This window comes from Chenopodium album, chromosome 19 (genome assembly GCF_948465745.1).
Source record: "Chenopodium album chromosome 19, dcCheAlbu1.1, whole genome shotgun sequence".
NCBI classification, from domain to species: domain Eukaryota; kingdom Viridiplantae; phylum Streptophyta; class Magnoliopsida; order Caryophyllales; family Amaranthaceae; genus Chenopodium; species Chenopodium album.
The window spans coordinates 9021420-9152534 of record NC_137852.1 but is presented as its reverse complement, the minus strand read 5'-3'; the positions used below and the strand labels follow the sequence as shown (position 1 = coordinate 9152534).

Sequence of the window (131115 nt, the reverse complement as noted above, 5' to 3'; positions counted from 1 at the left end):
GATGAAGTGAAGGTTGAGCCTTGAGTATACAGATACAGTGCAGTATAATTGTTATTATTATTATTATTATTATTATTATTGTTGTTGAGGATTGTGCAATCGAGCTCTTCTTATATAATGTGTGGTCTGAATTTGGCCAACACTCTTTTTTTGGTGGTATAAACAAACAACAAATTGCATGTTTTTGCCAGTAATAACGCCAATTTTTATTTATTGGGTGTATTTTTGCATATATACATACCATACATATCTCTAATCTCAACTTGCATATAATATTTGAATTTATCTTATACTGTAGTATAATAATTTTCTATAATATAATTATTGGACTACTAGTTGATAAATCAATGATGATTATTGTAGTCATCGTTATTTCTACATCTTACACCACTTTGTTACTCATTAAATTCTCTTTGTCCCAATTTCTCAGTGTTTTCTAGACTTAATTCATAATATCTCAAAATACTCATTTATTTTTATTATTTATTTATTTATTTATTTATTTTGTTATTTGGAATTTAACTCTTACTTTGGTACCAAAACATAAGTGTAAGAGTCATTTTTGTATTATTTTGATAGCTATGACATATATAATTTTTTATTTTTATTTTTTATTTAGATACTTATATTTGTAAATTTTCTCGTCCCAGGTTTTAATTCTCCCTTTACTTCTGAAAACACACAAAGCAGTAATATACGTGTATTCTTTTTGTCGTGATTTTTTTTTTTTTTTTTTTTTGGGAGTATTCTAAAAAAAATTCACTATTCATTCTCATACTTATTCACTATTCATTCTCAAACTTAATTTATCTTTTTCATTCTCTCTTCGTTCAACAAAATATTTCATTCTTTATCTTTTTGCGCTATCTCTTACTTTTCTTCTCTCTACATGCCCTGTAGTCAGTGGTCTAAGTTTAGAGTTGTAGTGAACATAGATGTTAGGTGTAAGGGCCTGTTCACATTTACTGAATTGAGCTGAACTGAACTGAATTGATTGGAGCTTAACTGAACTTAACTAAACTGAAATGAATATTTATGAGAGAGGGAAATTAGGAGCTGAATAGAACTGAACTAAACTAAACTAAACTGATTGGAGCTGAATTGGACTGACCTGAAATGAAATTAAGTAAATGTGACCTATTCACATTTCTTGAACAAAGTTGAACTGAACTGAACTAATTGGAGTTGAGTTGAACTGAACAGAATAGAGCTGAAATAAATTTTTTATGAGAGAAGGAAATTAAGAGCTGAACTGAACTAAAGTAAACTGAACTGATTGGAGTTGAATTGAACTGAACTGAAATTAAGTTGAAGTGAACAGACCCAGTGTGAATAGTGTTTGTACCACATTGAAAAAGAAAGCAAATGACTTTCAATTTATAACCCAAGCGGCTATTCTTTTTATTGCCAATTGGTTTTAGGATGAACCTTGTGGGCTCTGGTTTGTGGGCATCTCCCTTTTTGGGTGTATCTTCTATTTGCTCTCCCCCATGGATGTTTTTAACTATTTAGATGTAACACATTCATATTGCATAACTCGAAACATTGTGAAACTTTTGAAGATACCCTAAAAGATCTAATGAATAATACTCGTATGAAAATTAACTTTAAAATTAGAATAATGAAAATGATTTGTAAGATATATATGATTGTTTTGATGAACATTTGTTAACTAAATTGTATTAGGTACTTAAATACCTATTGGAAGATATAGAGTTGTTTTTTAATTAATTGATATTGCTCGTTTATTGAATTTGAGTTACTTTCATGGACAAAATAAGGTTATTCTTCTTAGTAAATGAGGTTACTATACAAATGAATAAAAATTACTTTTAGATTCCAAGATTGAATGTGAATAAAGAATCAAATTTCGTAAGTGCCTATTCAAATCAAAATAGAACGTGCACCTACATCTAAGTTGTAAACAAATACTTAGCAATAATGATTTTCAACATGAAATTCTAAGGAAAGTTTGTGAGATCTTAACCTTTAAACCTAGCTGAAGCCCTCCCTAACCCTAAATTAGGCCAAGGTCAATCCAACTTGAGTCCTTTATTCAAAATGGTTCACTTTTTAATAAATCAATGATCTGCTTGACTGCTCATGATCAACTCTAAAATGATTCAAGAGTTTATGGTTGTCAAAAGTGACACTTACAAAGAGTGGTTTAAGATTATTTATTACTCCGTACTTGTGTTACTCTTAGTTAGGAGAAATTAATTGTCAATAATTAATCAATAATGGTACAAAAAAATAGGTGGAAGGCTTATCTCACTATATATAATCATCATGCTTTAATGATGAAATATATGATTAGAGAGTACAAATCTGGCATGACCAATGAATTATACAAATGTCAGATAAGGTTTCGTTGCTAGAATTGAGGACAACAAACAATCATCCTAAGTTTATTGTCCTTATTATTATACACAATTTCTCTATTTATTGTTTATTTGTTTTGTGTGTTCGTGTGTTTTCCATAATGATTGAATTTACACATTTCCACGTTGACATATTTTAACAAGTTATATGCATCACTAAATTTAATTCGTGGTTATCTAAGATAATAATATTAATTTATTATTTATGTGATCCAAAATTTTGCTACAATAATCAGAATGAAATTTGTCTTAGCACATGGAAGATCACATTTGGAGGTCACTTTAGGAGACCATTTGGGAGTGATGAATCAACTTGATTTGATTGTCTATAATTTCAAACCACTTGGTTTTATATTACGGCCAAAATTGGTCTTTTAAGTAAGTATTCATGAGTAATAACAACACTTATCTCCTTTGTATGGAAGAAATTTTTTGTGGTAGATTATAGGATGATTCCAAATGAACATTTTCGATCTAGATACCTTCTATATATATCTTGTTGTTAAATTGATGAAATAAATATCTTCTACGTAAAAATGATATAAATAAAGGAACGAGCCAATCCTTATTAAGACTCTTAGAAGTGCAAATGATTAGTTTATTTGCTCTTTATTTTAAACGGGCTATTCTTTTTCCATTATAATTACTAGCAACTAATACACACAACTTAAATTGTTTAAGTCCTGGATGTTTTGTGTACCGTATTTTACACACAAATTTAGTTTGTTCCCTCGTTAATATTATGCATATCTTTGAGCTAAGCTATTGATTACCTCCTCAATCATAGGCTCATAGCTAGCTATTCTATGATACACTAAGGACCTGTTCACATTTACTTAATTTCAGTTTAGTTCAATTCAGTTCAGCTCCAATCAGTTCACTTCAGTTCAGCTCCTAATTTTCTTCTCTCATAAAATATTCATTTCAGCTCAGCTCAGTTCAATTCAGTTCGGCTCCAATAAGTTCAGTTCAGTTCATTTCAGCTCAGTATAGTAAATGTGAACAAGCCCTAAGATGTACCTTTATTTACATAAGCGATACACAATAATTTAATAATTTATGCATATATGCCCCACGATGATTCAAAATGTGGGTAGGGAGTATGTCATACACACGCTTCTGTTGTGCTAGCTGAATTAAAATGTTATCCATAATGTACATAATTAAAGAGGTGTTTGGTCACCTATGTAATTATTTCATGGATAATCTTAGTATAATTTTGTTGATATAAATTAAGGAGTAATATCTTGTACTGTGAAATAGTCAAATAGGTGATCAAGTTTGTGTTGACGCATTGTTAGAATAGCTTTGTACATATTTCCCCATTTCTTTACAGTTACAACATTTTTTATTTTTATGTTTGTTAATATACAATTTTAAATTTTGATCATATCTACTTGGCTACTCTGTACCTTTTAATATCTTTATTTAAAATTATAAGAACATGGAATACTATATTTGTTTAAAAGAAACTAGCCTTTTGGCTCGTGCAATGCACGGATTGTTTATAAGTATATAATTTTTAATTTTATAATATGTTTTTTTATTGAAAAATGAATAGTTTATAAAGGAAAAAAAAGGGTGAAAATTGAATGTGTAGAAGATATTAAGTTGGAGGAAAGTGAACTAAACATTCATTCATGTATTGAATAAAGCTAGTGTATATTTTTTTTAAAAAATGAGAAAGGTTAAATGAGATGACATGTGACATTGGTGAAAAATATAATTTACATGTGGCATTATGAGGGTGATGGTTTATGTTTTTAAATATTAATAAAGTATAGACTAAGTATAGATATAGATTAGAATCCAAAATAAATTGTATTCTTGCTGTTGCTCTTTATATACGTAGTATTACGGTGTACAAGTATATAAAAACAATATAATGGCAAAAAAGTTGATTCCTTTTTTTTTATTTTTTTTATTTTTTTTTTTATTAAATATAAGCTATTTACAGTTTATAAATTGCAAAAGTTGAATACTACAACTAAAAAAAAACGAAAGAAATACATAGTACATACTTGAATTAGATTTATTTGAGTAAGATTTTATTAGACGGATAACTAAAGTACTGCATATAAATTTTCCAGTGAACTACGAGTATTAGATTTTAATTGTTTTATTATCAGTCAATTTTCTTCATTTTGAATATTAAATGCCGGTCAATTCTCCTTTTCTATGGTTTGAACAAACAAGGGTTTTAGGGTTGCATGCCACTACATTCACCAGATTCAAAGACCCAATTCCTCCGATCCCATGGCTAACAAATTTCATGTTGCATTGGTTCTCTGCTAGACTGCTATCCTCTCATTGCACGCCATGCACGATTGCACGGTCCATGGACGAGGCCGTGTTAGGTTGTTAGATCAGTGGTAAAGCGTGCCATGTCAACTTCATGCTTTGCCCATCCAAAAATAACGGCCTTGAATTGGCATGACTCAAAAGGTCTCACAACCGAACAAGGGAACAAGTACAATAGCAAGGTGTGCCATATTAATTAGCTTCATGCATGCATGATCTATGCTTCGTGCTAGGCTATGTCTTATCTCATACTGGCTCGACCTAGTGTCAATGTGTCATCCCTATTTGAAAAACACATCTCATTTAATTTAAGATCTAATCTATTCCTTTTTCTCAATTAAATAATTACATTAATTATTTTTCTTTCGAAATGAACCACAAGGATAGTACAAATTACAAATGGGGTAAGGTGGTCTTTTGATTATGCAACAACCTATTATACACAGTCTCCTGGTCTTAAACCCTAAGACCAGGCCTCATTGGTAGGATTTTTAGTGAAAAACTACCTTTTAAACTTTAAATTTTGCGAAAAACTACCCTAAAAACAATATGTTGTAATTAACTACCTTATAAAGTATAAAATGTTGTAATTGACTACCTCCCACCGGAATAACACATTTGAATTTTATTTTTCGCCATTGACCATGTCACGTGAAGGTCTTGTGACCCTATAATGACTTAATTTCCCCCTTTCCCCTATATTTTCCCACTTTACACCAACTATTTTCTTTAACAATACGATTAATCATATTTTATACTACTTATTTGCAACCCCTTTGAAAATTATAAGGGTTGAATTGGTGTAAAGTGGAAAATTTTGGAGGGAAAAGGGGGAATTAAGTCATTAAAGGGTCACGTGACCCTCACGTGACATGGTCAACGTCGGGAAATAAAGGTCGGATGTGTCATTCTGGTGGAAGGTAGTCAATTACAACATTTTATACTTTATAAGGTAGTTAATTACAACATTTTGTTTTTAGGGTAGTTTTTCACAAAATCTGGAATTTAAAAGGTAGTTTTTCACAAAATATCCAACATTATATATCAAGTAAAATACAAAGTAAAAATTGTACAACAAATAACTTATTATGAAGTAATCTTTGAAATACAAAATTTAACTAACATAATGATAATGTAGTATCACATGATGTATAGTTAACATTAGTGTTATTATTACTATTATTGATCTCAATATTTGTCATGAAGCACTTGTTTGTTTCCAAAAGTGAGGTGGAATTGAAAGAGAAGGGTAGTGATATAGGTAAAAGAGAGTAAAAGGGGACCAAAAAATGGGTTGTCAATGTCTTTCCTGCCTGTACCAGATGGCTCTTCGCCATTCTATGGACCAATTACAACATACCCTTCGTGTCACTTAATTCCATATTCATCTCCTTAATTTTTTCTGATCATTTTATCATTCTAACTTCTGATTTCTGTTAGTCTGATTTTCTGATCTTGCACCGTTACTGCAAATTTCATGAAATTGTGATTTTATAGCATGAAATAAGAATTTCCTTCTTTTGGAATTTGGACATCATTAAGTAGGCTTAGTAGTTATTAGTACTTATCTAGTATTATTCTTTGTCGAGGTTAACTAATTTACCAAACATTTCACAACACGAGCTAACGATTGTCAAATAGCACCTGGCATAGCCTATATAAAAGTAAGTACCATCCCGTTGCTTAAACTATTAAGAGGTTTTATCCTAAATCGGGAATTGAATTCTTGATCATAACATCAGTGTCATTTATGACTATCGAAATAAAAATTAAATATGAAAAAAAAAATCATATTTGTTATTATGTTTATTTTTTTTATCTTAATTTTTAATCTAGAGCAATTAACCTAATTAGGTTCTTTGAAGAGAAACAAAATTAGAGACTTCTTCCGATCCATCCCACTTCCCACATTATTAGTTCACACGATTTTTGTTGTCTTAGCTTTCACAATCGCGCTAAGTTAAGATGGACCGTTAATATCTTTTAATACAAAGTTTTTTTATAAAGGGCTGATATTTCAAAAACACACATTAAATGACACTAAATATAATTATGTAAACTAATATGAAATGAAGGGTATAGGAAAATGTCGAACTTTGAAGATGGGAGAGACGACGATGCGAATGCTTGGCCCAAATAGACAATAGCCTCATATGCTCCCAATAATGATGATCAAAGGAAGCTATGAAATCCATATCACTAAAATGGGACAAGTCAATATCATCGATCTTCATATATCAAGACTAAAAATTGCAATTTGTCGAGGAATCTATGAGTTCTTTTCAAGGAGTTAACGACACACAAATTAATTAAGTTACTTCCATTCCACAACTATTTTTTTCATCTACGTAATCTCCTTCTCAGAAGTATCAAATTCATGCGATTGTACCATGGATATCCTTCATAAGGACGGTGATACTTAATTCAAATAATGTTTAGTAATAATATTTATTTTAAGAAATTATAATTAAGTTAAGTTTAGTAAAAACTAATTTTATTTCAATTTAATCAATAAGAATCAGTATTTTTTTTTTTGAAGAATAAAAATCATTAATTTTAAAGAAATAAAGGAATTAGTAAATAAACTTTATTCAGTAAAAATAATTTAATTTCACTTACTAAGGGCCTGTTCATATTTACTGAACTGAGCTGAACTGAACTGAACTGATTGAAGCTGAACTGAACTGATTGGAACTGAACTGAACTAAACTAAACTGAATTGAGCTGAAATGAATATTTTATGTGAGAGGGAAATTAAGAGCTGAACTGAACTGAACTGAATTGAACTGATTGGAACTGAACTGAACTGAACTGATTGGAGCTGAACTGAACTGAACTGATTGGAGCTGAACTGAACTGAACTGAACTGAAATTAAGTAAATGTGAACAGGCCCTAAAACAATGTGTTAATTTAAACAATGTGTTAATTAGTTAAGCAAAAATAACTTATTTCATTTTTTAGTGATAATCATTTAGTTCAGTAAAAGTAAGCTAAAGAGTTGCTCAAAAAAAAAAAAAAAAAAAAGTAAGCTAAAGAGAACAGGGTTTGATACTTTGATTTCACCTCCAAAATCTGAAAGCTTTTTTTTCCAAGTAGATCAATTTGCAAGTTGAAAATCATTTTTTTATTTGGTCTATACACAAACTATATTGTTGGCGTTTGAATTGGATATTTTGCAATTTGAACTAATTTTGGACAGATTTGATCTCTTGAAAATAACATTTTTTTTCCCCTTGCCATAACTTATTAGTTTACACAAAATTGATGAATAACGAGAGTGATCTAATTTCGCTTTCATTTTATTTATTTATTTACACTAATTGATGATTTTTTTTTGACAGATCAGACTCTTTAATTTGAATATTTAAAAACACTATTTATAAATGTTTTTCGTCTAATTGTACTGTTTGTGGGGCTCACCCTTTATTTTAACTCTTTTTACATAACCTTGATCTCGATCTAATCCATATAGCATAATTTTATTACATTATTTACTAACCCTTGAAATGAGAAAGTAGGGGACCAGAGTACCAAATTGATAAAGATTAAATTAAAAACCCTACTGAATTAAGGCTTGAAAACCTACAATGAAAACCACTCAACACCTTAATTGAAGGACTTACCTTAAATTGATAAACGAAAACACACAAATCAAATCCCTAATTCCTCATCAATATTTCAAAATAACATGCAAATCCGATCCTCTAAATACTCAGACAAGAATCAAAATACAAGCTCCCTGCATGAAAATAATGTTTATTCTTATGTATTCAAAGTAATTAGTTAGAAGATTTCCTCAAATTATAAGTAATTGCATGATTTTAACTAGAAATTTTATAATCAAATGGAGGAAATAATTTGTTGCTTAAATCAGATGGTGTACCGGATGCACAACACTTATGGTGCACCCAGTAAAATATTCTTTGGTTATAGTCTGTATGTTTTTGGAATTTGAGCCATATGTTCTTTTATTACTCCCTCCGTCCCCTTTTGATAATCCCCTATGGACAAATTTTAGTCCCAAAATGTTCACTTCATTTGTTTTTTCCAACAACTATTAATATTATTTTTTTTACCAAAATTTCCTCCAATTTGCAACAATATATGTGCAAACTTAACTTTCCCATGTAAATTTTGTTTTCCCATGTACTTTTATTACTTTCTCTCTCTACTTTTTTGTATACCCAATGTTAATTTACTTTTTCAATATACTTTAACTATTCATTTTTGTGTTTATTAATTCCCGTGAAAAATGCCCATAAGGGACTATCAAAAGGGGACGGAGGTAGTATTACTTTTATTTTCTTTGAGTTTGAATAAGGAAAAATAATTAACATTTACTCCCGGCGAAAATACCTTGTGTTACATTTGCTACTCGTTTAATTTTTTTTTTTTTAATTTGCTACCACCTAGAATCAAATAATTAAAATTTCACAATCACTTAACGGAATCAAGGTTCTGTTAAGTTTATTCACAAAAAAAAAATCAAAAAATAAAAAAATTTTAAAAAAAAAATAAAAAATAACCCAGCCATCTACCCCCTGCCGGGACCGGCCGGGCGCGTATCCACCCCCTCCCTTTCCCCCACCCTACGCAGCCCCCCTTTTCCCTTTCCCCCATCCCTACGCAGCTACGACCCCCACCCCGAACCAAAACAACCCCCCTTTCCCCTTCTCCCCACCGGAATCCGCCCCCCAACCCCGTTCCCCCACCGTAATCGACCCCCCTCCCCTTCCCCCTACCCTTTTCGGCCTTCCCTAACACTAATAAACCACCACCCCGAAACCACCATAAGTGAAACCCTAAATTCATTTTGGGTGGTTTAGGGGTGGTGGTTTAGGGTTAGGGAAGGCCGAAAAAGGTGGAGGGAAGGGGAGGGGGTCGATTTCGGTGAGGGAACGGGGCTGAGGGGCGGATTCCGGTGGGGGAAGGGGAAAGGGGGGTGGTTTTGGTTCGGGGTGGGGGTCGGGGCTACGTAGGGGAATGGGTTCGTGCCGGCGCCGGCAGGGGGTGGTAGTGAGGGTGGGGAAGGGGGTGGTAGTTGAGGGGAGGGGTGACAGTGAGGTGGAGGAGTGGCTGCAAGGTGGTTGAAACGGTGGCTAAACCCAACTAACGGAAATAGTAACGGTGTAAGTCAGTTGGTAGTGAAATACATATTTTAGAGATTTAATTTGGGTGGTACCGAAATAAAAAATTAAACGGGTAGCAAATGTAACACAAGGTACTTTCGCCGGCAACAAATGTCAATTTTTCCTTTGAATAATGTTCTTTTACACTATGTTTTATAGGTAGGTTTGAATTGTACATGTGTTCTTTATTTTGCCCTTATGTTTTTCTAGGCTATTTTTTTAGAGAGTCACAATGGCGGGTGATGGGAATCGATCCCAAATCTCCTGAAATCGGGAGAGACTCTCTAACCACTTAAGCTATTCCTCACTCTCATATCCTTCTAGGCTGTGACTCCCGTGAGCATCACATGTTTTATGTTACTGTAATGTCTGTTTAAAACAAATGCACATTACTCATTGCGCACCTAAGTTCGTAAACCATGTGTTGCAGTGTTGTGACCATAGATAATTAAAGATAATTTTAGTATAAGTGTATATTAAAAGCGTAAAACTCAACTATTGAATCTAAAAAAAATAAAAAATCAGCAGGCGTATCAATATATCAGATTATGCATGTATATAAGATTTTTGATAAATTATAGCATGGACGATCATATATAAACAATATGAGGACATAATTTTAAATTTTCATGCCATGATCTATGGTCCCCAAAAGCCCCAGTGCATTAATGGTATTTTATAAGTATACATATATACCCTATAGTATAATTTTTTTTATCACTGCAAAAATTAAACAAGTGGGAAGACATGTGAACAATTTAAAGGAAATGGGGTAAAAAAAACAGCCCAAAATACAGCAAAGAAAACCATAAAATGGCCTTTCGATTTCTTGAGGATTGTGGTAACGTTGAATTATTGGAACAAAAGATTTGGCAAGCTCAGAAAGAGTGTGACTGCCCTCTCTAATTTTCATATATACTTTGTCATTAAGTTTGGTGATCATATTTTTATTGGGGTCCGTTATAATATATCTTGGATGGTGACATTATTATAATATTAAACTTTTGCTGCTGTTTGTATATGATCATGCACACGTAACGTATGTTGATTAGGATTAAGTTTGGTGATTCATATTGTAGATACTACTTGTACTTCTTAAGTTGGAACTTGGAAGCCAGACTTGATTCAGTTGGTACGATCGAACTTCTAAATACAAGGCGTGAGGACCAAATTTGATTTACATGTACTTGTACGAGTACATATCATCTTATTGTTTATCTTTAACGTGCTTATCAGTCGATTAAACTTTCATATGTACGTCCTCTTTATTTGAATAAATATAAATTAAGTTTTTTAAACTAAGTCTAAATAACTCTGATTTCACCTTATGATTACATCTAATTATGCCGAATTAACCTTAAAACTTATCTTTTTATGGCGAAGAGAGTGCACTCGTATTTATATAGTTTAATTAATTAATGTATATATAACAAACTGATCAAGATGATGAAGATCTTATATCAAATCTTCCATCTCTTTTATGTCCTAGGGTAAGATCTAAGAATGAGCAAAGTATAGTTCATGAATATTTGGCCGTTTTAAACTACTTGGTGACATTATTATACTTTTCATAAGATAAAAGGCAAACATATTTGTAGGTTTTATAGTGTGAAATAGCAAAATAAAGCATCTTGTTCAAAATTTTCGTTCTATATTTAGGTCCTGTTCTTTTCACCTTAAAAAAATAATATTAAGTAAAAATAATTTCAGTTCAGTGAAAATAAGTTCAATTCAGTAAAATTAATTTCAGTTCAGTAAAAATAATTTCAGTTCAGTAAAAATAAGTTCAGTTCAGTAAAATTCAGTTTTCTTAAAGAAGAATTATAATAGAAAAATCAGTAAAAATAATTTCAGTTCAGTAAAAATAATTTAATTTCAGTAAAAATAATTTTAGTTCAGTAAAATTAAGTTCAGTTCAGTAAAAATAAGTTCAGTTCAGTAAAAATAATTTCAGTTCAGCAAAATTAAGGTGAATCAAACAGGGCCTTATAAGGAGTCACAAAGACCATGGTTTAAACAGATTCTGTTTTAACACAAGTTTAGAAATTCTAAGGAAACAAGACTAAAGTTAAGTGTGTGTGATGCAAAAAGTCGTTCGGGTTCGTATAGTATGTACATCATCTATATCCTACTAATTGAGGAACCAAAAAAAACTCCCGTGAGAAGAAGGACAAAGGAATGTTAGACAGTAGTGTGTAAAGCTAAATAATAATCTAGTTGTACTCTTTATTTTCTGTGGTTGTCGGAGTGAACATGCAAGTCAATAGCAGAATATGTGATCATTTAGCTACAATTGCTTGGATGTTTGGAGCTTCTTCACCTTTGATTTTTCAAGTACTAGAATTTGAATTAATATAGCAGGAGAAATTTTGGGAATTTCTTCTTTGAGTACCTTTAGCATGTTAGGTGCTTAAATAGGTACATATAGTAGTACAAGTGTGCGTGAGTTCGTACTATACCTCTGATCTCATTTTGAATTTGACCTAGTATTTTTTGAGTTTTGAATTAGATTATTCAACATGAGATATGAATATATGATTGTGTTTAGAAAAAAACAACACATGAAATTAAATATGATTTTAACACTAGCTTGGAAATTTTGTCAAGCTAATTGCATGTTTAAATAGGTTGTTCGTTGGTTGATCCACTCTTATAATTAGTCTTACAAATGACTTATATAAATATTAAAAGTAGATAGCAGATGATTTATACAAAAGAAAAGGAAATATTGAAAAAAAAAAAACATATTAAAACTCTATGTTTATCTTAGAAATTCAACCCCTTTGTCAATCAAGTGGCTTGTTTAATTTCACTACTTGTTGAGTACATTTAAAGGTTTAATTGAGTCATTGAGTGAGGGATAGCTCAAATGGTTAGAGCTCCCCTCCCGGTTCCAAGAGATCTTGGGATCGATTCTCATCATCCGCCCTTGTGGCTCTCTAAACACCAAAAAAAAAGGTTTAATTAGGGTTTTTTGTGACTGACTCGTTTAGATTTAGGTCTGACTTAATTTGGGCCTTAACTTAATACCGTCACTTACTGTAGCTTAGGTTAATGCTTAAAGCAGCTCAATTTGTCGCATTTGAGACACACTTTTTTTTTTCATTCGAAACTAGAAAAAAAAACGGAGCATAAAATAGGTTTGAAAACTCGATTTTTCACAATCATTAAGATTGTGATAATTTGACCTAAATCCTACCTTACCTACGTGATTGTTAGTCATCAATAGCCAATAATATTTTAGCTCTCTAATTGCAAATTGATTTTAAGATGAAACTTCACGTGAATTTGGTTATGTGCTTTCATTCATTGTCTTTCTCCAAACCTAACAACCAGTATAAGATAATGATTCATTTAGGCTCTCCATACCATTTTATAATCGCCATTCATCTTAGACTTTATGTCCTTAGACCCCAACCAATCATTGATGATCTCCTCAACATCTTGGCTCATACAATCACCATTCTAACTTTCAGAATGGCAATAATGCTCGACATGATTTAGGTGCTTTCATTAAACAAACTCACATTAATTGGCAATGCGTAAGGTACTAGTATGAATATGTAGTTCCATATATAGTAAAAAAGCGGTCAATAGCCTCAAATTAGTTCATGACCTAAGCAAGTCATCGAATCAATTATAAAATGGAACCTCGTTTGAACTTAACTAGTAGCGCTTTCCCTCCTCGTCATCTCTCCTCCATTCCAAACACCTAAAATCTATAATCACTTCAACTTGACCTACATAAAACATATTATAAAATAATAACATGGTTTGAGCCTTATTGTAGAGTTGATGTTAGAGGTTAATAGAAAGATATGGACTGAGAAATTTTGTCATTATAGGATCGAGTTGTAGCACTCAACACCTTCTTTAGGTTTTGTCTTCTTTTAGCTTTTTGTGTCTCTTGGATGACATGAAGTCACGTGAATGGCTAATATATATTACCCTTGATCAAAGTATTTTCATATATGATCACTTACCTTTATTACCCTTATAATATAAACTTTACCAAATTTACCAATATAATTATTTCATTTGATCATTTTGATGAGTATATATATATAACAACATTAATATCATCAAACCTTAGCATATGCCGCCTTTCTCATTTTTTTTCCAACCCTTGATCTCTCTTCTTTCTCTAGGTTTGATCTTTCTCTCTCTAAAATATGAGTCCTGTTTACTTGAATCACCCTCAAACTTCATCTCCTATACCTTTCTTTGAGTTAAAAGGAGATCATACACAACATAGTTTCCAAGTCTTTGGTAATTTACATCATGATGAATCCCACAACCGCGATGAAATCTTATCTCTTGATTATTCAAGGCATGAACAAAAGAAGGCGAGTCAGAATTGTCTATAATATATTTCTTTTGGCCGCGTATGCTCCCTTTGTCTCTAAATATATAAGTGACTAGTTCAGATCAACTTCAAAGTTTGTAACATGATCGTAATATAATTATATTAAAAAAAAACTTATGCAAAATTTTTTTAGCACAAATCCTACATAAAACTATCTTGTTATGCAAGGTTTTTTTTTATTTTAATTTTTATTATATTAGCTTTTGTGATCCTCTCGGCATAGTTTTTAATTTATATATTTATTTATTTATGATTCAACCTAACTTTTGTGATTTTGTTAAAGAAAAATATAGAAACCGGGGAAATTGGAGCATTATATACTTCATAGTGTGAAAATTATGTTAAGCAATTTTTTTCCTAGTAAAGATCTTGTAACATAATGATCATCGGTATAGTTTTGTAATATGTCGTACTTTGATACTAATTTTATGCTATGATCATATGATCTCAGGTTGGAAAGCTAGTTTTGTCCCATGAAAATAAAGCAAATGATCTTGGACAACCATGCTCACCATGGCTTCAAAACACCATTGGAGATGATAGTGGATGTAGTTATGGCTATTCATTCAAGCTTCGAGAGGAGGCGAAAATTGAAACTCCGGTGAACTATGGTAATGATGATCAAAATAAGTACTCTAGATCAAAATGGAAGCCCTCAAAGGTGAGAATAATGCAAAAAATAGCAACCTCTAAAGACTCAAGAGATAGCAAGAAGCAGCTTGATCATGATCTTGCCAAACGCCAAAACAATGATGGGATAAGAGTGTGCTCAGATTGTCATACTACTACAACCCCACTTTGGAGAAGTGGACCTCAAGGCCCTAAGGTACTTTCAATTTTCGCCTCGAATTTGACAACACTATATGTTAAGATCATGTGATCTGATGTTCATACACTAAATCGTTTTGTTGCTAGCTCTACTTATCAGATTTAGTTGTCATATTACTGGTTCAAATTACATTTATTGCTTTACTACTAGCTATGGCGAGATTTAATTGTCATACTAGTAATTCAAATTACACCTATTGCTTTGCTACTAGCTTTGCTGAGATTCAATTGTTGTATTAATAGTTCAAATTATACTATTAGCAAAACAATCTTAGGGGTAAATATGTTTTAAGTGCTTATAACCAACCATTTGCTTGTGTTTGAGTTAGTTATTTTTTATGTATTATATGATTAAAATCAGATATTATGAGATTCAATTATTCATTAAGTATCGGGATCAAAGTTTCTAACAAGCAGAGTGTACATTTTTAAACTTTGATCCCGGTACTTAATTAATGAAAAGTAATGGTTTATATGGTTTCTCTTGAGTGATTGAATTAGGGTTTTTTTTTGTATGTATGTATGCTAATGCTAGTTTTGGATCAAATTGATGAGGAGGGGATAATCTAAATTTTGGATAAGAAGGTAGTTGTCAAGACAACAACAAGTTAGACTTTAGCATTAGTTTAAGGTTCAAAATTTGTGATCACTAATTAGTTCAATTAGCTTAATTGGGTTGGATCATAAGGACCATCAAAGTTAAATTTATCAAGAAAAAAAAAACGGAACAAGTATATATTTTCTAAAAAAAAACAACAAACAAATTTCAATTGAAAATTCTCAAGGACCACCCAATCACCCATCCATGAGTAGGGTTTTTCCCTTGAAAAAGAGGTTTTTGCCGCGAAACTTTCCTTAGATCATGTGTTCCTTTCAATGAGATCTATTAACATTTTTTAAAAATTAATGGGATTATTGAACTAGAGGGGTAATAAGGGCCTGTTCTGTTACATTGAAATTCAGTTCAGTTCAGCTCAGTTCAGTTCAGTTCAGCTCCTAATTTCCTTCTCTTTTAAAATATTCATTTCAGTTCAGTTCAGTTCAGTTGAGTTCAGTCAATGAGAACAAGCCCTAAGTAATTGTTAACTTAATGCATTTCTCCTGCATTTTTATCCTAATTTTTGTTGTGTCAATTTTTTTTTTTCTAAGTGGTGGGACACGTGTCACCTAAGCCCCTTATTGGATCTGTCTATGATTATTGATTTAATGACATACTAAATACTTGTCGAATGTTTTTGTTATAATTAATCTCGTATTAGATCCGTCTATGACTATGATTTAATGACAAAAATACATGTCGAATGTTTTTGTTACAGTCTCTTTGCAATGCATGTGGAATAAGACAAAGGAAAGCTAGAAGGGCAGCTATGGCAGCTGCAGCAGCAGCAGGATTTGGCAATGATAATGCAGTTGTACCATCGATTTCGCCACCGCCTGTCGAAGCTCCCAAGCCAAAGGTGCAAGTGATAAAAACAGAAAAAGGCTTAGATGATAATAATCATCTTGATAAAAGTCATACATTACCTCTCAAGAAAAGAAGTAAAGTTATTGAAGCTGCAAGAAATAACAATAATTATACTCATAATAACACCTCTAATAATGCAAAGAAGATTTGTTTTGAAGATATTGCATTGAGCTCAAACAAGGATTATCTCAAGGCTAATTCTAAAAGATCCTTTCCTCGCGACGAAGAAGAAGGAGCCATACTCTTAATGGCACTTTCTTGTGGATTAGCTTGCTCTTTATAGAGATTATTAAGTTCTAAGGATTATTAAGTAGTGCATTTTCCTAAGAAATTTTGAGTGGTGTTTATTTATTTTTATTTTCATTGTTTTTGGTTCAATTTGTTTGAGAGAAGAAGAGATTAAAGAGTGAAGGTAGACAACTACCTAAACTACGTACTTTAGGAATAGGGCAATATGTAGCCAGGCCAGCATGGGTTTTGTACTTGCTAGCTAGCTTAATTGTGAGAGAATAGAGATAAAAGTTTGTTGATTTATTAATTAGTATTTAGAAGTATAAGAATGTTATGGAAGATAATAAGATTAATTAATACTAATGAAACTCGTTATAATATAGTATTATTTATATTGATGAGAAGCAAATTTTCGTACGTCTGATTTGGATGGCTGATATATTCTACTTATTGACTTATATGTTTCATGTTTTAGCTGATGTGTTTTATTATTTGTTGGCTGATATGATTTTTGTGTTGGCCAATATATTCTTTTTGTTGGCTGATATATTTTTTTTTTAAAAATTTGATAAGTCCTTTTTTTTTTGTTGATATCAGACATCATTTGGCTTATATATTTCTTTAGTTGGCTAATATATTTATTTTGTTGGCTTATATGTATATTTTACTTGTCGGCTTATATTTTTTATTTTGTTGGCTGATATGTATATTTGTTGGCTTACTTACCTGTTGCTTTTCTTTGTTGATACGCTCCATGTGTTGGCTGATATGCTTCATTTGTTGGCTAATATGTACTTTCTGTTGGCCGATAAATAGCATTTGTTGGCTGATATATTACTCTTGTTGGCTTATATGCATCTTTTGTTGGCTTATATATTCCTTTTTGTAGGCTGATACGTATTTATAAATGTCTTTAATGTTGACTTATATGAAGTATCAATTGGCTGATATATTGCTTGTATTAGTTGATGTACAAAATATATACAAGTACAATTTTTTTTTATTCTTTCTCCTCTTTCCCACTCTTTTTCTTTTTCTTTCTCATCCCGTTAGAAATTCACCATATCAACCAAGACTCAAGAACCCAAGATTTGTTTCTCTCTCTTCTAATCCTATCACCACCAACACAACCACCATGACACCACTATTCTCCTTCCTACTGCAGCCCCCGCCCACCACCACCATAACCAACCACTCTCTCTCCTTCCTGCCGTAACCCCGACGGCCCACCACACTCTCTCTTCTTCCTACCACAGCCACGGCCATCCGCGCAGCCACCACCTCCAAACTCAAACCACGCCAAAGTCACACCTCCGCAGCCAACCACCCGCAAATCGCACAAATTCTGCCAACCACCCGGAAATCGCAGTTCAACAAATTTCAAACGCAAATTGGCGAATCGCAAACCAGAAATATTATCCTCCTTCGCTTTCAAACGGAACAAATCATCAATTTTGATTAATTTATGGTTGTTTTATGCAATATAATTGATGTGAATTTCTAGTTTTGATTTTAATTTTGATCTCAAAAATGGAGGAGCATAGGAGAGAGAAAGAGAAGGGAAGGGAAGAAGGAGAGAGAAAGAAAAAGGAGGAGAGTTGTGCAGCAGCTGCACGAAAATGTTGCTTTTACCACCTCCCAAAAAAAAAATAGATTTTAACACCAGATAAATTTTCAAAAATTTGGTATTACCACCACTTAACTAATTCCGTTTAGGAATCCGTTAAGTGGGCCCATAAAGCCATGTGTCGTGTTATTATTGGCCAAAAAAATTAAAAAAAAAAAGGAACCACCATAGCGCGCCCTCTCCCCAACTCAACACTGCCCTCCCCGAATCCACCATCGGCGTCGCACCACCAGCCCCAACCTACCTGAACCCTCCCCCTCCCTTTCGCGCAACCCTGTCGCCCCTGAAAACTACGAAACCCAAAACCCTCGTTCCCCAAAACGGCCACGAATCTGGCCACAAATGGCCAAAATCGGCCGGTTTTGGGGCTTAGTGGCCTTAACCGGCCGATTTCGGCCTTTTAAGGCCGGATTCGTGGCCGTTTATAGGGGACGAGGGTTTTGGGTTTGGTGGTTTTTGGGGGCGACACGGTTGCGGGAAAGGGAGGGGGAGGATCAGGTGGGTTGGGGCTGGTGGTACGACGTGGGTGGTGGTTTCGAGGAGGCCTGTGGTGAGTTGGGGGAAGGCGGCGGGGGTGGCGTTGTGGTGGTGGCTGGGGTAGTTTTAGGTTTTTTTGTTTTGTTTTTTTTTTATTTTTCTTTTTTTAACAAATAAAATGCTGACACGTGTTACTGTGGGCCACACTTAACGGAATTTTTGGATGAAAACCGTTAAGTGGAGTTAAAACTATCTTTATATTTTTTATGAGGTGGTAAAGTAAAACTTTTTTTTTGGAAGGTGGTTAAAAGCAATTTTTGTGTTTTTTGAGGTGGTAAAAGATAAAATTTCCTTATTGGTTGATTAATCTTTGTTTCATGTTGTCATGTATATATGTTTAAATTAGGTTTTAAAATCATTCACAATCAATATGGATGTTTGGATATTTGTAGCTGAGACGACAACCTTAATCCTTTTATGAGATGTTAAACTTACAAATAAACTCGAGAATTTTTATTTTCTTGATTTTTTGCATAAAGATAAAATTATATAGGAAAAATTATCATGATTAAACCCAACTTGCCTTATCCGTCAATATAATCCCAACTTTGGATTATTTTTTTATTAATCCGAACTTTATACCCCGTCCGCAAATAACACTTCCAACCGGTAATCCAACCTAACTTACTAGTTACAATACACGTGTCGGCGTATGATTGGCTTAAATATATAAAAAAAATAGTTAAAACAATTAAAATAATAATAATAATAAAAAATCAAAACCACCAAGGCATCCACCAACAGCCAGTTCCCTGCCACTCACAACCACCCAGCCCCCTTCCCTCCGAGCGCCGGCCGCCACCCAAACCCTCATCCCTTCCCCCAGAGTCGTCGTTGTCCCGACCACCCTTCTTTTCCCTTTAACACTTCCCGTAATCCATCTAAAAGTTCCGATAACAACAGCAACAATAAGAAGCACCATAATCTCTCTCCCTCCCCTCTAACAAATGTGATCATGGTCGAAATTGTAATTGTTGGTGGCTGAATTATCGATTACGGGTGATGAATTGCTGCATTTGTTGTTGTGCTCCATGGAGAATCGGTGGGAGTGAATTAAAGTTGGGCGGTGAATGGTTGTTGCGAGCTGAAGTAGTGTGGTTGCGATTTGTTGTTGTTGATGCGCTAAGAGGGAGAATTAGTTGGGTTGTTGTAATGTTGCGGCTAGAGGTGATGTAAGGGATGACGAAGTTACGGAGTAAGGGAGGAAGAAGGGTCAGCCATGGTGGGGGAGGAAGAAGGGGAGGCGACAATGGGGGAGGAAGAAGGAGAAGCGGCGGGGTTAGGGTTAGGGTTTAGGGAGGTGGCAGTGCGGTGGAGGTGAAGGTGGTTTCGAGTTTTTTGGTTTTTTTATATATTTTATTATTTTTATTTTTTTGGCCAATCATATGATGACATGTGTTTATAAAACTTAACAGAAAAAAAAAATCACATACTCAACAGGTCACCAGTCACTTGGGAGTGTTATTGGTGAACAGGGTATAAAGTTCATATTAATAAAAAATAATCCAAAGTTGGGATTAATATTGGCGGATGAGGCAAAGTTAGGATTAATCATGACAATTTTTCCAATTATATATGTATAAAATGTTTGGCACACGATGATGACAATCACTAGACAATAGCTAGTTAAGATATGCAAACATTTATATTGATATCGTTACAACATCCCCTAATTTTTTTAATACGTATTTTGTATTAGGTTATAATCTTCTTGTTGTTTACGTATTTTGTACTGTCGAGGTATATATAAGTTAAATTTGATTGGATTGTTTTGATGCTTAATTTAATTATACTTGGGGTTTTTTTAGCACAATGATTGATTATGTTCTTATGTGAGTAATTGAATAAAGATCACCTCATGGGAAAAGACAAATGATTTCCTACAAACCACTGAAACTAGAATTAATTTAAATAGTCACATCTAATTTACTATCATATGTACTTCTTAGGTTTTATATCAAACCCATTCATTAGGACAATTAGGTCTTAGGTGAAGAGAAGTGTAACTCAACTTCCTAAGAGTATAGGTAGGGCTGTCAAACGGGTCCTGTCGTGTCGGGTTCGTGTTCGTGTCGATATAATTAAATGGGTTGAAATACCCTTGGCCCAAACCTAACCCGTTTATTAAACGGGTTGAAAACCCTTGACCCAAACCTAACCCGCTTATTAAACGGGTTACCCATGTAACCTTTTACCCACTTAGTAAGTAATAAACTAATTAATATTCAATTCAAAAAAAAAAAAAAAAAGACATCATTAGTTCATTAAAGATATTGCAACAATTTTAAGTTAGTAATTTTAACAATAGATACCACAAGGGTTTAAAGTTAGTAGTTTTAACTATACAACCATACATAAGAATTGTTTCAAATTAACCGCCAAATTAGATTTAATTTACAAAATATGAAAATTATAATTTTTTTCGCCAAATCAACCGGCAAAAAATTTCCAAAATGTATAAATGTTGTCAAGGTAATTTACAAAATTACAAGTTTTGAATAGAAAAATTCAGTTATTTTTACTACTTAATTAATAGATTAAGCGTGTCAGGTTCGGGTTGACAGGTTGTCGTTCAACCCATTTATGTAATCGTGTTATGCGTGTCGGTTTCGGGTTGAAAATTTCAACCCAAACCTAACCCATTTACTTTTGTGTCATGTTCGTGTCGACCCAATTATGTAAACGGGTTGAGAATTCTTGACCCAAACCCACTTATTTCGTGTCAGGTTCGTGTCGTGTCAGTTTTTGACAGCCCCAAGTATAGGAGGGTTGGGAATTAGAGGTACCTCAAATTTTAACGATGCCCCTCCTCTTCAAGCAAGCAACTAGGGTGCACCTGCATTCTCAACTTTTACTCTTGAGAGTTTACAAGGGTTTCCAACCGTGTGGTATATGCAGTATCACCAGGCCAGTCTCTATATTAGGAATGGAAAGGGAATCCTTCAATGGGAAGGTCCAGTGTTCAAAAAGTCACTCAAGTCTTCAAGGATGGTTTTACTTGGAAGGTAGGTAATGGTAATAACATTAAGGCAATCAGCATGCCTTGGGTGAAAGGGGAAATTCCCTTAGTTAATTCAGGCTACACTTTGAGGGCAGCCTTGGATTGGAAGGTGAGTGATTTTTTTGACAGGGATACTAGGAATTGGAATGCAAGGAAGATCAGGGAGTGTTTCGATTGTAATAGTGCAAAGTTAATCTTGGCAATGGAACTTTCGCATTCTATGGAGGACGATTTCCTATACTGCAAATTAAATACCATCCTTCGGGGAGGTACACTATTAAAACCGGGTACTACTATATGTCTAAGGATTTAGGTTTAGAAAGAGCGATTTTCTTGGCTAGGGATCAGGAATTTGTAAAGCTGATTTGGAGAATGGATATCCCAGCAAAAATGGAAGCTTTTTCTGTGGCGGCTCTTTCATGATGGTATTGCAGTCAAAGGTAATTTGGCTAGAAGAGGGATAGATGTTGAGGTGCAGTCAAAGGTAATTTGGCTAGAAGAGGGATAGATGTTGAGGTAACTTGTGATCACTGTAGGGTGGAGGAGGAGGATAGTCAACATCTCTTTTGTTTATGTACTCTGGAAAAAGAGGTTTGGGAGGATGGCTCCCTGACTATTTGTCATGACTGGGTTCAATTCTTTGAGAAGATGGATCTAGCACTACATCCTGCTGTTTTATAGCGAGGATGGTACGCATAGTAACCGATGTGCTTTGTTTATTGCTACTTTATGGGGTTTATGGAAAGGTAGAAATGAGAGATGCTTTAAAGGAGCTAGGGGAACGACAAGCTTGGTAAGGGAGTTTATAAATCAAACAATGCAAGACCATGAGATTTTTAACCAGCAGTCAAGTCAAATGACTGACTTGGAGGTGACTTGGAGGCGACTAGTTCGGATAACCCTATCATTTCTACGGGTTTTAATCATGTGTATCTAGGTAAGGATAAGACTAGGTTTCATGATTTCATTATGGAAGGTGACAGGTCTTGGGATAAAATGTCATTGCGAGCAAGTATTGGTTGGGCTGTGAAGACCAATCCCCAGGGCTATGTATTGAACGAAGGGGGAAAACACGGAGCAGCAGCTTCAGTTATCCAATGCGAGACGTGGGCTTGCCTTGGAGCAATGAAGTGGGCTCGGGCTAATAGAAGACATGGAACCCTTCTGTTATCAGACTTTATTTCCCTTTTGAACAACTTACAGGATAACCGTGGTAAGGAATTTTCGATTAATTGGATGCTAAAAGAGTTAAGGGAAGTGGGGGCCTCGTTCCAAAGGTGTACGTTCATAGATAACTCTTTCTAACCTATTATAGTTTATTCTTGTTCCTTTGCTATTGTCAAAAAAAAAAAAAAAAAAAAAAGGGACAATTAAGTCTTGTTCTTTTGGATGAATGAATCTTGAACTTGATTGAATAAAGTTGAACTAATTTAAACTTATACTAGCTCAGTGATAATATTAATTACACTATTCATCTTAATTTTCTCACCTTATATTCTTCAAGGTATCCCATTTTCTTGCCTTATTTTCTCCTTTAAAGTTAATTTCTCTTAAGTATTCTACTCCGTAATATTTTGAGTCTCATAATTATATCATATAACTAATATATAAAGCTAAACTTTTAGTCAGGTCACGAGAAAGTGACACTTGGTTGTCTAACATTTCGCCAAGTGTCCAGCACGTAGACAATCAATCAATAACATAATACTAAAACAAACACCAGGATTGACACGTGTCACTTCCTGGGGTTGTATTTTCCCTCCAAAATTCTCCCTCCCTTTTTAGCTAATTTTTTTATTTTTTATTTTTGGAATATTAGTATAATACATATATAATAACATTATTCCTAATCTTATATACTATCTTTATAATAATTGTATTCCTTTTTATTTCATATTCTATTTACTTATAAAAATAGTTACACAAGATTTTGAGACCTTTTAATTAAGGGAAAATAAGTTGTTGTTTATAAGGCAGAAACATGGAAGCTATTGTTTAGAAGGCAGAAACATGGTGAAGACTTTAAAATAACAGAGCCAAAATTACAATATCAACATTTAAATAACCATTATATATATAGTTGTATAATAGTGGGGTTCGATGGGAAGAAAAAAAAAATCTATTCATGGAGGTGATTTTAAATCGTATGAAACAATAATAAAGTTAGTTTTCTGTTTAATATTTCTATAGATAATTTTATCAACTTTTAACTTTTTTTTTCCTTCAAAAAATCTAATAACTATTACTAAAACGGGGCATGTTTATCTCAATTATTTTTGACATATGTCAAACTATCATAAAAAAAAATCGCCAATACAATATATGATGTCAGGTTTAAGTAATAAATTTTTTTAAAAAAAAAAATTCTACTTAGCTTATTTTTTTGAAGTACATTGTATAATTTTTTTTTTTGAACTAAATTAATTAATAAAAAGTCATATGTCATCTATAATTATATTGAGAATTACATGCATCACTAATGTAACATAATTTATACTATTTTTTTAAAAAAAGTCAAAATATCTAAGCAATAATAATTTTTTTCTCAATTGTAGTTTTAATATTTTTTGCCTATTATTTTAACTTTCTAATATTACATTGCATTTGTTTATTCCACATGACTTGACTCATTTTTATATTACATCACAAATTAATAATGGGAAAAAAGATTATTACTTTCATGCATCACACAAGCACTAATCTAGTATTTAAATATTTGTAATAACATAATACTAAAACAAACACCAGGAATGACAAGTGTCACTTCCTGGGTTGTATTTTCCCTCCAAAATTCTCCCTTCCTTTATTTTTTTATTTTTGGAATATTAGTATAGTACACATATAATAACATTATTCCTAATCTTATATATTATCTTTATAATAATTGTATTCCTTTTTATTTCATAATTTATTTAATTAAGACATAGTTACACAAGATTTTGAGACCTTTTAATTAAGGGAAAATAAGCTATTGTTTAGAAGGCAGAAACATAGATCAAGAGTATAAAATAACAGAGCCAAATATACAATACTAACATTTAAATTACCATTATATATATAGTTATACAATAGTGGGTTCAATGGGAAGAAAAATAAAATCTATTCATGGAGGTGATTTTAAATCGTATGAAACAATAATAATTGAGTTAGTTTTCTGTTTAATATTACTATAAATAATTTTACCAACTTTTAATTTTTTTTTCCTTCAAAAAACTATTAACTATTACTAAATCGGGGCATGTATATCTCAATTATTTTTGACATGTGTCAAACTATCATAAAAAAAAAATCGCCAATACAATATATGATGTCAGGTTTAAGTAATAATTTTTTTTAAAAAAATTATTCTACTTAGCTTATTTTTTTTAAGTACATTGTATAATTTTTTTTTTTGAACTAAATTAATTAATAAATAATCATATGTCATCTATAATTATATTGAGAATTACATGTATCACTAATGTAATATAATTTATACTATTTTAAAAAAAAAAAGTCAAAATATCTAATCAATAATAATTTTTTTCTCAATTGTAGTTTTAATATTTTTTGCCTATTATTTTAACTTTCTAATATTACATTGCATTTGTTTATACCACAAAAATTGACTCATTTTTATATTACATCACAAATTAATAATGGGAAAAAAGATTATTATTTCCGTACATCGCACAGGCACTTATCTAGTATTTAAATATTTGTATGACACATAAGATTTATTTGGATACATTTTTTATAAATAAAAAATTTGTATTTTTTATTAGAATAAAAATATGGATTAATTTTGTAGAATAAAAATATAAGTTTAGAATTTCATTTTCAATAAAATTTGGATAGATTTATAGGATAAAATTTTTGGTTTAGAGTTTTATTTCCGATGAAAAAACCATTATTTCATAGATACAAAATAAATTATAAGTTTAGCCAAACCATACAGCAGCACTTGGCATTTTAACTTTTCATTAAATATTGCGCTACATAGACAATAATTAAATTATATATCATAATTATTATAATTTTTTTGGAGTGAAGGAAGTAGTTCAAAACGTACCACATTCTTTTATAATTTTTTCTAATCAATTGAAATAAAATACTTCAGAATCAAATTGGTGTAGAGTTGTCAATCAGATAAGGTTATTTAATATCACTGCATTGCACGGGGTTTTATATCACTATATTTCACGGGGTTAAACCTTGTATTTAATAAAGTAAAGTCAAAGTTGTTGAATATAGCATTTAACAATAATTACTTAATATTAAAATTTATTTAGTTTTACATAATTTGTTCATGTATATATAATTTTAATAAAATTTATTTCACGTAAGAGTTTATATCTTTATTGTTTTAGAATTGAAAATAGAATGCCACATAAGGAAATGAATAGTCCAAATCTTTTAAGCATTAGAACTTCAATTATATTATATAATAGCAAGTTAACAATTTTAACGTAAATGGATGAAACTGAACATAGCTACACACATTAACATGGGCAGCAGCTATGGAATAAAACATATCTAAGATGTATGAGATTTAAAAACTGGGTTTTAAGAGATGTGGTTAAGCGACGCTGCAATTATATAAAAGATTTATTAAAAAAAAAAATTGGTTATTATTGTATAATTTTTGTAAAAAAAAAAAAAAAAATTACAATGGCTAGAATTGCAAGGGTAGAACTTTAGATGGTTGTGATTAAATGTTGAAAAATGACTGTTAATTTATATAAAAGCTTATTAAATAAATGATTATTTGATAAATTAATTAATAAATTGTCTTCATGCATCAATGTACATTTGTTTTAACAGACATAAATTATTACTCTTTGTAAAAATATTATACATTGTAATTTATTTTAGAATTTACTAATATGGAATAAGTAGTAATACTTTAATTTGATTATTTTTTTTCTTATAAAATAATTTGATAAGTTAGAAAGTTGTGCATTTTTGCAATTTATTTTCCTAGTGTTATAAAAATCTTTTCATAATCCTCTATGATAACTTGTTTAATGGTCAACTATTTGATCACATAATTTTATAATTGTTTCGTGCATTAGTTATTTTGTAGATTGAACAAGAAATTTGGGTTTTACAAATTAGAATTTAGTTCTTTGTTAAATAATTTGCTAAAAATATAACCAAACTTTTGTACCTATTCTCTTCAGCTTATTTTCAGTTCAGTTCAGCTCCAATAAGTTCAATTGAGTTCTTAATTTCCTTCTCTCATAAAACATTCAGTTCAGCTCCAATAAATTCAGTTCAGTTTAACTCAACTCCAATAAGTTCAGCTCAGTTCAGTTCTGTTAACATGCCCTTATTCTCTTGGTACATATTGCAAAAAGTCTAACCAAACTAAGCTTGGTCGATCTAGTGGTAAGGATTGTCACCTTCCAACCTTGAGGTTAGGGGTTCAATCCCTCCAGAGATACTTTGAGGGTGGGAATCTCTTACACATCCCCCTCATTCTCAAAGTGTGTGACCCGCAAATATCGGACCAAAAAAACCGTGACGGTTGAGGTACAGACAGAGGTCTTGGTAAGGCAGGTGTACGTTAATTATATTGTAAGATAGTCAGTTTAAAAGTAACTTTAACTATTTTATGGTAACTTTAACCCATTAAAGAAAAACTTTTTGTCGTTGGTTTGAATTTTACATTAATGTGTAATTTTCTATAAATTCATGATTATATACTATAAAGGCTAATATGATTAATCTGATTCCTTATAAGATTTTTGTAAGATAAAGTTTATTTTTTAAAAAATAATAGCTGTTTTATATGTTCTTAAAAGTATAAGTAAGGAACTAAGTATACACAACTCACAAGTCACAACTTCACAAGTCACAACTAAGCACAAGTGCATACTCCGTATTAAGGGATGCACTAAAGTTAGGATGAAATTAAAAATGAACCACCTTGATAATTCTTGTTCGTTTAATTACGAACAAAGGCCCGTAGAAAATATCATCGATATGGGGCCCAAATATAAGATATCATTTGGGTTTTTTTGGTGACCTTTAAATAGTTTAGGGCCCAAATAAGCACTCAACCAAAATGGGATGGCTAACTTGGCTTGAGAGCTTGTACATAAGTGAAGCAATTTGAAAATGTATGGTCAAAAGTCAAAACCGTGATAGGCGTGTCGCGTTTTAACAAAATTAACCGAACTAACACTGCTATGTAGTTGAGCAATTAGGGGTCGAATCCCAGGAGACTAAGGACTAACTAGTTAAACAGACTCAAATATATACTAAGCAAGTAACCAATCAAAGTTGAGATACTAAAACAATTATTAACTAGTAAGCAATAAATTATAAAAATACGGAATTAATCAAGAACTAAACACATCTAAGATTAAGTATCCCCACTAATACGAATCAATGCAAAAGAACAATCCCTTTCCCTCAATTAAATCAATAAATATTCCACATGATAGATGCTCCCTAAAACAATACTAAGAGTTTCTTTCAATCAATTAATAGCTTTCCTAGCCTGCAATCATACCTATTTTCATGGAATCATACATATTAAAGACATTGAGAATATCATCCTATAAGTCCTAGCAAGGTATTAAACAATTTGAAAATGTAGTCTTTGTGTCCCAAAATATAGTTCTTTCATGGAATCATACATATTAAAGACATTGAGAATATCATCCTATAAGTCCTAGCAAGGTATTAAACAATTTGAAAATGTAGTCTTTGTGTCCCAAAATATAGTTCTCGTTTATAATATATCACGGGAATTAAAGAGAGGGTCTATGTAAATATGTAATGCATAAAAATCAAAACATGTACAAAAAGTGAGTGGGGGCACAGATGAGGTGAAGAAAGTTGATAGTATTTTTGGAAGTTTAGTGAAGATTTGTGATCAAATTTTTTAAGTTTTAACCCAAAGAAATACAACAGGGCAAACAAAAGGATGGAGGGAGTAAATACAATTGCCACACTAATCATTGTTCTAGTACATTTGCCCCAAATATAGTGTATAGTTCCTTAATTTTACCAAGTCTTATTTGGTGTAGTTGGTGAGCAATTCGTCTTATAGGTCCTCCTAGCTAATTAATACAGTATTTGGAGATTGGAATTGTCCCCTCACTACTAAAAATTTGATCGCAAATACTAAACCAAGATAACTGTGAGATTTGAGGTATATTAAGGATCCTTCGTATCAGGAAAAAAAAAAACGTATCTAGTTCATTTATACCATGTGGAGTTATTTGCAAGGGATTAATTATAGCCTTTAGGGCCTGTTCTCATTGACTGGACTCAGCTGAAGTGAACTAAGCTGAACTGAACTGAATTGAATATTTTATAAGAGAAAAAAATTAGGAGCTGAACTAAACTGAACTGAAAATAAACGTACGAGAACAAGCCCTTAAAGGAGAAATTACCCTTTAGATGGTCTAAATCTAAAGGGTATCTTAATTACGAGCTCCACTAATTAATTGGCAACTACCCTTATCAAACTTGGCTAAACCAAGTTAATAAATTCTCACTTTCCTAATATCCTACTCTATCCTCAGCTCCCCTAATTAATCTTGGGAATGGTATTAGAAGGACCATCCAAGAAGATGCCAGGATTTAAACCTTCAATTTCTTACAAAAATCGATAAATATTCATTGCTATCAATTTGTTTTGTTTTGTTTTTTGTTTTTTGTTTTTTTTTTTTTTTTTCATTTCTTTATCTATAATCCATTGTATTAATTTGAATTATTCGTTGCAATCCAAAATGTGAATTTATATACCTAGTATTAAATATTTAATTACCCCGTAATATATCTTCATTTTTTTTCCTTACAATTTGACACTTCAGAATTCTTGATACACCATAGAACTAATTAAACTCATAAATATTCTTTCCAAAAAAAAAAAAACTTAAACTCATAAATAACCTTATCATCATACACAAAATTGTTAATTATAGTTCCCCGTAAATTAGGAACATACAAAAAAGAATGGAGATAAAACTTTTTTTTTAATTATACTAGTAAACATTTATTATTCAACAAACCTTTCTTTTTCAATGGTGGAGTTATTTTCGATTCTCATGAAAATCTCATTTTAAACTGAAACATCAAAGCAACTAACGTTGGCTCTATCATATCTTTGTACGTAATGCATGCATGATGCATGGTCACATTTACTATTGTCCAATCACAACTAATATAAAAATCTACCATAAATATATGAAAGAATCACATTCATTCTTCTTACGCTTGGATATTAATTTTGAAGGTATGCATGACTAAACTACAAAATCCAGCAATACATACAATTTGTAGGACATACTTACACCCAAAATTCTGGGATTTCATGTCTTCCACAAATATAAGAAAAAAAAAGTGAATTTTCATCTTAAATAATGAGATTAATTAAATATCCCCTACATGAAATAATTGTAACCATTCTCCAAAAATCTATTCTTTAAATTAAAACAAAGTGAAGAATACTTGTACGTTGGAAATAACAAACTAGTTAACAGACACTCAATCGACTTTGTAAGCCATCCTCACTGATCTTAAATTTCTCGATGTGAAGAGCTGAGGATAGTTGTGTAAATAAAAGGGAAATTTGGCTAACATTATGGTACTCCACCTAATATTAATTGATTTTTGGTAAGGACTAATATACTTGGTTGACTTTTCGTCATGTATGTGCGAATGTTTTTTTTTTTATTATTTTATTTGTAAAAACGGTAGGAGATTGTAACTTATGGTGATGACTTGGTGAAAGGAAAAAAAAATAGTATAAAAATCTAATTACTCTAAGATTGTGGAGAGGCCGATCCCCTATGTTGGAGAGGCTTCTCCTCATCTCTTCTTTCAAATCTGCCAAGTGAGGCAGGAAGTTCAGTGACGAGGTGAGAGGCCTCTCCAAATAGGTGGAGAGGCCGCTCCAATTGGAGAGGCCGCGACCTATGTTGGAGAGGCCTCTCCTCACAAAATTTCTTGAAACTGCCAAGGAAGGCAGTAGCTACAGCAGCGGGGTGGAGAGGCTCTCCACTGACCTGGAGAGGCCGCTCCTAGGGAGAGGCCGCGCCACTCCATGGAGAGGCCTCTCCACTGCACATCTATCTTTCTTCTTGACTTGGCTCATTTTCCTTGGCTTCTATCCATCATCTTCTTGCTTCTAACCTTGGTTCATCATCCATAGGCTTCAATTGGTCGTCTTTGGACCTAAAATCTCAACAATAACACTAACAACCCGTGAAGCATAGGATACACAAAAATTGCATAAAAATAGAGTGAATGATGAACTAAGGTATCAATTCCTCACATATCAAACGTTAAAAACCACTCTATAATCATACAACACAGCATGCTATCACAGCTATAGAATAAAACATATCTAAAATGCATGAGAATTGAAAACTAGGTTTTAAGAGATGTGGTTTAGCGACGCTGCAATTATATAAAAGATTTATTTAAAAAAAAATTGGTTATTATTGTATAATTTTTGTAAAAAAAAAATTACAATGGCTAGAATTGCAAGGGTAGAACTTTAGATGATTGTGATTAAAGGTTGAAAAATGACTGTTAATTTATATAAAAGCTTATTAAATAAATGGTTATTTGATAAATTAATTAATAAATTGTCTTCATGCATCAATGTGCTTTTGTTTTAACAGACATAAATTATTACTCTTTGTAAAAATATTATACATTGTATTAATAAGTAGTAATACATAAATTTGATTATTTTTTTTCTTATAAAATAATTTGATTAGTTAGAAAGTTGTGCATTTTTGCAATTTATTTTTCCAGTGTTATACAAATCTTTTCATAATCCTCTATGATAACTTGTTTAATGGTCAACTATTTGATCGCATAATTTTAAAATTGTTTCGTATATTAGTTATTTTGTAGATTGAACAAGAAATTTGGGTTTTACAAATTAGAATTTAGTTCTTTGTTAAATAATTTGCTAAAAATATAACCAAACTTTTGTACCTATTCTCTTCAGCTTATTTTCAGTTCAGTTCAGCTCCAATAAGTTCAATTCAGTTCTTAATTTCCTTCTCTCATAAAACATTCAGTTCAGCTCCAATAAATTCAGTTCAGTTTAGCTCAACTCCAATAAGTTCAGCTCAGTTCAGTTCTATTAACATGCCCTTATTCTCTTGGTACATATTGCAAAAAGTCTAACCAAACTAAGCTTGGTCGATCTAGTGGTAAGGATTGTCACCTTCCAACCTTGAGGTTAGGGGTTCAATTCCTCCAGAGATACTTTGAGGGTGGGAATTTCTTACCCATCCGACCATCCCCTCATTCTCAAAGTGTCTGACCCGCAAATATCGGACAAAACCGTGACGGTTGAGGTACAGACAGAGGTCTTGGTAAGGCAGGTGTACGTTAATTATATTACTAAGATAGTCAGTTTAAAAGTAACTTTAACTATTTTTATGGTAACTTTAACCCATTAAAGAAAAACTTTTAATTTGTCGTTGGTTTGAATTTTACATTAATGTGTAATTTTCTATAAATTCATGATTATATACTATAAAGGCTAATATGATTAATCTGATACCTTATATTTTTTTGTAAGATAAAGTTTATTTTTTAAAAAATAATAACTGTTTTATATGTTCTTAAAAGTATAAGTAATGAACTAAGGATACACAAGTCACAACTAAGCACAAGTGCATACTCCGTATTAAGGGATGCACTAAAGTTAGGATGAAACTAAATATGAACCACCTTGATAATTCTTGTTGTTTAATTACGAACAAATGCCCGTAGAAAATATCATCGATATGGGGCCCAAATATAAGATATCATTTGGGGTTTTTTTGGTGACCTTTAAATAGTTTAGGGCCGAAATAAGCACTCAACCAAAATGGGATGGCTAACTTGGCTTGAGAGCTTGTACATAAGTGAAGCAATTTGAAAATGTATGGTCAAAAGTCAAAACTGTGATAGGTGTGTCACGTACCTAACAAAAATAATCGAACTAACACTACTATGTAGTTAAGCAAGTAGGGGTCGAATCCCAAGAGACAAAGGACTAACTAGTTAAACAGACTCAAATTTATACTAAGCAAGTAACCAATCAAAGTTGAGATACTAAAACAATTATTAACTAATAAGCAATAAATTATAAAAATACGGAATTAATCAAGAACTAAACACATCTAAGATTAAGTATCCCCACTAATACAAATCAATGCAAAAGAACAATCCCTTTCCCTCAATCAAATCAATAAATATTCCACATGATAGATGATCCCTAAAACAATACTAAGAGTTTCTTTCGATCAATTAGCTATTTTCATGCATAAAAGCTCTTACTTTTAATTAGGGTTCTAAAATCAATTAAGAATCAACTTTCGTTATAAACCTAATTACATTCAATAATACTATTTCTAGGTAATCGCTGATAATAAAACCATCCCTAACAAAGAGGAATTATAAATTAATTAAATTGGGAATTGGGAATCAAATAACACATTAATCCATATTAGGGTTCAACCTAACCCTACATTATGAAAACTACTCACACATGTGATAGAAATAACAAGACAAATAATTAAAGAAAATATAATAACAATAGAAAATTAAAGAGATTAAAGTTGAAAGAGAAATACTTGAAATTAAATTAAGATGAATGCTTCAATGGAGTTCTATGTGTTCTCTCACAAAACAACGTAGAATAGAAAAGGCTATAATAAAAATTAGATCTTTTAAAATAGGGTTAAAACCCCAATTTATAATTTTCCTACAAATGAACATAAAATAATAAAAATAAAAATATCTCATGCGCACACGTACACGGCCGTGTGCTGATGGGTACACGACCGTGTAGCTGGCCTATACTTGATCTCAGATTCCCTCATATATGTGCATGGTCGTGTAGCTAAGGGGTACATGATCGTGTAGGCCGACTTCGTATGGAGATGACATCACACGACCGTGTAGCTCATGGTACACGACCATGTAGCAGGAAAGCGCATATGGAAGAATTACACGACCATGTAGTTTATGGTACACGGCCATGTAGCATTATCATCATCCAGCACTCCAATACACAACTTCTCATGACTTGCAAATCTTTTTATGAAGCTCACCAATCTATCTCAAAATGTCGTAGCATGCACATCATCAATCCAAATGCTCTACTTCATCCTGAAATCACAACAAAACAAGCAAACAATCAGAATAGAAGAATTCAAGTCCAACTTATATAAAACATACTGAAACACGAACTATATGTTGAATAAATAGAGTAAAAACGTCCCAAATAACCCAAGAATAACGGTGTAATATCCACTTATCAAACTCACAATATGTAATTTTGCGAAGAAGGTTTGTTTGGCCCAGGCATTAAACAATTTGAAAATGTAGTCCTTGTGTCCCAAAATATAGTTCTCGTTTATAATATTTCACGGGAATTAAGGATAGGGTGTATGTAAATATGTAATGCATAAAAATCAAAACAAGTACAAAAAGTGAGTGGGGGCACAGATGAGGAGAAGAAAGTTGAGGGTATTATTGGAAGTTTAGTGAGGATTTGTGATCAAATATTTTAAGTTTTAACCCAAAGACATACAACAGGGCAAACAAAAGGATGGAGGGAGTATGAGTACAATTGCCACACTAATCATTGTTCTAGCTATTTGCCCCAAATCCAATGTATAGTTCCTTAATTTTACCAAGTCTTATTTGGTGTAGTTGGTGAGCAATTCATCTTATAGGTCCTCCTAGCTAATTAATACAGTATTTGGAGATTGGAATTGTCCTCTCACTACTAAAAATCTGATTGCAAATACTAAACCAAGAAAGCTGTGAGATTTGAGGTATATTAAGGATCCTTCTTATCATAAGGAAAAAAAAAACGTATCTAGTTCATTTATACCATGTGGAGTTATTTGCAAGGGATTAATTATAGTCTTTAGGGCCTGTTCTCATTGACTAAACTCAGCTGAACTGAACTGAATATTTTATAAGAGAAAAAAATTAGGAGCTGAACTGAACTGAACTGAATATAAACGTATGAGAACAGACCCTTAGAGGAGAAATTACCCTTTAGATTGTCTAAATCTAAAGGGTATCTTGATTAGGAGCTCCACTAATTAATTGGCAACTACCCTTATCAAACTTGGCTAAACCAAGTTAATAAATTCTCACTTTCCTAATATCCTACTCTATCCTCAGCTCCTCTAATTAATCTTGGGAATGGTATTAGAGGGACCATCCAAGAAGATGCCAGGATTTAAACCTTCAATTTCTTACAAAAATCGATAAATATTCATTGCTATCAATCTGTTTTGTTTTGTTTTTTGTTTTTTTTTGTTTTTTTCATTTCTTTGTCTATAATCCATTGTATTAATTTGAATTATTCGTTGCAATCCAAATGTGAATTTATATACCTAGTATTAAATATTTAATTACCCCGTAATATATCTTCATTTTTTTTTTCCTTACAATTTCACACTTCAGAATTCTTGATACACCATAGAACTAATTAAACTCATAAATATTCTTTCCAAAAAAAAAAAAAAAAAAAAATTAAACTCATAAATAACCTTATCATCATACACAAAATCTATACTTATATATTAAAAAGCGTTCACTAAACCTTGAGGATACAAGACTAACTCTTTACCATCTTAGCTAATAATAATTCATGTCATCTATACAAACAAATATAACTATAAATGACACGAACCAATTAAATAGAAAATCGGATAAGCAGTTTGAAAAAAATTAAGAGGAATAAAATCTTGATTTATTAAACAATAGAGTATTAAAAATTGCTTTCTATACTCTTTGTTAATTAGTATGGAGTAACATTATGTTTAACATTTATACATAACATATATAATGGATGATAATATATTACATAAATAAACAATTTAATCAAAGTGGTAACCCGGTGCAACGCCCGAACCGCACACTAGTCGTTAATTATAGTTCCCTGTTAATTAGGAACATACAAAAAAGAATGGAGATAAAACTTTTTTTTTTTTTAATTATACTAGTAAACATTTATATATTATTCAACAAACCTTTCTTTTTCAATGGTGGAGTTATTTTCGATTCTCATGAAAATCTAATTTTAAACTGAAACATCAAAGCAACTAACGTTGGCTCTATCATATCTTTGTACGTAATGCATGCATGGTCACATTTACTATTGTCCATTCACAACTAATATAAAAATCTATCATAAATATATGAAAGAATCACATTCATTCTTCTTACACTTAGATATGAATTTTGAAGGTATGCATGACTAAACTACAAAATCCAGCAATACATACAATTTGTAGGACATACTTACACCCAAAATTCTGGGATTTCATGTCTTCCACAAATATAAGAAAAAAAAAAAGTGAATTTTCATCTTAAATAATGAGATTAATTAAATATCCCCTACATGAAATAATTGTAACCATTCTCCAAAAATCTATTCTTTAAATTAAAACAAAGTGAAGAATACTTGTACGTTGGAAATAACAAACTAGTTAACAGACACTCAATCGACTTTGTAAGCCATCCTCACTGATCTTAAATTTCTCGATGTGAAGAGCTGAGGATAGTTGTGTAAATAAAAGGGAAATTTGGCTAACATTCTGGTACTCCACCTAATATTAATTGATTTTTGGTAAGGACTAATATACTTGGTTGGATTTTCGTCATGTATGTGCGAATGTTTTTTTTTATTATTATTATTTTATTTGTAAAAAGGAGGAGATTGTAACTTAATGGTGATGACTTGGTGAAAGGAAAAAAAATAGTAAAAATCTAATTACTATTCGTCTCTCATATCCTTTCTTTTTCATATCCTTGCTAACTCTAATTATAAGCACATGCTTATAATTATTACATTTATTACTATTAATTTTTATTATTATGTTTACAACACACCCCACACTCTTTGATGAATTTATTTTTATGAATTTACTCTCTTTTTTAAAAAATAAATAAATAAATGTGTGAAGGCAACCTCTTCAACATATTAAAAAATAAATAAAAATTGTGAAGGCAAGTATGCTACTTTTCTCAACATATCCAATGATCTAATTACACTAAAACCATATTGATTTATAATTACCTACAAAGCAAGTTAAAAGTTATCCAAAATTGGTTACATCCTTCAAATATTGATACCTTTCGATAATATAAACAAACACATAAATATTACAAGAAAAAAGTTGAAAATCACTGCCACTAAAACTAAACTGATAGCGTAACATAAATAGATTTATGCCACTAATAGTGCACAAGTACACAAGTGTAACAATGCCATCCTTGCTTAGTTGTCTCACACTCTCACCTTTGTAAACCGTTAAAAGAAATCTTGAATTTTATTTCTTTCACACTTTAGGATATCTAAAGTACTCGTGTATATTCAATGGTGGTCATTTTTGTGAGGCACAAAATTGTGATAAGCTAAATGTGTAACAAAATCTGCCAACACATAATTCCACAGCCAAAGAAACTTTTTAAATATATCATTTGCCTTTTAAATCATGCATGATGTATCCCTACTTCTATCCACAAAAAAATCTTCTTGTTAGTTTTTAACACGCATATTAAGAACTAGGTTAGATCCCTTGCCTTGTACGGGGTATTTCAATCTTTGTCACAGAGTATTAATTTAAAATCTAATTTTTTTTTTTTAATTTTATCTCAAATCAAGCTAAGTGTATTTTTTTTTAATCTTTTTTAAATATATACTATATTTCTTTCTTCTATTTTGAACCTTGATGGCATTTTTTATAATTTTTCATTCACCATCTATGCTAAGTTGAAAATTTTATATTCATTTTTTTTTAAACTATAAATAATCATTATACATTAGAAAGTAGTTACTAATATAAGAATTTATTTATACAAAGATATGGTTAGATATTTAAGTTTAGAAATATGTTATTCTATGGTTTTTGTCCTAAAATTTGGAAGTAAATATTTTGCATATACTTTCTATCAAAAAGTATTTTTTTTTCTTAAAAAAAAAAAAAATTATACTAAGGGCACACCAGAAGATAACACGTGTCATTGCTGGTGTGTCTTTTAGTATATTGTTATTGATGATTGATTGATTGATTGATGTTAGTATAATGTTGTAATATAATAAGGTAACAACGCAGTGCGTGATGACTAGACTTAATAAAAGGGTCTGCTTTACTTTAATTTGGTTAAGAAACAGTATTTATAATTTGAAACAATTAAGGGTCTGTTCACTTCAGTTTAATTTCAGTTCATTTCAGCTCGTTCAGTTCAGCTCCTAATTTCCCTCTCTCATAAAATATTCACATTAGCTATATTAAGTTCAGTTCAATTCAGTTATCTCAATTGAGCTCTAATCAGTTCAGTTTAGCTCTTTAGTTCAGTTCAATTGATGTGAACAGACCCTAATATCTTTCTTTTGACATCGTATGAATTAATACACGAAGATTATTTACGGAGGAAGGGATTATTTGTGATATTTTGTATATAAAAAAAAAAAAAAGAAAATACTTATTTTATAAGGTGATCCTCTCCTTAGCAAATAGAGTGAGATATGATCCATTGAAATTCAATCTATTGTTGCACAATCCTCTTCAATCACTCAATCCCATTGTGATAGTGGGTTTTGCCTGCTTTTTTTGTCTAGTCACAGTTACCCAAAGTTTCTGAGTATTCTGACAAAATCTCATTGATTAAATAAGAATTATCTTGTGATTAAATAATTGAAAATTTTGTGCTATGCACGTTGATGTTGGCAATCAGTGTCCTTTTCTGGCTTAGGTGAATCTAACTTACTTTCTCTCTCTTGTAGTCCCATCATCACCAACCATCTCCCACTTTAACTCTATGAGTTACTCCGTATTGTTTTCAACAATTTTTTTTTTTTATTCATGTACAACGATTTTTCCCGGGTCTTTAAAATTAATTGTACACTTTTTTTTGTTTTTTGTTTTTTTGTTTTTTGTTTTTTTAGGGAAAATTATAGATTTTTTTTAATTTTTTTTTGAAACCTATAGATTTTATTTGGTAAAGAGATTTTTGATTTTTTTTTTTTAAGCTTATTAAGCTTTATTAGAGGTTTAACCATTATGAAAAGTTAATTTGAATGTTCTTTCAAAAAAAAAATTGAATTGAATGTTTGACAAATTAATAAATAGTTTATTGAAAGAGCATTTTGGGATAAAAAAAAACTCATCTTAGAAAAAGTTCATTAATATAGCCTTTTGAAATTAGGTTATTGAACAATTAGCTTTTTAAGTTTTAAACATTTTCACACAATTAACTATTTACAACTAGAGGTGATCAATGGGCGGCCCGGGCCAAAGGCAAAAAAATTTGCCCATTTCTCGGGCCGGGTCGGGCCAAGCTTCGGGCCGAAAAATGTGTGCTCAAACCCGCCCAAACTAGTCGGGCCATGCAGGCTTTTCGGTCCGGGCAAAAAAAATCAACTAAAAATGCATACAATCCATTTCTCAAACCCGTCCAAACTTTTTTTAAATCGGTCCGGGCCCGACCCGATTTCGGGCCGAAAAAACTGCTCAAAACCCGTCCAAAGTCGGGCCAGGTCGGCCGGGCTCGTAATGATCAGCTCTATTTACTACTAGCTAGTTAAATCTGCTAATAAAATCAACTATATCAATCACCTACCGGATAATTACTATACATGGTCTTTATTTTATTTTATTTTTTTTGAAGGGAATACATGGTCTTTATTTATGTTTTCTTAACGCATAATTCATAATAATAATATTCTTAATTATCGATCTAAATTTACGAACTATAGCATTTGCAAATCTAACATATTTATTGAGTGATTTCGCTATTCAAGCAACAATCAAAAGTATTTAAATCTCATTAGATGTTAGTATATACATGGTACTTTATCCGTGACAAAAAGTAGGTAAAGTATGATAGAGTCTAACAAAATTATGTGAATTTGCCTCAAAACTTCGAGTAAATAAGAAATCTAGCTAAGAAATGTTAATAAGAACATCTAATATATAATTTAAGAGTCATTTTTACAACTTTTCACCACAACACTCCAAAACCCAATCTCTCAATTCTCATTCACTCCCTTTTTTTTTTTTTTTTTTTTTTTTTTTTGTGCCCCTCCAAATAACTTCCACCTATCGTTTTAAAAATAAAAATAAAAAACTCTCCAAAAAAACTTCCACTATTATTTCTCTTAATGACACACACTACCCCAAAAAACTACCAATGTAGTATTTTATTATATTATCCAATTTCTTTTTAAAAACACCAATATTACAATAATTGCACTTTTTTTTCCAAAATTATGTTTACTTTTTTTTTTTTTTTTTTAGTAATATCGCTACCATAAGTTCCACTGTTTTCCTCTTTAAAAATTATTCCAATTGTTTATTATATTTTTAAAATCAGTTAACTACCTTATTATTAATTCAATAATCATCGAAACAAAAGATACATACATAATGTTTTTTATGTGACAACACGTTTTATATATATATACCAGTATGGCAGAGTTTCGTAGCCAAGTTAAAGACGTGCCAACTTTTCAAACTCTTTCTTAAGCGCTGGTTCTGCTTTCACTATATGAGCAATATAAGAGCATATAAACGATAGGGCAAGATAGAAACAATAGCAACAGGAAGCTCTTAGCCGGTCTATCGAACGTCCCTTGTTATTAGGCTTTAGCAACAGGAAGAGGAGATGGTTCATTAATACTAGTTTAGTTAAATAACTATGTTGTTAGCTCCGGTCAAGCTCTTCCTCCAATAACAAAAGGAACAACTGGTTATGATATTCTTAAATCGGGGTATAAAGACCATAATTGGCGTAGATTAGTAATTAGAAATATATATATATATATATATATATATATATATATATATATATATATATATATATATATATATATATATATATATATATATATATATATATATGTAGTTTCTAATTACTTTTTGCGGCAAGCAAACTGGAGTAACCTTTATAACAAAAAACGCATACCCCTTATAACATTGGCGAGAAAACAACAATAACACTGAACGGGTAACCCCTATAACATTGACAGTGTAACACCTATAACACTGATAAAGTAACTTCTATAATAGCTAGCTACACGGAGTACCCAACCACATAAAAGAGTCAGTTACTATATCACCAACAACTTCACGTATTTAAAATATATTATTGTTATTAGATCTTTGTAATACTATCTTCCTATAAAATATATAGGGTTTTTCTAAGCTATACCCCTAAGGTATTCGAGTTTCTAAGGTGTATCCATGCTTTTTCAAGTTTCTAAGCCGTGCCCTTCAACTCCTTATTAATACTAAAATGTACCCTTATTAGTTGTTTAAAAGTTATTTGAGAGTGTGATTTTGTGGCTTCATTTTTCATTATTAGGGTTGTTGTGGCTAAGATTTCTTTATCCTATCATTTCCTTACTTTTTATCATCTTTCTATTAAATTTATAGTTAACTTTAGGTAACGTGGAAATCCCAAGGAGGGTACCATTCATTAATGGTAGTGAGTTGAGGGGCACGGCTTAGAAACTTGAAAAAGCATGGGTACACCTTAGAAACTCAAATACCTTAGGGGTATAGCTTAGAAAAACCCAAATATATATTTCGTGCATTTTGCACGGGTACACTCTAGTTTTTAAAATTTGAGAATTTATTTTAGGAAATTTTGTAAATAACCACCCTTCAATACACCGTATTTAGAAATAACCATCTATTTTTTTTTTTAAAAGCGCTAGGTTTCACCACCTCTTAACAAAAAATTTCCATTTTAAGAAAAAAGCATCGAATTTTGTGTCAAAGCTTGCTTTGTTAAGGTTTTGAGCGGTGATTTTCTTGAGTTGCAGTCGGAATATAAAATATAGTTACCGGAATATCTCGTTTTGCGTGTTAATAATTATATCGTTTTGCATGACACTTACAACATGAGGCATTTTTGATAATTTTTTAAAATTCTGACCTCAAATCGAATCTAGAGGATTAAAGTGCCCCCTAAAACCCTACTAGAGCAAATTTTGGCTCAATAATCGATATTTTTATTTTTAAAAATGAAATTTTTGGTTAAGAGGTGGTGAAAATTTGATGCTTTTGCAGAAAAGGGTGGTTTTTTGAGGGGTGGTTATTTACACAAAAAAAAAAAAAACCTTTATTTTATAGGAAATGATACAATATTTGCAAAATTTAATAGAAAAAAATTATTTCGTACAATATTTTAGGAGCGGGAATTATAATCGAACTAAATACATCGAATTGAGTTGTTGAGCTATCTTTTCTACTCTAATATAAACACATTTATTATTCAATTTTTGTAATGTCTCAATTTTATTTATCTTATTGGGACTTTTTGGTCCACATTAATTTCCAAATAAGTGGCATCACACAATAATAATAAATGAAATATTTTTTGAGAGTTTACAAATATAAATAAACAAACAAAGCATCCAATATAGTATCCACCAACCCACTAGTAGCCTTTTAGCCTACTCTCTCTTTTCCTACTCTTATGGAATCCTTATATTTCTGAACTTTCTGCAACAAAATATCACTGCCCATTTCTCATTTGGGCAAAAAAAAAATTCACCCATCTTTCTAATTCTCTCTATTTTTGCTAAAAGATCAAATCTTTATCAATGGAGCGCGCAAGAAAGGTTGCTGGCAGAGCACTTTTGCGGCAGTTGCACCACCACCACCGCCCCAACAACCACCACAACAAGGTGGTTGATTCAATCTCCTCTGCAAGGTATGTTTCAACAATGGCCCCACCTCCTCCTCCTTCATCTTCTTCTAGATTCTTCTCGAAGAATAATGAATTAGGAAATGTGGGGTTTGGAAGATTGCCTCAAACTCGATCTATTTCTGTAGAAGCATTGAAACCCAGTGATAGTTTTGCTAGGAGACATAATTCAATAACCCCAGATGAAGAAATTGAAATGGCTAAATTTTGTGGGTTTGATAATACTGATGCTTTAATTGATGCAACTGTGCCTAAATCTATAAGGATCCAATCAATGAAGTATTCAAAATTTGATGAGGGTTTAACTGAGTCTCAAATGATTGATCATATGAAGGATTTGGCATCAAAGAATAAGATATTTAAGTCATTTATTGGGATGGGGTATTATGATACATTTGTACCACCTGTGATTTTGAGGAATATAATGGAGAATCCTGCTTGGTATACTCAGTATACACCTTATCAAGCTGAGATTTCTCAGGGTCGGTTAGAGTCATTGTTGAACTATCAAACTATGGTTACTGATCTTACTGGCTTGCCTATGTCGAATGCCTCATTGCTTGATGAGGGTACGGCTGCAGCCGAGGCGATGGCTATGTGTAACAATATTTATAAAGGGAAGAAGAAAACATTTGTCATTGCTAATAACTGTCATCCACAGACTATTGATATCTGTAAGACTCGAGCTAATGGTTTCGAGCTTAAGGTTGTGACAGTGGATCTTAAGGATATTGATTATTCATCTGGGGATGTTTGTGGTGTGCTTGTTCAGTACCCTGGTACTGAGGGGGAGGTTTTGGACTATGGGGAGTTTATTAAGAAGGCGCATGCTAGTGGGGTTAAGGTGGTTATGGCTACTGATCTTTTGGCTTTGACAATGTTGAAGCCACCAGGTGAACTGGGGGCTGATATTGTTGTTGGGTCAGCTCAGAGATTTGGAGTGCCTATGGGTTATGGAGGTCCTCATGCTGCTTTCTTGGCCACCTCTCAAGAGTACAAGAGGTTGATGCCAGGAAGAATTATCGGTGTTAGTGTTGATTCGTCTGGCAAGTCTGCTCTTCGTATGGCAATGCAGACAAGGGAGCAACACATTAGGAGAGACAAGGCTACTAGCAACATCTGTACTGCTCAGGTATAGAGCTTCTCTTACATAGTTTGTGGAGTTGGATAGATTATGTTGTCTGTCTGAATTATGAAGCAGCTTGTTTATTTATATATTTTTATATATTTGTGTGTGTGAGTATGTGTGTTTTGACAAATTATTTATCTGTGCTCAATTCATCTTACATACCCCAGTTTGCCTGCTTGTGTTGTGCTATTATATTCTTATTGTGTTATATTCTCTCTTGCTTGCATGACTGTATTGTGTTGATAGTTTGAGGATGAAAATAAGGGTCTGTTCCCCTTTTGTTCCTGCTTTGAGGAGGATGTTCTAGGGGAAGCAAGAAGTTTTGTTTTGCAACTCTTGAGATGTGCTATGTTTCTTTCTTATTTTTTCTGGCTATTTTTGTTTTAATGACCTTCACAATCATAAGACATGCTTATGTAATAATATTTCTGTTGATTTTATTGGTTCTGCTGTGGTTAAATGAGCTTTATTTCCTATTATGAAGGCTTTGCTGGCCAACATGGCTGCGATGTATTGTGTCTATCATGGACCTGAAGGTCTTAAAACCATTGCCCAAAGGGTGCATGGCCTTGCTGGCACATTAGCAGCTGGGTTGAAAAAACTTGGGACAGTAGAAGTTCAGGGACTGCCTTTCTTTGACACAGTGAAGATCAAGTGTGCTGATGCCAAAGCACTTGCTGATGAAGCTTGTAAGCATGAGATGAATTTGCGTGTTGTGGACAACAACACGGTGAGCTTGATTTCTTATAAAAACTACGCCACAGTATTGTATATGAATCATGTTCCTTCTTATATTGATATTGTTGCCTTTTGACTCTCAGGTCACTGTTGCTTTTGATGAAACAACTACTTTGGAAGACGTTGATAAGCTTTTCAAAGTTTTTGCTGGTGGCAAGGCTGTGAGTTTCTCTAATTTACACTGATAAAATGATGATATTCACAATAACACACAATACTTGAAAGTGTGCTGAATTTATTTTTCATCATAATCTTGATTATATGTCAGGTGCCATTTACTGCTGCATCTATTGCTCCAGAAGTGGAGAATGCCATCCCTGCTAACCTTGTGAGGGAGAGCCCATATTTGACTCACCCAATCTTTAACTCGTAGGGAATCTCTTCACTAAGTTCACTATGAAATAGTTATGTGTTTGATGTTGCATTCTGATTTCTGAATGCAATTATTTTTATTAGATACCACACGGAGCATGAGCTACTGAGATACCTTTATAAATTACAGTCAAAGGATCTGTCACTATGCCACAGTATGATTCCACTGGGATCTTGTACAATGAAGTTGAATGCCACAACTGAAATGATGCCAGTTACATGGCCTGAATTCGCAAGTATGCATCCTTTTGCCCCAACAGAACAGGCTCAAGGATATCAGGTACAAGAAATAAAATGTGTTGCTAGTATTCATTATTTAGACTTTATTAACTTAATATTCTGGAAATGCTCCTTACACTTTCTATTGGGTCTATCTGCTCTTTATTATATATAGGAAATGTTCCAAAATTTGGGTGATTTACTGTGCACCATTACTGGATTCGACTCTTTCTCTCTGCAACCTAATGCTGGTGCGTCTGGAGAGTATGCAGGGTTGATGGTTATCCGAGCTTACCATATGGTATGATAATAATAGACTAGCTCATTTGGTATTTCACATGTAATATTGAGATGACTTACTTGAATGGAAAGAATAGGGGATATGACCATGCAAGGCTATTGGTTTTAGGACTGCCATATAAACATATGTCACCTTTACTCTTTGAGGGTTTTTGCAAGTGTGTAGAGCTTGCCATTTCCACTATTCCACTACAGTATATGTATATCTTAGGCATATTAAATTTTTTTAGTTAGCTGGAACATGTTGTTTTGCTGTCATGTAGTCTGGGAACTTAAATTTAACTTTCTTTTTCTGTTTTTCCAAATTATCATCCATAACTTGCTATTACAACTCCCACTTAAGTATTTTGATTGATATGCAAAATTTTGTTTTTCATTTTAGTCCAGGGGAGATCATCATCGTAATGTGTGCATCATACCTGTCTCTGCTCATGGAACAAATCCTGCAAGTGCAGCTATGTGTGGTATGAAAATTGTCTCTGTTGGAACTGATGATAAGGGAAATATTAACATTGAAGAAGTGAGAAAGGCTGCTGAAAAACACAAGGACAATTTGTCTGCCCTTATGGTATGATCCACTGTGACCTACATCACTAATGGTCACATTACAGTAATATTTTGAATATATATGATATGCCTTTCGGTGGTTAAATTTTCTTCTGTCATGCAGGTTACGTATCCTTCAACTCATGGTGTCTATGAAGAAGGAATTGATGAGATCTGCAAGATAATTCACGACAATGGAGGTCAAGTATACATGGATGGTGCCAACATGAATGCACAGGTAAATTGATTAATTGATTGCCTTTGACTTCTTAGGTCTAGTTGCTAATTTTATTGTTACTGATAATATAATTTGCTGACCTCAATCATGGATTTGATGCCACTTGGGATTACAATTAAAGCTTGTCTTCTGTATCTTACACTTTGATAATTCAATGTGTTTTTCTGCCAGCATTGTCAGAGACTTTAACAGATATAACATGGGTGTGTTTCGTAGAAAGAAAATAACAGGGTTTCAATGAAAATAAGTTTAAATGAGTAAAAACCAGTAATTTATCACAAAATTATATGCGAATCAGTAAGAATGAGATGTAAAAAAAACAAGGCCTGAGTGTAAAATGGATCACTTGTGCCAAAAAATTTAAGCTGTCATTAGTTTTTCCTTTTCTCTACTACCTCACTTTGTCATTTGCTTATACCAAATGTAACCGATAGGAAGAGAGAATGATATTAAATATGCAGGTATATGGCAATCAGTTAGTTATGGCTGTTCATTCACAGGCATTGGCTGTTTTTGTGATACGTTGTAGTTTTAATAAGTTTGCTTTCTTTGACGTGTTTTTTAGCATGTTCTGTTTTCTATCTGGAATTATGTTTGCAAGAATTGCAACTGTATCAGTATAAGACTCGATAATTGATGACATGTGTTATTTTTCCCAGGTTGGTCTCACAAGCCCAGGATTCATTGGAGCAGATGTTTGTCATCTCAACTTACACAAAACATTTTGCATTCCTCATGGTGGAGGTGGTCCTGGTATGGGCCCCATTGGTGTAAAGAAACACTTGGCACCATTTTTGCCATCACACCCTGTGGTATGAACTCTCATTTGAACTAAATGCATGATTATTGTGCTTATATTAACCTCCCCTTCTGCATAAGTATATACTACAGTTGTATAAACGGTAAATGTTACCACGAGAAATTATTTTTGCCTACTGATTCTATAGTGTGATGGCCATGTTTGACTCGAACTGATGTTATCATTATTCTTATAAGTAAATTTATTTCAGAAAAAGGCAAAACATCAGTGCATGCAGTAAGCCAATAGCTAATTCCCCCATAGAATCAAATAATCAAAGGATCAGCTATTTAACTCAGATAGCACCTCAAGAGTCAAGACCCATTGTCCAATGCCCACCATCCCAACTTACTTTGCATCATTTTTAGCCCATAAATCAGAAAATTCATTTGATTTGATTACATCGAGGGAATCTTGCATCTTAAAAATCGAAGCCAAGTTTCTTAGCTTAAGACGCGTAATTCCCATAGGAACTTATGCTATATTGCAGGCAATATATGCTGAACAGAAATTTTTAACGTAAATACACCACTTAAAATCTCCTCTTCATTTGAGTCCTTTATCTCCACCATATAGCTGATGTAATAGATGCTGTCCATTAAGTTGTAATTTTGAGATATGTTCATGTTTTAATGGTCCCAAATTTTGGTATTCAAACTATGCAGCAAAACTTCTGAAGTTCTGATATTTGTTTTGTTGAAGGTTGGCACTGGTGGAATTCCTGCCCCAGAGAAATTAGAGCCACTAGGTACCATCTCTGCTGCACCCTGGGGATCTGCTCTAATTTTACCAATTTCATACACATATATTGCTATGATGGGATCAAATGGCATAACTGAAGCATCTAAGCAAGCTATCCTGAATGCGAACTACATGGCAAAGCGTTTGGAGGTATGTGCTCTTGACGTCCTTTGTTTTTCATAAATTCTAAGCTAACAATGCAATGACCATTAAATCTGACATTCATGTAAATTTGTTTGAACCCTTTTGTTAAAAGATAGCATGAAAGCTGTATAACAATATTAGAATATGTAATTATGATATTGCTAACTTTATTGGTCTCTACAGAACCACTATCCAGTCCTTTTCCGTGGTGTCAATGGAACATGTGCTCACGAATTTATCATTGATTTGAGAGGCTTCAAGGTAATTCTTCTGATGTAATTACTCTAGCTATCACTTTGGTTAAACTCCATGCTTCGATTGTTAATATTACTTCCATTGCAGAACACTGCTGGTATAGAGGCTGAGGATGTTGCCAAGCGTCTAATTGATTATGGATTCCATGGTCCTACAATGTCATGGCCAGTTCCTGGCACACTCATGATTGAACCCACTGAAAGTGAAAGCAAGGTACTTGTCTTGGTTGCTTTGATCCTGTTTGTCATCCTTTCCTCTGAAATTCCCATGTATGGTGTTTAATGTTTTTATATTATTGCTTCAACAGGCAGAATTAGACAGGTTTTGTGATGCGCTAATTTCCATTAGAGAAGAAATTGCTGAGATTGAAAATGGAAAAGCTGATGTTCACAACAATGTCCTCAAGGTAAAACATTAATCTTTCTTCTGATCAATATATGCTTGTCCTTTTGATGTTCACTTGTTGTAGTTTCTTATAAAAGCAATTATAGCATTTTAGCCTATACTGCAGATCTACAGCTTTGACTAGCATAGTAGATTTATAAGTTTCAGGGAATATAAGTTCCAGTAAGGCTATCTAGGTTCAATTCACTATAGTAATTAATTTTAACAAGTTCAGATAAATACCAACCAGTTTAGAGAGTTCCAATAGGATCAGATCGATAAGAGTTTTTTAGGTGAAAGTGTGAAGCTTGTCTATGTGAGATAATGAATTGGCTACTGTTTATGCAGGGAGCACCACACCCACCTTCCATGCTCATGGCAGACTCATGGACCAAGCCATACACTCGGGATTATGCTGCATACCCTGCTGAATGGCTGCGCTCTGCCAAGTTTTGGCCAACTACTGGTATGCTTCCAATATCCCATCTCTGGTATCTAAAAATGCACCTATCCATTTCTCACACTCAATATTAAACTGGAACTTTTCTTGTGGTTGGTTTCAGCACGTGTGGACAATGTGTATGGTGATCGGAACTTGGTCTGCACTCTTCTCCCAGCAAATCACTATGAAGAAGAGAAGGCCGCTACTGCTTAAACCCTTCAGCCTTCTTGCTTAGTTGCCGAAGATTTCATTCTTACATAGTGTTGTTGTATATACAACACATTCTCCCATTCGATATGTGAGGTGGTAAGCCTTCCTATAGGCTCTCTCATATACTCATTTCATCTGTAGAGATACATTCTCTCCCTCAACCCCCCCCCCCCCTCTCTCTCTCGCCCCCTCTCTTCTTAAGAAAAATGAAGAAAAAAGGAACTTCGTTCTTATATTCTTCTTTTTAGTTCAGCAAAAACTTCTTCCAGTTTCTTTTTTTCGCTTTCTCCCAAGAGTCGAACACATGTATACATATAGAAATATAAAATTGGTGGGAATATGAGAAATTGAAATTGGAGGAAGTTTTACTACTCAATTGCGCAAAAATATTCATATTTTAGTGATTTAGAGCTTATATTATGATAGTTTTGTGCTTGGTTTTCGTTGTGTGGGATATGGCCTATGTCATCCTTTAATCTATCCTCTGCTCAGCTAGACAGTGATCTAGTTTACTCTGCAACTACGGAGTACTATTTGTATGTAAAATTAGAACCTGTTCTCTTTAACTTATACACTTGTTACATAGTACATATCCGTACCACAATAATCAAATCAATCATACTAAACCATAAATATTAAAATTAAAACTTTTAATAAGTGTTTATTTAATGGTATATATTTTTCATTGCATGTCAATAAAAATGATGAAAACTACAAATTTTGAAAGTATAAATTAAGACGATACAACAAATTGTTAATTGATAATGTTTCTATCTTTATACATTTGTGTAAAGCTACGGTCAAAACTAAGCCTTGTATGCATATATCAGACTAGGTTTAAAAAAATATAAACATTACACTAAACAAAATCAAACCGATACTGCAAAATATCTTATTTTAAGCGTAAAGAAATGTTTTAAATACTCCGTAGTTACTGAATGACATATAATACCTTCATCTATATATAATGTAATAAGATGTACTACGTATTTCTATATTTGTTTGTTGGACAAAGTATGTCATTTTCCATACTGGTTTATTAAACTTTAAGCTTTGAAGTACAAAAAAATAGAGTGCATTGAAGTAGTAAAGAGATGAATATTCCAATACTGAAGGATAGTTGTGTGTTCAATAAAAGTGCCTCCAAAAAATGTGGCCTTGTAATAAGGAGCTGACGTGAGGCCCAGCCGTGTAAGCATGCAAATGCAATAGCTCAAGTAGGGTACCAGTTTTGATTTTGATTTTGGCCTTGTAGTACCTTTTTTTTTTTTTTTTTTTTTTTTTTTTTTTTTTTTTTAGGGCTTCCATATATATCACTTTATAGTGGTTTGATGAATAATGTTTGGGTATAATAAGCATTCACTTAAATTATTGGGATTTCAGGAATAAAAAAATTAACATTTTCCTAAAATATTACTTTATAATGGTTTAGTGATTAATGTTTGAGTATAATAAGCATTCACTAAAATTAAGCGATGGAGAATAACACGTAACACAATGATTAAAATCGACGTCTATGCCATAATGAGTATTGGTTAGTTTGTTATAATTAGTGTATTGTTTGATTCGTCTCAATGAGTACCAATATAGAAATATCAAATTTTTATAATTATTGATACAAAATTAGCTATATTATAATGGTTAAAGAATTGTATTCACAAATAAGTAGAATGAAAACAGAAACACTAAGGAAGCAAATATGCATCTTTTTTTTTTCTTTTTTTTTTTTGTTGTTCTATCCGATTCACCCTTTGGGTTAATCCGGATTCGGGTTCAATTTTGGGTGGTTATTAGGTTGCAGTCTCCTCCCAATTGTTGTTGCGGGGAATCGAACACGAGTCCTTCCTACATGTGTACTCCCAATCACCACTACATAATTGGTAACACTAAGGAAGCAATGAGCATATGTGTTTAGTCATTTAGTACGAACCAAGTCTATTACAGTTACATTAAATAGTATCATTATAGTTATCTTAATATAACATGCACCTGTAAAAAAAAATTTATTATAATGCGCCTCATAATTCAACAAAAAAAAATAATGCGCCTCATAAGGTAACAATTAACCCTGTGATTTTTCAATAATCCTTTCTCAATCACGCACCATCTTTTGATTTTTCTCACACCACTATTATATTGTCGACATTCTCTCACCGTGCTAGTAGTTAAAATAACACAATGAAAACTGGTAGTAGGGACAACTCTTAGTGTAGGTGAGGTGGTTTGTGGTTGGAGTTATTTTTGATATTATGGTGTGGTGGGTAGGCAAGGTTAGGTTAAAATGATATTATTTACCCATTATTCCAAATCTCAGCTTTTCCTAAATTTAATTACCTTGTAAAAATCTCATCATATGAATCATTTTCGTGTAATAGCTGATCGCATAATATCCAATTATCCATCTACCCCTTTAATTATTATAACTAAATCTACCTATTATAATACTAATGATATTATTATTATTGAAATACTTTATACAATCTACAAATCTAAGGTGATGACAAGCATGCAAACCAACAAAAACCCTAAAATATCCCTCAAATAGAGGGAGGCCTATGGCAAAGAATTAACATGCAAAACCACCTTGCACCACATGAAGTAGACTAGCTACCCCCAAATCTTTGATCTTGTTTCTTGTTAAAAAAAACATTATTATTATTATTAAATCCTTGCTTCCCCCCCTGTGTTTAAGAAGAAAAAAAGTTTGTAATGTAAGATACTTCCATAAAAAAAAAAAAAACTTATAACATGCAGATTATACTGAAACACGAATTTCACGCACTATAAATTAAAGCTAAAGAACAAAGTCTTCCACAAAACCTTTCTCTAACAATTTTTTTTTTTTTTTTTGTTATTATATCAGCAATAATCACATGAATCTTGCCAACGATGGACTCCTAATCACAATGAGCTGGAAGCGTTTAATGCGCAAATAGAGTTATTATGGATCGTTAACGAATTTAGTTAATTTTAAAACAACTATTACCCTTTTGAAAATATGTGAATGTCACTCAAACATTGTATTTGGTTAATGTTTATCAAATTCCTAAAGCAATCCTAAAAAGAGCTGATAAATTCATGCTGCAAACATTTTACAAACACAAACATCATGCGCACAATGAGATTTAACCCCAAATTTCAGCAAATCATTCAAAAGACCTATAGAAGAAGAGAAGTATAGACAAGTATGTCACTAATATGAGGTGAAAGTTGAGAAAGATATCATCTAATGTCATCATCTTTGATCTTGTTACACTACTATTATTAAGTCTTACTTTACCCTGATTTTAAGGAAACAGTGATTGTAATTTACATTTTTTTAATAAAAAAAACCTTATATTATGCAGATTTTGCTGAAACATTTCACGCATTTTAAAGCTATACGGAACAAATGTGTTTCCCAAAACCTTTTTCTGTAGAACTTTTTTGTTATTGAATCAACTATCCATGAATCTTGCCATTAATAGAATCAATCACAATGAACTAGAGTTGTAAAATGCGCAAAATGAGTTATTATGGGTTGCTAATAACAATAGCTAATTTAAAACAATTAATTACCTTTTTATGATATTACTCCGCCATCAAATATGGTTAATGTTTTATCTCTATTTCAAGGAAATCCATGAAACGTTCCTATCAAGAGCCAACAAACTCACTTAACAAAAATTACACGGAACAGACACCATGTGCACCTTGAGATTCAGCCCCGTATGCTAGCAAATCCTCTCCTAATTAAGCTTAAACCTGCGCTCTAGACATTCACAGAACCCTAAATCGTAACCTCTGGATCCATACATTGTCAATTTAGAATATGAATCGATAGATCGTGAAGTGAATCGACCCTCCCATTTGGCCAGAAAAGTAGAAAATCCGTCTTTTTTTTTTTTTTTTTGGCTAGTTTATGAAACCTTAATAAAGAGGAATGAAAGGGTAAATTGGGTAATAAAGTGAGTGGTATTGGAGGGAAGCAAGATAAGAGGAAAGAAAGTGAAGGGTTAAAAACTAAGTAAATTCGGACACTTTAGCTAAAACTTGAACAACCAAAACCAAAAAAAAAGTGAGAATCTCAGAAATCAAAAAACCAGAAGAAGAAGAAGAAGAGGAGAGAGAAAATTGAACCCCCAAAAGTTGAACAGCAAAAACCTTTCCCTCTTTCTCTCTCTTCAATCGCCATTAATGTTAAGCTCGAGCAACAACAACAACCATGTCGAAGATGAAGCATCTACTTCGTAAGCTACACATCGGTAACGACCATCACAATCGCCATCACTCGGCGGCTCGTCGGATACCTAATAATCGGACTCAGGAATCGGAGACATCGACGGCGACTGCAACGGCGACGACTCCGCCGTCGTCTTCGTCAACGTCGTCATCGCCGCCGTCGGTATCTTCTAGTGATCGGACAGTAAGGGAATCGACGCCGGCGACGGAGAATGGTGGTGGAATTGTCAATAGAAGAAATCCTGCTGATTTTAATTTGATTGAGGAGGATTTTCAGCTTCAATTAGCAATGGCGATCAGCGCTTCGGGATCCGAAACTCGAAAAGACCGAAACGATGATGAATCCGACCAGCAGATCATGGCTGCTAAGCAATTGAGTCTTGCGTGTTCGCCATCGGTGCCGGATAATGAACGATTGAGTGAATTTGTGTCGCTTAAGTATTGGGTTAGTCTTGCTTTTCCTAATTTTAGGTTATCAACTTTGAATTTTTTTGATATACAGTGCTTTATGAATGAATTGAGCTGAATTGATGGTGTATTACTGCTAATTTAGGTATTAATGGCATGTATAATTGGTTTTAATTTGTTTTTTAAAGAAGTAGATGTATGATTTTACCATTACAAGTGTGAAATTTAAGCAAAGTAAAGGTTTGTTGCTGGATTTTGGGTTTTACATGGGGTTATGTTAATTGTAATGATGTTTGTGGCATTCGTGTATCGAAAATCTCGATTAGGTTCATTTCAACTATAGATAGCTAGTGATAATGGGACAAGCTAATGCTATTTATGAAATATAGTCTGTGCTGTTAGTGAATGTATTCGATTTTGTTGCTCTTTGCAGAACTACAATGTTGTTCAATACGATGAGAAGGTAGTAGATGGGTTTTATGATGTTTATGCTATCACTTCGCATTCAGTTGCACAAGGGGAAATGCCATTGCTTGTGGATCTCCAAGCTGTTTCAATTTCGAGTAATCTTGAATATGAAGTTGTCTTGGTGAACCGGTCTATTGATTCTCAGTTGCAGCAGCTTGAGAATAAAGTGTATGCTATATCAGTAGAATGTAAGGTTCTGGGACATGGGATGTCTTTGAATGATTTGATTCAGAGTTTGGCTAATCTTGTTGTTGATAGAATGGGTGGTCCTGTTGCTAATGCCGAAGAAATCACAAAGAGGTGGCGAGTGAGAAGTAATCAGTTGAAAGATTCTCTCAACACCATTGTTCTTCCTCTTGGTTGTCTTGATGTTGGGCTATCACGACATCGTGCTTTGCTATTTAAGGTTTGTGGGCTTGTACCTTTGTTCTAGAGTCTCAATGTTCTTATTATTTTATGACATTTTGTTGCAAAATCTCTCTTTTATCTTTATTATATAATCATAACAAAGAGTCGTGATGTTTGAAATATACACTACTTTGATGACGGGATTACTAATGTCACAAAGAGTCTTGTGGCAAGCTGTGGACTGATTTTTGCCTAGTTGTGAATAACTTATTGGTTATTTTGTAAAGATTTTAATTGTTTTACATGCCATCATTGCCATGTAATTTTAGTTAACTTAATTCGGTTGGCTGATGTTGATGCTGATAGTAACTACATAAGCTGTTAAAGTTTTATGTATCTTATGGATTCTACATTCAGACTAATTTCTTAGTGTAAAGCCTTAATTTGAAATGTTGACTTGCTACTTAGGTATCTAATCAGATGAGATACTAAGAAATCAATTATGTAGCTACCACTTCTTCGTTCCTCTATGGATAAATGTTCCGTGATGTTAAATAATTATATGTGAAATGCTATATTGAAATGAACCTTTTTACTAATTTTGTGACAGAAAGTTAGAGATAAATATTTGGATAAGTTTAAGTCTTGCAAAGTTGGAGAATATGTTATGGAGGGAAAAATCCTAGCCAGTGGATATTCTTGCCTGTCGACATTTTTGACTATCCTTGTTTGCAAGGCATGGTTAGCATGATATACTAAGAATTTTTTTTTTTTAACTTAATTTTTGATGCCTAGGATGACTTTTAGGTTAAAAAAAATAAATAAATTGTGTGCTTACTTCCTTTATTGTTTGCATAGTATATGTGAGATGTTTTTTTTTTTTTTTTTCCTTTTTTCTTTTTCGGTTGGTGGTTTAAGAGGGCGGACTACTGTTATTGAGCTCCCTTCCTGTTTTGGTTTGTTTTCTACTATCTTGCATTGTATAATTTGCAGTATCACTTAATCACCTGTTTTGTTAGGGTCCCATTTGCTAACATTGATCACACTTAATCATTTGTATGGTTCTGTAATATGCTTTGTTCCTGTATATTGGGCTCCCTTCCTGTTTTGGTTTGTTTTCTGCTATCTTGCATTGTATAATTTGCAGTATCACATAATCACCTGTTTTGCTAGGGACCCATATGCTAACATTGATCACACTTATTCATTTGTATGTTTATGTAATATGCTTTGTTCCTATATATACTTACACCAGAAAGAAATTCAACAATTTTTGTACCAGGTACTAGCTGATAAGTTAAATCTTCCATGTATGCTTGTGAAAGGGAGTTTGTATACTGGCACTGATGAGGGAGCAGTGAACTTAATTAAATATGATGATGGAAGGTAAGGTCTATTGCTTTTGTTTTTGGAAGTCTGTAAAATTGTGGGGGAATTTTCAATCAATTTGTCTTTTCAAATGCTTTTTGTGAGTCCTTCACTCCTTGAACCCTGAGTGCTATCCTCCTTTATATGCAATCTTGCTTGGTTGGGAACAAGTGCTTTCCTTTTTATCTTGATGTTCAATTCTTATTGTGTTATATTGCAGTGAGTACATAATTGATTTGATGGGTGCTCCCGGGGCACTAATTCCTTCTGAGGTACCTAGTAGCCTTCTTTTGGACACTGCTCTGGAAGCAAGGGGCTTGTCTGATAGCACTGCTGCTGTCAACAACTTAAGTTTGGTTTTTGACAAAGTGGTTCGGTTGGATGGAGATTTACGTAATATTGTCGAGGTTCCTGAAGTGTTTGGCTCCAATTTGAAAGAAGCAGCTTCCTTAAGCCCACAAGCAAAACAAGTAAATGAGATTGCTGTTAGATCAGATTTGAGTGAGAAATCTGATTACACTTTTGAGCAGTCTCTTAGGCCGGAATACAATTTGTACGATTGCTCACCAAGTTCTGTTGAAGAAGCATCGCTGGCGCAGGAAAAGAAAGTCAAGGATGTTTCAAAATATGTAATTAGTGCGGCAAAAGATCCTGAATTTGCACAGAAACTGCATGCAGTTTTGTTAGAGAGTGGTGCTTCGCCTCCAGCGGATTTGTTTATGGATATGAGTCCTAGTATTTTACGTGACAAAAGATTGCTTGAACTAATTCAACCGGTACCTCGAGAATTACTCTGTTACAACCCAGAGGGTCATAGACCTAGTTACGAGATGCCAATTGTATGCAACTCTGGGGTGCAGACCTCTAATGACTATAAGAAGCGTGAACAGAATGTTGATAATGCAACACTACAGCATTCTCAACAGGATGCAAATGCTCATTTTTCTCCTAATCGTAATGCTCAGAATACCATTCTTGCTGTAACCGAATCCAACAAAATGACCACTACAGGTGTTGCTTTGTTTTCTAAGTTATTTGAGTAGACCGAGGATCTTAGTATGAGGGTGTATTACTTATTAATGTTTTTATTTTATTTTTTTACTTCAGGTGACTCTTCCAGTGGGTTAGCTGGTCATGATGAACTGCCTTCTCGGAATTCCAGAGGAAAGATTTTGAACCAAACTGGATCAAATGAAGAGCCCAGTTCTCAGTTGGAGACTGCCAAGAGACTTCCTTCTGATAACCAGAATGAGGGCCTTAGCCCCATCTCTAGTGAGGGAGTCTGCCCTATGCTTGGTGAGTTTGCAGAATGGGAGATACGATGGGAGGATCTGCAGATTGGAGAACGAATTGGAATAGGTCAGATTCTATACATCCTCATTCAGCTAAAATCTGATGTTATTTAGGGTTAAATACTTAATTTTAAATAACAAATTTGTGTTATGGCCTCTCCCATCCTGTTGTTTAATTATGATGGATTGAATTTGACTTGACTCAGTTGTTTATTTATCGAAAAACTAGATCATAGGATATTATTTTGTTGAAAGGGTAGGTGTGATCAGAAATAGTGAAGCTTTTTTGAGAGAAGTATAGAAACTTTAATGAGACGATGAATTTTATTGTAAACCTTAAGCATTTGCTTAGGCCTTTATATCCTATTATGTGATATTCAAGTTAATGTATAGAATTCAAGACTCCTAAGTGTAATTTCATAGATAGGCATATAACTTGAGAGTTTTCTAAGATATACGGAGCCGACTAATGTACTTAATTCACATCCTTATGTCTCCTATATGATGTGATGCGGGAGCTAGAGGATGCTCCAATTGTAAATATTTCATTGATATCCTTGGTTAATGGAGCTGGCTTGTATTTCAAGTTTTAAAAACTTGTGTATTAATATATGGGTTGATTGGGTAATTATTGTGTAACACCCCCGATTTACTAGCTAATAATAAACAATAAATAAAGGAAAAATAAACAACCTTTGAATAAAACTGCGGAAGCATACACTTAAATCGTAGGTATTACCGCCACACTCGACCACCTGTCAAGTGTTAAGGCTTACAAAATCCCAATAATTACAACCCAATAAATCTAAGTGAGCTATTTATATAACTTCATAACTTACACATAATAATACGAATTATAACACAACCGGAAAGAATTCGTGTGATTACCTTCCGACTAGTTACAATCGGACCACAACATTCAAGACAAATTATGTGCACTGACGTTGCAATTTGTGGGCTTTGATTTTGCAAATCCAATGGAGTTTGGAGAATTAATTATTGAAAGAAAGACTTTAATGAAAATCAAGTTTTGGGGTTGGATCATGGAAGTCATCACGCACAAAAGAGATTCATACGTTTTTTTTTAATTTTTTTATTTTATTTTTTTTTAAAAATATCTTTTGAGAGTTAAGAATATTTTTAGGGTTTAAAATAGTTTATATACGTTTTGAATTGTACAGTGCTATTTAAACAAGATAGGGTTTTAAAACTTTACGAACTCTAAATAAAAAATATGAGACTAGAAAAGTTATATATTTATAATAAATAAAAATAAACTATATTTTTATAAAATATATCATATAAAATCATAAAATATTCGGGTATTACAATCTACCCTCCTTAAAACAAGTTTCGTCCCGAAACTTAAAATAGAATTTAGGGTATTACATATTGGCTTGGCAGATATAATTCATGATATGACGTACAAGTTTGAGTTTTTTCCAAATGTATGTCATTTGTGGTTGGGTTTTAATGCATGTTGATGTACCATTATTTTGGGGTTAGATCTCTCTTTGCTCCTAACTAAGAAATGATGTGTTAGGAGAGTAGCAAATGAAGTAGAATAGTTATAGTTTAATTAATATTTGGAATAAGTAAGTTTAGAATTTAAGTTCGATTAAGGGTAGCAAGAATGCTTATGTTGAGATGGAAGTGTGGGAACATTCTGAGTGATAAAATTAGGAATGTAAATATCTGAAGTAAAGATGGAGTGACAGATATTAAGGTTTTGGGAGAATCGACTACATTGATTTGGGCATGTGAGACGTCATCTAGATGATGCCTAGTTAAGGAAGGTGAATAGTTGGGATAATGGAGATTTCAAAATGAGTCTAAAGAGGCCTGAGATGACTTTGATAAATGGCTTTAAGAATGACATGAAGAAGGCAGATTTGTGGGAGCATTTAGCAATTAGCATTAGATAAGAACAAATGGAGAAAAGGGATCTATGTGGATCATCACAAGAAATTAATTCTTGGTTAATGCAGCTGGCCCATACACTTGAGAATTAAGCTATGCTATTTTTTTTGTTTAAAGATGCCTAAATAGTGTTCCACTTAACATTAAAAGAGTTATTTTCTAGTATTATATTAAAGAATATTCAAGAACCTTTGGTGACGTTTTCATCTTTTTCACCGCACATCTTTGGCAACAATATCTTAAATGCGTATAATAAAAAAATTATAAAAGTAAATATTTTGAAAGTATTCATCGAGACAAGCTTAACAAGATATACTTTGTTTTTCTAGATGAAACACTCCTAAATTTATACAATTCACACACTCTACAATCTTTTTGTTCTTAATGTGTTTTTTTTTTTGTTTTTTTTTTGTTTTTTTTTTTTTTTTTTTTTGGTAAGGAAACACATAAATCATGTGGGGGGTTTTGATATATTTATCTTAGTTTATATTTTCAATATCATTTTTTAAAAATTTTATATGCATTAGTAAGATTGAAAGTTTAAGTATTATCTAATAAAATGGAGGAAGTATTTGCATATGTATAGGAACTTAGAAAGTTAGAATTCTTTTGATGATCCCACGGTTTTGATTAAAATCCTTTGTTGCTGGCCTTGCTGCCTCGATAAATGGCAACAAATTAAGTGTTGCAATTATTTTCCAATTTTTTAAACATATAATTTTTTTGATTCATATTGGGATGACATATTAGGGTTAGGGATTGAATTTCTAGACATTTGGGAATATTGGTGCTCTTTTTATTTTTTTTTTTTGGGGGGGGGGGGGGGGGTTGTAAAAAAAAAAAAAAGAAATGGCAATAAGATCATTAGCAGGTGGTATATGAGGTTAGATGATGCAGGAGCTAAAAGATGAATCCGACATAATCATTAGCTATTGGATTATTTAATGGATTAATTAGGATTTTAGTGGCATGATAGATATGATCATTGGAACAACTTGCATTCTAAAGTCTTTCCATGTCATCTGCGGTGGGTTTTACTACTTGTTGATGCAACATTTTTTTTTTGGTTGGACATGATTTGTTCCTAACAAAAAAATGGCTTTGGCATTATGTCTTGTTAGGGAGTAGCATATTCATTTACTCCCTCTATCCTCAATTTTAATTGTCACGCTAACTTTTATGGCTTGAACCAAATATATATTTTATTACTCTCTTCCCTCTACCTCAAGTAAGGGTCCTACACCCATCACATTTACTTTTCTATTAAAATATTTTAGGCAAGTCAACAAAACAACTTCACCTAAAACTTTATGCAAATCTTTCTGAGATGATTAAATTGGGACGGAAGGAGTAGTTATTTATAGCTTGCTTGATCTTAGACATCTTTTAGAGTTACGGTGGACAATGTTCCATGAAACATTATGAGGGTGTAATTTCTTTTATTATTTTCATTTTGAATTCAATGAAACTAGTTTATTTGGCTATTTCCAGCTACATTAATCCATATGATGTGTGATATATCTTGAAAGATGGAGATATATGGGAATATGAGTTTAGCTTCTATGCTTATATTGAGTAAGTGAATAGTTGAAAAGCATTTGAACAGATTGCTAATCTGAATTTTTTGTGTTTATCTTTTTAAAATCAAACATAAGAATCTTTTCTTAAGAAACTGTCCTATTTTCATCATAAACCACTTATTCCTTCCATCCATTTGAAGTTCTGCATAGAGTCATCAAGATCCATAGCATAATGATTAATAATTAATTATTTTGACTTTGTATGCATTTATATATTATGTTGATCGGTGAAAATAATATGAGTTTTTCTGCTCTTATCATCATCACAGGTTCCTATGGTGAAGTTTACCGTGCAGATTGGAATGGCACTGTAAGTACTTTCTTCAACACAATACATATTTTGCTGTGACTTCTGTAGTTTTCTATGGATTTGCATGCTTGTAATATATGTATTGTTGAAGTTTCTGTCCCTTGTGCTATTAAGGCTCATACATTAGGGGTTTGTTGGAGGAGTTTGACAGCAACTTTTAACAATTAGATTAGATTTTGGTCCTGTGGTGAATATGTATTGCTTGAAAAAAAATCAAATGGCCATTTAATAACATTGAAATTCTATTTTCTTTATGAGTGTTGGAACTTTATAGTATGAATCATCACTTTTGAATGAAAACCAATTAATCATCTAGGAAGCACATTTACCCTCAGTGGCTAACATTTTATTTCCGTGCAACGTTTTTAATATAAAATCATAAATGACGGCATGACGCATAGGTGCCTTAGGAATGCCTGTGTTGGTTGCCCAAAATTTTTTGTTCTATGAGATCACAACTTTAGTTTGAACTTTGAAGTGTTCCTTAATAGTGTGATTCACACAATGTTCCCGATAAGATAACAGAATTAAAATTTTATATGTGGTGGACATAACATGTTTGAAACTCCACAAAGCTCGGAAGCAGACCCATAATATATTGCCCCTCATTTTGTCTCTCTTCCTCAGTTCATATCTGCTGGCAGTTTCCATGGATCTTGACTTGCCAACCTCTTTAGAGCTTCTTTGCATATATTTTGTTGTGTTCGCCATTCAGCACCCAATCTTCTTGGTTTAAAATTCCTCATCCGTACTCTGTCCTCTCCCCAACATGCGGCTGCCTTTATCAGTTGACATTATTTTCTTGCTCCTCTAGTCCTCTGATTTCTGTACATCTCCCTCTTCATTGTACTTGCCATGTCTCTTTGTATTGTGATTTCTCTGTTGGGTTTCAATTAATGGGCTTGTATTTCTGTGGTAACCAAATTAAAGCTCATTAATCCAAGGAGAAAGGAGTGGTAATATCTAATAGGTTAGAAGAGTGTTTATTCTAGTATATTAATTGAGGGTCTAATACATATCCATGCTCTTTCTGCTCATTTATATATTCTTGTTAATACAGTCAATGAGAAACCTGAGGGTCTTGTCAAGAAACCTGAGGGTGCTAACTCTGGAAACTCATGATCAGATGCTAGTCTTATTTTATTTTCAATCAGTAATGGTTTCTTAGTTCACATTAATTTGGGTGCCACCAGCAACAATGGAGAATTTTTGCTGATGTAAATTTATTTACCATGACTATATTCGTATGAATAACACTGCCTTTGTACTTAGAGTCCCGTATACTTTTGTTTTGGAGAGTTCTAAGTGTAAGGTTCTTTTCTCATTATAGAAATATTGCAGGCTATTGCACTCTTAATTTGCGTGCAGTCAATTTAGGACTATTGAAGTGGGACAGGAGTAATTATATTAAGGGGATTGATGATTGCATTCCTGATATGAATTATCTTGATGTAAACATGTGATTCATCCTATCCGAAAGATATACGTAGTACAGGACTTCAATTTGGAATGAGAGTATCAATCTCTAATCTTAGTTACGCACGTACGCATTTACCTTGTGCTAATTTTAGCTATGCCCATATGTTGTTGATGTCAAATTGTAAATTCCCTTTCTATTCCTTTTTCTATTTGTGCCTACATATGCTGTTCATGACTGACGGCAACGTTTAGTTTCTCTGTTACTTTTTACTAATGTAATTAATTATTCTGTCTCTTCCAGGAGGTTGCTGTTAAGAAGTTCTTAGTCCAAGACTTAACTGGCGATGTGCTTGTTCAATTTAAGTGTGAAGTAAGCGTTGCTGCTGCCTTTTCCCTTGTTTTCTATTTTTCTTGATGATTGTTGTTATTTCTTCATTGATTTATTTGCTTGTTGACTTTAAGTTGGTTTCTGTAGGCAGAAATGATGATAAGGTTGAGGCATCCTAATGTTGTTCTCTTTATGGGTGCGGTTACCCGGTCCCCAAATCTTTCAATCTTAACAGAGTTTATTCCCCGGTTAGTACTGCATCTATCCATAGCAGAATCATTCTAATTGTCAGATTTAGTTGCACGTAAACTAACGTAAACTATTAGTTAATCTTTGGTCATGTATTTTGCATATCATCTATTCTGAAATGTCTTTATTATTTAAACAAAAATGTGGTCATATTAGGGATTCTCTTTGGTGTTTATTGTATCTATTATTGATCTTTGGATCCTGCTCTATGTTACCACTGATCATTTAGAGGCTTTATGCAGTTTGAGTGTATGTTAGGTTAAGGTGGTGGTTAGCAGCCTAGCTGCTTTAATATATACAGATACTTATGAGAAGACACAATTTGATCTTGGATTTTAAAGGGCACAGCAGGAGTGTAGTTTTATTGCAGTACAATATTATGAAGAAATAATTGGGTATCTAGCAAGGAATTCACAATTGTTTTCGCAAATGAACAGCGCATTTGGGAGTAGCAGCGCTGTAGGGATCTTAGGAACCTTCTAGAAGACTAGAACACAATTCTGTCAAATACCCAGTGAATTTCTAAGCATACATTGATGAATCACAACAAAGTCGTTGTATAGGTGTTCACAAGACATAGATAATGAACCCACCATTTCCAATGTAACCTGAATTCATTAGACATTATGAAGCTCCCTGTATGACAATTGACAAGAAAAAAGTATTGTTATTACTTTGTGAGCTATTTGATTTAGTTTCATCTGCTGTGCTGCACTTCTGAACATTGTATTGTTGTTATGCAGGGGCAGTTTGTACAGATTATTGCATCGATCTGGCGCTCAAATTAATGAATCGAAACGAATGAAAATGGCTCTTGATGTGGTATCATTTCAGTTCTATTTCATTAGGTTTTTTTTTCTTTTTTTTTCCTTCTATTTTAAACGCTTTGCAAAATGTTAATCCTTTCAGTTACATATTTGTAGGCTAGGGGGATGAATTATCTGCACACGAGTCATCCTACTGTTGTCCATCGAGATTTGAAGTCTCCCAATCTTCTTGTCGATAAAAACTGGGTCGTGAAGGTTAGTTCTTATGCACCTTGTACTAAGTCCAATTTGTACATGGATGCTATGTTTTTATGTCAAATGGAACCATTCAAGCTTTAGTAAAATGCTCTTAACTTGAAATAACATCTTATTTAACTTGAAGTAACATCGTATTTAACTATATCTTGCATTCCATTATGAAATTAAAAATATTTCTGAAGATGCATGTGTGCTGGCTCACCTATGTCTCCTTAATTTAGACTTTGTATATTTCGGCAGAACTTTAACACAATTGTTAATGTCATCAACAGGTCTGTGATTTTGGTCTGTCACGCTTGAAGTACCACACTTACTTATCTTCAAACTCTACTGCTGGAACGGTATTCCCTTTGATCATCTACGCATTCTTGCATTTTTTAAAATGTGGTATAGGAACTAGAGTATTAAATCTAGCCTGTTTGATGGTGTGTGTCATTGCTCTTTTATTGCTCATCAATTTTCTCTCTGCTTTCTGTGCATGGCATAGTTTTGTCAGTGTTATTGTCTTATTGACCGAGAACTTAAACTACACAACTCTTTTGCTCTCTTAAACCAAATACTGGATAATGTAGCCTTATGTAGGTGACCATATGTAAATGTGTTAGATCTTCTCGTCTTTCCTTTTAAGAAAAAGAAAACAGAACAACAAATGATGCAGATAAAACTGCTTCAGATTGCTTAGCTAGAGAGGCTATGCACCTTGCAATAACGCATTTGAAACCCGATTAGCCTAGAATAGCGAGCTAAGGGGTAAGGGAGTCTTAGTGGGATGCATTTGAAACTACATGCTTTCAGTTGAACCAACTCTTAAAATAGCAAACTAGGGGGTGGTCTAAGGCAGTCTTAGTGGTATGCATTTTGGGGAAGAAGCATGCATATTGCTTGGAGAAACATGTGCATGGTGCTTCTTGTAAAATATAATTTGCATATTGTGAGTGCAGATAGCTATATTTTCTGACACCCCCCCCCCCCACCCCCCCCCCCCCAAAAAAAAAAAACCCTGTACTCTCTGATTTTAAAATTAAAAGTTATTGTCCGTGATTGGCTATGGGCAACCAATTATATTTTGAACTCTGTATCATCCATCTAGCTGAACAAGTGTTATGAGTAGCTAATTTGGTTTTGGTTGTAGCTTTCCTCTTTAAATTTTAGTGGAAGAACCTCTTTTTTTTCTTTTTTTTCTTTTTTTTTTTTTTGGGTGGGGGAGGGGGGGACAGTGAGGGGAATGGAATGCTAAAGAAAGTTTCTGTGTTTCAATGTAAATCATTTCTGATACTAATTTACTGAAGCTTATCAGAGATTTTCAAAGTCTTTGTTGGAACAGTTTCATGATAACTTACTGTCCATTTGCCACCCGGAAAACTGAGTGCAAATTCTCTATTTTTATTTTGCTGATTTGTGTTATACCTTCTACATTTGATTGGATCCTAGCATTGAATAAGGTTTTGTACCCCAAGTTTTGTATTCATGTCGAAGTGTCTTAAGTCTTCTGAAGAGTTGTAGCTAATATCAGAGTGCATGCAACAGTATTTCTCTCCTAGTATACAATATATGTCATTAATCTATTCACCCTTAAAATAGAAGAGAACAGGAGGGGGGATTGGTAGGATGTATAATGAGAATGCGGCCAAAGATTTTTATATCAATTAAACAAATGAATTTTGAGGCTTTATTACTAAGACTGGGATACTCATGTCGAACACAGGTATGTCTGAGTGTTTGACTTGTCTATTTATGAATTTTGTATGATTTGGCCTTGAAAGAAGTTTGCTGAGTGTCCATACCCCAGTCAGTGTCGAGGTTCCAGCATGGGTACTTAAGGTCAATTGAATCGTCTGATTTCAATAGCTTTGAGGAATAAAATTGAGTCTGGAATTCTGATTTAGTACTGAAGCCCTGAAAACTGTCTAATTATGCTGACTACTATTACTGCTAACTGATTGCAGCCTGAATGGATGGCACCTGAAGTTTTAAGAAATGAGCCATCCAATGAAAAGTAAGTTAAGCTGATTCAACGCGTGACGTGTTTATGACTATGTGATATGCATTATGCTATCTTCCTAATGAAACTGCACTCTTCAGGTGTGATGTTTACAGCTTTGGTGTAATATTGTGGGAATTGGTTACATTAAGTGTACCATGGACTGGGTTAAACCCCATGCAAGTTGTTGGAGCTGTTGGTTTCCAGAATAGACGCCTTGTAATTCCTGAAGAGGTAGATCCAGTGGTCGCCCAGATAATTCGGGACTGTTGGGAAAAGTAAGTCATCAATTCACTTTTTGGTCCAGCAGCAGCGTAATTCTTTTCATTGCAAGTCTTGGTGAATGTTTTTTGTTGTTGCTGATATTTCCTTGGAAATTTTCTTGATCTCCTTTCACAGTGATCCTCGATTGAGGCCCTCTTTCTCACAGATTATCTCTCGCCTTAAGGGTCTTCATCGCTTGGTTGTACAAAAAGATTAAACAAGTGTGATATATCCATTGTGTTCATAGTTAGGATTTTTTGCTATGCTCGAAGAGCTGGAGTAACAGGAGCAGCTGAACTGTAGCTGTGTAAACTGGTATTTTTGTTGCAAAGAAACACAGAACTCTGGACTGTAGGTGTTGGTTCATTCGAAGCGGGGACTCAGCACTACCACTTCAGAAGTTCAATTGTGAGAGCCGTGGTTATCCTCTAAAATTGATTGGCTGTGCAAAGCGCAGTGGAGGTTGCCATGGAGGGTTAGCTGTTGTAGGATTGCAAAGTGTTAATATTATTTAAATATGTGCAAGAAAATACTGACAAAAGAAAATTCCAAAGTGTATAAGTTTCAGTTGGGCAAAAAAAAAAAAAAAAAAAAAAAAGGTGAAATAAAGTGAATAAAACCACAGTTTTGTGTTTTTTTTGTAATTTATTTTTTGGCAATATTGTTTTCTACAAGCAATTGAAATTGTAAACACTTGGTTTATATATTTACTATTGTGGAATGTAAAGATGAAAATGGGGGGAAAGCAAGATAGTTCATTCCTTATTGTGTTTGTTTTACTTTGGGGGTGGGGAGGTTGATAAGGGCCATAAGGTAGAAACAAATTGCTGTTTTCTTGCACTTTGGTGCCCTGCAGTTGGAACGATTGTCGTCGTTTTGGATTGTTTTCTTACATTTAGCATAGGCATTAATGATAAAATTGGATTTTGGATATGTATCTTGTATAGTTTGGGGAGTTTCTTATGATATATTTCAGGACTTAACTTTGTTCTTTTTCAGGTCTTTTGGGGCTTAATTTTGAAAATTTTGGGTTTGGGGAACGGGACAACAACTGGATGAAAGTTAGAAAAAGTGAGTACATCTTTTTCTGCATATTGAATTCTGATATTCATGGGTATTTGCTGCTCATCTAACAGCTTAAAATGAGAAAAAATCAAAAATAAAAATTGGTCAGTGAACTCCTATTCTATACAAGAAAAATTATCTATATTTGAAGTTAAGAATAAAACTTGCACATAGAAGAAATTAATGTGACAAAATAAGGCACAATATTATAATTCGTATATTATTGGAACGGGCCAAATGGTTATACATAGAAGAATTTTGCATGGTAAAAAAGATAATTTGAAAATCCTAAGTTATTTAAACATAAGTAATTAATTAAAAATAGAAAATATCTACTGAAAATAAAATATGTTGCTTTTCTCCTTCTAATCCCCCAACCCAATTTTGCCTAATATTTAGAGATCATCACCACCATCAAATAAGTCTAATTAAGAGAAATAGTTTATGATAAGTGAAGTCAGGAGAATAAAACACACCTTAAATATTTTTCTTTGATAATTTTGCTCTCCGATTTTTATTTACTTGCTACATTACCATTTGCCACATTCATATGCAAATGGAAAGAATAAATGGGTTAGGGAGTTTAGAGCTCAACCCAAGACATTTAGGAGAAAGAAATATATTTGAATGAAAGATAAGAAATCGAGGCATCTAAAAAAAGAAATTCGGGCAAGTAATAAAGTGAAAGTTATTTTTTAATTTTTTTTTTTTTGAAACAATAAAGTGAGAGTTTTGGACACATGTATTTGCATATGAGCTATGCCCAGTTAATATGCAATATTAACAAAATATGTTAATATGGTGGCATTTTCGCAATTATGAGCACTTCTTGAAATATTTTAATGTTATTTTTGGATATTGCTGATGGGCCACTTAACTGACGTTTCTTAACGTTTTTGTAACTCTTGTTCTTGTTCTGGAGCTTCATACAACCCCGTTCCTTCTCATCCCTTCTCTCTCCTCTCTCCTCTTGCTGTACTCTTCTCCTCTTGTTCTACTCTTCAAATTCGACAAAGTCATAATCAAATTACATATGAGAAAGTCATAATCAAATTACATATGAGACCAAAATTCTAGTCTAACAACCAACAGATTACACCTAAAAATTCCAACTAAAAAAATAACAAAATTACAAAACTGAACCTTAGATCTAAAATGGCTTCCACCACCACCACCATCTCCGTCTTTGTCTTCGCATCTGCGTTCCTCAACAACCGTCTTCATCTTCATCTAAAATGGCTTCCACCACCACCACCGTCTACGAGGTCACAAAGCCGCTTCGCGGCGACACAAAAAGACACCCTAGTAGCAGATAGTGTCAATTAGGGCCATATCAACTCCTTTGGGGAAGCATCTCCTTCGCAACAACAATTTTAACCACCACCTGTGGTGGTTGGTGAGGTGTGCAGTTTGCTAGTGTAGAGGAATTACCAATGGGGACATACACATAGCCTGGCAAGAATGGAGTATATTGACGTTTGTTGATGAACGTTTACCTAGTAACTAAAGACACCGATTAAATGACGAGTCTACCCTTACTAAAGTGTGTGAATTGACCACCGCACCCCCATATAAACATAAGATGTTAATATGCAATATTAACAGGTATTTTCTCATTTGCATATAATGAGTGTTAATTGTCTTGGACATGATTCTTCAAATGTTCCAAGTATAACGTCTTCTATGTTCCACACATAAGTAGTTTATGTGGAAGAAGTGTGAATCAATAACTATACTATATGAACAATAAGTAACGTGAATAATGACTTTTTTATTTTATTTTTTAACCTCTTACAAATCAATGAAATCATAGCTTAGTTGGTTAAAGTGTTTAGATAATATTTGATTCAAGGCGGCAAGACGTGAAATCAAATCTCGTTTACATCATTGTCCTAACCACTCTCTAATGAGTAATGACCCGCTACTCGTACTCCAAAGTAAATGTAGCCATGTAGGAGCTTCCTAGAGTACAAAATGTACTAATGAATGACTATATATACCTCTTGCAAAATTCAGGCAGAAATTTCTGCTTCTTCAGATAAGGGCTATTTAAGCCATGGCCAAAACCTTCTTAAACTCACCAAAACTTTCACTTTCACCCTCAACCTTCTTCATCATCTCCACCCCTTTCTCTCTCCTACCTTCATCCAAACCCCTCAATTTCACCCCCAAAAGATCAATCAATCTTTCCTTAAACCCTAACCCTTCAAAATTCTTCAGAAATTACAGCACCCCACCAGGAACAGAGTGTCCTGTTCCATTAGATCAACAACCCATTAATGAATACCAAAATCTATCAAATTCCTTCCCTTTTTCATGGGCATCAGGCGATCTTGTTGAATATGCTTCTAGATTGTTTGCCACTGGTCTTTCCTTTGGTCTTCTTGTAGGATTACCCGTTTCTTGGTTTGGGTCAGTCGGGTTTGATCATGACCCGGTTAAAGTGGTTTTGGGTTCGGTTTCGAGCGGTTTGTTTGTTGTTACTTTGGCTGTTCTGAGGATGTATTTGGGTTGGGCTTATGTAGGAAATCGCTTACTCAGTGCCACTGTTGAATGTAATTGATCTTTTATTCTTTTCTAGTGTTATTTTTGAATTTGAATTGTATATTCATTCGAGAGCATGATGCGCATTATTGCCTAATTTGGCCGCGGGGAGGGTGGGGGATGTATTGATTTGTGGGTATGTGTCTGATGAATGTGTTTTCTGTTTGATTTCAGATGAGGAGACAGGATGGTATGATGGTCAGGTATAATTTTTGCTCACACATATTGTTTATGTCTATTAGTTCTAATTGAATTTTAACAAAGATTAATGTGTGAAGTGGTAATGAGAATTCATGAAAGTTGATGCTTGGAACTGTTTTTTGTTTGATTATGAATTATATGGTTACGAATTGCATCGGATTATGTTAGTTTTCAAAGTTAATTTAGTCTTGGTGAGCACTTGTAATATTTGGAGTTATACTTGGAAGATTATAATGGCAAAATGTGGTGCATTTATGGGTTAAGGACTTAAGGTGCAGTTTGTGAATGGTGAAGCATGCGTCTATATGATTTCTAGGGATCATTTAGAGAAACCAAGGAGCTAGTTTGTTTTGAGGTTTGAAAATTTTGAAAGTAACATCTATTACTCATCTCAGGTACTTAGTGTTAGAGGAATTATTGCTTAGTTATCATCGTTGAAAACTAGGAGAAGAAAGTTGTTTAAATATCAGGACAATGATCGAGAGTAATCCACTGGGTTACCACTGTGATGTGCAAGCTCAATTGGTTTTTTTTAAAAAAATCTGATGTAGAAGCTTTGGCCTTTCTTTTATGGATAAAAGGAGTAACATTGTAATAGACTAACCTAAGGAGGGGTAGTATGGGTATTCTAGTAATATTAGTTTACTAGGTTAATAGTAATTAGTATAAATAGAGAAAGAGGGGAAAGAAAAGGGTAGGCAAAAGTTTGTATTGAGGGAAACCTTAGAGAGTGATGGCCTCAAGCCATTGTTTGAGAGTAATAGCCTAAAGCTTTTAGCCTATCTTTGTAAACCTTTTGCCATTTCCAATCAATAGTGAAACTTCTATCTTTCTTATTTCTTCGTTATAAATCAATTTACCAAAAATCAGATTATTTAGCTAATCAAAGAACCAATCTTTCTCTTTATTTTTACTGTCATTAGCATGAGTAATATCAGTCTATTACAAACACTAGGCTGTTTGATCAAAATCCTAACTTAGACTCCCTTCAGTCCTATGTCCATTGAACTCCCATCTAGATACAAGCAACATGTTATTATCCTTCATCTCTTCTTTGTTGTGTTTTGAATTCATGAGGTTGCTATCTAGTAAAAAAGAGGTAAATAATTCTTTCTTCTAGCATTAGATGGTTAGTGTTTTTTGTTCAATGTATGAGTTTATGTATTAGGGATTTAGGATCCTCTTTAGTGAATGAAATTAGTGGGCAGTATCTAACATTCTGATTTGGATGTTTATATCTTAGTAAGGGTTAAAGCTTGAAACTCTTATTGTCCTCAGTTTGGTAAACATTATAGCTTAAGTGGTATGCCCAAGTCACCTCACTTTAGTGTCTAGGGCCCGATACCTCATGGGATTAATTTTAGGATTGAGTCATTAAGCTCATTAAGGCAAGAGACTGGAGGAGGAAGGAAGAGATGATACAATGTTCATGAGGCCTTGCCCAAGTGGACCAGTTTCCTTGAAGATGGTGAAGCTGTAATTCATCTAGTTCACTAAGGCACAATCAAAATCATGGGTTTATTGAGGATTTGAGTTTGAATGGCTTAGGATGTCAGCCTAGTTATCCATTTGTTGTATATAATTATGTTAATCAGAAAGAAAATTATTATGTCTTTGTTATTAGAGTAGTATATTTTTGGTGCCAGATCATATTGCATTGTCTCATGAGTAGAAAATGTTTTTATATCTTTGCTATCTGCTGTGAATGGTAGTTGTTGGTGATGTATATGGACAACTGATCATGACTTTGTAATATAAAGTTTGAGCTGTAACCACTCCTGTGATGCCTTGAACTTAATTTGTTTTTAAAAGTTCGTCAAAATGAGATATTTATTTGTCTAAAAGCTTTTTTTGTAAGATTTAGCTTTCTCTATGGAGTTTTATGATCTGACCCTAAGGACCCTTCTAATGAATCCAAACTCCAAAGTAGGATCCAAATTTGACCATCTCTGGTACCATGGTAGTATCAAAATTCTATATAAGTTAATTACTTGCAGTCACGAAACCTTTTAAAGAAGCAGAGGAAGGTTGAACCTTTCTAAATTCTGAAAGCTCTGAATGTTCAGGCTTGAACTAATGCCATTTGGTAGGGAGTTCTGTTCTACAAGAATATGCCGTGAACATTTAAAGAGCTGGATGAAGTGCTTACGTACTCTTAGTGAAGCCACCCTGCTATTTGGAGCTATCAATGAGAAGACAGTTGGGGAAATGTTGTTCTTTGCCTTCTAACTGAAGAATGATGTTGGATTGTTTATTGGGTAGCAGTAATGAAGATGCCTGCACTAGAACGCTTTTTTAAGTTTGGGTATGAGTTATCTAGGAAACATGACAGGAACAGGGAGTAGTGAAACTAAGGAAAGGGCACCATTTTATAGGGTAATGACCTTGAGAAAAGATTTCTTTTTTTTAATTTCATAATTAAGTAAATTTCTGTCTAGTCAATTAGGATCTCTGTGTGAGTGTGTGACTGCTTGCCATCATGCTTCTGCTTGTTGTACTCAGTAATTGCTTAGATATCCCCTCATCAAAACAAAAAATAAAACATATTTTTGACTTGAGTGCTAATCTTTGTTGAATAAAAAATTACAAAATTCAAAATATGTTGTCTCATTGCAGATATGGGTCAAGACTGCTGAGATTTTGGCGCGTGATCGCCTTTTAGGCTCATTTCAGGTTTGTTATTTCATTTTATATAGCACATTGTTTTGATCGAGTTTAATGTTGCTATGGGATAGAGGAGAGAGAAGTGCTGGTTAAAGAGGTTTTTAATGGTGGAGTCCAAGAAGGGTTTAAAATGGTGATAGTGTGATACAGGTGTCAGGTCACATCCCTTGAGGTTTATTTAGGTATACTTCCATTTTTTTTCTTTTTTAGAGAGATGAAGCGATGAAGGTGCAGGAGTGAGTGACAAATCACTTGTGTGGCAAAGGTTTGTTGAAGTTATTAGTATAGAAATGCTTTGCAGGGATGTTGAGGTTGTACAACTGTACTTTCATGTTTAATGATGTGTTCATTTGAAAAGAAGTTAGAACAAAAAGTCTGTATTATCTTCTGAAAGAACTACAGAGTACAATGTTCAACTTGATATGCATATCACCATTTGAGAGAACAAATGATAAATCAAAAGGAAATGGAAAAATACTCTCCAGACCTAAACTGCCATCATCTGAAGATCGGTGTCAACAATGGTAGAATCTTGTTATTTGATACAAAATGCGAGGCTTTGTCATTTTCATGGCAACTCATTTGTTTTACGTTGAATTGTCCCCGTTCATATTTTTGACTTACTGATTATTTTGAAATGTCCAGAAACATAATTTTCATTTTTCGAAGTTTTGTAACAAATTTAAATTATAGACCTTGGCTCTTATATGCTCCGTACTCATTAATTTTTTTTTGGTAAAAAAAAATTCACACGAGAAAATGTGACATTTGCTTTTGAAAAAAGGAAGCAGAATTTTGACAACTTATACCTCGCCTGAATTTACTGATTAATGATTGCTTTCTTGATACCGCTTACTAAACTGTCTACAATATCACAAAATAAAATTTGTTAGCCTCTTTTGCATGTCATACTATAAAATGAATAGAAAATTTATAAAAGTCATGGATGAAATGTTCTTTTGTAACATTCTTCAGGATATTAGAATGAAATAATACTTAAGACTTTTTTATTGGAAAGTCAAATTGGTTGTACGCTTGGTGTTCTTTGTTGCCTGCGTTACCGTACATACTAGATGAGTGTTCTTTAGCATGCTTAGCTTCCACTTGTGTATTTAAATGAATTCAATCTGAAAATGGACTCTTTGTTATTACAATATGTGAAAATGGAGTGTTTGTTTTTTTTTTTATTTGGTATAAGTAGGCATTGGAACTGTTTCTGGCAACACCCAACTGAGAATTGGGTCTGAGACATCTTCGTATTGCCTTTTTTCTTTCTTCACTCTTTATTTTGGGGCCGGGAGAGAGTTGAAGCTAGAACTTCTGTAAGTGATCCTACTATTGCCATTCTAGAGTTTGCTATAAGGAATAATTTGGAAGGTATTTTAGGACTCATGTTGAAACAGGAAAAGAATCATTAGGATGGTAGGAGCTCTTGTGAGTTGTGACAATAACCTCACTACCTCAGTGTTAAAGGTTTTGGATCAACTATTGTGGAATCAGGAAGGTCCAGTGTCCAGAAATGGGAAGATAAAGCATGGTAAAGAGTGGATTCAGTTGTGCGGGTGTATCTCGTATATTATCTAGGCCAATTTACAGGATATTTTTTTCAGTGAACCTGTGTTTCCCATCGTTATGTCTACTTAGCAGTAAGCAGGCTTTCGAATCTAATAGGAATTTGTCAGTTGCTCTCTTGTCATTAACTCATTATCTATATGTCTGATTTCCAGGTGAAGCCGGTTCTAATCAGGTTGAAAAACTCACTTGTTGCACTCGCAATATCTTTATTTATAAGTGTTGCTCTATTAATAAATTATGAAGGGAGCCAGAAGGAACTCCGGAAATTTTCTAATGAAGCTGGAGATCGGGTTGTAGCTGGAATTTACAATGATGCTTCTGCTAGATCATTTGAGCCTGATGCTTTCTGTGGTGAACCTGGTCTGATTGCTGAATGACTCCGTGTCTGGTAGTGTGTAACACTAACACATAATGTCTGTATATCTTTAGTGTACATGCCATATAGTATAATCCTTGTATATCAACCATCATAGACTTCTGTATAGCATTATTATACTCTAAGGTTGGCTAATTAGCCTCTTTTCTATCAATCATCATAGACTTCTGTATAGCATTATTATACTCTAAGGTTGGCTAATTAGCCTCTTTTCTATCAGATATCAAGTGAACAGATAATAAAAGGTAAACAAATAGTTCAAATATTGTTCAATTCAAGTCCATTACTATTGGATAAGTATATAAAATAGATTTCAGAAGAAACTTACAAGCATGGCATTAGGTAGGATTGGCTTATGGCATGACATAACACGGTCCATCACGAAAACAGTTTTAGAAGATGCATGCGTACTGGCTCACCTATGCCTCAAGAATTTAGAGACTGTATAGTTCAGCAGAGCTTAAACACAATTGTTAATGTTGTCAACAGGTATCGTATGTGATTTTGGTCTGTCACGCTTGAAGTACCGCACTTACTTATCTTCAAACTCTACTGCTGGAACGGTAATCCCTTTGATGCTTTAGGCATTCTTGCATTTTATAAAATGTGGTATAGGAACTAGAGTATTAAATCCAGCCTGATAGTTTGTGTATGTCATTGTTCTTTTTATTACTCATCAATATTCTCTCTGCTTTGAGGGTAAAATGTAAACATTATAGATTTATAGGTTAAGTGGTACACTCAAGTCACCTCAATTTTTTTTAATGGATTCAGTTAGTGTCTAGCGCCCGATACCTCATGGGTTTAATGTTTAGGATTGAGTCATTAAACTCATTATGGTAAGAAATTGGAAGAGATGATAAACATTTGCGAGGCCTTCCCCAAATGGATCGGTTTCCGGTGAAGCACTAGGCACAATCATAATCATGAGTTTTTTTTTTTTTTTTTTTTTTTTTTTTTTTTTTTTTTGAGGATTTGAGTTCGAATGGCTTAGTTTGCTAGCCTAATTATCAATTTTGTTGTGTAAAATTCTGTTAATCAGAAATAAAATTACTAGGCTTGGGATTGGAGTAATACCATTTAGGGGGCGTTTGGTTCACATAATAAAGGTATAAGGTATGGGTTTAGAATGGTTTAAACCCATACCTTATGTTTGTTTTATGATTTTAAGAGTTTCAAACCCATACCTCAAACCTCCAAGGTATGGGGTTTAGAAACCTTGGGGGGGAGGTGGATTTGGCTCATTTCCATACTTTTAGGTATCAAATATAAGAAAAAAAATTGCATTCCATAAGCATACCAACCATATGGTATTAAGAATCAAGTTTCAAACCCATATCACTATGGTTTCATTCATGATTCCGACCCAATACCAGTTTGCTAACCAAACGCCCCCTTATGGTGCTAGATCATATTGCATTGTCTCATGAATAGAAATCGTTTTTATCTCTTTGCTATGAATGGAATTTGTTAGTGATGTATATTGACATCTTGATCATGATATGACTTCGTAATGTAAAGTTCTTAACAAACCGTGTCACCTGTAATTCTTAACAAACCGTGTCACCTAAATTGGCATGTCTGTAACCATTACTAATACGAGTATATAACTGCAGTCTGTTCACCTGGTGATTAATTTTGATGAAGCTGGATATATTTGTTATTTTTGAACTAAGAAGGGTTGATTATTAGGCCGGTGCAAACATATGCCCTCATGTTTTGTTGCTTATTGAGTAATCTTGTACAGAAATCTTGGTCTGTTTCTAAATTTGTTTAAACTTTCTACTGCCTTTTTTATGTTAGTTGGGAATTGATGTAACTCATGCAATACTTTGTTTCTGTACAAAGATTGATACAAACTAAGGGACTAAATACAAAGATTAGCTGGTTTTATACAATAATTGTTCATATAGTTTCATAAAGTTTTTTATTCATTAATTTCATTCAATTTTCTCTTTTTAATGGGAAATTCCCTGTTTCTCATGGTGAGAAACAAAATTTGTTTCTCATGAGGGCATTTTCGTGAATAAATCAACAACTTTTTCAATATTGTGGGCTCCACAGTTGAATAAAGTTGAAAAAGTTGTTGATTTATTCACAAAAATGCCCCCATGAGAAACGAATTCGTTTCTCACGGTGAGAAACTGGGGCTTCTTCCTTTTTAATTTGTATTGATGTATGTATGGAGTTGTAATTTAATATCCGTAATGGCTCAAAATACTTAATTGTTTTTTGTATGTTGCAATTGGATTCCTTATTGGAGATATTATATCCAAAATCTACGACAAATATAAGGATACTAAATATACACAAAATATATCCAGAATCTACCACAAATATTATCCTGCCTAATATAATACATATACATAGGTCGGTTTCATATACATATTAGGATTGTGGATTCTATTACAGTGAGTATCATATACATATTAGGTCGGTTTCATAATTCTATATATTGAGATAAAGTAACAAATAAATTATAAGATTAAACAAACTCATAAAAAAAAATCAAAATATGATGAGAGTGGCGAAGAAGAAGCTGAAGAAGAGTAGTAATGATAAGTTTTTATGGTGGAAAAAAATTGAGAGAGACGTGTCTCGTGTTGGAGTTACGGCGGCATTCGATGTTAAGGCAGAAAAGAAGAGGCAAAGGGAGTGTCTGGCCGAGCTAGAGAAGGTAAAGAAGAGGAGAGCAGAGACGGCAGGGCGACACGAGGAGTTGTTGTTACAAAGAGAACGAGCTAAGGCGGCTGTGGCTCATCTTGACTATGACTTGAGTGTCAAGAAAGAGGACGCGTTTGTTGTTGAACAGAGTCTTGTTATGGCCAGGATTCGCTTTCGTCGAGGGGCTGCCAAGCCTATTGACATCCTCACCTTAGTAAATCATCATGAGTTTAATGTGGATGATTATGATCAACTTTTCAAAGGGTTATCTCTTGGACAACTTGAAGAGCTTTATTATGATATTCAAGAGCTTCTTAACCATCATGTTAAGGGGGAGTTTTGGGAGGCGATGTTGGTGATTTGTGAGTGGGAGATGCGTGAAGAGGCTATGAGAAAGGATGACGACTTATGTGTTGTTGGTGGTATGCATCCGAGTGTCGAAACGGATGTGAGGGACTTCAATTCTTGCAAGGGACTAGTACTTACAAAGACCTGGTTGCACTACAATCACAGATCGAGTCAGAGATGCGTTCTGGGAAGGCCAAGGTGGTTGAGTATTGGGAGGCGGTACTTAGACTTATTCGCCTTTACAAGGCCAAGATGTTTCTTAAGGACTACCAACACGAAAACTCGAAAGACTTCTCTCAAGAAACCATAGGTACACCAGAGTTGGAGGGCTCTTTCGACGAAGCAATGATTAATCCTGATGAAGACAGTGTTTTGTTTGATGAAGGCGACGTTGTAGTTGATTCCAATGTTTCAAGAAAGCCTAAGTACACGGTCAAGGTTCATACTGGTTACTCATGGAACATGTATAACAGGACACATTATGACCGAGATAACCCTCCTCCCAAGACTGTACTAGGGTACAAGTTCAGTATTTTCTACCCCCATCTTGTTGACAAAACTAAGGCTCCTACGTGCTCAATTCAGACTTCAGAGAGACGGAGATAGCACTGAAACATGTGTACTACGATTCCAAGCTGGTCCTCCTTACCAAGATATAGCGTTTCGAATTCCTAATATGGAATGGGAGTATTCGCCTAAAAAGGGCTATAGATGTACCTTTGAAAAGGGGTTACTCTGTGTTTTTTTCAACTTTAAGAGGTTTCATTATCGACGCTGATATTATATGTGTAGACATTGCTTTTATTAATTAAATAAAAGAACTGATACTTTGATTAATTACTGTTTATTTTTACCTTAATTAAATAAATATGTGCAGACACCAATTAGTACATTCTTGAATTCATGCGTTATATTTATCAAATGTATCTGATGATCGTTGCTCCTAACACTAATGTTTTCCATTAGCTGTGTTTTAATGTGATTTAGAGAACAAATATTAGCTCTCTGTCAATGTGTTAATCCATCTGCTAGCATTCTCTATTCAATCATGCTCCTTGCTGAAGATGTTGTACTACGTAAATAATCATATATCGTGCTGTTCAATTACTCTCGTATTGTAGTCCTTGTTCTCCCAAGTAGCAGGGGATTCTATATTCCTATTGATTGCTTGTGCTCAATGTAGGAGCTCTTTTGATGTATAATAATAGAAGCTGTTGAACATACTAACTTAGCTGGCCTGTTGAAGATGGCTTTAATTAGCTATCTAGATGTCAATTATATTAGCCTATTGCCATATTTGTCTCAGATTTCGGATGCTACATTTGCTGAAATCAACCCAACCCTTAGCTTCTGTTTATGCTGGCATTATAAGTATGAAAAATAAAGTTTAGATGAAGAAGCTTACAAGCATGGCAATAGATAGGATTGGCTTATGGCATGATACAACTTGGTCCATCATGTAAACAACATGGACTGGAGTAGACATGACATGTTTGTTACATTCCATGTTGGGTCGTGGGTTGTACTTAGATTATACGAAGACGACATGATAAATAAGTGAAATTTATTTTAGACATGTAACAATGATGACACATGGGCTTGAATTATGCCTAAATTGATCTTTCAAAATATTCGACACAACACGACATATATCTAAGGAAAATTTACACTTTAGTGTCCCAACGTTTAAGTAAATTCCACTTTGGTGACCTATGGTTTTAATTAGAGCTATCAATTCGGGTAAATGGGTCGGGTTTGTGTGGGTCGGGTCATCTCGGGTCGGGTCAATACGGGTTAATGTCAGGACCTATGTGGGTCGGGTTCGGATTGGGTCATGCTTGAGTCGGGTCACGTCGGGTCATACATCTTTCCAGGTTCGGGTCGGGTTTAGGTCGGGTCAATAAAAGGTCGGGTTACATTCGGGTCGGGTGAAAAACAAGTCGGGTTAAATTCGGGTTTTTACGGGTTTAAATGAGTTAGGGTCGTGTTCGGGTTCGAGTCGGGTTCGGTTCAAGTCAATTATTTTCGGGTTATAATCAGGTCGGGTCATTATCGGGTTTGAGTCGGGTTCGGTTCAAGTCAATAATTTGCGGGTCATAATCAAGTCGGGTCATTATCGGGTTTGAGTCAGGTTCTATTCAAGTCAATAATTTGCTGGTTATAATTAAGTTGGGTCATTCTCGGGTTCGGGTCGGGTTCGGTTCAAGTCAAAAACTTGCGGGATATAATCTGGTCATTTCCAAGTCGGGTCATTCTTGGGTTAAAGTCGAGTTTAGTTAATAATTTGCGGGTTATAATCAAGTTGGGTCATTTAAACTTGTCTGGTCATTCTCAAGTTCAAATTGGCAAGTCAATAATTTGCGGGTTATAATCATGTCGGGTCATTTCCAAGTCAGTCTCAGGTGTGGTTCAAGTCAAAAAATTTCGAGTTATAATTAGATCGGTCCTTTTCAAGTATTTTTATTCTCGGGTTATAATAATCAAGTCGGGTCATGTTCGAATTCAGGTATCAAATATTGGATTAATAGGGTTTAAGTTTGATATCAGGTCGGGTCATATTGGGTCCAGTTACATTTTTTTAAGTTTTTTAATTTATTTAAAACTCCAAATTAAATTACGTAATTTAAAACATTTTCTATAAAAAAATATTAAATAGACATGTGAATAATAAAATTTGAATTCCCTTAAAAAAATAATAATAATAATAAAAAAGGCCACTTTTGTTTTTTTATTTTTTATTTTTTTGTTTAATTTTTTTTTTTTTTGGCTGCTGTCCAGTTCAGTTTTTCTTTGACGAGGATTATGTAAGAGATAAGTCAAGTAAGATGAGAAAGGCCAGTTTTGTTTTATAATTGGAATCCATGTTAATAAATTGAAAAAAAGCCTGAAACTCAGTAGTCAATACGGAGTACTCTTTTGATCCTAAAAATTCCTAAATCCTAAAATTCGGGTAAGTAATAGGTCGAGTTTAAATTCGGGTCGGGTCAATAACAAGTCGGGTTGAATTTGGGTCGGGTCAATAACAAGTCGGGTTGATTTCGAGTCGGGTTTGTAATAGGTCGGGTTTAAATTTGAGTCGGGTTAGTAACAGGTCGGGTTGAATTCGGGTTTTGACGGGTTAAATCGGGTTTGAGTCACTCTCGGGTTTGAGTCGGGTTCGGTTCAGGTCAATAATTTACGGGTCACATTCGGGTCGGGTCCTCTTCAGGTCGGTTCATGGTCGGGTTCGGGTCTCAAATACTCGGGTCAACTCGGGTCTAGGGTTGGTTTCAGGTCGGGTTAGGTCGGGTTCGGGTCAACATTTTTTTCGGGTTCAGACGGGTTAGGGTTAGGGTTGGGTTAGGGTCGATATTTCGGGTCGGGTCAACTTTTGACAGCTCTAGTTTTAATATTCCCACTTTAGTGTCCTGTCATTAAATAGTTGTTCAATATTAATGCCTAATAGTTAACGGTGTTAAACTCTCTGTTAATTTTTTTTTTTTTTTTGAAAAATATCAATATTTTTTTATTAAACTAAAGCACTAAAGCTAAATATTAGCGTTAAAGCATAACCAGACCATGATATATATATATATATATACTACGTGTAAAAGATGTCAATAGTAGTGGAACTTCTTTCTCCTCATGAAACTAAGATTACAGCTAATTAAACAAAAATATTAGGCATGCATAAATTGATTAAAAACAATTAAAAAGTCAATGTACTGCACTTTTAACATCATTTTTTGTAACCCAAAAAATTTCATGACTACATGCATGCCAAAAAAGTAATGTTAATAAAATAAAAATTAAAAAATAAAAACCCTAGAATACTACTGTTCAGTGAGGAACTTGGCGTATTGCGATGATGCAACTGTTGCAAGATCTTGTCGCTTGGATTGAGTTTTACGATTGCGGCATTATCTTCACCAATGAATGAGACAAATTTTATTTTATTAGAGGAGATACTTAGTTTGTGATGAATTATGAAAATGGGTAGCAGTGTAGAACCTAGAGGCGTAGAAGTTAGAGGGAAATTTTGAGAGAGATGAGGTAAACGGGTTTTGGGGGAAATTTTAGAGACCCTAATATAATTAATTAATTATACAACTTTAGTTTTTTTTTTTCTTTTTTTGTTTACGGAGAATTTAATACCGTTAACTATTAGGCACTAATATTGAACAATTATTTAATGACTGGACACTAAAATGGGAATATTGAAACCATGGGTCACCAAAGTGGAATTTACTTAAACGTTGGGACACCAAAGTGTAAATTTTTCCTATATCTAACGTGTTAAACATAACTAATCCTAAAACATGAATGCTCAATACGAGGCATGACTACGATTCACTAAATCAGTAAACCTTGACAATATTCTTTGATATATACCCAAATAAATTTACCATCGAATCCAATCCCTAAATGATGTAGGACCGTCAATCAAGCGTATTAGTCATTGTTAATTAGGTCTTCAACTTCCCATAATTTGCTCAACTAAAAAAATTTAGATATTTTCCTTAGAAACCTCAAAACCACAAATTCACCCAAAAGTAAGTAAGTAACAGTTACAAACAGTGACATTCATCCTAACATATGACTAATGACTAGATCTTGTGGGTCCCACTTTCCATTTTCAATCTTCAAATCCTAATTCTCCTCTACAACTAACCTCACCTTTAATTACTACTCTAATCAACCCTTAATATTCCATCAAAAGACACGTGTCAAATACTCAGCACTAATCAAACTTAGTATCTCACATATTACACGTGTCAAACACTCAGCACTACACCTCACCAACCTATAGTAGACTCATGATCACAAGATCCAACCCCCTTTGCTAAAAAAAGTAAAAAGTAAAAGGGACCCACCAATCAAACTTAGATAAGAAATAAAGAAAAAAACAGGTTCATGAACCTTTCCAATTTTCCAACTTCCAATCTATTTTCTTGAAGAAGAAATTCACCCCCCTTTTTTAATTTTTTTTAAAAATTTTATTTAATTATTGGGAAAGATGAAATCTTTGGATTTAAAAGAAAGCAGGTGGTGGTTTAGCAGGTGGTTTTTGCCACATGAAAAACAGAAGCAAACACAGAGAACACCCTTCAACTGGACAATAGTACACATTTTCTGATCTGTTCTTCCTTTTATGCTCATTTTCTTGGTAATATTTCTCTTCAATCTTGTATTTTTAAGCTCTTTTTTATTAATTTGATTTATTTGCTTTGAATATTTTTTTCTTATTAGTTGAAATTTAATTAAGTTGATATTGGTTGGTTTAGATTCATTCTTGTTGCTATTTTTTTTCCTTATTTTTATTGAATGTCTTAGTCTTATGATATTATTATTGGTGGGATTTTAATATTTGTATTATTTTGTGGGTTTGAGATGATGAAATCTAGTAGCCTGAATTGGGGAAAAAAATTTGATTTTTTTTCCTGGGTTTTTGGGAAGGAGTGTGTGGTGCTTGGAAAAATCGAATAGAGGATGGATTAGTGTCAGAGATTTATGATGTGGGTTGTTTGCATTGGAAATGATATGGGAAATCCTGAATTGACAAAAGTGTTTGGTGGTGATTTTTCTAAGGCAATATTCATTGCTGCCAAGACGATTATAATTGCAAGGAAAAATGTTGCTGCTCAATGTTTGTCTTGGCAGCAATGAATATTGTCTTAGAAAAATCTTGCACAAAGTTTCTGTCTAAAGTCCTGCTCAATGCCCATATTGAAAAAAAATACTAGCATTTCAGCGTAGTTTCTAATGCTTAATTTTTAGAGAATTTTAAGCTTTGAAAGATGGGGAAAAGGGAATGGAGGGAGGGGATCATGTTTGATGTTAAATTGGAGATAAAATCATGGTTCATGTTGTCGACCCATCATTGGGATGAAGGCTTCGTCGTTTTTTTTGGTGGTTGTAATTACGCATTGAAACATATTTTTGGTTTTTGATTGGGTATATACTATGCTAGTATGCTGTTAACTTGAATTGGGGGGTGGGGGGAACCTAGGTGACATTGTACTTTCCCTTGTTTGCCTTAGGGTGGGACTTGACCACATACTAAGCCTTTGTATTGGGTTTGTGTCCTAACATTTAAGCTCCAGAAATGTGGTGATTTATCCTAAATAGGCAATATACACTCGTACAAATCTCTATTTCTACTTACCGGTCACATCTTTTGTCACATCTCCTTAACATACCATTGCCTAAGGTGGTCTTTATTGGGTGAGGTAATAGCGAGAAAACATTAGTGCAAGATTTTGAACCTTGTTCTCTCCTTCACGTTATTTAGAGTAATCTGCAGTTGTGGATTTACAATGTGTAAACAGACAACTCCTTTTGCACAGGAAGCAGACATCTACAGGATTATTCTTTTAGTCTCTTCTCAGCAATCTATTATGGTTTATCTGGTGTATTGGCTTTATCCAAGACCCTAGTCGATTCTGAGGTTTCAACCTTATGTATCACTCTTTGGTCCTTAGTTTACACATTAGTTATAATTGATTGAATGCTGAGATCTTGCACGGCTAAAGATATTCCAAATTGAAGAACTACTTTAAGTTTATGGTTTTGACTAATATTATTGTCTGCCTGCAATTGTACCATAAATAAAACATTCCTTAATTTCTTCTTTCAGGCCTCTGAGTTGGAATGTGGATGTGGGATTGCTGATCAACATTGGGAGCAATGGAATATGTTTGAAATCAATATTTGATATGTTACACATCTTCTCAAACCATCTAAGATAGCCTTATGATACATGCAACACTTTCTGGAATGGGTTTAGAAGTAGGTAGCACTGATGAAACTGTAAGCGTGCTAGATGAACTATGGCCTCTTGATGATATTGATCCGGTGAAGTCAAAGTTCCCTTGTTGTTTAGTTTGGACTCCACTTCCAGTTGTCTCATGGTTGGCACCTTTTATTGGACATGTTGGCATATGTCGAGAGGATGGCTCTATTCTTGACTTTTCTGGGTCTAATCTTGTAACTGTAAACGATTTTGCGTTTGGTGCAGTGGCAAGATATTATCAACTTGACAGAAGACAGGTATTGCCCTGCTAACTTTGACTACTTCCACCAGCATTATATTGAGGCTGTAAATTCCTGTGCTATGATTGGGATTATTGGGAATTTATGATTATATCTTAATTAAAAGTGTACTAAATTCCTTAAAACTGAGAGAGCATTATTGCTTGTTTCTACCACTTATTTATTATTATGTACAACTTATATGTAGAATGTCTTGTTTTTAGGCAAAAACTTTATCTCAAACAATGTTATCTGTTTAATATATGCTGCAAGTTGTGTTTCTTTAAAAGGGTATATGCGTATCCTTTTACTTGCAGACATGCACTGATCGATATAACATGAAATAAATAATTAACAGCCTGTTGGTAAAATCTTTCAAGGTCAATGTTAAGGTTGCCTTGTGAAGCTAGAACCTTCTTTTAACCATATAGTTTATCTGATATATATAATCTTAAAGATTTAATTGTGTTTTTTCAATTGGAAATAGTTTTGAAATTTTGATGGAATTTGGTTGATATACTTTGATGACAATGGAATATTATTGTGCATTCAATTGGTGCATATCTGTTTTGTTTTCTTGGTTAGAATTAATCGTCTCTCTGTGTGGAAGAAATAACTTGGAAGATGATCATATGTTCATTTAACCCTATTTGTGTTGTTTATTGTAGTGCTGCTTTCCTCAGAATCTATCAAAGCACAAATGCGAGCAGCGCTACAAACATCACGAGCTTGGTACTGCTATATCTTGGGATGACGCTCTAGAAACAAGTTTGCGTCACTATGAGAACAAATCATACAATCTCTTCACGTGTAATTGCCACTCATTTGTGGCCAACTGTCTTAATCGCCTTTGCTATGGTGGATCAATGAGCTGGAACATGATTAATGTTGCTGCTGTGGTCCTATGCAAGGGAAGATGGGTGGATGGCATGTCAATCTTAAGATCCTTTTTGCCTTTTCTAGTGGTGCTGTGCCTCGGCATTTACATGGTTGGCTGGCCCTTCTTGATCGCTCTGCTATCTTTTTCTCTCATGCTTCTTGCTTGGTTTGTGGTAGGAACCTATGTTGTCAACAACATACTAGAATGCTAGGTGATTCGAGATTTGGTAATAATAATTCAAAATTCAAACTTTTGTAAGTTGTATATGGCAGCATGGTACAGGTGAACATTTGTAGTGGTTGTAATCATAGACTATGGAAGGTTGGCATTCTTACAGGGGAATGAAGGGAATTTTTTTTTTTCCTTTTTATTTCGGCGTTGCAAAGATATTGATTCCATCTGGCTCTTTATGTTCTGCATTGATTTCTCCTCATGACAAGCTCAGAACACATTTTAATTCTTGCCATCTCCGAAACATAATTTAGAACAAGCATTCTAATGTTTTAGAACAGGTCCCGTTTAAAAAACTGATATTGGCTAATAACACAGGATGCAATGCTAGAACAATTTTGGAGCCAAAGAATGGAGGAGAAACTTCCATTGTTCTTAGCCTTATCATATACGAAAGGATGAAAGAAAGAGACTTGAACTTGAAGAGTATGGACTGATGTATATTCGAGTGTTGGGTGAAGGGGAAAATCATGCGTTTTTATTGGCCGCTTTGTTTGAATAATCTACATTCTTGGCATATGATAAGAACATTTTTGAGAAAAGGTTTATGACTTATTTGATCATATAGATGATCATATGATCATTGTGATTGTGCATAGTCCATATATAACTCCAAACTTATGTTTCTCTTGCTTGCTTTTTTGATGAACAAATGTCAAGAAATTTAGATTGAGCAAATCTACCATAAAAGTAACCGTAATTCTCTAAGAAACTAATGAATGTTGATACTGGTTATTGAGAATATGTAAAGTAAATTTATCTATCTTATTGATGCTAAAAACAAATACAGTACTCAAAATCTAAGTCTTTTTCCTGACATTGGCTCACATAATAGAGTAATAGACTACACATTTTTTAAGAGTTGCATTGAGACTTTATACATCACAATAGTAAACTTGCAGATTAGGGTAGATTCGCCTTTAACTTTTGACATTCATTCCTCGGAATTACTAATTCAAAATTAAATCAATCAATCAATCAAAGCCTTTATCCCATAAGAACGTGAAAAATATGATTAAAAAAAATGAAAATATGATAAAAGAACAAGTATGTATATGAAAAAGAACATTAATTGGGATTACACAAATAATCTTCAGTGTAACAACGACGACAATTTTATTAGTTTTGCGAAATCCCTTGGTACATGATTAATAACGAAATCAAGGGAACTTTCAAACAATACAACTCATCTTATATTACAATTAACTATCGGCTTAGTTTAACTTATACATGTAAGAGCTTCTAAGTACATATAATATCATAATCAGTTTTAATAGTCTTGGAATTATCCAAAGCCTTCTTCTTAGACACCTCCCAATTACAACGACATTTTGATTCGTTTGGCAACTGATTCCGGCAAAGAGGACAAGTATCATGATCACAACCCTTCACCCATCGATCAATACAAGTCTTGTGGAACATATGATGGCATGACACTAATCTTGCAACTCGATTATTTGCACAACAATCCGACTCCTCTTCTTGTCGCGCCACTTCTTGATCATCATCATTTGATCTCTTCCTCTTCTTCCCCGTGATTTTTACCCCTTCGAGACAAATAGCACACGTAAAACCCTCACCCTCCGTAGGCAAACCTCCTTCTTTAACCACCTCCATTGCGGGCCGTGGTTGAGGTTGTTGGTCCCGGTAATCAACCCAAGTGATCAAGCTTTCTTTGTTACGACGTGACATAAAATGTCTCTCAATATTGTTCACAATTTCATACACGACACCAGTCCCGTACAATTTCGAGTTAGCAACCCTAAGTCAAAGACTCGAAACCTTCTCGTACATGTGTTGTAGCACTTCATTAGGGTTAGGGTGAAACACTTCGGATGTAAGATAATTTGATATTTCACTTTTGCACGCTTCACAATCTACGGGATTATAATTACCTAGTAACTCCATCTTAGTTTTGACATACGGAGACAACGTTGTTTCATCTTGTTGTTCGTTACACTCAACCCAACGCTCATACTCATCGTATCGTACGAAAATCTCCATATCTTTACAATTATTCGGCTTTCGTGTTGTTGCTTGACGATGCTCACATTCGATCACAACGTTGTTAACTCGTACCTTCCCCATTGATAGCACAATCAAAGTATTTTCACTCTAAAAACCTCCGTATATTTTCACTCACGCTCTCTAAATTAAAGAACTTGCTATTAATTTTGTAATTTTTGTGAAGAACAAATTTAGAAAAAAAACAATGAACCTAACTACATTACATTATATATAGAAATAAGAGATCATGATTCCTTAGCTTGAGGACGACGGTAATTAAGTCGGTTTGCAATTTTTGTAGATTTTTTTATTTTTGAATTTTATTACTGAAAACTTTCCTAAACATAAACTATAAAACCGTAAGAAATAGTGGGGTATTTGGGGTTTTTGGAAAGTATTTCAAATTTGTTTGGACTTTTGACTTTTTGAGTTTAGGCCCAATTTAATTAGGTCGGAAGATTTCTCTAAATATTGCTTAATTGTAAATTAAGTCCCTAGGATTGATAAAAGCTTTGTTTATTTTAGTAGAACTGCTAACAGTGATAATGGTTCTGTATGTATAGAACCACTATCACCACTCATAGGTTAAAAGTTAATATAAGAACCGCTAACGTCACTAGCGGTTTGCTGAACTTAAATAAAAAACACAAAGCTTCTACAAATCCTATGTGGACCACATTGTGGGAATAGCTTTTTGAACCAACGCAAATAGTGAACTAATTGACAATTAAAGAATTTTAAGGGAACTTGTTCCATAATATAGCCTGGGAGATTAAATTAGAAATAACTGAGATGAAAGCAAAACGTTGCGACCAAAATGAGCAACCTCTATTTGCTTTGACATTTATTCTCTTGTCTGTTTGATTTCAAGCAGCATTTTGCAAATGCAAGAACAAAATTTGAGTTTTTCATATTATCAAGTTACAATTGCAGTGCATTTCAAAAATACAAATACAAATTAAACTCCTACAGCTATCACGTCAGATCCGTTTAAAGTAGTTGATGCATCAGTTATCTGTCTCGCTGTCATGTCAGAATTAGCTTCAGCTTTTCAGAAATGTCAATCTGAAGGACTGAAGCTGGTCAGTGATGAACTGATGATATTAGTATAAGATTGGCATTCGTCTGTGGCTCGATTTACTGCATTCTTGATCAATACAGCTCCAGATTTCCATGTCATATGCAGCTAAACTCCAGCTCACACTCTAAGCTCCATACTTGGGTGCCTTCCATAGTTTAAAGGCTATCTCATACAAAAATCTATCAGCTGCTATTGCAAGGTTTCCGCAATTCTGAAATCACATCAAAAATTAAATTACTAAGGTTCTGTTTTTTCTTTTCCTCCTCATTTTACTGTTAGATATCAGAATGGGAAGAATAGAATTTTGCACAATTGACTCTTTTCCCGACCAAAAATACCTGATAGCATGGACCCATTTGAAATTTTAGTTACAGAGACAAACCTTTCTGAACTCAGTGAAAGAAAACTCTTGTGCCATATCTTTACGAGTTACAGCATCCTGCCATTGTGCTATTAGAATTGGGCAATGGTGCCTGTAAAGAACAAATAATTATCCATGAAGCAGTTAATATATATTTGCTTCATTTCTCTCATCCGCTCCCTCACAGCCCTCAAATACCTAACCCGGGTTTTGTAAATTAGACCCAAACCAACAAAGACAGAGAAATGGAATCAAATCAAAACATTACCTGATGCCATTCCTTGGATTTACTCCTTTCAGGGTATAGCTTTGACGTGGAAAGAGGGACTGGAGGTTAGAATCATTTCCATCATGCAAGGACACCAGTGATAAATTAGGATCATCCACTGCGACAGCTCCGTAGCTCATAATGAGAGTTAAATGCAAACGGGATGCAATTTCTGACCCAGGTTGGGCTACTTGCAATATTCTCCCAATTAAGCTGTTTGCATAGTCGAGATCATTCTGTGCACTTTCCCCGAGTGCTCCAATATGGACAAAGACCAGATCATAATGGCCATCAGCTATATTCCCTTCTAAAAATCCAAGTGTTCTTAGCAACTCATCTGCTGCAAAATCAGCCGATTGAATTTCCAGGTTACTGAAGCCAAGCTTCTCACCAAAGGATTTGACAGCAGGACTACTAGAGACTATAGCAGCTTTCATTCCCATGAACCTGTCAGGGAACCACTCAGGTTTTTAATACTTATATACAAGAATTGCTGCTCTAAAAAATTCCCGTCATAGAACCATTTTTACCTATCCCCCATGCTGGGAACTTGCTTTGAGGCTTCTGATCCAAGATCCTTCTTTTCACTCTGAACCCAAAAAGTAAATGTGAACATGGAAAGAAGCAATACAGCAACAAATCTTGTATCCACACATAGCGATACTTACAGCTTCATAAGCATCCAGTAGCTGTGCCAGTTCTCTGACAAGCTTCTCATCTTCTACTTCTGCAATAGAAGACAGGTAGTGATTAATTAACTCAGCATAAAGATGCCCTTCTCCCACTTTTAATTTTACAACATCCTAGGAGTCAAAGAGAGAGATGCACACAAGCAAATTCATGTCATATCACTACATAAATTACATATAACTAACTCAAACAAGATCCCTTTGTTTTAAAAAACAAACATAACAGGAGATTTTGGTCGTTTTTCAGAAGAATATTCAAATCCAGACATATGCCCCGTTTAAGGAGGGGTTATGGACTTATGGTATTTCATGATCACCACACATTTATCCATCTAGATTAAATAATTACAAAAATATGACTAATACGAAATGAACCCTAACAAACAGTATGCATACAAGAGAACATAGCTAAAAAAAAAAACCAAGAATCAAAGAGATTATGTCTTGCCATAGTACAAAACAAAACAATGAATCACATGGACAAGGAAACTGGAGAAAACATGAGCTTAGATTGATTTAAATTACAGGTAAAAACCAGATAGAATATTTAGGATAAGGAACCATCCTACCCGGCTTCAGTGAGCCTAAAATGTCTATATGATTAAGATCATTGCAGCTAGTAACATTCAGAATTTTATCCTGAATTCGACCAACAATCAAGCGAAAAATCATAAGTGAATCGACGTAAAGTGCTTAACATCATACACAATGTGATATCTTTCAACAGCAATCCTCGAATCCGTAATCAATCCCATAATGTTTTCCATCTACTGACCAGAACCGATGAAGGCAATACAATTTACAGGGCAAGGAACCATAAAACATAAAAATCATTAACTCAATTGGTGATACATAATGATCAAACATAACAACTAGCTCAAGCACTAAATGACTTCCAGTTTCTCTACAACAAAGACTAATTCACCATTACAAAACAATTAGCAACTCTAATCTTACAAACAAGTGACAATAAAACTCATTTGACCAATTACCATGACACCAATCCTAATTATATATTCCTAAAGTTTATAAAATTTAACAATTTCATCGATCATATCTTTACTTTTCATACAAAACCCAGAAAGAAAAATCATTAATTTTGATAAATAAACATTAAATCAAACATAGAAATGATCAAAGTTTCCAATTTTGATTCTGGGTATCTAAGAAATCAAAGCAAAAATGCAGAAATTGAAATGAGAATGAAAATCAAGGAAGCTAAACCTGAAGTAGGAGAGGAATCATCAAGGGCTAAGAAGCCACAGCAAGCCTTGGATGCAAGAGCATGAATGTAGGAGTGAGAAGGGGTGATGTGAGGTGCTAAGTCATAGCCATAAAGCACCAAAGCTTTACTTGGTTTGTCCGCCATTAATACCTGTTTAACAACAATACATACACATGTACTGATGCACTGATTTACAGAGAGAACAAGGGAAAGGGAGGGATTTTTTATAGCGTTAGATTTATGCTGGGAATAAGTTTCCCTACGAAGTTCGAGTATTAGGCTATGCTCGACTGTTTCTTTCTGACTTCGTATAATCTACTCCTTCCGTCTCTTATTTTTTTCGTGTCAATACTGTAATAATTTTGACCATAAATTCCCATTTATATGTGAGGTCTTCTTGAATTCGTCTCATTGTACTTCTTATATATTGTGAAAAGTCAAATGGGGCAAAAAAAAAAAAACATAGGGTTGAAGGAAATAACCTTCCTAGTGACACCTATAGGGTGGTAATACAAGTGTTTGCAATAAGTACGAGTAACGTAGAATTGATAACATTGGCAGTTGGTTATATATCTTGTGTTTAGTGTTAAGTGGTTATATATCTTAGAAGCGAGCACGCATATAAAACCATCTTATACAACACTATTCACAAGCAAGGGCTTAGGGTTATTGGGATTGTTTAGAGGTTTGGACAAAAAAAAAACAAAAAAAAAGTTTATGACTAGCATAAAGACTATAAACTAGTGTAAGAATATATGATTAAGGCCCTGTTCTTTTCACCTTAAAAAAATAATATTAAGTAAAAATAATTTCAGTTCAGTAAAAATAAGTTCAGTTCAGTAAAATTAATTTCAGTTCAGTAAAAATAATTTCAGTTCAGTAAAAATAATTTCAGTTCAGTAAAAATAAGTTCAGTTCAGTAAAATTCAGTTTTCTTAAAGAAGAATTATAATACAAAATCAGTAAAAATAATTTCAGTTCAGTAAAAATAATTTAATTTCAGTAAAAATAATTTCAATTCAGTAAAATTAAGTTCGGTTCAGTAAAAATAAGTTCAATTCAGTAAAAATAATTTAAGTTCAGCAAAATTAAGGTGAATCAAACAGGGCCTAAGTTATGTTTGGAGGAGTTTTAAGTCTTTGAAAGAGAGAATTATAAATGCAGGTGTGAAATAATCGATCTACATCAAGGATGGTCAAAATTTCTACTTCAACAATAAAATAATCAATGTCCTTATTTCGCTTTTCACACAATAAGGTAGTTATCAGCTAATAGTTATTCACCACACTTTTAGACAAAGAACTAATACAATAAACTTGTCAAATCATCTAATACAACTAGCTAATAGCTAATACAACGGACTACGGCTAATCGCTAATTGCCAAACAAGGCCAAAGTATTATGACATTTTGAATAAAATAATACAAACATTTTGGCACATCCAGCAATGTAATACTCTACACTAAAGTACAGAGAGGATAGCTGTATCTTTTTTTTTCCTCTAAATGAAGAATATTACATAGTTCTTAAAAGCTCAAGAAAACTATTGACATTGGCCTTGACAGTTTTGAGGGTAGATTCCCATTCCGCCTTCGTCTGTTGAGCAGTAACCATAATATTAGCCTGCTTTTGAAGAGATGGAATAGTAACTGACCAACTCATCGAAAAATCAGCAAATTTATGTTGTTCTAGGGCTAGCTCTTGTTGTTTACTGGCTCTTAGTTGCTTCAGGTTCAGAAGTTTTGACTCCAGCTCTTCAATCTCCTTATCATATTCGTTACACTCTGCTTGAATTTGGTCTATTCGCTCTTGACTATTCTGAATACGATCTCGAAGCTCTTTGGCAGCACTGCTCAAGGTACGAAGGGTGTCGGTGTTGCAGGTCTGTCTAGCTCCATCTCTATAAATATCTTGCAGCTGATCTTGAAGGGATAAGAAAATGTTCCGAAAATGAGCCAAATTAGGCTGAAATTGTGGAGGGGATACAACAGCAAGTTTATTTATCTGATCTGCGAGGTCAGCATATGCTGTGAGGTTCTCCATGTTGCTTTGCAATACATTGAGAATCTTCTCTGCATTTTCTTTCTCAACATCAAATGCTGATGGAATAGGAGCAGGGCGAAGGGTATCCTCAATGAGACACACAAGTGAATTAACCTCAGCAAGTGCCTTTTCAGGGGTGTAAGAGAGCCCTAAGAAAAGAGAGCATTGTCAGGGTTGAGGAAAACTAAAAACTACCCCAGGTCTGAATTATGAATATAAACCATAAACCATCAGGAAGTAGGGGTACAATTCTCAAAAAACAGTATAAAAAAAGAAAATGACAACACCTAAAACACTACTTCCATTAAACAGTATACTTTTCTTATATGAACCATTCTCTACATATGGGTTACATAGGGCATTTGGTTCAAAATTAAAAGTATGAAAAAAGTGATTCATGTAGAAATTGACACAATGATATAATATTGGAGGCAGACTATGTTTACTAATTTAGGGAGTTTTGTTCCCAATTTTATTACTTCCTCCGTTAACTATTATTTGCAACATATTCTACAAATGGATGCTAACTATTATGTGCAACAAATGTTTTCTTTCCTCTTTTTAGGCAATCATTTCTCTCTATCTCTCTCCACATCACATGCACCCAACTTTTTCTCTTTCCATTTTACTCTCACAAACAAATTTTGCCTAGGAGTCCGCAAACACCCCCTTTGTTGCAAACAATAGTTAACGGAGGAAGTATTAAGAGTTAGTTTGAAAACTTGACCCCTGCTGGAGTTTGGAATTCAGTAAATTTTCCTAGAAGAAAATTCTGAGAATAGATTACTTATAAATCTTCAAAAAGATACCTTGTGGGCTAAAAGGTTGCTCCATCTCCAAGAATGCGGAAGAGCCATCAACAACAATAGCTTGAGAATTGTCTGAAATGGTGGCACCTCTCGTCCCAGAGCCTTCCGCAGGCTCCACTTCTATTGATGGGCGATCTTCTGCTTGAGGAGAGATACTATTAAGGTTGGCTTCCTGGGATTCCAAAGCCACCTTATCTAAAATAGGCAAGTGTGAAGACAATGAGAGAAGGGCATAGAAACATAATCCCAATAACATTTTAAAAATAATAAATTAATAGATAAGTAACAAATTTGTTCTTATATTTAGAATGAAGAATAAATTTATTAAACTAATGCTAAATATAAATTCCCTGGTAAGTTCTTTTACCATTACAGAAGATAACTACTGCATCCTTTTGGAAATTTCGCAACTTTGACTAGTTAGTCTAGACACAGGAAGTATAATAAAAGAACAAAGAAGGGATAACAGATGGTACTTAGGTCCATTGAAAGAACAGATGATGTCTCCTTGAGATTAGCAGAACCCATTCCCCGAACCATCTCATGAGGTGGCTCAAGTGAGTCCTCAGGCTCAGAACCCGCAGATTCAAATCCTATTTCTTCAGCAATTATTTTTGTTAAGCATTCTGGAATACCTTGGGTAGCATGGGAAGTATCCTGCTCTATAGCAGAGGTGGTTGCTTCCTCTTTCACTTCCTTCTCAAGAACCTTGAGAACTTTCAAGGAAACGTTATAAATATCAGGGCCAATGGTTTGTGAGATATTATTCGGCTTCACGTTAATTACTTTTGGATTATTTGAACAAGCCAGCACAATACTTGAACTCCTTGAAACTACTGGTTGATAATTGTCTGCACCAAAGAGAAAATTGTGAATATTAATTACAGATTCAAAGAAAATTTGAGATGAAGCTAAGGCATACATTTTCTTTTTTTTCTTATAGTCCTGAGGGAACGCTGGAAAGATGGAGTAGATTCGGTAGAATGCCTCCTCCTAAAAATCCTGAGGGGTGTATTATCATCACATTCTTTAGACTCTTCCACAACAGCCTTCTTTGAATGCCGAGAAGTAGAAGCGGCCATGATCCTTTCACTCTTTCTTTTCAGTTCCCTCTTAGCAGTAGATGTTTGAGCATTTTTTTCTATCTAAAAGAAAGTACATAGATATCAGCATTAATATCCAATTATTCGTAATAAAGGAAAAGGACATACAGAGGAGGTAGAAGAGATCCTACAGTACCTGGCTCGATGATTTTTTCTGAGGAGGATCAACAGGGAATCGAGCTCGACTTTGTTTATCTGATATAATTTAAAACTCATGAATTAAAGAGAATCAGTAAAATAGACATTTGAGTATTTGACAGCAATAAGGGTAAGATGGGTAAGAGTAAATTACTTTGCCTTGGATTCATAGCTTGGCCAGTTGATGGCGAAGAAACCATTAGTGGGCCTTGGATGTTCCGAATAAGAGTGGCAAAAGCCTCAAGCCATGAAGGCTGACACCTCTTGACAAAATCAATCCACCAGAGCTCATAACCTGGGTCTACCTCAGCCCGTCTACACCAAGGGATGATATGAAGAGTCTTTACCTCATAGGTAGGGAAAGACTTCAGCCATGTCTCAGTGAAGGCAAACTTGTTGTCCGCTGGTTTCAAGGCCATGTCCAAGAGATTGGGTCTGGTTCCCCAAGGACGATTTAAGGTCTTATAGTAGGGGATGCCCAGACCTTGAGTTATTCCAAATTGACGAGCCACAAGATTGGGATTATAGACTTCAACACCAATAACTTGTGGTTCGAGGCAGATGAGGTCTCGAGGTAACAAAATTGATGACCAATGTGATTCATCCTCTTCACGGATCATCATGCAAGATATCTCTAAAAGCCAAATTGGGGTTGCTGCCTTCATGCATTGCCCTAATGTATCCTCCCCAGATTTTACCTCTAATGAAATATCCATTTCGTCCTCACCAGAAAAAGGTTGCCAATCAGATTGATTTGCCTGCCTGGGGAACAAAAGTCCCCGTAGGACTTCTTCAAATGCTAGATGTACCACTGGAGAGTTGGTATGAATAGCCAACTCCCCATAGCAGCAACATTCTTTGACAGGAAGAACTGCAGGCTTGTCAAAGTTCGCTTTCAGTTCTTCGTCATCTTTATGTTCAACAAGACGAGGGAAGTAAAAAAGTCCCCACATAGATATGACCCATATAGGGCCACCAGCAGTAGAAAGCTTCTCATGGGTTCGAAGTCGATAAAGACATCGATACACTTGTCCCAGGAACAAAGGGGCAAGACACAAGGATTTAATTCCCTTTTGATCGTGTCCTGAAGCCTCAATATTTGCCGCAAGCTTCAAGAAAGTTTTATTGACATTGCAAGAAGGAAACATCATCAATTTACATAAAGCAAGGTGGATAAACAATACCTCTTCTTTCCTAGAGATATAAGCTTCAAGATTTTTATTCTTATCAGGGTTATAAAAATCCACAATGGAGCTATATGACATGTTTGTTTTGTTCTTCCATGGCGTAATCTTCTCCATGTCAAGAGCTCCATCTATTAGAACTTGAGTGGGGAGGTCTATACCAGCAGGAGACAACCCAGTAAGAAAAGCTATGTCCTCAAGTGTGATAGTTTTAAAACCTTGACCAGTGACAAACACATTGAGGCAGGGGTTCCAACAACAAAGCAATCCCAGAGTCAAAGCACCATAGAATGGCAAAGCAGGATATGTAGAGAGCCTTAAAAACTCATAAATACGCATCTTCCTCCACTTATTGTGCTTGCTAGAAAGTCGATTGAACCATTGTCGAGTGTCAATGGTAGAAGTCCAACCATTGACTGGCTTGCCTGAGCTTTTCACCCAATCACACTTTAGCTTCTCTGCCTCATTCAAAAAGGGTGGCTTGGTAAATTCAGTCGGAAAACACTCCTTAAGTGATTTGAGCACTTTATCAACCTTTTCAGGTTTGAAACAAGGACCAAGCCTTACATAATTCCCATCACGACCCTTGAATTTTCCATGTTTAAGCTTCTTTGTCTTGATGGTCTGCTGCAAAGAATCCTCAACAGACTGTTTGCAATCATGAAGAACCATACAAAGCTTGGCAGCCTCAGAGTCCCCATGTTCAACAGGCTTTGGACTCCACATTTTATTAGTCTTCTCTATATCCGACATTACTTATTTTCCTGAAAGATTACGATGAACAGGTCGGCTTAGAATGTTAGCACAGCAACAGCATGTCCACACTGCAGCAAAAGATATAGTAGTTGCTTATAGCCATGGTCGACAAAATGTTTTCAGAATGAGAAACTCACCAGCATTCACCAGAACTCACACAAAATATGCTTTCACAAAGAGTAGCATTCACCAGAACTCACACACAATATGCTTTCACAAAGAGTAGCATTAACAATATGGTCAACAAAATGTTTTCACAAAGAGTAGCATTCACCAGCATTTACAGCAAAAAAATACCAGAACTCACACACAATATGCTCTAGGAACAGCTTATAAAACAGCATCAGTATCTCAATTCAGGAACCATCCTCACGTTTGCTTTTCCTTTAGCTGTTACAAGCAACAAAGGTGCAGAATCTATTCATATGACTCATTGAGACAAAATTATTATGACAATATACCTCCTCATAAATGTCAATGCATCCTAACTAAAATTTCTAATGGAAGTCAATTGATTGATAAATACGCATCAATGATTCCCTCCGGCTTCTCACAAGAAATCTAAATAGAGTAAACATGATATAGTTCTAAGGTGAAACCAATATGCATTTTTTAAACAAGTACAATCCAGCAAGTGAATCATATCTTCAGACATTAAATGGGAAAGCTTCTTGTTTATAAAAATCAAAACTTCTATCCACATGGTACATAATTATTCACATAAATCATTTTCCATGAGCTCGTAGCAACTAAAGTACATCATTTATTGAACATAATAACACCTAGTAAACAGAAAAATGCCTTCCTCCTCATCAAGCAACCCTCACACTATGATTGGAAACCCTTTTGATTTAAAAGTTAATAGATGCACCAAGTCATTAAAGGTAATAAGAGATTAAAGATTTTTTAACTAAGCAAAATTGTTGAATATAGTTGATCTGCACATTGGTTGGACTTGCATGAAAGCTATATTACTCAAATTCCAGTACCCATCCGACTTGGCTATTTTGTGAAATTATGAACTATAATGAAGGTGTCAAAGTGTCCTACCCACATTTGAGTGTCAAGGGTCTCACACGGGTACTTAAGGTGATATGAAGAGTCCAGGTAACCTAGTATGCAAGGACTCAATTTTTGAAGTTCATTAAATAACCTAGGTAAGTACCACAAACAAATGAACAAACAACCACTAGAATAGTAGACCAAGTCAATTTCAATAATAGTTATAACAGAAATAAAATATTTATACTATTGGGATAAATGAAAGTAGTAATTAATTAAATAGGTTTCAAGGATAAATTAGAAAGAGTAAAGAAGAAAAAGAAAACCTATCACCAGATGCAGCGGCAGTTCTTCAAGGAGAGACTACTTTTTCCGGTGAAAAGTTTGGATTTTACAGTTCTGATCTGGTGGCAGCGGTGGTGGTAGGGGGGGGGGGGGAGGGGAAAGAGAGAAGGGAAAGAAGAGAAGAGGAGGGGGGAAGAGAGAGAAGGTGTGGAGGCATTTTATGTTGTTAGAAGAAATGGAGGAGACACAAGAGGGGAAGAATTACTTGTACTCCCTCCATTTTTTAAGTGTCACATACTCACATTTACCTAAAGTGACCGTTTTTTATAAGTGACACACTTCCTAAATCTAGAACGTTTATACAGACTGTTATTTTTAATTACTCCGTATATCTCTCTTCTTTTGCACCTCATTACTAAGTTCTAAACTATTCTTCTCCTACAGTCCTACATGGTTCCCCACTTGTATATTCTTTCTCACATCCTTTACTAGGGATTTCAATATTTTATTCTCTAACAAACCCGACTACCACATAATTTTTATCACACCATGTGATTCTCCTAAAACTCCACGGAAAAGCTAGTGTGTAAACTAAAAAAAAAAAAAAAAGAATACATACATGATGCTAAGGTTGATGTAATAAAATAAGTATTTTGCATTCCGAATTCAAGTCTTGGTAGGCATATTTTATCATATGAGGAAAATCATTTGGTTTGAAGGTCTTTGCATAAGCGGAGGTAATGTAGAAACCTTAATGTAAGAAATACTATTTGAGAGTATTGTATTAAAAAATTATTTTTAAAAAATTATTAAAAAAAAAATTATTTAAAAAAAAAAAAAGACTTAAAACATCCCTTGTATCATTTCTTTTTGACAGTGAAGATTGATTTTACAGTTAAAGTAAGAGATGTAATCTTTTAGATTTTATTCAATCAAACTATCAATTATTGTAATACATAATTACAAATCATCAAACTAATTCTTGTGAGTAGAACACTAATGCAAAAGTCAAGAATGAGGTTCATATATGACACTTTGACATCTATCCAAAAATGGAAAACAATCAATTTCAATGATATTTATCTTGGTTTCAATTTCAATTCACATCAATTTCAACTCGAACTACGAACTACCTCAATGTCACACGTTAAGAACCATCTAATTATCTAAAATTCTAAAATCACCATACATAATTAAACAAAAAATGAAACAAATACAGCCTAAGCAATTTTAATTCTTGTAATGGGAAAATTGGACATACAAATACACAATCAAAAATTCAGAATACTGAAGTCGGTATTGCCTTGTGCCACTGTCGCCGTAGCCTTTCAGATACCTCCTTTGCTCGTAGGTTCCGCCTCAACCATCGCCATGTTGGTGCTGCCAACTAGGGTTCAGGGAGACTGGAGCAAAGACACTGATCTGAGTGTGTTAATTAACTTAAATTAAATTAAATTGGAACGGACATAAAAGGAAAAAATGACGATCCATTTATTTGGTACAAAATGAGTAAATAATCTAGATATCCTCCAACAAAATAACAACAACAAGGAAATCACAACTTCTCAAAAAATAAAATTAAGCATGCAAAAAAGAACCAAATCAAAATGCATAAATTATTTTAAATAGAATTCCAACAAAATCATATATTCTATAAACATTTACACAGAATTCAGGGTTACCTGAACCTAACTAAAAGCTTCAGTTACAAATTATAGTGACAAAATTAACAGAAATTGGAAAATCCCACAAATAAAATGAATAGAAATTAACAAAGTAAATGGTTTGCAAAATTGAAAACAAAAATTAAAATTGAGTGATAAAGAGCAAAAAGATGGTACCTTTAGCTAGGGGAGAGCAGATACTAAGTGAAGAGGGGCAAGAGACAACTCCAGAACAGCGGCGTTGTTGAAACTTGATAGAACCAACGAGCCAATTTCTGTGGGGTTTAGGCAAGGAGATGCAGCATTTCACCCCTCTCTCCTAGGGAGAAAATTGATTTTATTACCCGTCCCGTTCTTTTGAATTGAATTAATCTCAATCGATATGTCGTAATTGGACACAAAAATAATGCTTTCGTAATTGGTAATGTAAATAATAGAGTTGCATTAAATAAAATTTACCGGTCTAAATGAAACGTAATTGAACTAAACAGAAACGTTGAGGAGAAAGTCTTAAAAAACAGGTCTAAGGGTCTGTTCTCTTCAGCTTATATTCAGTTTTGTTCAATTCAGTTAAGTTAAGTTCAGTTCAGTTCATTTCAGTTCTTATCTTAATTTCCTTCTCTCATAAAATATTCAGTTCAGCTCTAATAAGTTCAGTTCAGTTTAATTCAGCTCAGTTCAGTCAATCAAAACATACCCTAATTTGCTCTCTTGAAATAACACGTGTTTGTTCATATCTTACTCAAAAGAGTTGGGATTTGTTCTCTTGAAATAAAACTTGTATGGTCTAATGTTAATCATAACAGTCAGGTCTCATTTGCTATGTTGAAATGACATGTGTTTGTTCTGATCTTACTCAAAAGAGGTGTCTCACTTAGGGGTGCTAATCGAGTTGAGCAGCCCGCGAGCAACTCAAACTCGACTTGGTCAAAGCTTGGTCAAAACTTGGCTTGAGTTGGCTCAACTCGAATTCGACTCGACTCGAAAAGTTAACGAGTATGTTTTGTCACTTGCACAATTAATTTTGTGCATATGGCTATAGCCTATGGTATTCTCAAACATTTTTGAGGCTCAAAGCAAAAGGTTAAACAAAGGGCCCACGAAAAACTTATTTAATTCTTTTTTATTTTTTATTTCAAAGATATAGGATCCGTAAAAAAGTGTCCGAAGTGGTTGTTTTCCGCTTAATAGCCAACTTTGGCTATGAAAGGTAAATTAGGATAGAGATAATGTGTACCATTATAGGAAGTTGAGCATGTAAAACACTAAAAGGGGTCAAGGATAGTAATAAGTATACTAAAAATAGAAGTTTTAGTCATATTATCTTATCTAAATATTCATGGCTTTCTAATTAAAAATGTTGTTAAGCTTTACATGAATTGAATAAAACTAGTTGAGGACACTTTTATGTTCTACAGAACTATTATTACACTTGCTTTACACTAATTTTTTAGGGTGCATTGCGATTTTATAGGTACACTCTATGATAGTTTAATGACTTGGACATGTTTTAGTAAAAAAAAAATAATAATAAAATTTCAATTTGCAAAACACAAAGTATGTGCAGTCACTTCACATGGGGTTACTCTTATGAATAAATGAGGTTACTCATACAACAAATGAAAAATTACTCTTATAAACCAATATGGCCAAACCTTGTGGTTGTTTGCACACAAAACTTGTCGTTTAGTAAAAAAATGCAAATAAATTAACTTTAAGAGAAATAAAGGTTTGTCAAGTTCATCTTAGAATTATTATAAATTCAAATAAAATATATGTTGGTTTTGTTATTAAGAATAATATTGTCACAGCATGTTACTCCCTTTATGTTGCATAATAATTTACATACTTTGATTTTTATTATTAATACCGTTTTTTTTTAATTATAAAAAATATTACGTAAAATGTCACTTTAATAAGTAAAATGTTTTAGATTTATCTTAGAGGATATTATTAAAATGTTAAGTTTTTATAGTTACTAATACATGTTTAAAATTTAATATTGTTAATTTTTATGAAATGGGGAAGTATAAATTGCCAAGTATGCCAACAATTATGGCCTTTTAGTTGGGCCATATAAGGAGGTAGCCTATCATCAACATAACTAAACATAATCACAGGCCCAGAACAAAAATAAGTCCACCTAATTAAGTATGCCCATCACATGAAACAGCCCAACAACGTAGTAACAGTTGCTTCGACCATAAAATAAAGGGGCATAAACTATAACACAAAACACACATGCATGTATTGTTGTTTGTTGATGTTCGTAAATTATGTTTGATATAGAGGTAACAAACAAGTCATTTCGTAAACATTTCTCTAGAGTTATAGTGATTTTGGTCGGATAGGATTCTTTCAAATTCATTCAAGCTAGAGTACAATGATCATTATAAATCAGATCATTTTTCATGTTGAATTTATAAGTTGGAAATAATGGCAAAAATTGAAGAGAAGACTCGTAAAATCTAAAGTCGAACGCTCTACATTAAGTTTTAAGTCAAACATTCTATGACTATTATTGATACTACTTTGTAGATTAATGTTGCTTGTGTTATCCATGCGTTACATTTTTTAAGGTGGTTTACTGATTTACTTATGAGGAATGTGCCTTAACTAGCTACGACACCATATAAATAGACAAAAATCTTAATTACAATATGGTTTATTTAATTATTTCTTATAATCATCTATCTTTCACTTTCGAAACATAATACTTAATGTGTTATGTGGTACTTGCACATGAATGCTTGTTATGCCCCTTAAAAACCATCAAATGTGCATTATGCATTCTGTAGGTGTGAAATCTTGTAAGATTTGCTTCGAATATACTTTTATAGCATCAACTTCGTATAATTTTTATGGATAAATAATAAATTAACTAACATAACATCAAAAATAGTAAAAAGAAAAGAAAAGAAAATGAGGAAATAATTACTAAAAAAATTCAAGAAAAATATATATTGGAAACCATATGTAAAAAGTTTGGATTATATTTTTATAATCCAAAGTTGGACCCACACGGTAATGTTAAAATGGTGTTATGCATGGGCATAGCATTAGTGAGACAGTTAAAATGGAAGTGGTGGTCAAAGGAAAAAAAAAGCCGTTAATATGATCTATTTGGATTTAGGATGTACTCAGTCGTAGTACGTAGTAACAATATCATATTATAATTGGACCTACCCCCATATCCTCATATCACGTCTCATCTATGTCCTACCATTGTCATTTGCTATCTTTTTACGCGTTTCGGTGCTATGTCCTTTCTCAATTTGCATCTTACTTAGATTCTTAACCAATGCAAATTATTCATATAAACTAAGTATTATTTCTAGTAATTTTGTAACATTTTTTACTTGTTTGTGGCTGTGTTATACATTCAAGACTATTGCAGAGTATATTCCGTAGTTTGCTCATAAGTTGTATGTATATGTGCAAGAGAAAATAAGCAAGAAATGGTTGAATGTATTATTTGTAAGTCAAAACTATCGGTTTTATCAAATGATAAAAAAAATAAAAAAAAAAAAAAAAAAAAAAAAAAAGGTCAAGATCATTGGTCTATAACAAATACTAGTTGACGATAATAAATTGGTCATCAACCTTTATTTTTGAAATTACAAAGTTATGGAGTAATTTAAGCCGGTAAATTTAGTATTTATTACAAAAATATAAGCCAGTGATATAAACAAATATTATCTAATTTTTTTCTTACATATATCTTGTAAAATTTTAGAGATATGTTGGTTTCTAGAGATCCATCATTAGTACAATGGTGCAAACATCAAGCGTTTTAACTTTTAAGGCATCAAATATTTTATTACTAGTTTTTTTTTTGAAGACAAACACGAGGAATCAATTTATTAAATCAAGGTCCGCCAAAGTTTGTATACTTTGGGGGATAGGATCCGAACAAATACATTCATTACTAGTACCCAAATCCCTTCTAGCAACTAAATGAGCTACGGAATTCCCCGCCCGTCTAACATGAACACAATTGAAATTAGTAACATCATTCCTCATTCTACTTATGTCTTCGTAGAAATGAAAAATTGGAGTCGCTCCCTCTTGCTTGTCTCTAATAGCACGAACAACATTCATCGAGTCGCCTTCAAGGATAACATTTGCAAACCCGAGTCTGCTCACAATCTGAACTCCATAACACGCGGCAGCAGCTTCAGCCACCTCTGAGGTCCATCTGCACGAGGTCTTTTTCGTAGCCAACATCAAATTGTACCCCATTCATCCCTTACGACAGCACCAAGGCAAACACCTCCATGGCTAGGCACAAAAGCATCAGTATTTACCTTAACAAAAGATGAATGTGGCGGACTCCAACTTGTACGAGAGAAAGAAATAGGAGTAATTACACCCCCACCAACTCTAGCATTGTATACACAATAGTCCTCACACAACTTGACGAAGCTTGCTGCAATCATCACTCCATTAATGTCACTTGCATCGCCAAAAATTGCCTTATTTCTACAGCACCATCCAGCCCACGCAAGGCACAAAAATACTCTCAGCTGTGCTTTATCCAATTTACTCGACACCCAACAGAAAAGCTCTTGAAATGAGGACATTGGGGCATCCTCAAGAAGCTCAAGAAAATTACTCTGCTGCCATATACTCACAGCATGCGTACAATGAAACAAGGCATGAATTATTGACTCACTCTCAGCACCACATATTGAGCATTTGCTAGAGGCTTGTATATGACGAAAGTGCAGCGTTTCCATGACACCAAGGGACCCTTTACACGCCCTCCATACAAAGTGGCTCAACTTTGGAGGCCCCTTCAAGTCCCAGACCTCACGCCAGAGTCGGTTTTCACTTTCTCCATACAACAATTCCCATGATCTTATTTTACCCAATCTGCCTAGCCAATAAGCAGATTTTACAGAGAAAATCCCCGACTTCGATGGCCACCAGTACCTCCTGTCCTCAACCCCTACACACGGAAAGGGTATATCTAGCACCCTACGGCAATCTTGTTCACAAAAAGTGGCAGCCACTAACTCAGCATCCCAAGACATATTCTCAAAATCAATGAGTTCACTTACCCGCAAATCAATATCACAATGCAATTGGGGCGTCGGGATAGAGCTCGATTCATCTCCACCTAGTCATTCCTCTTCCCAGACTTTAATTGAAGAACCATTACCCACTCTCCATTTCAAACCCTCAAGGAGTAACGATTTTGCCCCCCAAATACTTCTCCAAGTATAGCTCGGATCAAAGCCTCTCGAAGCACCACAAAAATCAGTGTATTTAAAGTACTTTGCTTTGAGAATTTGTTGTAGCATTGTATTATTAACACCACAAAGCCTCCACCCTTGCTTAGCGAGGAGCGCCAAGTTGAAACACTTTAGGTCTCTAAACCCCATTCCACCCTTCGATTTAGGAAGACATAGGTCTTCCCATCTATGCCAATGAATCCTCCTAATCGAGCCATCCGAACCCCACCAAAATCGGGCAAGAGTCGAGTGAATTTCATCAATGAGACAATCCGGAATCCGAAAAATACTCATCATGTAGGTTGGGATTGCTTGTGCCACCGCCTTAATTAATATCTCTTTGCCGGGCCGAGATAATAATTTCTCCTTCCACCCTTGAAGTTTCTTCCAAATACGCTCTTTGAGACAAGTGAAAACTGCTTTCTTCGATCTTCCAATAAGAGTCGGCAACCCCAAATATTTTTCATGTCTATTCACTTCTCTAACACCAAGAGTATCAATAATTTCCTTTCTTCTCTCCGACTTCACACATTTGCTAAAAGCCACTTCAGTTTTGCTTAGATTAACTTTCTGACCGGATGCTTTTTCGTATGTACTGATTATATCAGCAATTTTAGAACATTCATGCAAATTAGCTCTCGCAAATAAAATGCTGTCATCTGCAAAGAAAAGATGAGACACCCTAGGTGCTCCCCTGCAAATACTAACTCCATGTATCAAATTATCTGACGCCGCCTTAGAAATCAGAGTAGAGAAAGCCTCTGCTCATATAAGAAATAAGTACGGCGATATTGGGTTACCTTGTCTGAGACCCCGAGATGGAGTAAGGGCACCAGAAATAGCCCCATTGTATTTGAAAGAGAAAGAAACCGTCGATAGACAATGCAGAATTCTACCAATCCAGGCTACTCTGAATCCCATCTGTAACATAACTTTTTCAATAAAAACCCATTCAACCCTGTCGTAGGCTTTAATCATATCAAGCTTAAGGGCCACATTACCATCTCTACCTTCTCCCTTTCTTTTCATGGAGTGAAAAATTTCAAAAGCAATTAGAGCATTGTCCGTAATTAGCCGGTTCGGGACAAAAGCACTCTGATTTTCCGAAATAAGAGAACCGAGCATAGGCTTTAATTTATTTGCAAGGGTTTTCGATATGATCTTATACAACACATTGCATAAACTAATAGGCCTAAATTCAGACATTTGCTTAGGTTCATCACATTTCGGAATTAAAACAATGCAAGTACGATTTACCTCCAAAAGATCAATTTCACCCCTCCACCACGACTGAACAAATCGAATGACATCGGCGCCAATAATACTCCAAAATTTCTGAAAAAAGAGAGCATGCATTCCGTCTGGACCGGGAGCTTTATTCGGGTGCATCTGAAACAAAGCATCCTTAATTTCCTCCGCCGTCGGCTTCGTGTCAAGTATGTCATTCATTTCAGATGACATTTTATTCTCAATACCAGATAAAGCCTCCTCAAATTCGGTTGGTCCAGATGAAGTAAATAAGTCGCCAAAGTACCCAGCAATTATGCCATCCATTTCATTCTTCGATGCTTTCCAAACCCCATTCTCATCATATAGGCCGGCAATTGTATTTTTCTTTTTCCTCTGACTTGCTTTACGGTGAAAATATTTTGTGTTTTTATCACCATCACGCAACTCATTAGCCCTTGATCGTGCATGCCAATATGATTCTTCAAGCCTTCGAAGTTCACTAAGCTCTTGAGCAATTTCGATACATAAACTCAAACGACGAGCGTCCAACTGCTGCCCCTGCACTTCTTGAAGCCTAGATTCTGCCTTTTTTATCTTCTTTTTAATCTCCCCGAATGTAGTAGCTGCCCATGATGACAAACCCTCCGCCACCCTAGCTATTCTCTCATGAATCGGACCCCCAGCTCCCACAAGCCACGCATCCGCTACCACCTTACCATATTCTTCTTTTGACAACCAAAGTGACTCAAATCTAAAAAAAAAATTCTTTTTTTTTCTCCACTTCCCTTTCTCCAAACTTCAATAAAATAGGTGCATGATCAGAATGGCATATGGGTAAATGAATTACCTCAAAAGATGGGAATAAAGAACACCACCCACTACTAGCAACATATCTGTCAAGTCGTTCACGCACAAAAGTCTCAATTGATGTACCTCTTTGCCACGTATAGACATTGCCTTTGAACCCCAAATCTCTACAATCGCAATCATCAATAGCCTCCCGGAATGCATCAATCTGTCTTTCTCCACGAGTAGCACCACCATCTTTTTCGTGCATACCAAGAATCTCATTAAAATCTCCAAAAATCACAATCGGAAGAGTAGAGGAAGCATAAGTAGACCTCATCAAATCCCACGTCAAATGCTTGTTAGTAGCTTCCGGCCACCCATAAATACCCATCAATCTAAAAATTGGAATATTCTCCGCATTGCAGACCGCACCACAAATATGATGGTCAGAAAAACTACTAACATTTACAGTCAAATCTCTCCACCATAACCCAATTCCTCCAGATCTTCCAACACTACTAATGCACAACCCATTGGTAAAACCACATGTATTTCTAATCAACTCTAATCTCTGTGAATCAATCTTAGTTTCCAAGACAAACACTACATTTGGCCGCTCTCTCCAACACCAATCCTGGAGAGCCTTGACTGTTAATGGGTTGCCAAGCCCATAACAGTTCCAAGCTAAGATTTTCATTGTTGTTCGCGGTGTTGGACATCGCCAACATCCGCTACTGTTAAATCAAGGTTAGCATCATTTTTGTCACCGCCACTCTTCAATCTCTTAACATCACCCCCTTCATCCACTTGTTCCCCCCCCCCCCCCCACCATCCCCTCCCAGCCTTTTCTTTTATGTCCCCCATCATCATCAACCAGCATTGCAGAACCCCTAGATTTATTAGCAGGAGAAATCCTCAATTTCTTTTTTGTCTTTTTCAAAATATGAGCAGCACTATTCCCCACACCCATATTAAATATGGGTATACCAACATTATTTTTTATTGCAGCATCCCCCCACTCCACACTTTCCACGCCACTACCCAATTGACTACCAACATCAGCACCTCCTAATCCCCCTTGTCCATCACCCAACACCCATTTATTTGAGTCAACCTCTTGACACAAGTCCCCACTAAAAATCACATCCCCACCCTTAGTTACTACCCCACCATCTGTCCCCACCCCCTCACTTTCGTTCCCCTTTTTCTTGCTCCCTTCCCCTGCTACTTCATCCAACAACAGCAAGCTCCCCCCTGCATTTTCTTTACTCCCCTCTACATTTCCTTTCGGCCTTCCCCATTCCTTCTCCCTGCACACCACACTCCTTACTCCCATATCATACTCATCCTGTGATTGTTTCGGAACAAAACTGAGTTTTTTTGCAGCTTGAAGTTCTCTAATCTCCTCCTCACTCTGTTTTTTGCCTTTCATTGGAGAAGCTTTTAACCAAGTTCCCCACCCTAACCCCTGGTTCCGATCATCATCCGGCACGTTAATACAGTCACGCTCACTGTGTCCCATAATCCCACAAGAGAAACAGAAGAAAGGAAGCCTTTTATACTTCAGAGGAATTTTGACAAGATTACCTTCTCTATTTTTAACAGTACAATATCGTCTTAGGGGTTTATTCACATCTAACATAATCTTCACCCTACGATTCTTACCAATACCAAGCAAATCATCTTCAATTTCTATTATTTCACCAATAATCGAGGCTATTGCCTTAAGTGAGCGTTAGAGCGGCAATTGAAAGGCAGATTTTCAAAGCGAATCCAAAAGGGAGCACGCACAAGACTAACCTCGTTTGGCTGTTCATCGCCCTTAATCGAATTGAGGATTAAGAGGTTTTGTTCAAAACACCACGGACCCCCAGCAAGAACCTTCTCCTTGTCGCGCCAATGGAAGAATTGAAATACGAACAAATTAGGTCCAAGATTCCTAATCAACACCTTCCCTTTCATCGACCATGATTGGGTAATAGTCCTCCTAAAAGCATCAATGCTCACACTACGATCCGTCAAAAGTCTCCCGACTAACATTAGGGAAACCCTAGTATCTTGTTCTGTCGAATCAACCTCACCAAAATCAACAATGTCATTCTCTTCTTCATTAAGTCTTAAGTTTGAGCACTTTTCGATCAAATCATCGGCCATATTGCCGGAGAAACACCACGCACGTACTGGTAGAAAACCCTCTCTCGCAAGGTAGGTCGCCCTCTCTTTCAAGGGAGTTTTGTTTTGTTCATTACTAGTTGCTGAAAAAAAAAAGAAAAGAAAAATAATAAATAAAAAATTGGGGGCCCAATCACTCCTATGGCCCTATTGACATTGCAATAATTTATTTTATTTTTTTTTAAATCCAAGATTCCAAGTATATTAATTAATTGATTAATCAAGATTGTGAATAGTTATAGCTTCATTATTACATGTTCTTGAATCCCCTTACAAATATTACATTGTTTCGCTCAAAAATTTAAATATATGATACTTTTTCCCATCATTTCAAGCATATACAAACCTTGACTTTTATATGTTCAACCAAAGTCAAAACTAAACAATAACTTGTCTACAAATCTTACAATGTTGTGCTATCAAATGTAGGTGCATGTATAATATTGCAATTTAAAGCTTTTTTTTAAAAAAAATATATTTAAAAAAATTTAGCTATTTTAATCTATATCAATCTATTAAAAAGCGTTGTTAACAAAGAAATCTATGTGTCACGCATGTGAAACCTCAAGTTTATAGTATAGATTAAAGTTTTAATAACCAAACCATTCATTAGTGAATGTTATTTATTTTTTTTTTTTATGAAATATATAAACATTAAGGAGATGTATTAGCCTGAGACATCACTCGGGCCTTCAAACCAATTTTTCTTGAATACAACTTCCTTTACCCCAATTTAGTGTATCTCCTATCCTTATCAAAGTACATAGTTTAAAGTAGTTATGTAGTGTAGTTATTGACTACTCCCTCTGTTCCAATTTACATGCAACATTTTGACTGGATACGCTTGCCGATACACATGTTTGACCGTTAATATCTTTTATTATATAATTATATAAGCTATAAAATTTTATATTAAGAAACTATACATTAAAATAGACCCAACAACATATTACATGATTACATTGGCTTTTATATAAAAGCTAAAAAAGATGGTCAAAGCGAGATGTGTGAATAGTGTAAAAAGTCAAAACGTTGCGAGTAATTTGGGACGGAGGGAGTATTATACTAATTAACATGTTGCTACGATGAGAAATACAGAGTAGTGAATTATTATTTTATAGAATAAAAGATAGAATGATACCCTAATTTTATTTTAGTGCTGGGAATAAAGAAGTATTAATTAGAATATTGTGAGTCCTTGCCAAAGACAAAAAAATTGAGACAAATGAAAAAGAAAATGGTACGCTAAAATGGGATATAATAAGGAGTATGAAATTAACATTTTGGATGTTTATTGGTCCGCTAAAATGGTATTAGAGTCAACGTATAAAGAATTTCATGAGCTGATCACCGGACTTACACCTCTCACATTCCTTACTTTTATATAAACAAACCTACACTCCGTGTTTTATATGAAGTAATTTTTAATTCAGTAATGAACTCCATCCATTTGCACAATATATTACTCCATCTCCATTATCATTCAATTTAATCTCCTAAAAGTCCGTAGTAATCAAAGCATACAATTAATAGTATAACAATGTTCTAGTACTATACTTCCTTCGTTTTAAAATACTTGCTTTACTTTCTTTTTTCGGCAGTTTTTAAATACTTGCTATATTTCCTTATTTGAAAAGTTTTTACAATATTTAATTCATTTCTCTCACCTAGTGGACCCAACAAATATCATATTTTATTAATATTATATTCTCTCTCTTCCAATTTCTCCACTACTTTTGCTTTTTACAATATTTTATTCTTCCACCAACCCTACTACCTCTATATTTTATTGTTTTCTCCTAAAACTCCGCGCATAGAGATATCAGATATGGAGCAAGTATTTAAAAACGGAGGGAGTATATATGAACCTTAGCTTCAATAATTTAAAGGAAGAAAAAGTAGAAAAATACAAGTAATTAGTACATGTACGGGCCATGTATATGTTACCTTAATTAAGTAGTAGTAGAAATGACTTTAGTAGATGAGTCTAAAAGGGCAAAGCAAAGGACATGCTTTATATAGAAAAAAAAGCTTAGCGTAGATAAGAGGCCTTTAATCATTTAGTCGGTTGACCAACTTCTATGTTAGTATTGAATAAAAAAATTCCATAGAAATTGAGAGCTTGAGACACACATGCAATGTTCGATTCATTGCTCACCTGAATGAATGATATGATATATACACCCATATAACAATATCATATCTTGATGCACACCAATATAAATGATACTTGATCTTCTACTCTATGTGTTTTCCAACTTCTTTTATTGCTAAGATGCAGATTTTGCTAGCATCCTATCTAGCTATCTCATGAGCTAGCTAAAGGCCGAGTGAGGGAAAAATCCTGCTTAACTGAAAAAATCTTGACCAAACCTTAACCCTTATACTTTTTAGTCTACTACTTGCAGCACTTGGGATTAGCGTTGGGGGGGGGGGGGGGGGGGGAGGTAAGCCAACCCAAGCACTCTCACTTGTCAAGATTCCAAATAAACTTGTAGGATTTAAGGTAATACTTCCTCCGTTCTTTTTTACTTGACTCGCTTTGACTTTTACACTATTCACCATTCCTCCTTTGACCTTCTTTTGTGAATACTATATAAGGATAAACATATTCATGTAAGATCTTTTTGAATTCGTTTCAATAATTACTATCATAATATATAACTTTTATAATTTTTATTTGTGGAAAATTAAAGTTATTGATCGTTAAATTTTTGCATTGGCAAGCGTGATAAAAGAAATAGGTCAAGTAAAAAAGAACAGAGGAAGTAAGTCTTACCAAGTGAATCGAGCCTTGATTAATGTTGACATCATAACATGTGTCAAGCTAGTGTATTTCATATAAGCATTTACAAGAAATGTAATTTTAAGTACATGCTCAAGTTAATAATATATGGAAAACTTTTGTATACACCCGGTTTTCAGTAATTTGTTGTACATCGGGTACACTTTTGTCAGATTTAGTGTTACTTTTGTCAAATTTAGTGTCACTTTTGTCAAATTTATCAATGAAGCATAAATAACTCTTACATATGTCAGGGTAACTTTTGTACGTTTTAGTGCAACTTTTGCACATTTTATTGTCACTTTATAACGGATGTTCATCAGTAATTTACTGAACATCCGTTTTATTTAAAAGTTTGTGATAATATATTTCTCCAACACGTACTAGATACATATCCACCAACACAAATATATAACGCATAAATGAGGTATTTGGTTATTATTGACATAAGACTTTCTATACATTTTAATTGTATTAGTAATTTAGTACTTATTGACGTAAGACTTAGCTTAGCACAGTATATACTTGATGAATACTTGAGGATAAGTTGCATTAATATATATTTCTCCGTACTAACGTATAATAATAAGCAAAGAACTCGATCAATTATTTAATTAAGACATGCATTATGCTTGTAATTAAGGTTATAATGTGCAATGTTAGTGAAGCAACATCTAAGAGTATCATGACTTATGAAAGAAACAAGATACATGTAAATTAAAAAACAAAACTCATCACTTTGATGGTTCACTAAAACAATTTAGAAATTTAATTATATTTTCTTGTTCTATATAATGATGAAGAAACCCTTAAAACTTGCATAGTGTATGTATAGGGAAAGTAGTAAAAGACTAATAACTTGGATGTACTAGCAATTTTTTCTTTTCAATCCAAATTCACTTAGCTGAAAAAATAAAAATATGGATCTAATATGAACTTATCAAAACTCTATTTGTTTTGTTTTTTTATCAAGCACGTCTTGTCTCGATCACTTGATAAGATTCTTACCTTATATACTTTATAACTCTAAGCTAGTTATTTTGGATTTGAATCTTACCAAATGAGTTGAGGGTGAGTACCTTAGAGATAAGCCCCTTTCAATATAATAATAAAACCAAGCAAAGCTTGGAGTTTTATTGTAGATGGTGAGAATTCACCTTGTAACCTTGAGGTCACAAGTACGAAATTACTTAAACTTATTGAAGTTGCAAATGAGCTTTATATAAACTTATATGAAGCATAAACATAAGAAAAATTATTTGAATTAATTATTTGCAAATTGAAAAGAGTAAGCTCAAAATAATTTTACACTTTTGCATAATCTCATAACAACTCACCTTCCCCCCCCTCCCCCCTAATCTGCTTAAAACAATCTCATTTATCTACAACTTACTTAACAGGTAAATTTTGTATACTATGTAAATAACATAAGTTAGAAACAACTTACACGTTAGCTCGCTTCTCTTAAGTAAAAATTGAATGACGACTAGTTACAATTGTTACAATTTTAATGAAACGAAGTATACCATGAACTCTCATCTTACTATGTTAGGACTTAGGACAATTACTATGCATGTATATAAAGTGGATTATTTTGTGGATATAGTAGAGTGAAAGCGTTGGTGTATTGCTTTTGAAAAAATGATTAAGTAAACAATAATATCCTGTTCCAATGGAAACCAGCTAACCATGCCATAGCCTGAGAAGTGAGAAGAATGTCAAGTCAAGCCATAATAGCTAAAAACGGTCTAAACCAGAATAACTGAACCTCTTTACTTTCACACGGCTAAACTGCACGTGCATGAACCTGCGGCGCCCTTTTTTGTAACTAACTACTCATCTATTTCACACTTTCACTAACGGCTACTACAGTCTACACACTCACTTGCTGTGTTCAGTCCTGTTCTGACTAGCTATAATTATGGCCCTGTTTTTTTTGATTTAATATTTGGACCGAATTAAATGGAGTTGAATTATGTCATTTTCTTACTTATTTTTACATAGTGAGGTTTATTCTAGTCTATTACTTCTTCCGTTTCTATTTAGTTAACACGTTTGATTTAGGCACATATATTAAAGAGATGAGAGAGAGTGAGAGAGAGTGAAAAAGCAAGTGAGATAGCTTGTAAATGCAAGGTAAAAAAGTTACCCCAAAAGGAAACGTGTCAACTAAAAAAACTTCCTAAAAAGAAATACGTGTCAACTAAAAAGAAACGGAGGTAGTATTAGAAATTACAGTAAGTAGAGGGTGACATGTTTAACAAATATAATATGATTAACCGAATAAACATTCACATCCGATAGATTTTTTTTTCCTAAGAATTACACCTTTAGGGTTTTAGATGGGATTATGGGAGATGCATATTCTACAAACTGAGTTTAGTTTCTCACATTCAACAAGTTGCCACAGCCGAGATAAATATAATTAACCAAAAAAAAAAAGACAAAAAAAAGACTTGCAATAATTTAATTTATACTTATATATTAAAAAGCGTTCCTAAAACATAATATGTTCCACGTAAAAAATGCTTATACCAAGACTTGAACTCAAAACCAACAAGTCTTAAGTTAAAAGTCTTACCATCTTAGCCATTTATTAATTGTGTTTTTTTATCCAACAAAATTATGATTAACTTAGATAAGTTAATTTGTGTCTTATTATACAATTTGTTTCACTAAAAAATATTTATAGCAAGACTTGAACTCTAAACCAACAAGTCTTACTATCTAAACAATCGAATTAGATTAGCAAATTAAACAAGTACAAACTAGCAAAGTTTGACATTAAAAGCTATGCCTATAAAACAAAATTATTTTGATCTCACAATAAATCATTGTAAATCCGTCTTGTACAAGACACTGTCTACTCGTCAACATCAAACTAATCAAAGCAATATTTATGATTACATAAAAATGAATATGGATCCTCAAAATCCAAGTTACTTCTTAAGTTCTTATAATACAATAGTCAATTCAATCTTACAATAAATTATTGTGAATCTAACAATTTAAAGTCATCCTGACCTCACAATAAATTATTGTAAGTCTGTCTCATACATTATGCAGAATGCTGTCCGATTGCTTATGCCTTATAGTCCTTAAAGCGAAATATAAGGAATAGAAAAATGAATATGAATCCCCAAAAATCCCATAAGCAATAAAGTAAAAACATGGGATGAGATAGAGCATAATTAGTTTTAGTACAAAAGCTGTAGCAAATAGGAAAGTCGCATTTGTGTATTTGCATGCTTTTGGCTTTTGGTGTCTTTGTCCAACCATATGTCCCATGAATCCCTAAAAGCAATCTACCCAAATATACCAAAAGCAATTAAAGCACATTAATAGTGACTTCTTCTCTATTCCATATAAGGAGACAAATCACCCCACTTTATATCTTCATTCTATTCTATACTCTTAAACCACTTACAAAAAAAAAAAAAACAGAGTTTTTCTCTCTATTTTTCTGCTTCTAACTTCCTTCTAATCTAGGCTAATTCTAATCAATTGGAGAAAAAAAATGGAGCAATGCAGCCCTTTTGGGTGGGTTTACTATAATGAAGAAGAGGTAAAAAAAAAATTCCCATCTTTTTTTACTTGATTTCCTTGTCAAATCAGCTAATTATGTGCATATTAGAGTAAATCCCATCATTTTTTTACTTGCTATACTTGTCAAATCAGTTAATTAAGTACTTTTTTTACTGACATTGATTTGTTCTGTTACTTGCTCGTCTATAAATGTTGTTCCTACTTCGACGACAATTAGAGACAGGGGGAGTAGTATTACGCAAAATTTACCATAGATTTTGACTTGAACGGTTGTTTTTGGCAGGGGTTGATGGGTGAGATGAGACAGTACATATTGCAATCAAGAATGGAGTTAGAGGCAACAGTAATAGCTGCTCAAGAAGAAATTATGAAAAAAGAGGAGGAATTAATCCAGATGAAAGATATCTTAATGATGACAATTAAGGAAAGAGATGAAGCTCAATCTAAATCCCAGAAATTAATGCTGGAAAAGCTGCTACTCCAACAGCAATTACAGCAGCAGCGACAGCGACAGCAACAGCCGCAGCAGGACAGCCTGCAGCAACAGCAACAGCAACAGCAGCAGCAGCAGAAGTCTGCAACAGCAGCTTCATTGTCTAATACTAACACAACAACTAACTGTTTTTCCACATCATCTTCTGAGTGTGAGGAGAGCAGCATAATCTCTTCTCCACAAGGAGGTGCTAACTCCCCTGCTGCCATACAACAACCAGCATTGCCACCACAAATAGCAGCAACATTGGCGAGCAATCGCCGCCCCTTACCAGAGAAAGGGAAGCTATTAAAGGCGGTAATGGAAGCCGGACCACTTCTACAAACACTCCTATTAGCCGGTCCGCTTCCACAATGGCAACACCCACCTCCTAGACTTGACTCCATTGAAATTCCACCAGTAACCATTACTACTTCTAATTCCCCTAGGAAAAGGGGGTTAGATAATTTTGATTGCTCAATGATTTCTTCACCTAAGTACCAAAGGGTTGTTTAATTTTTAGTATTGACTTTACTAGTATTAGTAGTTAGACTAGTACAATATAGTGAGTTTGTCAAAGTTTGATGTTAGTTTTTAGTAACCAAAAAAACCCATCCTTTTATAATTTTTAACACTAATGAACATGTAAAGAAAGATTAGTGTTGAAAAATGGATGGTTAATTACCCTTTTAATTACCTTACCATCCTATCATTTAGTTGGGTTGGTTTAGGGGCTTGTAAAATATAGTTTGTCTTAGGAAAAATTAGGAAAAACATGTCTTAACTTCTCCCTTGAAAGGGAAAGAAAGGGAGAGAAAGAAAAATGATACAAAATATCATCAAAGTCTAACAACCACCTATTATTGTTGTGTGGTGGTAGTGACTTTTACTTTTTTTTTTTTTTTTTTTCTTAATTTTTTTTCCTAATTATGGTAATGTCATGTAATGTAATGTAATTTGCTTGATACTCCCATTCAAAGGAGATTTGGGAGGGGCCCATCTTGGATTTATGAACAAGATTTGGCTTTTGGCTTTTTTTTTTCTCCCTAATTTTAATTAATTAGTGTGTATTGTTTTTATGTATATGTCATTATGTTAAACACATAGTGATGTATATGATGATTTGGGGGTTGTAATGAAAAGAATCATCCAAAAAAAAAAAGATTTTTATCTGATTATATATACTAAGGTTGTTGCTTTATATTTTGGCTATTTGGTCTTTGCTTTTTTGTGCAATGAAATGATGCTTTTTTAAAGTTAAAACTCATAATAATGATTCTATTTGTAAAAAACTGAGACTGACCAACATCAATGGTGAATATGCCTTCCAACATCTTGGTGATCCCCTTTAGCTAGCCATGAAGCATAACTACCATTATGCTTCATGGTTGAGTGTCTGCCATTGAAGCTGCATCTAATTAGACCCGATTGCTCGGCCGGCTGCCCGCCCGCCCGGCCTACTTATTATGGATGCATGTAAGGGGATAACAAGCATGCTAAACATACCAATGATTTTACATGTTTACTCATGTCAAGTGTGCAAAATGCTAGATTCCCTTGTCTGGCTTAATAAATATGAGAGTATGATCTTAGTTTTTATGTCTTTTAAACTACAATTTGTATGTTACTATTTCAATTATATTGTCTCCCTTGTTTTTAAGAGCTTGAATTAATTATCATCTTCCCTTACAAGTTACAATTTGTCAACTCATGCACCCATCAAAATGTTTTTAACCTAGCTTATAAATTACGTATCAAAGTGTGATCATACTATTTTTAAAATAAGGTTTTCTAAAAAGAAAAAAAGCTTAAAACTAAGGGAGGCTAGAGAAACAGCAATTTTGTTACCACTAGTGTCCTAAATGTTGGAAAAATCTCCACCTTTAATAGCTTGAGTCTTCAATAACTCTGACAATAACGCCCATTTTTATCGGAATGATACCGTTTTAGTACCAAAATACTACACAATAAACTTTGTTGGTACCAATAGACTTCTTTGTTGGTATTGAGATGGTACCATCTAAACACAATTTTAAAGCAACATGCATTATTAGAATCATTGAAATCTCAAGATATTAGAGGTTAAGAAATCCTCAATGATAAGTATTTACTAAACATCACCCAAAATTCTCCATCCATTGCCCTTTTTTTTCCTTCCAAATATACTTATCCCATTGCCCCCCTCTTTCTCCTCCCTTCCCCTTCCAACTCCTTACCCCACCTATTTTGGCTTTTCCTCACCATCCAACATCCACCACCACAGACTTGGTGCCACTAAGTGTTGCCAACATCACCAAATATATAAAACTCACCCTCCTAAATCCAACCACCAAATAGTTTTAGTAACCTAAAATCGGAGGGCTAGATGAAACTAGCTTACACTTAGGTGTACGCCAGTTTCGTCCGCCCTCTAAATATCATTATTTGTGCTACTTTATAAGCATTGGTGTCTATGTCGCCAATTCCAATGAAAAAAGGTATGATAACGAAAAAAAGAGCCACAAAAATAAGTGATAAATGTGTTGTTCAAATTAAGTTCATTCAAAACAAAATAAAATTGATATTTATGTTCAACTTGTAGCATCACTAGTCACTACCACAAAAGTATAATTTTTGTATATAATTAAATAAATTGACTCAACTTAACTAATATTGTATAGTATCTTGGTAGATATGGATGCGTATGAATGTGGCCCTATAATCAACCACTAAAAATCTAGTAGCTTAGTGATCACCAAAAGCAAAGAAAAAAAAGAGAGGTTGTCAATGTCATACTCACACACAAACCCCACGGATGTGAAATTTTTTCTAAATTAAACCAAACGTGTAATGGGGTAAATTGGCGCCAAATTCTCTCAATTCTTTATATTATGAAAAATTAAAAAATGACGTATGATGTAAAATAAATAATAATAATGTTTTATAAAAATAATAATAATGATTATGAATGGAAAATCTTTTAATAGTTGAGTTGCTTTCATTGAACGGTGTGGCATATATGATATGCGGTGCACATGCAAAAGAGAAAATAAAAAAACAGTTCCACCTAAAACTTCAAAAAAATGACCCACAAAAACAAAGTGCAGGATTTTTTGACCCCTTTGGCTAGGACTAAGCTAAAATAGGGCCTACTAGGAGAGTGAACTAAAACTATGACAAGTTTAGTTAGGGTTTTTTCTTGGTTGCCAACTAGGAGAGTGATTATGAAAGCTACCAATTTAACAAGTACTAGTCTTGTTCTCATCTTAGGACAATATCTTTGTAACAATATTTCATAACCCACTTAAGGTTTGTTTTCTTAATGATGTTTTGTGCTTTAATGATGATTGTTTCTTCTTATTATTCTTGAGTACTATTCTCATATGTTTACAAAGTTACAATAATTAGTGATGTGAGAGTACGCCGTGTTTTTTTTTAAACAGATGGTAGTTGTTCTAAGTGCGATATTAGTTAATAATAAAAAACTGCAAAGTGATATCAAGATATAGTAAAAACTCAAAAGCCAAGACCACAAATTATGTAAGTTAAACTTTTACCTTAAGTATTTGTATTGGCCAATCCAATTCAGCTTTGCTGGTCAAACTCATTAGGAGTGAAGGGAAAAGATAAGAGAATCCTCACCTCCAAAGAGCCCCTAGTGGTATTTGATCTCATGACTTAAACACATTGCCACTAGGTCAAGCCTTGCTTGGTCCCCACGATTCAGTTTAGTTAAGTGGTTTTGTTGGAATACAAACTAATTACGGATGGGAATTGTTAAATTCATAATACAAAATTCATAATACAAAAGTTGGAGTTTCATTACTTTTAATAAGCATGTTTGATAGGCATTAATAAAAATTACTCTCTACTCTGCAGTACTTGTGAAGGATCCATAATGTATAGTTGCTAGAATTCCTTTGCAGTAAAGAAGTAAATTTAAGCAGAAGTTTTTTCCCTTTTTGACAGCAGAAGCCTAATTACTATCATTATTAACTGAGATGGGAGGACAAGTTTTCATCTTTTCAGGAAACATAGCCTCTAAATATCTGAACCTTGTAGCTTAACTACAGTTAAAGGAGAAAAGGATAATCTTTGCATGTTTTAAGGGTTTGATCCTTGAAAGGTAAAGGCAACTTAGACAAATAAATTATTAATCCTTTATGCAGTTAAGTCAACTTTAGAGGCATATTATAGCATAATAAGGTGATTAATCTGCTAGCATAGTAAGAGCACTTACCTGCAAAAGCTCATGTTGAAAGCTGTATCAAAGCAGATAAGAGCATCTATCTGTTAGTATGATTCTTCACCATTCAGATGTACCGATGACAAGAAAAGTTTCAAACAATCTGTTAGATTAGCATTCAGTCTAAGAAAATATTGAAGCATAATAGTTGTTCTATAAAAACTTGTTTAAAAGTGAAGAAGATAACAGTGAGCTTCAAGCTATTCTCACTCGTGAAAGTGAAAGTCGAGGTTATAGTATCAAACATTTTAAAGGAAACACCTCGGGATTATTATTCGAGAGAAGCAGAAGTTTCCACAGTAAGAATCTGGAGAAGTTGTACAGTGAATAAAAAAGCTGATATAGTTGCAGATGATTTCACTAAGCATTAAGATCACTGAACTCAACATACAGAACAGCAGATCTACAACATTACAGGGACAAACGAAGAGCACAGAAACAGAAGAGCTAGAGGTTTTACTTCTCTCACTGGAAGTAAAGTCTACGAAAATTGCTTCATCGTATCTCAGTGCTCTTGAGGAACTTAAGGATTTCAAAAGTAAACCTTACACTTAATCTGTCTCCTTCAGTCCTCTGCTGCTAAAAAAAATGTTGTTACTTAGGAAGTTTAAACTGGATTTCATACCTTACCAAAACACACACACACGACTCATCCAGAAAAGCTAAAGGGATCCCCTCACATAAAAAATTTCAATATCTTTATTACATAACGTTTCCTCAAGTATATTTACAATTAATCACAATATGAGTATTGAATATGTCTGAAAAATTGTGACGAAGTGCCTATTACATATTGGAAATTTTGAATTGCCAGATATTTTTAGACAATTTGTATAAAGAGAAACAGGGCACTTTGCACTAACACAGCCTTCACAGGTTTCTATTACAGAATCCACAGGTTCAAGATTGCTACCGACTGCACTAACGGGTTAATGGTATTCAATAAAAAAATGTCAGCCAATCACAATGAAGATATATGCAAAATTGTAAGGGTAGTTCCCGTGTCAATGGTAACCCTCATGTATTTTTCTTCATGGATTCCATTGTAACTCAACACTGCCTTAGAAATGAGAATGATAGGTGAAGGAAATTTACAAAGCAAATAAAATTGGAGGTGGACAAACATTACATTTGACAATGACATGAGGCTTTCTTTCCAAAATCAAACTTGTATATAAATATCATTACCTCCATATAACTACTGGATACTGGCCTACCAAACGGGCTGTAAAAGTCCCACAATTTCCAGGTCAAATAGAGCAGGAATCTTAGCCATTGTGACTACCAGAATCATACTTGCATCAGATAAGTAGCCAACTGCTGAATACCGAGAACTTTCCAACCTCAGGCAACACTTTAAATGCCTGGTTTTCTTGGGACTCTTTTTTCTATCTTTTTCCAAAACTACCCATGAGGAAGCATCACTCATTCTTCAACTTCAGTGTTGAAAATAAAACTTGGAAAACATGTGGTTACATCCCTGAAAAAAAAAAAAATCACAAATATTAAATTAATATCAAGTGCATATTCAGAAATCATTAATAGCAACTCCTTCCCCTCCCTCCCCCCCCCCCCCCCCCCCCCCAAACAAAAAAAACAATAAAAAATAAAAAATAAAATCCTAAGGAAGGTAACTTTGATATAATCACAACGTTATTACTGCTAAAGAGCATTCAAAAACCTTGTTATACAATAGATGACAGACAAAAAAAAACTACTTTCTAAAAACATTAAAGACACATCATTGTTGCTTATTATTACACATTTACACGGATCAATAGAAGTGGTCATCACAAAATCATATTTGGGTCCCTTATAATGAATTAGTCACTATACACTGTATCTCAGCCTCAGAATGTTGATAATAACCATCAAATTCAGTAAAATCTAATATTCTACATGAAAAACATTGACACTGTCTACACAGTAAAATCATTTAATAGTAAAATTACGTTGAGAATAAATTAGTCAATTATCAGATTTAAAATGAAGCCAATAGTTATCATATGTGATGTTATCTTCAGACGATAAACTCAACGAAAATGACAGGTCTTTAATATAATAAATTAGTCATTTGTAGCACAACCTCAAAATGTTGAAAATATTGACCATCAAATTGAGTAGGATCTAATATTCTACATGGTAAACATTGTCCCCAGAGTAAATCCTTTTGATAATAATATCATCTCACACCGAGAATTAAGTAGTCAACTTTTAGATTAAAATTGGAGTCATTAGTTATCATAGGTGATGTTATCTTCACATTCTTCAGGATAATAAACCCATAAACAATTATAGGTTCTTGATGAAAAAGTAGTCCAAAAGAATGGAAGACAGTTCCAGGAAGAGGTAAGAGTGAAGTGGCATACGTGAGATGAGGAAGAGTCATGTTCCTCAAGAGGCTAGGATTACGAAGAGCATAAGTCTTCCACTCATCCTTGCAAATTTTACCATCTCTGTCATCATCAGCCTCAGCAAAAGTCTGAATAACAATAATTTTTTAACAATAATCAGAGTTTGGTCAATAATATGTAGCTAAAAAAGAAGATACATAAAATTCCAGGATGCTCCCAAGTAGATTGAGAGTGTCAAAGCTCAAAACTCAGATACATTAAGATATGTGAGTCACAGAAACAAAAGAAAGCACATTAAAATCTACTTCTAAACAGATTTACCTTGTCAATGATAGACTCTAAAAGATCATCTGATAAATCCAACCCTGATTCAGATAAAATGGCTATCACCATTTGCTTAACCTGAAAGCAAACATGTCTAAGAATTTGGATTTGGAATTGTTATATGAGAGCATAAATACAGAATAACACTTACTTCCTCGCGTTCAATAAACCCAGTTTGTCCCAGGTCATACAGTCTAAACGCAACTGAAATACATATAAAGATATTAGACGAGGAGATGAGGTGAAAAAAATATACATCATATCTCAGAAGCTGAAACAGGAGGATGGGCCAGAAACTTACAGCTAATTTTATCTTCAATAGGCGCATGAGGATGAAATACATTCAATGCGTGAATAAATTCCTCAAAGTCAATGACACCATTCCTCTTTTCATCAAAGAGGTCAAATACCTGCAAAACCAATGAGTTGATTGATCAGAGCTTGAGTCCTTTGTGCAACTACGCATGACTTCGGCAGATCAGATTGCACCAAAAGGGTCACACCTCCCCTCCCCATTAGCCTTTAATAATATCGTAGGTTCTTCTGGTTTAGTCATTTTTCAGTCCAATTATAGAGTTGAGAAATATCTTTATAATGAAATATCTTGATTTAGCTGGAATTTCTAAAAGGTGGGAAAGCCTGCTACCTAATTTCAAATCAACTACTATTCTATTTTAAAAGTCGAAAAGCAGTTTCAGACAACAATGTCACATAGTCACATACAACAAAACTTTTCTAAATTGACTGGTAAAGTCTGTAGGGAGCCATACTCGGGACACAAAATCAAACCCACATGCATCTATTGGACTTTGCAACTCCTCCTAAGCCAAAATCAATAACAAGCACAGATCCCAAAGTAATGAAAACCATTACAGTACTAGGCAGCATTGTACATCAAGAAAAACAAGCAACCACACACCCTCTCTTTAAGTGATTACTCAGTAGTCAGTACTCGAAGAAGCAATTCCTTAGCCAGAGAACTATGTTGAATGTAACGTGATAAAAATCAGAGCTTAGCATTGCTTACCGATGCTAACATGTTACACTCATTATTCAAGGCATTCCATTAGAAGCTCACAGCCCTTTTGCCAAGGCATAACTAAACATATATTGCAGTCAATAAGAAGCAAAATCCTATTATGAAGGTGTACATGAGAGAAAAATACATTACCCGGTCCACAAAAAGATTTTTGCCAATTTGGCTTCTGAAAAGTGATAGTTGAAGTTCCTCCTGCATATCAATTGATAAACCAGTTAGAACCAATCAGGAGTATGGCAGAAAAGATAACATTAAGCTTATGTACTGTCTGCAAACAAATATGAAACGGAAGTCAGATATAACTTATAAAACATTTACGAAACACAATGCTTCAATTAAAGCCACCAAAGTAACCATTGTCATTCTGAAGAAGGATTTTGCCACAGCAAGGAAAAAAACCCCGATAAAAGGAAAGAGAAACTTTACAAACTGTGAAACTCAAAAGAAAAGTAAAACAAAGTTTTGTCTCTAGATAACTCATCTAGTACTATGCTATTATAGTTGTTGGCACTTATAATGCCATGAAATTTAAAGGAGGGAAAGATTTGGTACAGGCTCACAGCCTATGAATGAGTAGCCTGATCTTTTGGCAAACCATTAAAAAGGTTTGGGTTTCTAACCAATTGGATGATCTTACTAGGACAGCAGACAGCTTCCCAATTTGTTAAAACTTGTGGGTATTTGTTTTAAAAATAGAAAAATGGAAGGCCCCAATCAAGCCTCTTTTGTAATAAACACATCATTGTTTACAGCTTATAATTAATTGCTGACAATATGATGTTTTGAAAAGACAGAAAAAAGGGACCGAAACAGCATATTTATACTCCCTACCATTAGCCAGCTTGTATACTCATACTCAAGTTAAGAATTCTATATTTATTTTTGTTAAATCCCAAATGCTTAAAGAGAAAGTAACTAATCTTCTCTAGAGTCTGATTCATGCAAGAGAATTCAAATTAGATTCATAATATTGATTTTCAGATACTGCTGAATGGTTCATAGCACAATCCAAGTTCAGATCTTAGAGGGCTCACATCTTAAGTGAGATGAAGGTCAGTGAACCAGTTCAAATCTGAACATACAGCAGACGATTTATTTTGTATGATATAACATACCCTAAAGCCATGCCTGGAATGAGAAAAATTAACAAGGGTGATAAGGTCTAAAACAAAGAGGTGATGGTACTCGAAGGAAATAGCACCCATTGCAGGACTAATCCTCATCTAGTGGTAGCTACTTACCAAAGAAAGGAACGGGTCATTCAAGGGTAACTTTTCATATTCTCTCCCTCCTCTTTGAGCACTCAATAGTCAATATTAACAATCACCACTACTTCCACTCACTATAACCTCTTCATTTAACTTCTATAAACCACTTAATTGGATTCCATCATTCCAAAGTTTCAACTTTTCAAGTATATTCTTACAGGAGAAGTGTAACTGGTAATATAACTACTTAGATCCAAAATGCTTCAAGATATAGTGATCAACTTAATCGAATCTATGTAAACTATGAATCTATAAAAGGTATTGAATACAGTTGGGTATCCATCATCAAAAACAGAGATAATTAAGTTCGGCTGGTTACCTTCGCACAAAAGGCAAGCAACCCACCCTTCCCTTCTTCCCTCCACACACTCACACACAAAGAGAACCTAGCTCAATTGACTAACAGAGTATTCAGGACTCTTATACTTTACCCATACTTCAGTATCACAATTGATGCTAAATAATTCATCAACATAGATAACTAGAGGCAAAATGGTGAGGAGAGAGATAGAAACACTGACCTAGATGCTTCCTATGCACCCCACTAGACAGGATGACTGTGAAAAAGAGAAAGCAGAAAGCACCTTTGGATCATCTTTATTGTACATAGACCAAGCTTTGCAACTTCCACACCTCCACAGCCCAGACACTTATTTACTGATCGTCTTTGCTGTACTCAATCCCTCCAAACCTCCATCAATTTTCTCATATCCACTAGACCCATATACTCCACCTCTTTATCCAACTACTTAGCATTTTAACCAACCCCTCCGGCTAACAGATGGCGCAAATTGATTATCAAATGCTATGACCTAACAAAATATTGAGTGTGTGTACACACATACAAAGCTGAACTTATATGAGTTATATCCAATGTAATCTAGAAACCCATATATATGAAAAGCGAGCAATTTGTAGTAAATGATGGGAGTAAATATGACCATGTAATTTGGCAAAGAAATTGAGGGCTCTCTTCTTTTGCAAGGAAGTTTTCCATCTGGCATGGACTGTTACCTTGTTGGATGCATCAGTTATGGAGTTCTTAGCCAGCGTGGTAGCGAGTCTTTTGGTCAGCTTGAGCCACTCTGATGGCAACAGAAATTAATTGTTCCCAATATTTAGGCAAAAAAATTACAAACAGCTGCCTAGTCTCGAGCAACATCTTGTTACGAGTAAATTTTTTTACATATACTATTGTTTACATCTAGGACTTTCCTTAAACTGATCGTCGTACCTTTTTAAGAAAATTATTATGATGGTATAACATATAACTAATATTTTTTGGACCTATGGATGCCAACTTTTTAAGTTGGTTTATATTTTGAGAGGAGGTACCCAAGGCTTGGATTGAATCCCATTTAGTCATTTACATCACTTCTTTTGTGGCAATCTTAGCACCCAAAAAATTGCCTTGGACATGACATAGGTGATAAAATCTTTATCCAAAACATTTTATGGCATTAGAGCCACCACATAGTACCTGTAAACCTTTATCAAGGATTATTGTTGGCCTTGAGAGTAGCATAATCATCTCCTATGATAATATACTATGGTAGTCAAGCTGGCATCCCTATCCTAAACATATATCAGAATCCAATCTTTCATGAACATAATAGATATAGAGAGGTTAACTAACATTTTGTGTAGGATGAAATTCAAACTAGCAACAACACTCCTAGATGTATCTAAGCAGCCAACGAACATCTTTACCTAAGCAATGGGATAATGACAGTTTAAATACTTTCTTATTCGTTTAGTATTTTCCTCAAATTGTTTTGAGGTGTGAGTACACCCATTAGGAAACTATTCTCAGGCAGATTCTTTTCCTAAACATTTTACTCCCTCCGTTCTTTTTTTCTTTTCCTTTTTTTTTTTTTACTTTCCGTTCATATATGTTCTTTTTTTTTTATTTTTATCATCTTCCTTCTTTTGCTTTATTCCATTTATAATAACAAAAAAAAAATTCACACTTTTGTCCCTCCTAAGTCCCTACCCTGCTAAATAGGGGTGATCAAAAATTCAAGGTGCCCTGAATCGGAACCGAAACCTGTTAAGACTTAGGAACCGCATGTTCCTGTTCCAGGTAGTAAAACCTGTTGCAACAATTTTTTAGAACCGGAACCTACCCTGTAACCTAATAAAAGTATTACTTGAGCCCAAATCATATATCAACTTAAGCCCAATTTTTACTAAATATAAATAAAAATAATTGTTATAAACTTATAACTATATGTATTAAATTTGGTAAACAACTATTTTGGTTCCTAAGTCTTAACATGTTTCGGTTGTGATTCAGGGGACCTTGAAGTTTTGCTTATCCAGCTCCGGTTCCCATCTTTCAGGTTCCGGCTCTGGTTCCCATCTTTCAGGAGTCTGTTCAAGGTTCCTATTCCAGTACCGATTCTCATTTTGAAGAGTCTGTTGCAACAAATTTCGATTCTAAGAAATTTAATAGGGTATCCTGTTATGCTCATTCCTACGACCACATAGTCCACATCATATTACGGGCCTATTCACTTTAATTTCAGTTCAATTCAGCTCCAATAAGTTTAGTTTAGCTCCAATCAGTTTCAGTTCAGCTCCTAATTTCTTTCTCTCATAAAATATTCATTTTAGTTTACTTTAGCTGCTCCAATCAGTTCACTTCAATAAATTTGAACAGGCCCTACATAAGTCGTAATAATAACAATGTCTCAACACAATTTTCTCTTTTCTACCCAAAAAGTAAAAAAAAAAAAAAAAAAAAAGGAATCACTTTCCACTGATGCTTCTCCACACCTTATTTTAGGTCTAATAAATTTAGAAAAAAAATAAGACATAACACTTTCTAATAAGCTAAAATAGTACTTCCTCTGTTTTTTTTAGTTGACACCTTTCTATTATCACACTTGCCAACACACGTTTTAAACTATTAATATCTCGAATTATTAACATTGTAAAATTATAGAAAGTGAATATTAATAAAATATGCATTGAAACGATTCAAACAAGATCCCACATGAATTTGTTTTATAGTATCTATTAAACATAAAAGCGAGTCAAAACGTGTTGTGTGAATAGTGTAAAAGTCAAATGTGTCAACTAAAAAATATGGAAGAAATATAATACAAGGGCTAACAAGTTATGATAAGATAAAGGGTTCAAGGGTTGGTAGAGAAGGAAAAAGATAAAGTTTGATGAGTTTACTAACACTTCATTTAAGGTTCAATATGGTTTAATAAGATAGTATACTTAAGATATGATAAGATGATATAAAATAAGAATAGATAAGTTCGGATACAATATTGTAAGGGCCAAGTTCAAATAAGATAATTTCATGACTAATACGAAGTATGATAAGATGAAACTTTGGATAAGATAAGGGAGGATATGGAGTAAAAGAATAGTATTTCAAGCACAAGTTTACATCCTACATTTAGGCCATGTTCTTTTAAGCTTCTAGGCATGCTAAGCCAGCAGAGTAAGTGTCCAGCAGAGCCTTAGTGCAGTCTAACTTCAAAAGGTCATAAATGCCCAAATTGCGAAATTATATAAACCAAACTACTTTTTCAGCTGAAGTCAAACATGTCATCCACTCAGCCACCTGATTACATGTGAGCCACTTGTACAATGAAACGCACATGAACAATCCAAAGCAATTTTCCAGATCCCAAAGAAACACGCAAGAACAACAAACGCCAGATATGTTGACAACAAATAAATTTAATAAAATCATTTACGGTACTAAATGGAGTAATAAATTATGAGTAATAAATAGTGTAATTAAGAATAAAATACCTTATGAATTAAGCCATCATCAATGATTGTACTACTCAATTTTTTGAATAACTCGAATAATGCCTCAATTTCATTCACCGTAACTGCATTTAAGTGATTTAACCTCAAAATCAAATTCGAAAACTAGGTTAATAAAAAATTTAAATGAAGTGAAAATTCATAGAATTCCGAAAACGTACAAAGAGATTCACGAGCAAGGCGAGCAAAATCGGTGTGATTTTGCTTAAATTTCTTCTTCTTTTGATTATCCAAATCATCCAATTCGAAGCAATGAGAAACAGCGAAAGCAAGCGTCTCAATGACTGCGATAATTGGCAGTAAAACAGCGCATAATCTCTCTCCAATCGTCAACGAGCTTGAATACTGCAAAAAAAACCGCACGAAATTCAGCAACTTATTAGCTGATTTTTCCAGAATAATAATAACAATAATTGAAGAGAGAAAACAGCAATTGAGCAAGTTAGGGTATTACTGATGAATCATGGTTGGAAAGAGGCATTGTAAAATGGATAAATTCATGAGATTTGAAGAGAGAAAATTTAGGAAGAAGATTTTCTTCTTGTTTGATGTTCTGATGAAATTTTCTCTCTCTTATATTAATGTAGTTTGTTGTTTGTTGAAGAAGAGGGAGGGAAGAAAGAAGAAACGTTACTCAGTAAAATGATGGTTATTATTGACTGAATAAAATAGTCTAATTTTGGATAGCAGAAGTATGGTGAGTTGGTGACTGGTGAGAAGGGGCGCAACGGCTAAGCCGCGGGGAGGGGAACTTTGAAGGAGAACCTAATTAATTCTCACGATATTTGTTGTTAAATACTTCCTCCATTTTTTAATACTTGTAACACATTTTTATTCACGGTATTTAAGAAAAGTAGGTCTCATATGACGTATCCCTCCTTTTTTTTTTTTTTTTTTTTTTTTTTTTTTTTTTTTTTTTTTTTTTTTTTATGCATCACTTTCCTTTTATGGGTGTTTTTTTATATGCATCACTTCTATATTTGGTTAAGTTATACTAGTATATTTTATTATTTTTCTCTCTTACTTTAAACTCCACTCAAATTATTTTATCATTTCTCTATCTTCTATGTCCACACTTAAATAATAAAATATCTATTCTCTCTCACATACTTTCTCTTTCAGGGTCCCCCATCATACTTTTATTATAATAACTAGATGAAGCCCTTGTGATGCATGGTTTGTTTGTTTTTATTTATTTTATTTTTTTTTATTTTTTCTGTATTTTTGAGCTAAAATTTGTTATATATTTAGAAAACATTCCTAATATTAAAAGATAATATTTAATATTTAATTAAATTAAACTTAAAAATCTCATTCGCCAATTTTGCTTGCATAGCATTTGAATTATTTAATTCTAAAAGAAATTAAGAATCTCTTATTTAATTGGCTACTACTAAGATTTATAATCCTACGTGGCGCTCTGAGAAAATTAGATCCTAAGTGACTCTC

General features: G+C 33.9%; 9 protein-coding genes and 1 pseudogene across 14 annotated transcripts; 7 read left to right on the top strand and 3 right to left on the bottom strand.

The window, feature by feature from the left end:
* The first annotated feature begins 13812 nt into the window (after positions 1-13812).
* On the top strand, positions 13813-17119 carry LOC145595892 (uncharacterized). The gene is made up of 3 exons (XM_081652321.1): positions 13813-14158; positions 14630-15004; positions 16323-17119. The coding sequence occupies exons 1-3, from the start codon at positions 13985-13987 to the stop codon at positions 16752-16754; spliced, it is 981 nt and encodes a 326-aa protein (XP_081508447.1). The 5' UTR covers positions 13813-13984; the 3' UTR covers positions 16755-17119.
* A 25148-nt stretch (positions 17120-42267) lies between these two features.
* LOC145595889 (glycine dehydrogenase (decarboxylating), mitochondrial-like) lies at positions 42268-49500 on the top strand. The gene is made up of 15 exons (XM_081652319.1): positions 42268-43690; positions 44172-44417; positions 44509-44586; positions 44694-44794; positions 44882-45077; positions 45192-45317; positions 45699-45884; positions 45987-46100; positions 46760-46912; positions 47602-47790; positions 47968-48045; positions 48127-48252; positions 48347-48445; positions 48772-48889; positions 48987-49500. The coding sequence occupies exons 1-15, from the start codon at positions 42455-42457 to the stop codon at positions 49076-49078; spliced, it is 3138 nt and encodes a 1045-aa protein (XP_081508445.1). The 5' UTR covers positions 42268-42454; the 3' UTR covers positions 49079-49500.
* A 3544-nt stretch (positions 49501-53044) lies between these two features.
* On the top strand, positions 53045-67014 carry LOC145595888 (putative serine/threonine-protein kinase SIS8). Its single transcript, XM_081652318.1, has 14 exons — positions 53045-53741; positions 54138-54578; positions 55803-55906; positions 56109-56899; positions 56996-57247; positions 60950-60990; positions 62711-62779; positions 62885-62985; positions 63730-63808; positions 63910-64008; positions 64284-64352; positions 65958-66007; positions 66094-66270; positions 66392-67014. Exons 1-14 carry the CDS (start codon positions 53280-53282, stop codon positions 66471-66473), a joined length of 2817 nt encoding a protein of 938 aa, XP_081508444.1. The 5' UTR covers positions 53045-53279; the 3' UTR covers positions 66474-67014.
* Positions 67015-69333: 2319 nt separating this feature from the next.
* LOC145594564 (uncharacterized protein ycf36-like) lies at positions 69334-74954 on the top strand. The gene is made up of 4 exons (XM_081650881.1): positions 69334-69876; positions 70040-70068; positions 72683-72739; positions 74458-74954. The coding sequence occupies exons 1-4, from the start codon at positions 69378-69380 to the stop codon at positions 74680-74682; spliced, it is 810 nt and encodes a 269-aa protein (XP_081507007.1). The 5' UTR covers positions 69334-69377; the 3' UTR covers positions 74683-74954.
* Positions 74955-77199: 2245 nt separating this feature from the next.
* LOC145593962 (splicing factor Cactin-like) lies at positions 77200-78299 on the top strand (annotated as a pseudogene).
* A 4308-nt stretch (positions 78300-82607) lies between these two features.
* On the top strand, positions 82608-85954 carry LOC145595885 (protein REVERSION-TO-ETHYLENE SENSITIVITY1-like). Its single transcript, XM_081652316.1, has 3 exons — positions 82608-82839; positions 84310-84722; positions 85373-85954. The coding sequence occupies exons 2-3, from the start codon at positions 84426-84428 to the stop codon at positions 85793-85795; spliced, it is 720 nt and encodes a 239-aa protein (XP_081508442.1). The 5' UTR covers positions 82608-82839; positions 84310-84425; the 3' UTR covers positions 85796-85954.
* Positions 85955-88628: 2674 nt separating this feature from the next.
* On the bottom strand, positions 88629-91864 carry LOC145595192 (uncharacterized). The gene is made up of 6 exons (XM_081651571.1): positions 91446-91864; positions 90201-90259; positions 90063-90121; positions 89533-89979; positions 89286-89376; positions 88629-89114 (listed from the first exon to the last, which is right to left on the bottom strand). The coding sequence occupies exons 1-6, from the start codon at positions 91588-91590 to the stop codon at positions 89028-89030; spliced, it is 888 nt and encodes a 295-aa protein (XP_081507697.1). The 5' UTR covers positions 91591-91864; the 3' UTR covers positions 88629-89027.
* A 783-nt stretch (positions 91865-92647) lies between these two features.
* Positions 92648-100758, bottom strand: LOC145595883 (uncharacterized). 6 transcript variants are annotated; one of them, XM_081652312.1, is made up of 8 exons: positions 100608-100758; positions 100028-100188; positions 95694-97547; positions 95538-95596; positions 95221-95443; positions 94775-95149; positions 94299-94493; positions 92648-93638 (listed from the first exon to the last, which is right to left on the bottom strand). In XM_081652312.1, exons 3-8 carry the CDS (start codon positions 97474-97476, stop codon positions 92962-92964), a joined length of 3312 nt encoding a protein of 1103 aa, XP_081508438.1. In that variant the 5' UTR covers positions 97477-97547; positions 100028-100188; positions 100608-100758; the 3' UTR covers positions 92648-92961. The 6 variants fall into 6 exon arrangements, with proteins under 6 accessions (XP_081508438.1, XP_081508436.1, XP_081508441.1 ...); XM_081652310.1 differs by having other exon boundaries at positions 95694-97487; XM_081652315.1 differs by having other exon boundaries at positions 94934-95149; positions 95694-97487.
* A 15272-nt stretch (positions 100759-116030) lies between these two features.
* LOC145594915 (uncharacterized) lies at positions 116031-117839 on the top strand. Its single transcript, XM_081651266.1, has 2 exons — positions 116031-116208; positions 116473-117839. Exons 1-2 carry the CDS (start codon positions 116161-116163, stop codon positions 117175-117177), a joined length of 753 nt encoding a protein of 250 aa, XP_081507392.1. The 5' UTR covers positions 116031-116160; the 3' UTR covers positions 117178-117839.
* A 3726-nt stretch (positions 117840-121565) lies between these two features.
* Positions 121566-130325, bottom strand: LOC145594560 (calcineurin B-like protein 10). Its single transcript, XM_081650876.1, has 9 exons — positions 130121-130325; positions 129828-130011; positions 129649-129731; positions 124736-124795; positions 123866-123974; positions 123716-123768; positions 123562-123642; positions 123256-123368; positions 121566-122366 (listed from the first exon to the last, which is right to left on the bottom strand). The coding sequence occupies exons 1-9, from the start codon at positions 130145-130147 to the stop codon at positions 122312-122314; spliced, it is 765 nt and encodes a 254-aa protein (XP_081507002.1). The 5' UTR covers positions 130148-130325; the 3' UTR covers positions 121566-122311.
* Between the last annotated feature and the right edge of the window lie 790 nt (positions 130326-131115).

Coding starts and splice junctions, on each gene's coding strand:
- LOC145595892 (XM_081652321.1), top strand. CDS start 13,985: ATGAGTCCTGTTTACTTGAATCACCCTCAAACTTCATCTCCTATACCT. Junction 14,159..14,629: donor CAAGGCATGAACAAAAGAAG/GCGAGTCAGAAT, acceptor ATATGATCTCAG/GTTGGAAAGCTAGTTTTGTC. Junction 15,005..16,322: donor GTGGACCTCAAGGCCCTAAG/GTACTTTCAATT, acceptor TTTTTGTTACAG/TCTCTTTGCAATGCATGTGG.
- LOC145595889 (XM_081652319.1), top strand. CDS start 42,455: ATGGAGCGCGCAAGAAAGGTTGCTGGCAGAGCACTTTTGCGGCAGTTG. Junction 44,418..44,508: donor GTGTTGTGGACAACAACACG/GTGAGCTTGATT, acceptor TTTGACTCTCAG/GTCACTGTTGCTTTTGATGA. Junction 46,913..47,601: donor TTTTGCCATCACACCCTGTG/GTATGAACTCTC, acceptor GTTTTGTTGAAG/GTTGGCACTGGTGGAATTCC.
- LOC145595888 (XM_081652318.1), top strand. CDS start 53,280: ATGTCGAAGATGAAGCATCTACTTCGTAAGCTACACATCGGTAACGAC. Junction 55,907..56,108: donor ATTAAATATGATGATGGAAG/GTAAGGTCTATT, acceptor GTTATATTGCAG/TGAGTACATAATTGATTTGA. Junction 64,009..64,283: donor ATAAAAACTGGGTCGTGAAG/GTTAGTTCTTAT, acceptor TGTCATCAACAG/GTCTGTGATTTTGGTCTGTC.
- LOC145594564 (XM_081650881.1), top strand. CDS start 69,378: ATGGCCAAAACCTTCTTAAACTCACCAAAACTTTCACTTTCACCCTCA. Junction 70,069..72,682: donor CAGGATGGTATGATGGTCAG/GTATAATTTTTG, acceptor GTCTCATTGCAG/ATATGGGTCAAGACTGCTGA. Junction 72,740..74,457: donor GCCTTTTAGGCTCATTTCAG/GTTTGTTATTTC, acceptor TCTGATTTCCAG/GTGAAGCCGGTTCTAATCAG.
- LOC145595885 (XM_081652316.1), top strand. CDS start 84,426: ATGATACATGCAACACTTTCTGGAATGGGTTTAGAAGTAGGTAGCACT. Junction 84,723..85,372: donor ATCAACTTGACAGAAGACAG/GTATTGCCCTGC, acceptor TGTTTATTGTAG/TGCTGCTTTCCTCAGAATCT.
- LOC145595192 (XM_081651571.1), bottom strand. CDS start 91,590: ATGGCGGACAAACCAAGTAAAGCTTTGGTGCTTTATGGCTATGACTTA. Junction 89,980..90,062: donor GTTCCCAGCATGGGGGATAG/GTAAAAATGGTT, acceptor GTTCCCTGACAG/GTTCATGGGAATGAAAGCTG. Junction 89,115..89,285: donor CTTTCACTGAGTTCAGAAAG/GTTTGTCTCTGT, acceptor ATGTGATTTCAG/AATTGCGGAAACCTTGCAAT.
- LOC145595883 (XM_081652312.1), bottom strand. CDS start 97,476: ATGTCGGATATAGAGAAGACTAATAAAATGTGGAGTCCAAAGCCTGTT. Junction 95,150..95,220: donor TATAAGAAAAAAAAGAAAAT/GTATGCCTTAGC, acceptor TCTTTGGTGCAG/ACAATTATCAACCAGTAGTT. Junction 93,639..94,298: donor GCAACCTTTTAGCCCACAAG/GTATCTTTTTGA, acceptor CTCTTTTCTTAG/GGCTCTCTTACACCCCTGAA.
- LOC145594915 (XM_081651266.1), top strand. CDS start 116,161: ATGGAGCAATGCAGCCCTTTTGGGTGGGTTTACTATAATGAAGAAGAG. Junction 116,209..116,472: donor TTTACTATAATGAAGAAGAG/GTAAAAAAAAAA, acceptor TGTTTTTGGCAG/GGGTTGATGGGTGAGATGAG.
- LOC145594560 (XM_081650876.1), bottom strand. CDS start 130,147: ATGCCTCTTTCCAACCATGATTCATCA. Junction 129,732..129,827: donor CCTTGCTCGTGAATCTCTTT/GTACGTTTTCGG, acceptor ACTTAAATGCAG/TTACGGTGAATGAAATTGAG. Junction 123,975..124,735: donor AAAATCTTTTTGTGGACCGG/GTAATGTATTTT, acceptor TTGGTTTTGCAG/GTATTTGACCTCTTTGATGA.